This window comes from Melitaea cinxia, chromosome 3, assembly GCF_905220565.1.
Source record: "Melitaea cinxia chromosome 3, ilMelCinx1.1, whole genome shotgun sequence".
Taxonomy (NCBI): Eukaryota; Metazoa; Arthropoda; class Insecta; order Lepidoptera; family Nymphalidae; genus Melitaea; species Melitaea cinxia.
In genome coordinates, this window is record NC_059396.1 from 5,071,250 (window position 1) to 5,188,966 (window position 117,717).

The following is a 117,717-nucleotide window of genomic DNA, read 5'->3' on the forward strand; positions in this document are numbered from 1 at the left end:
AAAATTATTTTCTACTTTTTAGTTCGATTAGCCATAAAAGCATGGTTTTTTAGTAATTTTTTTTAAACTACAATTTATTTTAGATATTCAAGTGTCGTGATACAAATTTTTAGGCAGGCATCAATGTTGCAGGGTGTTTGTTGGTGTTTTTTTTTTTTCAGTAAGCGTATTTTCAATAAAAAATAAATATACGTGACATCTCAATTTAGCCCTTTGCTGTGATATATCTTTCTTTGCTTGAAATTCCCATGCAGAGTCGAATGGGCCAGCCCAATGAAAATCCTATTTGTGTATCTATACTAAGTTTCCCAACCATAGCCAGATATGCCTTTGCGTGACATTCCCATATCGAGCCCAACATGGCAGCCTAAGAAGAACCTTATTCGCTCGCACTTTCAAATTTCACGTCAAGTTATATAGGATAGTTTACTTTATTTAATTTATAATACAGCCTGCAACGCCACCATGCTGGGATAGGCTTTTTTTGTAAATCAAAAGGATAGGAGCTTAATTAATTAATCTATTATTTATTAATATCAAATCCATTAATTGAATAATCCACCACGCTGCTCCATTGCGGGTTGGCAGATATATTCCCTACTACGAGTTACGATCGCTATCGGGCGTATATGATAACAACTAATAGCACACTGCTTAACTTACTCTCCGAGGAACGATGGTGAGACCAACAAGACCAGATATTTCCAGATATAGCTGGTAGAAATACAGATATTTACATTTCATTTGTACATTGATTGATTTGTATAAATACAAATATCCATCCCGAACGGGAATCAAACTCCCAAACCATCTGTGTTTCAGGTGCCTACACGCACTACTACACCAGAGCCGCCGGTTGTTTATAATTTACCTTAACTGAAAGTATAATACTTTCAATAAATTTAATAAAGCGCTCATGCGTCCATATTCCATGTATACTGTAGTTTCATTGCCTTGGTTCTATTTTTGGGAACGTTGCATTGCCATTGAAACACAAATCTAAACATACAAATATATATCTACAAAAATATCTCTAAATTAATATGCATCCAATTTAACATAAAGAGTTCCAAGCTTGTAAGTAGAACTTAAACAAATTTCTTGATTCAATATACCTACTTTAGAAAACAATAAATATTATTTAAAAAAATTCTTCACGTACATACAAGGTACAGCTTTATTATACATAGGAAACATTAAGCAATCGACGATGGTGTAGAGTTACGTCAATAAATTGCCTTTCAACGAGATCTTTGCCGGGACAGATTTATAGTTAAGTGCAAGATACCTCAACACTCTTCACTACTGACATATTTATATAAGCGCTACTCGTAATTATACTTCAGCGTTAAAAAAGGCATTTTAATTTATTTCAATATAAAATAAATGCAATTTGTTTTTATCAAACCTTTTTTTCTTGTTTTCTAATAGAAATTTAATTGAGATTAATTAAAATCATTCGCTCGTTTATATGATTGTAGTATTTACAAGTAAAGGTTTTGTTTCGCAATTAATAAGCCCTTATGTCTAAGATTATGTTTTAACTATCCAATATTATTATAGTCTATGGATGATATCAATAAATGTATGTTTCTAATATATCCAAAATTTTCACTCAGAGGAAATCACAATCACCTTTTACGTGATCATCAACGATCATCGGTTCAGCCTGCAATATCCCACTGGCTGTCTCTTTTTCTATGTAGGAGAAGGATTGGAGTTCAATCCACATTCCCGCTCCACTGCGAGTTGGCGAATATATTCCCTAGTATGATTAACGATCGGTATCAGGTACCTATTTATGCTAACAACAGGGACCGACAGCTTACCGTGCTCTCTGAGGAACGGTTGGGAGACCCACAAGGGAAACATCGAAATCTGAAAGATACATAATGCATTGTATAAATACAAATATCCATCCCAAGCGGGAATCGAACCCGCAAGCTGCCGGTGTTTAGGTGCCTACTTTCACCACTTCACCAGAGCGGCTATTTAAGTGATCGTATTGATATTAAAATACATATGCAACTATTGAATGTGTTGTAAAATATAAAACAAAATGTTATAATTTTATGAGTACACATAATGTACGACCACGCGACGTGTTAATTTAATTGTATAGGTACCTATATAGTCATTTGAACAGCCATGTTATAGTAAGATTCTATAAAACATTTTACGACTTGCCAGAGCAAATCAAATCTAGCGATGATGAAGATATATTCTACGATTAGGTTAGTCCTAAATTAATTAATTACGTTACAAGACTATTAATTGAAAACGACCTTTCGATCACAATTCTATCAATTTTACATCAAATAAATTATTATCGATGCTGTATAGTATAAAAATGAAAAAGAATTAGCTAGTGTGTTTTAGCTAGCAAAGAAACTATTTAATTATCTCAGCGCAACGAGTACAGAATGTTAATGTAAAGTAATCGCTGTATTTGAATCCAAAGAATTTAGTGATTAAGTTTGTGCAGATGGGTGAGGAGGTAGGAAACATTATGTTTCGTTAAAATATAAAATAATGTATCGTTCAAATCAAGCCAAATGTCATATGAATCATTTCCGTGGCAAGTTTTATGATATGAATCGATTCTCCTCCATTATCATCGATAAAAGCTAGTGGTAATGCATTATTTTATTTCTAGTTATTTTTTTATTATTATTAATAACAATCTATATAATTAAAATGAATGTTGCTAAGCGCATAACTCAAGAATGGCTCGACTTATTTTTTTGTATGTTCCTTAAGGCCCACGGAAGGTTTTAATCCTAAAAAAAAGAAAAAATAAATAAAAGATATCTAACCAATTGAAAGATTCTTTTTGTGTAGGTTAGTTTCTCTGAAAAAGTCTATAGAGTATATAATATTTTAGTGCGACTATTTCACAAATTTACGAGGGTGAAACCGCGTGGCCCAGCTAGTTATAAATAAATGTTCATGTTTAAGAGTAATAATAAATCTATTTTGTTTTCCTATATTTGTCATATTCAATAATACTTAAATAATGCAAATGTTTTAGTACGTATTCGTATTATTAACCTACTGGAATGCTATCAGTGACAACTTTATAAGACTGATACACTAAAACATAAAATAACTAAATCTACAGCCACTATTGAATTACATTTCTCTGTCTGGCGTTTTTCTTTTATCTAAGATCAGTCAGTTCTTTGACATCAAAATTATTTTAGCCTTGAGCAAATAAACATGCTCAATCTATTTTTTTATAAGAAATTGTATAAAAGTTCATATTTAAATTCTAATAATATTATTTAATAACTTTTTGAAATGTTAACATCTTTATTATATGTATTCTTAATTAGACAACAAATTAATGTTGTTATAAAGACACTAAGCAAAAAATCCTCAAAACACGTTCCAATCAAAACAACAACATTCACAACGCACACTGAACTTAAAAACGCCGCATCTGCAAATGTAAATCTCGTACCGAAGGCAGTTTATCAAGATGCGTAAATGCTCGCAATTAGCCCATGTGAAATGTCGCATACACTTGCTAACGAGGACGCGCCTCGTAAGCTGGCCCCACACCGGATTTTATATCGAATGAAATACAAAGGATGGCATTCAATTAGAACGAATATACAAATCTCCATAGATTTTATATCGCATTTTCCGGTTACATTATCAATTCCTAGTAATCAATAAAATTGTCTGTATCTGGAGGATAAATCTGTATTGAAGATTAATTAATTATTTTCAAGAATCAATTACTTATTTTAACTGTACATGGAAGAAAACAAGTGTCATATTTATACCATGGATTTATTGTATGTCCATAAAAATACCAATATTAGAATAAAGCTTGTTTTATAAATAAATAAATAAAGTTTCTTCTACAGTGGTGTACGAGTGTCTTTGCGTGTGTATGTGTATTATACATTGGATTTTACTCTTATGATTTTACACTTTTCATCATTATTCTACTGTGTGGTTACGGTAGTAAAGAACATACACTCTGTTCCCGTGGGTGTCGTACGAGGCGACTAAGGGATAACACGGTTCCACTACCACCTTGAAACTTAAAAACCGACCGATGACAGAATAACCATCCAGCTGTTGGCTTTGAAATACACAGGCTGAAGACGGGCAGCAGAGTCTTCGGTGCGACAAAGTCAGTCCTACGGTTACCAACCCGCCTGCCCAACGTGGTGACTATGGGCAACACACATGAGTTCTCGCCATAATGTCTGGCGCGATTTTGGAGAGGCCTATGTCCAGCAGTGGACTGCGATAGGCTGAAGTTGTAATGATGTTAGTGATGATTATTATTCTCCGAAAATATATATTTAGATATGATACGTTTTGATTTAGAAGTTGATAAAAAACATTTTAATATTCAAAGATTTTAAGAAAACATTATATTAGAGTTAAGTGATTTGTAATCATTAATCTATTATTTTTTTATTATCAAATACAAGAATTATAAGAAAAAAAATATGAGAAATTGACCAATTAAAAATATCACAGCAATCTATATATCACTACGATGTGATCTCAAAAATAATTAAGAAACAAAAAATATATTTAAAACACGTTAAGTAGACTTCTGTAATTATATTAATTCATATGAAATAAGATTTTCGTACAAAAAACGGCCATAATAACCACGTTACGATATTGATATTTTGAGTGTTATACTGTTCAATTCAGCGATACATAACCTACAGTAAATGAGTTAGCAATATTTATAGCTAAGCCTTATTACAAAAAAAAGTAATTATATTTTAAAAACTTACTGTTTTTTATGTTCGCGTTTATTCGCACAGTGTGCGTCTACCCTTACACATCGTATCGACCCTACGCTGATTTATAGTCCCTTTATATGGCCCTCTAAAGTTTTCTAATTGAGCCTGTGTGTGCGTCTCAACAATCTTTAGTGTAATTAGCGCGAGCTTATGAGAATTTTGTGTTGATGAGACGGCGACCATGTAATTTTATGACTCTAATATTATATAAACATGTTGATAGCGTGAAATATATAGTAATGTATGGAAATTAATGCATTATAATATATGACGGACAATTAGTTTTTATACGTTAACTTGATTATGTTATTTTAATTATTGTTAAACATACATAATTTATTTACTACAAATGTGTCATTAAATTCTATTTCTTGTAGTTATATTCGTGTTTTAATAGTTATCAGATACGGAGATCTATGTGTAAAATGACGATTTGTAAATAAATATTACTTAGATATTAATTTATTATTATAATCATACTGAGTGCGGTTATGCTCAATTTTTTTTTTTTTTTTCTGTAAAATATTTTCGTAGTTTTGGTCAAACCGTAAGTAAACAAATAGACGATAGACGAATGGTGTTAGACTCCTAGTATTGAATTGTGACATATAATTAATTGTGAAGATACGTACAGAAGAAAAACATATTTCCAGCAGTTATCGACTATCCAGAGACCCCTAGAGTTTTTACTCTCTCTGTCTCTACTCTAAAGAATTCTAGGTTTGTAAAAGCTCAGAAGTACGGAGACAATCATTTCATTTCATCGTCTTCTAATCTATACAAAGTTAGGGTACGATTTTCGAGGGTTCGATTCGTTTCTTCGATTTCTCTGGGATTCCACCATTAGATCATGGTTTTCTTATCATGGTACCACACTTGGGATATTTACTTTTCAACAAAAAAAGAATTATCAAAATCGGTTCATAAACGACGAAGTTATCCCCGAACATACATAATATACATAATATATATACATAATATACATATCCTTTAATTGTAAAAAGAGAAATAGAATACTATTTACAAAAGATTATTTTCGCGAAGAAGTGAATAGTTTAACAATATAGCTCATAAAATCAAATCGTTAAACAAAGTAAAAGCTTATATTATGATCGTATGTGAGAATTACAACATGCAATAAGGTTTTGTGAAATAACAAGTCTCTTAACATTTACAGTACAAATCCATGGCGCATTGTTTCCCATCAAATAATGAATCTGCGAGGCGTTCACAGGGTAATTGATAATAACAGAAAATGATCCATGACAGTAGCTCCCGGCGGTGTGGTGCAACATTTTATTTAAAATGTTGCCTTATGCACTAGTAAAAAAATTTTTTTTTAATGTCGTTCAACTTATTTTTTGATTAATTATAATAATTTTGATTAAAGCTCTATGTTGACATTGCCACAATAAAAAAGTGCGTGCGTACATAGTGCATATATGTCAGAAGTGAAACTTCTTTCGCAAACTAATTTTTAAGTCCCGTATATACTTATACAAATCTAAACCGTTCCAGCGCCATCGACCAATTAGCCGTTTCAACAAAACGTCGCCGTTCCATCCGTAAAAATTTTACCCTCATGCGCCTAAAGAAGATTCACTTCAAAAATATTTGATTGAAAAAAAAACGGAAGCAGAACCTTCTAATGTTTTACGGGATACGCTTAGTAAAATGTATTCAAAATTTTAAAGACAAAAATAATAAAATTAAAAAATCTACATTATTTATTAAAATTAATTACACAGCACCATATATATTTCCCATAAGCGTGTACTTAAACCTTAAGACCTCTATAGTTATTTGATAAATCTAACGCTCATATATGGGAATTGTAACTGATCTGGCAACACAAACAGTCTCCGCGGCAGTCCTGAGGAAATTTATTTAAACACCAGTGTTTACGAGCTAATGACGGACAATGGGTATTCATTGCAGACAATCGACCGCATTTAATAAATAGTAAGTGCTATCTTGAAACCACGGTTTAGTCATCGTTTTAAATCTTCTTGTAGAGAGTGTGTATAGGAAATGACATCATCGCTGTTAAGCAAATTGTGCCAAAAGCACTGAAATCAATCACTTATCGATGATGTTATGTATATGACAATACAATTTAAAGTCAACAATACATGATGACATGATGACACATGAGCAACGATCGCTATCTATATCTATGATATAATATAATATTATAAAGTTTTTTTTTTTGTTTACTTGAACGCGCTAATCTCAGGAACTGCTTATCCGATTTGAAAAATTCTTTTATTGTTAGCCCATTTATCAAGGAAGGCTATAAAGCTATATAACATATAACATTTTTATATATATAAGCTATATAACATATTTATGTACGTTTAACCGCCTGGCACAGCTAGTCTACGATAAAAACCTGGACCAATATATCTATACGTATTGTCCGTGCCACAATAGGGATCCACAAGGGTATACACCCAGACCAAAAACAAATGTTCGTACAAATGCACCCTGAGTGAGGACGACTCTACTATTACACTTTGTGTAGTCTGGTAGGCTCTCGTCCAAAATTATAACGTTTAAATGACTGCAATATTACTTTTGATTAATTAAAACAAAATATATAAAACATTACACCTACTATAAAGAATAACTGGGATTATTGCAGGTTTAAATGTATGTATTTGAAAAGTTATAAAATTTTCAGAAAGAGAGTACTGTTAGTGGTAAGAGGCTGTAAAAAATACAAGTCAGTAAACACGCAAAAAATATCTGTAGCTTTAACAATATTGTTAACAAAATGATTTTGTTTCTTATCAAGAACGTTTACCGATCTCGCAATTTTTAAATAACCATCATAACCTCTACAGATATTGTCGTCAGGTTTCTAACGAATCAATTCTTATACAACAAAGTCACAGTTTGTCTCTTTCAACGCGCTTACTCAGAATTTATACCTACTTTTTGGTTTATTTTTTGTGTCACATACCTATTAGGTATGTTTAAAAAAAGTTACATACGTGACAACTTATACATAGTGGAGTAAAATAAATGCACATATGTTGATAGTATATCAAGATTTAACTAATTCAGGTGAAATCGCATAAGGTCTAGTAAGCTTTAAAACCTAAAAACACAGAGTACAGCATCAACAGGTACTAATTAATAAACGTAGTTCGTGTTACTTACACGTTATTGTTATAAAATCCACACATAAAACACTAAAATACACTAAATGTAACGGTACACATCAGCTTATTAGCGTATTAGTGTTTAATCTCGTTGCATACTTTGTTCTTCTGTTGTTTAAGGGTAAGTAATTTATATTGAATAAATTTAACATATGTATGAAATACTTCCTATATTGATGTTTGCATGAGATGAAATTTGATTTAAATTTATAAATATAAAAAAATTAAAATTGTTAAAGTATCTCGTAAATAGTGTCTATTATAATATAATATAAAAAAATAATAATAATACAAACAACACTTCCTACCCGTCGCTACTATATCGTGTCCTCCAGCGATAAGATCGCCTTTATAAATCTGTTATTAGTTACTACTCTGTTTGTTTGTATTTTGGTATACAATAAAGAATATTATTATTATTAGTATATATTTTTTATAACTTTTACTGTGAAATAAATATGGCTCTCATGATTGAGGATAAAAATATGTAAGCTAAAGATGTCATGTAACATGAAGAAGTAGGTAAGCTAATAATAAAGGTTTTCGTATGTACATAGAGCTATATCACCTCACTTAATAAGCTTAAAAAAATCCTAAGATAGTTACGAATAAAATAAACTATAATTATGTTTGCTGGCAAACGAAAAAAACCGACATCAATTACATCGATAAGTAATACAGCGTAAGTAGACGAAAAAATTAACAAACGCACTAGTCGTTACTATGATTGTCGAAGGTTCCTCTCGATTTCTCTGGAACTCCATCGTCAGAGCCTGGTTTCCTTATCATGGTACCACCCATGTGATATCTTCTTTTTTACAAAGAAAGAATTATCAAAATCGGTTCATAAAAGAAGTTATCCCCGAACATACATAAAATATATATACTGTCGAATTGAGTAGCCTCCTCCTTTTTTGAAGTCGGTTAAAAATAATTATGTTTCCTATTCGTATTTACCTATTTTTTTTTCTCAATATTATTAGGTTCGGAACCGACAGCGGGTGGTGAAAGTGGTTCCTTTCAGAAAAACATAAGTATAATTCTCCTGGGAGTTGGTCAAATTTTAAATACAACACTTTTACTTATACGAAGACTTATTATGCTCCCAAAATTCAATGGCTTTACAGACACTATGGTCACGGACGACTTGTTCTATGTCCGTGTAAGTAAATGTTGTTGTGATGTGTCGATAATAACAAAAACGAGATTATGTGCATGGATTTTTTCATCTTGATTGAAAAAATAAATTAGTAAAGTGACCAAGAATTTCTTTTTTCGGTAACAGCCGTAAAAGAATGAAGACTGTTGCAAAATTTAAACCGTTTAACTTATTTTCATTTCGTTTTTAAATATATATATTGATTGATTAAAGTTCTGTTTTTTCTTTGTGATAAAGAATTTCATTAGTGCTGAGACAGCATGTTTCGTTTCGCCAATGTTACACCGATTCCAGAAGACTTGAGAGTTTATACATTTTTGTACACAGTACCGATAGATAAGTTAGTATTGGAGTAGCTACTTTGAATTTGGCAGATAATAATTTATCCTTTTTTGCTGCAGTACCTACCTACCCAACTTTTTAAACTTTTTTATTGTTTTACGGTCATGGACCTTTTTTGTCAACAATAAAACTATAATAAAAATGTTTTACACTAAATCTCAATGCGGTGCTTGTCCCAACTTTCTACATTATCTAACATTTAGTTTTTTTTTTACAGAAACTCTACTGCAGTAAAAAAATGACAGGCCGCTAAAATCTAATTCTTATCAACGTTTACAGTATATTTAAAAATTAAAGTGTTTTATTAAAATTGTATATAATATGTAAAAAATGGATAAAAATTCTATAATGGAACAAAAATTTTCATTTAATGAATCAAATTTTAAAAAACACAAACAGACGTTTGCTATTCGTATCGGTAACGTAAATGCTGGTAATTTTTTTGATATAACCGACCTTATAACGTTTTTTAAGGAGTGTATTCTAAAAATACAGTACACACCTTAACTGCTGACGCTATTAATATTATCATTTATGATAACCGAGAGATTTTACAGCGTAATAAATGTTGTTCAATGACCACCAATGGTTTATAGCCCCAACTTGCTCTATAGAAATTTAGTCAAGTATAATGGACGTGCTAAGTAACTGGCAAGGCTGACTATCTCCAGCGATTGCGCCTTTCAGTGAATTGACATATTTCGTCGGAAATTTATTAATTAATTCGAATAAGCACATATAGACATATTTAAATGCTAAATTGTTTTAGTTAATTGAGTTTACTTTTTTGTTTATATTATATAATTTAATAAAAGATTTTTCCTGGACTATTATTATTCCTGGACTATTATTAACTCCTTTTTTACTTTTACTGGCTTCAACTAAGTCTTCAGAAAAGACAGTACGGGTAATCCCTACTTTATTCTTTTAATTGCCACTGGCACTAAGTTATAACATTTGAAATATATATTTCATAAAATCATTACATTTGTACGTAATACCCACTGCATTGGGCTCCAAGATTTAATGTTTTTTACTGATGAACTTTATAGTACACATAATTATTAAAAAAAAGTTTTAATCGTTATAATTGATAAATAAAAAAACCAAATTTAAAATTTAAAAATTCGAATCAATCGAATACAGCAAATAAAACCAATTTCAGAACGGAAGAGCCCTCGAGTTGAGAGGCGCGTGGCAGATCAAAGAACGGGCATTACCATACCTCCCTGACCGCGCATAAACAGACGTATGTAACAAAGCAAATCATAACTTAAGTATTCTTCCGCTGTTTCATAATATAATATAATCTATACATGTAATAAATTTGTCTTAATAAAACGTTACGTAATCATTATATTTTAACTGACTTCAAAAAATGAGAAGATTCTCAAATTCGACCGTGTCTATTTGTGTTATGTGTATTAGCCCATAACTTTTAACTGGGTGTATCGATTTTCATGCTTTTTTATCAAAAGTTGGTGCTTGTTCATGTGGTAACATTTAAATTTGACAGAGTTCTGGTACATTTTGAGTTATTTCTAATAATGCGTATTTAATTGATTATTTTATCAACTAACTTACGTTATATAATATTACTTATCAATGTAAATTGAAGTTGTTTTTTTTTTTGTTTGCGACAAAACGCAATTATAAAACTAGTGTGTATTCGTGCCTTTGTCCTCGCTATTACTTTTGTATTTATTTTTTATTTTTTCGGAAAGTGTAAGTTGACCCCAATTAGGTACTTTAAAGTAAAAAATTAACGTGTAACTGTAAAATTGTCATCGAAATCTATTATGCCATTTTTTCTTTTTTTATAGACAATCTTCAAAGGAAGACCCTTTTTTAATGCTACTTTTACTGTTAGAATGGTAAAAAAAATGGTGTAGGTTATTAAAAAACACTCTACGAACCGTACAAAGCAGTTGTGATTGTATCATATCAATGCAAATGGAGTTGCAAATGAAGTATTAGAATATTAGTTATTCAAGTCAAGTATAACAATTTATATTCCTTTTTATGTTAGTACAGCGTGCAATTTAATATTTTTTGGAATGTTCTGTACCTAGCATACTACCAACTTTGACGTTTTTATCTCTGTGCGCCAAAGGCGCATATTAAAAAATATATTTCATAATATGAATTGTTTATGTCATTAACATAATTATTATCATAAATGTTTTAATAGTAATTAAATTGTATCATTGTAGCAATAGTTTTTTTATTAAAATAACATAGTAGGTAAGTTCCTTTGTAATTTAAAGTATTTTAGTTAAATAGGAACTTTAAAATAAATATAATAATTTAATGAGTTCAATATTATTTGTATTAAATAAAATATTATATTGCTACGGCGTATTTTTTATTTCTTATTAGTTTTATCACTGCCAGTTAATTGTTTTAATGAACGAACAGTAACCTACTTAATGGTTGATTAAAAAAATAGATGCAGCTAAGTCCTATAAGTTGAGAATAAAAAATCTAATATTTTTGGTACTTATGACGCTACTTAGTTTAATGTTTTTGGTTAATACGACAACATGTAATTTGCATATTACTCAATGCGCACGCGACTATGTCACCCTAATGAGGGGTCCTGCCCTTCGCCGGTCACTTTCAATAGACATCGCTACCCTCTCAATCATTCAACGATTTATCTTCAACTGAACAGGGTATTTGTCAACCATGTCGCTTAGAATGATCATTTTTATTAATACTCTTTAATAATATATCTATAATACTTCCGTAGGTCCAACAACGAGTACTTTAGGGTCAAGCTTAATTTGCAAGCCTTACTAATAATTGTGTAAAAATATTATAAATGTAATAATTAATAATAAATTAGAGAACTTACAATAATAACTTGTTATTATTTAACATTTTGATTTGATGATATGCCAACAAATGCATTTTAAACATTTATCAAGATCGCGTCACAAACGATGCAACTGATACAATCGAATGTATTTCGTACCAAACAATCTAAAATCTAAAAACCAATAACAACGGGATATCGTATCCCATGGTCGGGAATAAAGCGCGTGGGGCGGCATTTTATATAGGCAGGGTTTGAGTCCAACGTGCCACTGTCAAACGAGACTTCTCTGTGAACACACGGCCGCCTAATACCCATCAGTGTAACAGTTTTATGCCGAAATATCGAGTAATAATTTCGTAAACAAGGATAATGAGAGTAGGTGGAGTCGGTAGGCGTCCGCACGCCCCTCTAACTTTTTTCTCGACGTCTGGGCGGCGCGAAGAACACGCCTCGGGTCCCACGCGCTCGAACGCGTCCGACAAACACGCTCTATAGACAAGCCGACGGAACCGCGCCGACGGCCAGCCACCGACGTAAACAAACGTTATATACGTTCATGCGAAAAAGTGGTGAAACGGATCGAATACCTAAACCTCTGGTGGGATGTTGACAGCTCGTATCGAGCCATTCGCCTAATTAGCGTCGCTCATAACGACCGCAATCGGACGAGTTATAGTCGTATTAATTGACTATCGATAACTAATGGAGGAGTAAAAATTTTTAGCAACTATGCGATAATTTTGAACGATGTATTCGAATCGGTTTTGAAATATTCGAATGGAATCGAGTGACGGATTGACATTTTGTGCTACGTTACGAATCCAGTTTTGAAAGCATATTTTCACGGGAGTTTTTAAGTGATCGTCGTAAACGATGAACCTAAACATAGAAGATGTAGTGCTGCCAACATGAAAAGCCTGAAAGTAGCCTTCGATGAAAAACACAGGATGCGCAACACGCATACATCAGCTATATATTTTATGCTGATATTATTCATAAAAATGGCGAAGTAAGTAAAATTACCATAATAAAAATAATAGGTTCTCATACGTACATATATATTATAAATTTCAAAAATTGTTTTCTATAAAAAAAAATTTACTTAACAAATTTTGCTCGTATTGCCCTCTATCCACTTATAAGTCTAATTATAAAACAAAGTCTGTTCCAAATTTATGATTTTAATTCCAGTAGTTTTTGCATTTGAATGATAAAACAACCAGTCGCTATTAACATATGTAGAAAAAAATAATTAAATTCTCAAATTGAAACAATATTCGTTCTTAAATCAACGTACTAAGGCTTATATCCGGGTACGCGAGTTAATCGTATACGTAAATGACAATAAGCTTCAGACAAATAGGGGCGTCGCAATGAATACGATACTAAAACACCACGACACTAATCATGCAAAACAAGCCTAAGTAGGCAACAGCCGACTAATGAATAATGATAGTGTAATGATAATACATGGTAATAAATGCAAATTTAAAAGGTGACACTCATTTGTCGGGCCACCCAATAGCTCGGAGATTTACTGAGTATGTAAATGCGTCTCGATATGCCACTGCACGTGGTCGCATAATCGCCGGCCTGTTTGCCGGGTGATTGATATTCACTCAATGGATTTACTGCCAGCTAGGCGATCTACGACTTAAATAATTTTTTATAGCATTGAATAAAATTCAGTTTTTATCCCAGTGATTTTAAATAAACTATCTACTACTACTACTTATCTAGGTTTTGATAATATTAAATACTTAATTATAATGAAACAGCTTTTTTAGATTTTATCGCGGTTTATCAAGCTTTTTAATTATAATATTAAACATTGTATAGAAGGGTACTTTGTGTATGCGTCACCAAGTATATTGCTGCTTTTTTTATATTATAAAAATGTATTTATAATATTTTTAATTTTTTTTATATTATAAAATTGTATATAATTTAAAAATAATATGTTCTGGATAAATGAACCTAAATTACTGTAGTTATTGCAGATATATTTATATGTCATTTTAGTATGCAAAGAATTTCTTTCAACGTACAGATTTTCATGAATTCATTACCTAAGGGGGTGAAATAGCTTATAATACGTTATATGTAAAGAAGGAAGAAACTTTATTAGCATTTATACTTAATAATTTAACATGTTTCGATGGTTTTTGAAGTTTTCGAAAAAAAAAACGGAAGCTGCGACATTTAAACTTTTACTCTTAAACTTTTATCCTTCCCGAGGGGATCAAATACGAAACATAGTTTTTGTGGGTTTTAGTGCGAAATTTGTATATGCGTGGTTTTTTAAATTTTCATCAAGTAATACAACATAGATAAACGAAAAAAATTAACAAACGTATAAAACGTATATATTAAACATAATTACATATATATTATATACGTTTCTCGAAAAATGACTAGATATAGTATATTAGGTATAATATAATCTATACATATATTAAAATGGTAGAAAAGTCAAAACTCTACATTGAATATTTTTTTAAAAGAACACTTGAGATGTGATTTACAATCGATACCGAAGCCAAAAATATAGTTAATAGAATTTTTGTCTGTTTGTCTGTATGTATGTCCGGGATAAACTCAAAAAGTACCGCATGGATTTACTTCAAATTTGGCACGAATATTATAAAGAAGTCGGGTCAACATATAGGCTACATATTATCATGCTATCACCTACCGGGAACGAGCAGTGAACCTTTATTTCCTCAACGCATTCTGTAACAACGTGTAATCTAACGACGCATATTTGAATGTTGTTGGTATTATGTTAATAATCTATAATCTATAATATATATAAAAGCGAAAGGTCACTCACTCATCACGAAATCTCCGAAACTATAACACCTACAAACTTGAAATTTGGCAAGTAGGCTCCTTATAGGACGTAGGCATCCGCTAAGAACGGATTTTACGAAAATCGACCCCTAAGGGGGTAAAACGGGGGTTGAAAATTTGTATGAAAGTCCTATGTTTTTGAAGTAAGAGACTTGAAATTTAAAGTGTACGCTCTTTAGATAGTGAGAAGGTGTCCAAATAATGTATCTTTAGACAGCAACTCCCTTTCGGGGTTAAAACGGGGGATGATAGGTTGACTCCCTCATCACGAAATCTCCGGAACTATAACACTTACAAATTTGAAATTTGGCAGATAGGCTCCTTATAGGGCGTAGACATTTGCTAAGAACGAGTTTTACGAAATTCGACCCCTAAAGGGGTAAAACGGGGGTTGGAAGTTTGTATGAAAGTCCTTTGTTTTTGAAGTAAGAGACTTGAAATTTAGAATGTTCGCTCTTTAGATGTGAGAAGGTGTCCAAATAATGTATCTTTAGAAAGCAACTCCCTTTTGGGGTTAAAACGGGGGATGGTAGATTGATTCACTCATCACGAAATCTCCGGAACTATAACAGCTACAAACTTGAAATTTGGCAGGTAGACTCCTTATAAAACGTAGACATCCGCTAAGAATGGATTTTACGAAACTCGACCGCTAAGGGGGTAAAACGGGGGTTGAAAGTTTGTATGAAAGTCCTATGTTTTGAAGTAAGAGACTTGAAATTTAAAATATTCGCTCTTTAGATGGTGAGAAAGTGTCTAAATAATGTATCTTTAGAAAGCAACTCCCTTTTGGGGTTAAAACGGGGGATGGTAGATTGATTCACTCATCACGAAATTTCTGGAACTATAACACCTACAAACTTGAAAGTTGGCAGATAGGCTCCTTATAAGGCGTAGACATTTGTTAAGAACGAGTTTTACGAAATTTGACCCCTAAAGGGGTACAACGGGGGTTAAAATTTTGTATGAAAGTCCTATGTTTTATGAAGTAAGAGACTTGAAATTTAGAATTTTCGCTCTTTAGATGGTGAGAAGGTGTCCAAATAATGCATATTTAGAAAGCAACTCCCTTTTCGGGTTAAAACGGGGGATGGTAGGTTAACTCACTCATCACGAAACCTCCGAAACTATAACAGCTACAAAGTTGAAATTTGGCAGGTAGGTCCTTATAGGGCGTAGACATCCGCTAAGAACTGATTTTATGAAAATCAACCCCTAAGGGGATAAAACGGGGGACGGAAGTTTGTATGAAAGTCTTAAGTTTTTGAAGTAAGAGACTTGAAATTTAAAATATATGCTCTATAGATGATGAGAAGGTGTCTAAATAATGCATCGTAATCTATATATATAAAAGAGAAAGGTCACTAACTCACTCATCACGAGAACTCAAAATCCATCTAGGTTTGACAAAGATAAAATTTGGCAGGGAGGTAGTTTATAGTTAGCAGACGTCCGCTAAGAACGGATTTTACGATATTCCACCGCTAAGGGGGTTTAATTGGGGTTGATAGTTTGTATGAAACATACACAGCCTGAAAATAAAACTAAAAATGTGGTGTATAGAGAGGTTTTATAAAAATAACTATTAAATTATACTAAATTGTGCATTTTAAAAAGTTACTCAGTTTGATAAGCATTTCAAGTGACTGAAATAAAAAAATAATTTGCGTTAAACATCTTAAAAGTAATGCATATCTTTAAACCACGCGGACGTAGTCGCGGGCAACAGTTAGTGTATTATAAAACAAAGTCCCCAAAAGTGTATGTGATCGATTCGCTCAAAATCTACTGAACGGATTTTCATGCGGTTTCACCAATAGCAAGAGGCAGGTTTACGGAACAGCTAAGCCGATTTTGATGAGAGCTTCACTGGAAGTTTGCCGGGAAAACTTTGTGACACACTAATTTCAACGCGGGCGAAGCCGCGGGCACAGCTAGTCATGCTATATAAGCTAGCTTCACACTATAAAAATCACGTAATATAAGTAACTAAGCCGATAAACATAATTAAATGAATATAAGTAGACAAGACAATTTTAAAGCAGCGCCATCTATGAGATCTTTCTGTAGATATGAAATGTAAAGAAGAAACGGGTAAATGAATGTTATTTTAAAAGGTATAATCGTAGGTATTTTTGGTGCTGTATATCGTTCACGCAGACGACGTCGTGGGCAGCAGCTAGTAATATATATATATATATATATATATATAAGATACAATAAAAATTCTGTCCTTAAAACTTTACTACATTTATATCTTTCGTTACAGTGCACATAATATGAAATATTTACTATTGGATTTTATTATAGGTTTTGTCATACAATCATATTTATAATTCTGTTTGGTGGTAAACGAAAAAAACCGACTTCAATTATATCGACAAGTACGTAATTTAACGTAAGTAGACGAAAAAAATTAACAAACGCACTAGTAACCACTACGATTTTCGAAGGTTCCCCTCGATTTCTTTAGGGTCCCACCATCAGATCCTAGATTCCTTATCTGGTACCACCCTTGGGATATCTCCTTTCACACAAAAAAAAAGAATCAACAAAATCAGTTCATAAACAACGAAGTTATCCACGGACATACATAAATAAAAAGACATATACGGTCAAATTGAGTAACCTACCTTTCTTGAAGTCAGTTAAAAAGACTGACGAGAGATTGAGAAGATCTTTAAATAACTTGAATCGATATGTGTCATATAAAATATTATATTAATCTAATTGATTCAAGTAAAAATAATTATAATCTATAGAAATAAATAAAATTGGAGTGTCTTTTTGTAATATCATATATATACACGGTACATATGCACGATAAAATAACATTTTTACAGTTTTTGTCTGTCTTTCTGTTTGTTACGGCTAATATCTGAAACGGCTGGACCTATATTGACGGAACTTTCACTAGCAGATAGCTGATGCAATAATTAGTAACTTAGGCTACTCTTATTTTAGAAATTTATTTACCTTATAAGTCTGCGAACTGAACAATAACTTTTTTGTTAAATTCCACGAGGACGAAGTCGCGGGCACAGCTCATTGTAAAATTAATATATTTTTTTTATAAATTTAATTATAATATTATATATAATTATTTTATTTTTTAATTTATTATAAATTTTAAAATAAACTCTATTAGAATAATTGTCATTACAAATGGCTTGGTCATTTTAACGAAAAGCAGGATCTAAATGTAAAGAGATTCTCTCTGCGTTTAGTTCTTTCAAAAACATTCATATCCGATGCATATTTAGATATAAAGAGTCACATCGTTTTACAACCATTTACACTACTTCATACCATTATTTTTATTCATAAACTAGCTGACTCGGCAAACGTTGCCTTGCCGCTAAACGCTATTTAAAAATAGAGGTTTGTGGTAGAAGGGTGAAAATTTAGCGCTGTATATATTTTTCAACGCCAAATCATAATAAAATAAAAAATAAATAATTTGTCTAGAAATTAAGAAATTTTTTTTTTGCGGTGGACTACCCTTAGGGACTACATTTAGGGGGATGAAAAATAGATGTCGTTCGATTCTTAGACCTACCCGATATGCACACAAAATTTCATGAGAATCTCAAGCCGTTTCGGAGGAGTTTAACTACAAACACCGCGACACGAGAATTTTATATATTAGATTATTTCATATCAACAACCACTCTGGTGTAGTGTTGCGAGTAGTCGCTTAAAACACTGACGGTTTGCAGGTTCCATTCCCGCTCGGGATGGATATTTGTATTTGTACAAATACCTATTTCTGTCCTTATGGGTCTCTCCACCATGCCTCGAAGCCGTCGGTCCAGTTGCTATCTTAAATACCTGATAGCGATCGTTACTCATAGTAGGCAACATATCCGCCAACCCGCAGTGAAGCAACGTGGTGGACTAAGCCCCAATCCTTTTCTTACATAGAGAAAGAGGCCTAAGCGAAAGAGTAAAATGTTAGAGGCTGATGCGTATTTTATATCAACGTATATTAAAAAAAAACATTTGTTATACTATATGAACTTAAATTAATCATTTAATACTATATCTAAATATATATTACAAATAAAAATGCAAGGATTAATCGCGAACCTTAAACCGATAGGTGTTTTATCTTATAGGATGCTCGCTACAAAAACCTTTATCTCCTCTAATTTATTAAGTCATTGATACAGAAACTCTTTTATCAACAACTAATTGCATATATTGGTAACACTTTAAGGGATATACAAATTGTATGTGCCATAGAGTAGATAATAAACCGAGCAAATAGGTATAAAGCAAGAGTACACATTGTTGGTACACGGAATTTCAATCAGACCGTGGAACTCGATAATCGTAAGAGCGTAACTTTCTGAAACGTTATACGACTATTCGTCTTAATATCTACGCTCTAAGGTTCTGTTTCCTTGTTCAGTATTTCGGCGAAGTCTTTATGCATCCTCGGGTTAGAGAAGAGAAAAGTATTTGCAGAATTGTCGGCACGCAGAGAGAAGCAACGCAAGTAGCTGTAATTTGTATTGAAATAACCTTTCTGAATGAGTATCGTAGCATTTCATCAGCCCGGCTCCGACATCAGATTTATTATTTTTTTACTGGCGTGGTCTTAAAGCACGAAATTATTGTTTTTATCTCGTCGGTAGGAATTTTCGAAGCAATTATATTAAGCTCAGCTCGGAGTTTTAATTGGATCACTGAGTTTAACGACTTGTTGGAAAAAGCTGTTAGTTGCATCGGTTAATTCCCCCCAGCGCGACAAAGTTGCGTGGAAAAACTAACTCACGACGACGTACAAGTATCGCTGCAATCACGAAAACAACACTTCGCGCCAATTACAGAAATAAAGCTCAAGGAGCAGCTACCGACAACACGTACTTAATTTATACTTATAACTCGTTGATATAAAACATGAAGCGTGTTGAATAACTAATATTTTCAATCACTCGTAATATATTATGTACTAACGTCCTCTGTCCGTCCATGTCTTGTACACGATAAGTGATCACCAACATATTATATACTAAAACCTTCTCCAAAATATGCTGCATCTTATGGTATAATTATTATTCCGATCGGTTTCTCATTTATTTGTATAGAGATTTGAAAAGTAAAAAATATCTAATTAGTATATTAAGTATTTGAAACGTAAAAAAAATGTTATAAATAATATTTTAAGTGCTAAATTTCAATGAATATGTTGTCATTCGTATTATTTATTTTTGTGTGCCCACACATTAGGGAATTCTAAACATTTTTAATATCATATCAAAAATCGACCGTTCCAGCGGGGATCGAACCCGCATCTCCGACTCACCGTGTCGCTTAGAACCGAGTATAAAATCATCATATTAAAAATATTGTAATCATGATTCCTTATATATTGCTTTTGTATTCATAGTTAGCGTTTGGATTTTCCTGTAAGTGATAAAATTCAAACGAGATAGTGGAAGTAGGTATATTGAAAATAATCAATAAGAAGAAAATTAAATATCGCTTGTGTCAAACCGATAAATATTTATTTTGAGATAGAGTGAAACTGAAGAAAGAACCCTTCAACATCCATTCCTGACGTCCACACTTACCGATAATGTAATCAATATAAACTTTAAATACCGTTACATTTCAACACTTAAGGTCATTAACGCGAACTCACACTGGTACACAGAATACTTGAAAGTCGAGGTGTTAAATTTTAATAAAAATAAAACCATCGCAATGCAAAAATGATACGACAGTGATAATAATGACGGCGGGTGCGTATCATTAAGATCATTAAACGTCGGTTATTCGTCTTCCCAACCCTTTAATGAAACCGGCATTCTCTGAGCGTGGGAAGGAGGCAAGATAAGTTACACTGTTATGTAAAGACGGAAAACGCTATTTGACTTTTGTTACTAACACTTTAGTGTTCCGTATGTCAATGATATTTAAATCGAAAGCGTTTGTTTAATTTTTTACATTGTCTAAAAAAAATCTGAAAACTATTTCGTTAGACTAAGTTGTTAAAATATGTATTATCCATGAAAATATCGTCGACATACTATACGCTTATGAAAATTAGTTAATTCGAATCAGCAGTATTTCTCTAAAAAACAAGAACGACCCGAAGCAATTACTACACAAATTGGATCGAAACTAAAGCTCACAGCAAAATACTCTATACGAAGTTATACCTACATATAATAATAATACACATGATACCTAGTACCAAAGCAGTGTTGATTGATCGAAATCGATCAGGATTTCAGTTTAGTCGAACGTTATCTACCCAAAGCGTTTAACTGATGGATCTTACGGTCCGGATGTTTGCTGTCGGTTTTTATGCGTGCAGAATAAAGCCTAAAGCCCCCCCCCCCCCCTGTTTTATAATTCCACTTACGATGAATTTTAAAAATAGTTGTAATAGTGCTGTAGTTTCTGTTTCAGTCTTTGGATTCGAAGTAGGTATTGTTTAAAGTCAAAAAAATCTTGCAAATGGTCAGAACAGACATAGATACCTAAGACAAAATAGAAAATACTAAAGACTATAAAAGAATTACAATTTTGGCATAGGCGGAAAACCAGTTAATGTTCTTTTAATAGACATATGAATTATGCTTACCTATTGTTATTTATGTATAGAGTGAATATCTAAGCTTAAAGATGCTATTACCAATATTATTTCTCATAAAATACTTTATTGTCTACCATTTTCTTTCAATTTCCATACAAACAATTTTAACTTAACCTACATACACTATATCTATGAAGTAAAACAGCAGAACCACATAGAAACTAATTGTTCCATCTTGACCATTCTAAAGTACAATTAACTGATAACAGATGAACCATGTTCTTGGAAGTTAAATAGACGTACACACCTAAAACAATACAAAATATAACATATAAAGCCTTTTTAAGCGGAATATGAAGAGAAACAAATGTTCAACAATCTCTACATGACAATCAAGCTTTCTTTTACCTTATGTTTGTTGTGTCAATTTATAAACATTATAAGCGAGGAGAGATTGTTGTGACATGAAGCCTTTTTTTTTAGTTACAATGTTGTCCTTGTATTTATTGAGTATTTTTAACAGACTTCATAAAAAGGGGGGAAAATGAGGTTGTCAATTCGACTGTGTTTTATGTACCTATGTAAGTTACCTCATAACTTTTTACTGGGTGTACCGAGTTCCAATAACGCTTATTTAATGGACTATTTTTTCGAATACCTACGATGTAAATAGTAGTTAGTGCATTTTCGATTACAAACAAACATTGTTCGTGACAGACTAATGTTTAAAAAAATACTTTCCATCTTCTATTGAGTGCTAATAATTATTTTTACTGTTTGTATGTTTATTGTACTGTGTGGCTACGGTACTAAAGAATATATCCACCCCCTCTCTTCCCGTGGGTGTCATAAGAGGCGACAAAGGGATAACACAGTTCCGCTACCACCTTGGAACTTAAAAAGCCGACCGGTGGCGGGAGAACCATCCAACTGCTGGCTTTGAAATACACAGGCCGAAGACGGGCAGCGGCGTCTTCGGTGCGACAAAGCCAGTACTGCGGTCACCAACCCGCCTGCCCAGCGTGGTGGCTGTGGGCAGAACACATGAGTTCACGTTATTTTTGGCGTAAACTTGTGGCACAGGCCTATGTCCAGCAGTGGACTGTATAGGCTGTAATGATGAATTATTTTTAATAAAGATATACAACATAATCTTCGTCTGTCTATCCGTAAACTTGCAGTAGAGCAGCGTAGCAAATGAAGCTCCAACTATTACGAGTATATTGGGACAAATAACAGTCCATCCATTTTTGCAATTAAAAAAAAAGTTGTGCAATGTAGAGACCGTAGGTTTTTTAGGGTTTATATATTTAGGTAATTTGAATTAAGGTTGAGATTAATAAATAATAATTTGTAAAATGTTAAATATATTATATAAATTTTACACAATTATGGTTGGTCAATTATATACCATACCCGTAGAGTTTTTTTTCTTATGAATACACTAGATGAGTGGACGAATTTCTCGCAATTTGATCATTATTATTATTGATTGACTCTTACAGTTGCAACCACTCTGGTATAGTGGTGTGAGTGTTCGCTTAAAACACCGACGATTTGCCGGTTCGATTCCCACCCGTGATAGATAATTCTTTCCGATTTGATTGAGTATTCTTGTGGGTCTCCCCGGTACACGGTGGTGATAAAGCTCCAATACTTCTCCTATATGGAGAATGAGGCCTATATTTAGGCCCAACAGTGGGATGTTAAGGGCTGAATGCATCCATGCTTACAGTTTCTGGTCTGCTGTTAATTTTTAGTGTTGTTTTTTGAAATAAATAGGTTATTCAATGAAATCTTTTCGTTAGTGCGCTTAAAACTATGGAGATTAGGTTGTTTTTTTATAGAACATAAATACACTTTTAGTGGGTACAATGCTTTATTGAAAGCTCGTCTCGTTATATAACTACTAGCTGTGCTCGTGACTTCGTCTGCTTGGAATTAAACAAAAATAATTATTGTTTAATTCCCATTATCAAAAAAAACTGAAATAAAAGTAGCCTAAGTTACTTCGTATTACCTCAGCTATCTGCCAGTGAAAGTCCCGTTAAAATCGGTCCAGCCTTTTCCGAGATTAGCCGGAACAAACAGACAGACAGACAGACAAAAATTTTAAAAAATGCTATTTCGGTATATGTAGCGTGTATAACATACATATGAATTTAGTTAAAAGCGGTTATTTTAATATTACAAACAGAAACTCCAATTTTATTTATTTGTATAGATGAACATAATTGTGTTTGCTCGCAAACGAAAAAAAAACCGACTTCAATTACATCGACGAGTAATACAACGTAGATTGACGAAAAAATAGTCAAGTAACTACGCGTTATCAAAAATTACTCAAAAAGTAGTTATCAGATCTCAATAAAATTTATATGTGACTACATGACAAACTTCAGCTTTCGATTAAATTAAAAATTATCAAAATCGGTACACCCAGTAAAAAGTTATTCCGGATTTTCGAGAGTTTCCCTCGATTTCTCTGGGATCCCATCATCAGATCCTGGTTTCCTTAGTATGGTACCAAACTAGGGATATCCCCTTTCCAACATAAAAAGAATTATCAAAATCGGTACATCCAGTAGAAAGTTATGTGGTATAATACAACGTAGGTCGGCGAAAAAAGCGTCAAGTAAAAACGCATTATTAGATATAACTCGAAAACTAGTTGTTAGATCTCAAATAAATTTAAATGGGACCAATTGGCGCACACCACCTTTCGATTAAAACAAAATTTGTCGAAATCGGTCTACCCGGTCAAAAGTTCTGATGTAACATACAAAAAAAAAAAATTGAGTCGAATTGAGAACCTCCTCCTTTTTTGGAAGTCGGTTAAAAATAAAAAACCTAAAGGCATTTATATCTGACTTTTGTGGCAGAAAACTGTAACTGTAATTTTTATGTAAGTAAATCAAACCAAATCAAATCTGTGACATATATACTGCACATTACATCTATTGTTTTAAAACATTGTTAAGTTTTGTTACACTTTACTACTCTAGAAGAGAAAAAACTAAGTGTCGGATCACGTAGTACGATCCCATCTGATCAACGCTTTACTACCATCAGAGCGAGGACGTGACAGGTAAAGTCACGATTTAACAATATATAATATGTTATATAGACCCCAAGTGTGTAGGTTATCACTAATCTTGAAAACTTAATAGTTAATTTTCATATATGACGTGTTGGCGCAGTCTTCGTAACTGGCTGATATGCTAGCGGCAGTGGGTTCGATCTCCGAGCATGAAAATTTTCTAAGGCCGTACATATTGTAGTGCTTGTGTATTGAGTGTTTCCGAATTCATACCGTAGTTAAGACCGTCGGGGTCGAAGCTTTCGTTAACTTATTATTATTTTCGTTAACTTATTTTTTTGACATCAAAATTCTCGTGTCACAAACTATTTACCATACTGCTCTGAAACGGCTGGACAAATTTTTATGAAATCTTTATGAAAACATCTATTTTTCATACCTCTAAATTATAGGGGGTGGGGGGGATAAAGGCATCATAACATATAATGGCAAAACAACGTTTGCGGGGTCAGTTAGTTCTTATGTAAAACTGTTTCTTCAGTTACTTTTATCACTAGTTAATTGGTTATTTATTGTTAACAATGGTTTAACGCTTTATGATATTGCTTTATGAAGCATATTAATCAATAGAATACAAATAAATGAATTAACTTTTACATAAATCTTACAGAAGATAAGAACCACTTTGCATGTTGTTTATTCAACATGGGCAAACTAAAAATTTCAACACTAATCAACAACGAAATTGATTTTAATCGAGATGAACTATTTCAAAAATATTCACAGAGAAATCTCTCCGAATTTCAAACGAGCTTTACCATACGAAAATATTAATTAAAATCCCCTAAATAATTCCGACGTGAAATGCTTTAAAAATATTTGTTCGAACTCGGGAGCGAATACAAATTGTTTCATTATTAAAGTATTTTAGGCTCGTGTGATAGCATCTGTCCGAAATAAATTAATTATAACGACATTTATAAGCTTCCAATTAACGGTCATCTCTGTAAATGTAAATATTAATTAAATTAACAAGACATTACGTAAGATAATCAATAATATAACTTATTACCTAAGCACGATGTAAAACTATACTTCTTAATATTTTTATTTTGATATTATTAAGCTTATTGTTAAGTTGAATAATAATAATAATAAATACTCTTTGTTGTACACAATTAAGGAATTAGGTGTTTTATTTTTATTTCTGAAAAATACATTTTGTTTTATAAATGTTAAGTATAATAACATATCTTTTTCCTCAGCTCAAGAGACAGCGTTCTTCCTCATCAGCTCAAATTGAGCTCAAGTCTGACCTGTCGTCTCGTTGGTGGCTTAACCAGAGAGCAGAGAGCCATCTGCCACAATTCTGCTGACACATCAGCCATAGCATTTGAAGGTCTCCAATTGGCAGTCAAGGAATGCCAGCACCAGTTTCGTTGGCACAGGTGGAACTGCTCGAGTCTTTTATCGAAAAGTGCCAATCCACATGCTAGTAGTATTATGAAAAGAGGTAAGGTATATTTAAAAATCCTTAATTATAAACCGATTTTTTTTTTTTTACTTTATATGCAATTAGCAAAATAATATTAATTTAATTTTGAGTGTATGTATATTCTTATTTCTCGACATAAATTATACATTAAAACAGTACAAGTGAATACGAATATTGTACATGCACTGAAATGAGCTAAATGTAAATGTTTCTGGGAGTCAACATTACTTTTCATAATCTGATCGTTAAACAATAAAAACTTCGAGAGGACGGTGTATACTTATTAAATTATGTTCGTTCGAAATGGGTCGCACTGACTTCGTAATCTACATGTAGGTGGCACCAATCAACGTTATATTAAAATCAGTCCCAAGTGTAATTCTAAACGAAAATTTTATTAAAATAAACGGAAACAAATATTCAAACCAATCGCGATCGGTTATTACAATCCGAATTTATTACGACGAAAAATTATACACGCATATTAAGACCCAATGAACGGAGGGTCCGACCGTATTATGTTCCTGCGGTATTTACTGATCGCCGTAAGTCTTTATGTCTATATCTCTTAGTGTGAAAAGGCTTTGTCGATCTTATTTTTTCCACAATCATCGCACACGTTGACGTGGAAATTTACGAGCATGGAGGATGGGAGATAACAAATAATAAGACAGGCCTTGGTGGCCAGGTGTGGCCGCTCCCGCGCCCGCGATTTCACGCTACGTGTGGGTCCAGCCGAGCCCCGCTCGCCGACTTTACCAATTAATATTTTAACTGGAATTGTCTGAATACAAACTAACTCGATTCTCTCGATACACGCAGATATAGAATCGTACACGTTTTGTTTTGACCTTTTGTACAACAAGGTGAAATTATCAACTTAAGTCTTCTCATGTAACGTAAATTCCTATACAAATATTAAAACATTAATTAGACAAGGATTACTTTCAAACATTTTACCAGTTTTATTGTTTGACAGATCCAACACATTAATATTAGTAACACACCGTAACAACATCTTCCGGCCCTTCAACGAAACGATTCCGTTTAAATTGAAAAATAATGAAAAAATAGCGTAGCTAAACACTTAAACATCTTTCTTAACATGCCTATTGTTAAAATCTCGATTGAAACGTCTTCGGATGAACGAAACTAAAAAAAAAATCGAAGAACAAATCAAGAGAGGCTTTTAAATAGGATAATGGCGATCAATGATCGACGAAGAAAGATAATAATGAATCCGGACCTTTGGATTTTTTCAGCCAATCGTGTGATGCGTCGATGAAAGAAGTGGACGTATGGCATTCTGGATAGATCGCAGGATTCGTTTCGCTTCCACAAGATCCTCCACACGTTGTTAGCGCTCTTGTTGTACGTGTTGCTGACACAATGTAGACAATTTTATGACCTTTGTCGAGCTAATGAGATTATTGTTGGAAATCTTTTCACCTTAAGCGTTAATAGTCGTAGATGGGAAGCGAGATTAGAGCACAAGTCTAATGTCGGTGATATGACATGAGAGAATGGCGCTCAGTACGAGTCAGGGTGGCGAGTTGGCGCGCATGCCTTGATTTAAATCTGAAGGCAGCGCGAGCGCACGTGACCTGAATACGCAAGCTGGATGTGTCATAAAAAAGTGACATTTATTGGCATCTTATATCAACTACGTGTCAACAGGTGACGAAGCGACGACGACAAAATATGATTATGATGCCGCAAAAACGAGATGCATCGTTATAAAATGTCTTATCTGACAGCCTGCCGTGGGAATCCTGCCACAAAATTGACATCTTCATTGTATAAACGTAATAAAAAAATATTCGGATCCTGACAAGATATTTATAAAGTAATTAGTAGGTATGAGAAAATTAAATTTAAACATAAAAACAATTACATAGATACTAAGAAAGAGTGGCGCCCTAAAATAACAGTTTAAGAGCTTAAATAAGATGGAGACGTGTCGAAATGTCTGAACGCTGACGGGTCCGACCTTCTAATGGCCATGATAACATCTCATTCGATGTAGACCCGAGTCATGCTCATCCAGATTCCTCTGAACTGTGAGAAACAACACAAAAGGTCCATAAAATTATGAATTTGTTAAAAGTACACCGATTTGGACGTGACATGGAGTACTTTTTAACCGATTTCGAAAAAGGAGGAGGTTACTCATTCGACCGTATATATGTATGTTCAGGGATAACTTCGTCGTTTATGAACCGATTTTGATAATTCTTTTTTTGTTGGAAAGGAAAAAATCCTAAATGTGGTACCATGATAAGGAAACTAGGATCTGGTGATGGAATCTTAGAGAAATCGAGGGAAACCCTCGAAAATACGCATAACTTTTTACTGGATGTATCGATTTTGATGATTTTTAATTTAATCGAAAGCCGACATTTATCATTGAGAAGCGCAACTAAACTATAATTTTCAATTATATTAATTTTATCCCATTTCTAAAAACGTAAAACCAATTCTTCATTGAGAGTTTATTCTACGAAAAAACTAGTATCTAATATAAATATGTAACACAAGGACTTGCAACCGTGGTTAAATATCGTTTCGGTGATTAACGATTCGCAACACCCAGGTAACTCACAAGCCTTAATTGGTCCGAACCTTTTCTAAGCTTAAATTCTAATTAATGGACGTTTCGTCATAAAAATATTGATGTATAAAATCTAAATCGTTTGAAAAAACTGTTATAATTGCGACTAATAAAATATATAACAATTTTCTGTAATATCTAAACGATTTTTTATATCAAGAAGTATACGAATTTTTATATCATATTTTAGATTACATATAAACTGATACTTAGTATTAATCCTGTAGTTTTTAGTGACTGGTATTTAACGTAATCAATATTTTAGCATATCGTAATCAATAATCGTGATTTTGTGTGAGTCGACTAAATTATACTAATTATTACTTGCGGCAAGTTTTCTATGCTTTGCAAAATATCCAAAATTCATATATTCGGGATCCTGAAATGACTTTCTAAGATAGCCAGGTTAACCTAATTTACTATTAATAAGCGCTATTTTGATCCGTGGGTTTCGTATAAGGCGACTAAGGGACACTACCACCTACCTAACAGTTCCACTACCACCTTGGAATTTATAAAGCCGACCGATGACGGAATAACTATCCAACTGCTGGCTTTGGCACACAGTCCGAAGGCGCGCAGCAGTGTCTTCGGTGCGTCAAAGCTAGCCCTGCGGTCACCAACCCGCCTGCCCAGCGTGGTGACTATGTGCAACACACATGAGTTCACGCCATTTTTTGGCGCGAACTTGTGAAGAACTATGTCCAACAGTGGACTGCGATAGGCTGAAGTGAAGCGGTATTTTAAAATCTCGAACACAAAAGTTCTATAAATGACTTTCTTCTGAGTAACTAAACTAACCTTTGTTTTACTATTTTGAAGGTTAAAGGCGACATTAAGGTTGAGGAAGTTAGTACTTCAGACAGGCTAAATTGAAATTTACTTTTACATTTAAACTGTAACCTAACTCACAGAACCCTGCCGAGAGCCTGAGCAAATAATGCTTATTGGTATATTAGGCAGAGATATTGGAAATATTTTATTAACCTGATGAAACGATGATAATGCTCGTCAATCCGATCCGATCCGAATCCGAAATACTACCTCTTTCCGATTACTGTTTTGAAATTTACCTACCTTTAACTAAGTTTTATTAACTTCTATTTGTGATCAAATTTTATAACAATGACACTTATTCTTCACATTTATTTATCGTTCATTTTATTACTAAAACAAAACCAACATCTTAAAGCTCCTACATAATGATTTTACTGTAGAACAGTCATTGCAAAAAACACTTAAACATGCAACCAGGGAGGTCTTAATAAACTGTTTTATCAATTTGATAAGAACATAATTACCACATAAAGTGATTTTCTTTTCCGAGATAAGTAAGTAAATAGTTCATTCATTTTTGGCACCAGATTTATAGCCTATCAAGCTGAAAGCGAGAATCACCACGAAAAACTATTTTAGAATAACAAAGTAGGGAATCGTAAATTACCGAGATGTTCGCAAGCGTGGGCGCGACGTCGGCGCAGCAGCACGCCTTAAAAACCATGTTACACAACACGGAAAAAGACGACCACCGCGGAGGCTATCGGAAAAACCAATCAATATGCGCATCCCATTAAATAAATGTCCACATTCAACCGTTCATTTTTAAATAAAGAATCGAACATGAAAATAAAACGTTCAATATGATAATTAAAATTTGTATTTACTTAGGAGCGATGTAAGATTTTTTTGCTGTCCGGCGCCGAGTTGCCGTACATGGCCAGCATGGTGATTTGCCAATTTAATCCGCGATTCGAGGAACCGAGGTGGCGCTGCGTTCGTGACGTGCTCTCCACTCACCTGTCCACTAGAAGAGCGTTACTCGTTTTTGTTCCCGACCATCCACCGTCGTCAAACGATGTCTACAACAACAACACTCCCAAATACGAGGGTCTACATGAAGTGTAACACCTAAACATTATGTTAAGCACGTTGTTTATCATTCGTTCGAAATTATACGAAAACGAAATTTCACTTGCAGAAATCGTATCGTAAATCGACATCGCTTTTTCGTTCACAACTTTTATCGAAAATAATTACATGTCATGCATTATTGAAACAAAGGCAAGAAAAACAACAGAGCTACAAGTGTAAGGGAAGAATTTAAAATCTGTCACCCGTTCGAAATTCAGAGCATTCAATAAAAAGGTTACAAATGAATAATGAAATTCATTAGAGGAGTTTAATGTGATCGAAGAATACTGGACCTTGTAGACTTTAATGATAAATTGGAACGAGATAACAGTATTTAATAGCTTCATTGGAAGACGAATATTATTTGATTTAACTTACGTAGCTTCTTGTCAATAAAATTACTTATTAACGTAAAAAATAAGAGTTTTTATTAAATGACATTAGTTCTAAATGCAATCTACTGACCTGTGACCTACAATCTGATAGTACTATGTTACTAATGTCAATGAGGAGAAAAGTAGCATTTGATATACTTTTTGGTTAATGTTATTATTCAAATAGCTTGACATATTCAATATTTGTATATTACAACTCACCAATACGATACAAATAAGTCATATAAAAATACCAGCCAACCCAGTAGGTACATAAGAATCCACTAAATTCTGATTATCTGACCTGATTATCTGACCTGATACCTACTAATGGTAGACAGTAGGTATAAGGATACCCTCATCATATCATCCTCATATCTTGCAACTGCAACTTTTATTTACCTTCACTATCTACACTACTTCAATAAGAGTTTGCGGAGGTGTTAGCTGAATCTACCTAAAATGTCCGTAATAAAATCTAAAATATTTATTAGCTTCGACTCACGGTGGGGCAAGTCCCCTTGCCCACGCCCATGTTATAAGGATATAGCAATTATATAACTAAATGCTTTGCGTTACGTCAGATTATCAAAACCTCACTTGTGTATGACCGACACTGTAAGGCTATCTACTAAATGTTATTAAATCATTGTAATCAGAAATTAATACCTACTTCCATTAGATTATCCCAGTAAAATCACCCGTATAATAGTCTCAATTTACACTGAAATACATCACATTTAGTTTACGACCACAATACTCACATATTATTCTTCAACCATGAGCATAAACAAGCAATTAAATTATCACACAATAAAGACAGACCGATCGATACAATCACGCAATTGCATCAAGACAAATAAATTGTAAATAATGAGATTAACTACATGACATTGTATAATAGAATTATTGATTAGCGTTATACTAATACCCATAAACAAACATACGATAATCCTTCATATAAGAAAATCTTTTATAACTAAAAATACATCAGTATTTTCCTATATTAATGTAGGTAAAGTATTGGTATCGTTTATTAATAACTAACTCTTAGCAAAGTATAAGTCATTTGAGACAAAAGCTCGATATTACGCGATGGGTTGTGTTGTAACGGTTTTTGCGTTACATATTAATAATTAATCAATCGCATACCCTCAAAAAGACTTATTCATTAAATCTTTCGTTGAAAAGTAGGCATGTAGAAACAAATGAGTACTTTAGTCATCGATTGCTTACCAGAGATGAAGCTTACTTGGCTGACTACTTTTGAATTGCAATTTATCAGTAATAATGGCAGAATTCTTGATATCGTTTAACGTATGTAGGTATTTTATGTATATTAATCAAAACTACTTTTAAAAGAAAACATCACGAAAAATATGTGATATCCACTTTACTCCTTAAGTACTATCTGAGAATACGAAACGAAAGCAATACAATGAACACATACTTTAAAATTAATGCGAAAAAACCAAATGTCAAGACTCGCAAGTCAGCACCGCACGATTTTGATACATTACACGCTAGCCTTGCTTGGCGTATAACCGCCTACCGTCGTGAAATCATCAAATTCGAACTACAAAGTATTATAAATCGTTTCGTATCTGTTTTATCGCGTCTCCAACGATCGACAAATATAAATTTGTCACCGGTCACTGGAAAAAGGCCAGGCCAGTTTATAAATAAACAATAACAGTACCCTATTTGGTTTGTACACCGTAACATTCGTCTGTCTGTAGTCAATGCCAGTTGATAGTGCAGCGGAAATATTTATATGGAACGACTTACTGGTTAACTTAAATAATTTAGGATTGATATGAACTAACTGTCATTAGTTTACATCTAAGACTTTTCGATTACAAAATAATATTTTATATAATTTACTTACATCGTGAATATAGTAATAATTTAAGCAAGGCGACGAAATTTCAATTTTAAATCAACACGGCTGTTCTTTTCTTTATGATTATGTTTCGTGTCGACATTTTTGGTGTTGAAAACTCTTTTAATTGGCTTCTCGTGGAAATCGTACACGTGTAAAAGGACCTCATATTCTATAAAAATATTTCATCTGACGAACGATTTATAATGATTAACATATGTATCTGAATCGCCCTAAACCATACGATGTCTACTTTTTGCGAGGTTTGACGATCTAGAACCGATACGAATATGTTTTAAGAGTTTTATACATTTTCATGCGCTTATAAAATATACGCAAGATAAAAAATGACCGTGGATTTATTAAAACTGCCTTTACATGTTTCGACGTCGAGAAAATTCGAGAATGATATAAAAGTATTTTAATTAAAGAAGTTGGTTTTTATACTTTACCAAGTACTACGAGTATATATAAAAACGCATTTGACAACAAAAATATGGTTCCTTTGATCAACACACAACATTTTTGGTTTTACTTATTTGTGAATAAAAATAAAATTGTAATAATTTCAATCAACGGTATCTCCCTCTCAATTAGGCTCTGCACCCACTAATCTCTTCAGATAACGTAGCAGTATTAACCACTTGCCACAATCAAATTAATTTAGTCGATTCTCAAACGATTCATTGACTAAGATAATACTGGACATGTCGTGAGAACTCCACGAGGCATAAAATATTTAAAATCAAAAAAATATATATATCAAAAGCTTCTTGAATAAAAAATATACATTTTAATATTTTGTTTAATTTTGAATAGCACAGATTAGATTACAATTTGAATTAATCGTAAAATCGTTAACTCCGTTACAAGTTACAACATCCAATCAAAATTCCGATAATAAAACATCAGCGTTTACGTCAAAACATTAATTTATCTAAGAAAAGGTGGCAGCGCAATTACAACACAATAATTGCCCATTAAACGAGTATAGCTTTTAAAATCGCAACGATGCCTACGACACGGCGAGTCCATTGAGTTCGATACAATGAAATAGCAGGCATAGCACATTATTAGCCCGACTAACTTACAACCGAATACAATTAACTAAGCACCGGTCGCATCCGACCGAAGTCGAATGCAAATCGCTATCTTTATGGTTAAAAGATTACATTGTTCGAGGCCAATAGCTTATCTTTGAATCTCGAATGGTTCTATTTAATTTATTGCAATAAAATAGATAAATGGAGATCGCGACGTCCGCGTTCCGGAGATCGAAGCGGTGAACGCGAAAGCATAGTTGATATTATAACAGATGCATTGCGGAGATAACATGCGGCAAGACATCAGCAATTTCGCATTGGAATCTATAAGCGTGTAATTATTTTTTGTACTCTTCACTTATCTTTTCTTTGATTTTTTTGTCTCGTTTATAATATGAAATGTCTTCTTATTAAATGCCTTTTGGTTTATTAATTAAATTGATATCTATCTAAAGTGTTACTAATTGAATCAATTAATTATTCAACAGGTTTCCGTGAAACGGCATTCCTGTATGCTCTAATGTCAGCAGGAGTGGCACACTCTATCGCACGCGCCTGCGCACAAGGCCGCCTGCTGTCCTGTGGCTGCGACCCTCTCGGCTACCGCGCCTCCCATGACCGAGGGAGAGCGAGGGCTAACAAGTGGGAATGGAGCGGTTGCTCTCATAACTTAGCCTTTGGCATTGAATTCTCAAAAAAGTTTCTAGACGTCCGAGAACAAGTAGATGATTTACAGTCGAAGATCAACGTGCATAACAATAATGCTGGACGATCTGTAAGTAACAAAATATTCTGAAATATTTATAGTTTTTGATCAAAATTTTGATAAAATTTTAAATTTAATAATCGAAATAACTTTTTAAACTATCTACAATCACTATTATTAAAACGTAATAATGGTTATTTGTCATGTTTATGATTATATATTTCAATATATCGGTATTCTTGCAAACCCCTTGAACTCGGGTGCGGTTTACCCGTCTTACCCCGGTTTATGTCCTAATAACTAAATCTTACCTTTGTAAAGGAACGTACTTTTAAGAACAAACGAAAAAGCAACGACAAAAAAATATTAATCGCTAGCTTAAGAAACCCTTTCGAGTTTTAGCAACTCTGCTGATTCCTATCATAGAAAAGTATTATGTTTTTAGCCGACTTCCAAAAAAGGAGGAGGTCCTCAATTCGATTGTATTTTTTATGTATTTCACCTCAGAACTTTTGACTGGGTGGACCTATTTCGATATTTTTTTAATAGAAAGATAGTGCCTGTCATCTGGACCCATTTTATTTTTATTGTGATCTGACAAGTACTTTTTGAGTTATATCTAATAATGCGTATTAACTTAACTATTTTTTTTTGTCGCATAACTTTTTATTGGGTATACCGATTTTGACAATTCATATTTTAATCGAAAGCCGATGCTGTCTTGTAATCCTAATTAATTTGATAGAGATCTGATGAACTTTTTGAGTCATCTTTGATAACGCGTATTCACTTGATTATTTTTTTCGTCTACCTACATCGTATTACTTGTCGATGTAATAGAAGTCGGGTTTTTTTTTCGTTTGCGAACAAACACAGTTATATTACAAGAAATTAAAATAACATTCCTAATCACAAATACACATGTAAAGTATTATATTATTGTATAAAATATACATTCTAATACCCATAAGCTAGATGCCTGCTGCGTCTGACCTGATGGTTTACCTTGATTACTCACAACTGTCATAAATTGTCAATGAGTGGATTCAAAAGTGTCAGATATTTTAAATGTGTAGTCTTTGATGTCGGTTCAATTTTGTTGTTTCGTAAATAATACAGTGACAGTTGTTATAGTGGCAGAAACCAAATCGTAAGACAAATCTTAAAAAACTTCACTTTCGCCTTGCTATTGTGCGAATACTTTTGTGGTTTATACTGAAATATGACTTCGCGCTGTCAAATTGGGTTACATCTTTTGGTATAGCTTCGAACAACTCGTCTGCAAATAACTTTATTACTTAATTTTAGGAACTTATTGCGATTATCTTCTATCTTATTTTAAATACAACTAGCTGCCCGGACAGACTTCGTTCTGTCAATAGTAAATTTTTTTTGTATTAACACCTTCCGTGGGCCTTAAGGAACATGTTTACTATGGCGGATCGCGCGCTACATCGCCCGGTTTATATAGCTTGAGCAGGCGGTCGAGCGATGCGGGGCAGAGGGGATGGACTCGCCGTAGGCATCTCAATGCTCGCCAAGCATTAAAAATGTTTCGCTACTAATTACTTCTAACAACGATATCTCAAAAACTATTCATCTGATTGATTTAGTGTAAAGAGCAATTTTAATCTGCATTAAATGACTAAGCTAACTAACATATTCATTTGGATAAGGATTAATACCGAACTAAAGAAAATAGCTTTGAAAATAACGTAATGTTTTTAATTAAAAATGTTAACATAAAAGTGGTTATTGTAAGTCAACCGTAAGAGATAGAGATATGCTATCGCGGACTTTTTTGTAGCATTTTTATAGATTTTGAATTCTCTAGTACATTACTTAACTGTATCTTTGCTAGTTTACGCGGCGTTCGCGTGGAAAGTTCCCATTTGGCGAGATTTTTTGCGACCTCTTCAACATTTGTCGCCGTATTTCAGCTAATTTACATAAAAGCATAATAAATTATATACCTAAACCTTCCTCAAGAATTACTCTTTCTATTGTTGAAAACCGTATAAAAATCCGTTCAGTAGTTTTCGAGTTTATCGCGTTCAGACAGACAGGAGGACAGACAGGAGGACAGACAGGAGGACAGAAAGACGCGGCCGGGGGACTTATTTTTATAATAAGTATAGATAAATAAGTAAATTCAAAAAATTGGATAAAGACAGTTAAATATAAAGAGAAATATTTATAATAGGCTCGTTGTACTTGCGAAAGCAACTAAATGGTGCTTAGATATTCCCTTTTTTTAAGCAATTGTTAAAATGTATCACTGTATGCTTTCCTAATAAAATATAATAATAAATAAATAAATAAAATAAATATTAATTTCCAACTGCAACATCAAACTGAAACTATCAGGGTGCGTTGTTAAATCTGTTTAAAACAAGAGTTAATTTACAGAAGGTATTGATGGTAGACAGAAGGGAATGACATGACAAAGGGCGAAATGACACCACTAGACTACGATGATCCTTCAACGGCTTTATTAGATGCGCTGCATAACATCAGTTTGATCTTCGAAGGGGGTGAATACTGAAAGAACGTGGAAGCTCTTGGTGTCTCAGACGAGAATTAACTTAATTAATTGATTTGGAATTTGATAAAAAAATCGAAATTTGTCAGACTTTTACCCGATTTGGCGTCCTTGGATCATCTGAAAGTAGTTCTCAAAATGCCTGTGTGAATTTGTTTTTTAGAATATTTAACGAAAAAGAATAATAAATAATAGCATAAAATAAATCTCGCGATAAAAATTGTATAGGTAAATGCTTGAATGAATAAAAAATTTGAAATAATTTTAGCATGTCATTGAGGTCGTTGTTACACAAATGTAATATTGATTGAATAGTAAACATACAAAAATACGGTTAATACAATTTGATCGAAAAAAAATAATCTACTATTTTTTCATATTATCGAAATACCTAATAGTTGGGCCTGTGATTTCGATGATACATAATTAGGCTATTATTACCGAAGGTGTGACGATATTGGTATGTCAGTATAGCCGCTAGGGACACGAAATGTAGAACACATAGGTATTTAGTTCGATTCGAAGCGCCGTAAATGGGCGTGGTACGGTAATAACCCTTGTGGGTGGTCCGTGGACGCATCCGCATAAAGTTATAACGTACAATATAAATAGAAACCTCGCTACGCTTAAAACATGACAAGCTTTTTGCCGTGGACAACGGTTCCTTTTATTTCGATTATAAATTATTGGAGCGTAATTAAAAAACTCATAATTATATATGATAATGTTATACAGTTATTCCTTTGACGGTACGTTTTATATGTGTAAAAATAAAATTTTAAAGCGTCTTAAAGCTATATACTAGACATCTTTATTTGAAAAAAAAGTCACCGTATAGAATTTATTTAAATAAAATTGTTTTTATAGTGTGCTAGTTATTTTCTTCGACTTTGTGTAAGATATTTGAAATCATTTTAAATAAAAATGTTACTCACCTAATTAATATTATAATTGTTCACAAAAACGCAATATCGGTACCTACATATTTGAAGTAAATAAAATATATTTTGGATGAACTTTCTAAAATTAATACCCTCAAACAGACGTATTTATTATTTTATACAAGTATTATTAAAGTCACTTTAACGCTCGGACATCATTCGTAGCACCTGTTGTAGGTGTTAAATTAATGCATGAAGACAACAACAAAAACATACATCTGAAAGGAAAAATAAAATTGAAAGTGATTAATGAAATCGTCCATATATGTAGGGGTAAGCGTAAAACGTGCGCTCAGATATGTAAACGACTTATCGTTACGACAAAAACGCCATACAACTAGTTTTTTGAATAATATATAGGATTCCGTATATATATTTTTTTACGTTACACGCTTTCTAATTCACTAATCACATCAGAATGATCAACAAGAATTGACTAGCTGAACCCGGTCGAACTTCTTACGGTCTCATTTTTTTTATGAAAATATATATTTTTTTTATTTTCTTTAATACAAAACCCTATCTTTACAATAAGAATGCCGTGTGGTGTCAGCCGAGTAGAATAGCACCACCCCCTTTCTTCCCATGGGGGTCGTAAAAGGCGACCGAGGGATAAACCTGGCTCAAAATCATCTGGGTCCTGGAGAAGGAAAACTTCATTTGAAACCCGGAATGGGGTCTCCGTTAAGCATTCGTGGCATACGAGTAGCTCTAAAATGCGAAAGACTCCTGCAGCCGAACTGGCTCCACACGTATCGACTCGTCGTTCCTGTGGGCCTAGCCAGTGAGGTCGAGAGGGTGGCGCAGAGCTTAGGTAACTCTGCGTTTTCCTGATGAGTGTCTTAGGCGACACAGTGTCTGTCTGACACTGTCTAAATTGTCTACAATAGACGGACTAAGGCCAATGAATCACAATAAGGAACACAAAGATAAGTATTATCAAATTTGATGAAGTCGCACGGAAGTTAAGTGCATACATACGAACATTTCTGTGATTTATTTTTATATACCTATATAGATTAGACTACATATTTGTTCCAATGATCTTTAAGGCTACCAATTCGATATTTCAAAAACTCATATCTAAACTATATCTAACTCTACTATGGAGGAAAAAATATAATTCAACTTACAAAACTTTAGAAATTGCAGCAATTAAATGGTTATAATTTCGATATTTTCGAAAAATATGACATCAATTTGAAATTAGTAATAATTTTAGATAAGCACTATATACATAAATATAGTAACTTTAATAAACTTAGATATATTCAGTTTATGACATTATTGAACTTATTTTCTGCGGAATCCTAACAATTACGCCTTTAGTTCTAGTATTGAAGTTATTAAAATAGACTGGAAAATGAAACGAGTAGAACAACTGCCTATGACACCGTTATATTTAGTTGTGTCCTTCCCTTAAAAGCACATACACACACCATATACGATAATTTATACATAATAAAACTGTAACAAGGACCTAGACGATAGGAGTGTCATATTTATATCGACAATGAAGTAAAAATTGGGTTGGTAAACAAAACAAAAAAAAAAATATCTTTCTTTTATGCAAGCCGCGTTGTTTTGATGTAAAAGGATATACGACGGATGAACTTTACTTATTATATGTGAAAATTATTTACACAGTTCCACGTATAAGTACGTTGTATAAGCTGTCACGAAATACTTATAATTTATAAGTCTTTATTAAACAGACATTTTTCGCGATTTAAACCCGATCTATACAAATTTAAGCCTTTATTCAACGTTATTAGATACCTAGGTACATTTTATCTTACACAAAAAGTATTTTAAAGTAAATACTACTTTAATTAATAATTATTTACTGTCTCTAAACAAGAATCCCACTATTTATAGTTAATCATTGTTTATATCTACAAAAACCATGTGCCTCGTACATAAATTTGCAACAATAAATAAAGATTTAAGGAGTCAACCCATACTAATATTATCAACTATTATGACTCTGCTGCCGTCACATAAATACGTCAAGGATTGATTTGTTATTGTCAGCTTACATCTACCGTCTGACCAACATCGTCGACCGACACCTAAGCCAAAATACTCGCCCTACCGTACCGGATTACTTCGAATAATTTAATAGGCCTTCCTAATAATAAACATGTCATAGTGATCTTAAACACGACATAACAAACTTATAAATACACTTACAACAATCCCATCAAAACGAAAACAACCCTAACGTCACCGAAATAAACGTTGTCGTTCTTTTTAATTGGTGTAATATAAGCCTTGTTATTACAATATTTCTGTCCGTAACAAAATTTGACGTTAAAGCCGCATGTCTCGTGCTTAGTTAGAGGGATTTACGATTAATACAATTTCATTTAAGTCGAGAAGGTTTTTTATAATACAAACATGGTGTTCCTACAAATTGTTTAATTTGTGATTCGTTTATAATAGTTAATTATATGGTTGGGGACGGGTGTCTAATTTATATTGACGCTTAGTCCGAACACGATTCGTGACATTTATTGCTATGTAATTTGATTGTTTATTCGTAGCAGTTAATTTAATCATAAAATCATGTTTAGTTATTTTTTTAGTGTTTCATAGGCATTAAAAAACGTAACACTTAAGAAATTTTATGGCCTTTCGAAAAGAACTTCGAACTGCTATCTGAATATGAATCACGTAATAATAAGGGAAAATTATGATGATTACTTTATTCACTGTGGTAGCTAGATTAACAGTTTTAATGATATCACAAAAAATGTACAGTAATTTAACCATAATTTGAGTCTTTTAGTACCTGCTTTTATATTTAGTATAAACAGGGGTGGAATGAAAATATGGTCTTTCATCACTATTAATTAATTTTATTTATATCATAAAATATGCAATTTAAGTACACATATGTGTAAATTTTTAACCTGAACAAAAGATTTATAATGGAATTCTAAATATTACAAAAATATAATGACTAAAATACAAAATATTAAAATCTATTGTATATATAGTTTAATAAGTTAAACAAACACATACTCCAACTTAAGTGCTAACGTTTCCTCTTCTAAATCAGATTATGACAATAAATTATCTTTCATAAACGTCCCAAATAGCAACAAATTAGCTAATTTAGTTTTGGCAAATTAACAAATGACAGCTTTTAAGCCAGTAGTCATAAAATATGACTTTAGGTAAAGTCTTCATATTAAAAGAAATCATAATTAACGTTTGTCTGTAGGTATATTGGAATGATCCCTGTTGTATTAACGAAATATATATAAACTATATGAAAAATTCTCGTGTCACAATGTTAGTTACCATACTCCTCCGAAACGGCTGGACCGATCTTTATAAAATTTTGTGTGCATATCGGGTAGGTCAGAAAATCGGCCAACATCTATTTTTCATACCCATAAGTTAAAGTTAAGTAAGTTATAAGGAGGATGGGATTAAGGGGGTTTATAACATATGTTGCAAAACAACGTTTGCAGGGTCAGCTAGTAAACTATAAAATTGGACTTAAACATACAATAATTGACTAGTTAGACATACAAGTAAGACTATTACTACTAAATAATAAGTATTTAAAAGACTCAATTTTCACTCGAATGTTCTAAAAGGAAGGTGCGAAATACCCCCAGCAACTTCATATTTTTATTACAAAGAAAAATAAAAACAAAAACGCAGGAACAAAGTCGGGTTAATTCATTAGACAGTTGTCTTATAATTTACTATTAACACATAATTTATTTTGATATTTTACGATTCTCTCGCTGTGGTCGTTACAAAACGAAGCCAAAACTAATGATTACTATACAATGTTGCCTTTACGATGTTTTATGTAGTCTACCTATTGCCTAGGGACATCGTTGATATACTGCTGTTGATATTAAAATATAGATAAGCGATACAGATAATAAATATATATTAGTATTAAGTTTTAGAAGGTCATATCTGGACGTTATCTGTCTTAAATTTATATGATAAATTTTTATTTTATTATTATATTTTTTGGGATATTTATTACTTAATTATTTAATACTTAAAATAATTTTCGGATATATTATAGTTAGCTTTCTCATGTTTGTTTTTTACTTAAAGTGATTCTCCACTTCTTTTTTTCTGCACCACCCGAGTTATAGGCTCCTTTTCATTTGAACTAGCTTGGATTAGATTTGAAAAAGCTTTAGTTAAAATGGGATATTCAGTTAGTTAGTAGTTAACGTATAAATATGTATATAGTAAACATATAAAAACTTTGATTAATTAGACAAAGTTCCTACTAGATATATTAGAGATAGAGGTCCATTATCTTCTTCAGCAAAGGAAAACCAGATAGGTATATTGTCAGCAAAACTTGACGTTTTACAAAATACATAACTTTGTTTAAGTTAAAAAATATTGCTGAAAATCTCTATAATTTATAATTTATATTACAGTCCTATCATTTTATAATATCAAAATAGATTTAAGTAAATTTCATTAAATATCTGCTTACCATATTCAGCTATAAAATAGCATTTGATTGAATGAAGGTCGTAAATAAATAAGAATGATTTGCATTTTATTTTTAATAATTACCTATTAAGATTATACTATTTACCTGAAGCCAAATTAAATTAGTGTGTAAATGGCGTCATCATTCTCGTAATTGTTTTGGTAAAACACTAATTGAATTGATTACCATTGACATAAAATACCTTCTGTTATAACGTCAGGTCAATGTTTTCCGCGTGTACTTTTATATAATGTAGAAACATTATATACTGTCTATCGAAAACACTGAATCAAATAAACTTATCCATTTGTATATTACGTTATTACATATGATATGAAACCTCATTACAAAGAGAAAAATAGAATATATAAAACAAAATAGATGTTAATTGATAAAAAATGAAACCGGAAACCTCTAGAAAGAATAATATCCACATTTTATCTATTAAGAAAATTGTTAAGCGATAATTACTGCTGCAGTATAGTATATTTAATTCACACTTTTATAGAGAAAACGAAATTGTAATAATTTATTTATTCAATACTAGCGACCCGTCCCGGCTTCGCATGGGTGCAATGCTGATACTAAATATAAAATATAAACTAAATATTTGCAATGTAAGCGCAAAAAAATGTGTTTATTTACGACATCACATTAGAAAAGTCAAAAACTATCAGTGTTCCTCTATAATATTATTAGGTATACATAAAACTTTCCTCTGGAATAACTCTATTTATTAAATAAAACCGCATCAAAATTCGTTGCGTAGTTTTAAAGATATAAGCATACAGACAGTGGGAAGCGAGTTTGTTTTATACTGTGTAGTGATACATAATATGCTTGTAGATCAATATTTAGTGCTAAAATGTAATTTCAACGCGACAAGTACAAGCAGACCTCGTATTATATTTGTGTAGCAAAAAACTTAATAAAGATACAAATTATAATTATATTACATTTTTTTTAGTTTGTACATATAATTATAATATGTACAAACAAAAAAATAATAATAAATAAATAATAATAAAAATATTAATAGCTCTCGAAATAAATTTAAGACAAAGTTCATTTAAAAATCAAATTAAATTAAAATAGAAAAGAGTAAAGCAACATGTAAATAATAATAATTGTACAATAAATTTATTTTGTATTGTAAAATGAACAGAAAATATTTAGGTACATGCGCTTACATTTGTAATTATATAATTGAGACTTGGATTTCAAAATAGTCTAACGTAATACGAAAATAGAATGATACATAATTTAAGTTTTACGTACCATAAAATGTGTATGCAAATATACATAGTCTCTCACAATTGAATCACAACCGGGTAATAATAAAGATATCTATGTAACCATGATCTATCGTAACAGAGAAACTGGTCCAACTCTTACCCGGTGGTCCCCGACCCCACTCGAGCGTTGTACCATCGGTATTTTAGATATCGTATTGTGGCCAGATAATTAACAGCATCCCAGAGATCTGTTAGACACGCTCGGTTATAATAACCCCTGATGATATTTTTATTAATGTCAAAATAAAGTCGACGGCGCTCACACTGTTGCGTAACCTGTGATTTGTAGCGATAGGTATATTCATCTTTGAATTGGAAGACAGATTACTTTTTAGTTATAATTTTTGTATTAAAGATATAATATTAAATTGATACAACTCAGCATTTATGAGAATTTTAATCATTTGTGATATATATAAGCATATACCTATAGCTTCAAATTTAGGCTTCTAGATGCCAGCAGCTAGCTAAGGCTGGAGTGTACTAGAGGCCTATAACTATCTTGGTAAATCTTAAAATATCGACAGAATAAAAGAAATGGCAAAGGTAGTAGTAAAATAGTATGATTATGAGAAGAAGTTATTTTATTGTGGCATGCGTTTATTAAAAGTAAAATAATATTTAATTTGAGCGTGTGTCTTGTGACGATAACTTTGGGTTTTTTTCCTTTGGTTTTTTAAGCAATAAATATATAGTTAAAGGTGACTGTACTTATTATAATATTAGGAGGCTAAATTTCTAGAAAAAAAAACCGTATTTATGCTAATGTGCAATTTTATATTTAAATTCTTAACGATTTTTTTTCCGATGATAAAGAACGAATCAACATTTTAACACATTTTAAGTTTTAATAATTTATAGACTTATTCGTCAACTAAAAAAATTGGTAAAAAATCTTTTAATTTAAGCTAGCTGACCCCGTGAACGCTGTACCGCTATACGTATATTTTTAATGAATACATTATTTTTTTTTAATATAAATAAAATAAAAATACAATTGGCTCAGCTGTTTAGAAGTTATGCACGTTCATACAATTATATACGAAGATTCCTTTTTATTTATATAGAACAGTTTATTTTTTAGACCACGGTGTGATAGAAACCAAGTTCCTCCCTGCAGCGGGCCTATAAAAGATCTCGCATCAACCCACACTAGAAATTAGGTTCCACATTAGAGAGCCGAGGTGATAATTATGTTACAAAAAACCGATCCAATGACTTCATATTGTTGTTTATTTTTCGAAGATATTCATATTGATTTCTCTATTTCAATTTTAAACTCTAATAGAGATTTCTATTGAAATCACTATAAAAGGACTCGAGTAATTTTACAAAAAAAAAAAAAATATTTAAAATACATACATAATAGAATTACGCTTCATACATATAAATATATATTGGGGAATAAGTTACAAATCATTTCCTTAATAATAAGTAAAAACTACAATTAGATTAAGAAAACGCTATTTAATTTCTTTTTTTTTATATATATAGAAAGTTATGTCCACAGGCTTATAATGCCCATGCTTTTGGCGTTCCGATTTTTATTTTTGTTAGTGATCATTTACTTGGTACACTACTGCATCTTACATTAAGAAAATCAATTATTCTATCTTAGTATCCCTAATGCAAACGTGAGTCCGTCGACGAAATTTTACTAACTTCATTGATATCTTACATATTTAATTGCTATTAACACATTTTTTTTTAATATTCGTACTTAAGGAGATTAGAGAAAGTAGTAATGCATTAAACTAGACGCCCAACGAATACCCCATCTGACTTACAGTACGTTCATACTAATATGACAATGAGGTAAAGCGAATCTCATCATTGCATTGGTATGGAATATATTTCTGCATGCACGGTTCAGGACGTCCAAACGCGACTTCAAATCCAGTCTATTATCAGTGATCTGAGAGACGCATGTTAAACTTTTCCCTAAAATACATCTTGTCGAAATTAAATATAAAAAACTGTGAAAGCTTGCATATCTTAAGTGAAATTACCGTAGCCAATGGAGTCTTACAACACCAGAAGTAACAACAAGTAACAAGCGCGTTACCGACACTTAAAGACCCCCGCTGTTAATACTACGCACCCCTAGGAGTTCCGGCTACCTTACTCATGATTGGACCACTTTATTTGGATATTCTGTAAGGTTTAGGTACTTCCCGGGTTGGGCTGCTCTAGATGTCAAACACGATATTTCATGATGTGCCCTACCTCATAACACAAGTGGGTACATTCAACCATTTTTACACGTAATAATCCTCTCAATAGTGGAAAATTCACTAACTTGCTTACAGTTTAATAATTTATGCCTACCAAGTTGTAAAGCTTGAGGTTGAAGACTAAACATGACTAGAAAGGCGAAGGACGCTTAGATAATCACTATGAAAATAGTCATGTAACTTTACGAATGTCCCTAACACGACCGTCCTCGAAAGAATTTTCTACGTCTTCCGTAATGCGATATGTACATGTAAGTGACAATAACGTACTAAAACCTTTAAACGATAGAAAAAAAATACACCTCTTTATAATGAAATGTTGTCCAAAAAAAAGTTAATTATATTATTCTTTTAACGACTCATGGCCCTTATATAAAACAACCAACTGAATTGGAACATATGGTTATGAAATTATATGTTCTAAAATTCGTATTTACAAAAAATACTATTGGCACTTATGTCAATAATAATATTAAAAACTTGCTGAGCCAGCGAATTCCGTACCGATATGTGTTTTTTCATGTCCTATCGATTGTTTTCTTTATTTATAGAAACTTTGCCCTGACAATAACAAATAAAGTCAAATAAATTATCCCATTTGGTACAGTCTGTACAATTCTGCTATTCGTTTTTTTATTTATACAGATGATTGACAACATTTTCAAAATACTTACATAATATACCCAGTTGCATCTCAGAAAACCAAACAGCACACATCAAATAGCATAGCGCAAAATCAAAAAAGTTATAAATGAAACCAATCGTTCTATGCTATATAAAAACAATTTATTGACGTAAGTACGACGTCGTGTGCGGTTTTACCAATAGCTAAGTTTCCCGTCGGATTAGCTACGGCCATCTTAAACCGATTAGCGTTAGTCACTCACTAATCACCCTACAGATTAACCTCTGATTCACGGCGAACTACTTCACTTAAATAAATGATAACGCGACTGAGTATTTTCATTTAACTCTCCTTTTCTATTTAGATGAAACCTGTTTGTACTTTGCTTGCCATACATATGAATCCGCTATGTTTGAAGATTTATGCGGTTTCATTTACGCTTATGATTACTACTCCGCAACTCTTAACGTACTGTAGACTTTATTGTACATGACTTTACACAGCATACGCCCTATTTTAAATTTATAATAAGTAATAGCTATCAAACCAAATTTTATAGTCTATCTAATGCAAAAATATTATTTTTTATAAATTGTGGTAGTCTGCGATTAGCGCGTTCGAACAAAGATCATTTTGGTTAATTTTTATTTACGGAAAATACTTAGTTAAAAGGTAAAACACTTTTAAATAACATAATGTAAAAATTCTATTGTATAATGATTTTAATTTTTTTTTTTTATCATAGCGTATGAATTTTTTTAAAATGGGATGCACTCTTCATAAAAATAAATAAGTACCCTATTCTAGATGGATAATTATTAAAAAAGTTGACTGGTAATTAGAGCTATATTACAGAATTTAATTAAATTCCTTCTAACTAATAAAACTTAGAAGAAACCGAAACCCGGTCATACTTTACTACGCTATTTGGATTTTACATCTGTTAATCTACAATACAGAATACATAAAACACTTCATCTCTTACTAACACATTCAAAATATAAATTACCAAAATTACTAACCTAACCTTTTTTAATGTTTTAACTAATAACTTAATACACATATTTAATAATGGTATAATAAAGAAATATAGTCAAATACTTCTATAGAGAATAATAACCTATATGAAGTAAAATATCTCACTTTAAATAACACTTCATTAACCGTCATACAAGAGGCTTAAATATTTATATAATAACACATTTACAATAATACTAACCTCTAGACAAAGTCACCTCTATGCTGTTATTTATAACTTACATAAAATAAAATTACATACTAGAGAACGTTTTTTTAACTAGGGCTACATCACGTAATGATAGGTTAGCCCCAATCTGTCATTATTTGTCTAGTTTTTGCTACCACTGCGTTCACTCAGTTTTAACGACATCATATTTAGTCTACCGCCTTATAGTACATAACACAAGTTAATGCGTTCATACATCCATTAACGAGATGTAAACAAATATTTTACCGTTACTGTTTGATTTAGAGTAATTAACCGATGAAAGCTGTTCATTACAAACGTTTTTTAAACACTGACAAAATAATTAAAATCTCAAAATACGTATTTCGTTTTTAGTGACTTCGATAAGCAACTTAAATTTTAATTTATAAATAAGTAATAATATTGTAGCAACGGTATGTGGATACTCTATGTTTGAAATTTATAGTCTACTCACATCCAAAACCGCAATCATTACGTAATAAAAGCCTATTGGTTTCTGAGCCGTTTATTTGAAGTTCAATTTAATTTAGATAGTCGCTGCAAATGACCCTAAAGTGTTATAGATAGCGCCACTATTAAGTTATCGAAACGCTGCCCGGCCGACCGCGGTCGACTGGGGCCGCTCCGGGGCCCATATTAGCCCGCCGTATTTCACGAACCGCCCGCCGAGGTGAGAACATAATAAGCGGTTCGGGGCCATTTTTAATATTCTGGCTTCATTACGACGTATTACAAACGTCTTGGGTGGCGAATTCTATCGCGGGCGCTCTTAATACCACGTTATTAAGGCCTGCAGGATCGAAAGGCGGTCCGGTACACCGATTTATTTGAATTTTTGCTCCGACTCAATTTGGGAAATTGTTCCGCCGGCGGCGTTCGCGAAATTAAGACGTCAGAGTGATTGCAGTGAGGCGTTTAATTATGTAAATGTTATGAACTAGAGGTGGGTGGCTTAATCTCGTAATTGTACCAAAGATGTGGTCACGTATTGAGATAACGTAAATTTATGATTTTATATGATTTCGTCATAAAAACATGCACTTATTAAAATAAGATAGATATAAAAAAAATTCGGACATCATATGAACTAAAACATAGGTACAAGACGTAAAAAGTAAACACCTACCTAAATACCACTATCATTTTTGAATGTATGTGTAACTTATTTATTAGTCGTATTTATATCTAGTATATGTTTCAGATATTAGCATCGCTTATGGAGGTACGCTGCAAATGCCACGGCCTATCCGGTAGCTGTCAATTAAGGACGTGCTGGCGCGCTACACCAGACTTTCGCGTGGTGGCTTCCACTATCAAGCGACAGTACCGCAAGGTTAGATGATCTTTAAACGTGATTATATAGAAGATATTATCCCTTAAAAATGCATATAGTAATGAGCAGTATAAGTAGGTGTAAAATTTAATTGAAATATAATACTTTTAAGAATCAAGATTATAAAAAATGCGTAAGCCATTATGTACCAAGATTCCCAAATATATTTTACATTTTTACAAATTGTGCTATCACATAAAAAAAAATATTGCCTATTTATAAGGGTATAAGGTGGTACCGTACCAGAGGCGTGGCCGAGGTGTGTGTGTGTGAGAGTGTGGTGTGCTGTTCTTCATGAGAGGCGATAAGTCCCTGTTAAAGAATTACAGACCAATCTCACTTCTCACGTCTGTAAACTGTTTTCAAGGGTCGTTATGTATCGTCTCACCATAAGACTTGACAAATTCCAACCAACGGACTAGGCTGGGATTTGAAATAATGGAACGATGACCTTCCATTTCTAAGACAAGAGAACAATACCCATTTTCCTTCGGCACGGGGTAAGACAGAGAGATGTAATATGTCCGGAACTGTTAACCAATGCTTTGGAAGATATTTTTAAGACCTTAAATTTTAGGTCGATCCATCAGAGTGAATAGTGAATACATCTCGTACTTTCGTTTCGTTGAAGATATCGTAATTTTTGCAAAGACGTTGGATAAGCTAGGCCAAATGCTGGGTGGTCTACAAGAGTCCTCCCGATGAGTCGGTCTCGGTATGAATTTGGACAAAACGAAATTTATGTTTAACAGTCAAATAATTCCGAGACCAGTATCGGTCAATAGTATCCTTCTCGAATTCGTTCAAGATTATGTTCATCTAAGCCACACCATTCAACTAGGCCGAATCATATTCGAAAAGGAAGCTGATAGGAGGATTCAATTAGTCTGGGCGGCGTTTGGAAGGCTTCGTCGAGTCTTTACTTCGAAAAGTCCGCTATGCTTGAAGACAAAAGTTTTCGAGCAATGCGTCCTGCCAGTTTTAACATACGGTGCCGAGACGTGAAAAGTGACAAGGGGACTAATTCACAATATTCTTGGCATACTACGCTTGCGGCCTCTCTCAAAAGGAAGGATTAGTCATTACTAATCAGACTAGCAGCGAGAGACCGAAACTAACCGACATAGCCCACAGAATTAGCAAGTTGAAGTGGCAGTGGGCTGGTCACCTGTGTCGCAGGATCGATGGCCGCTGGAGCAAGCGTGCCCTGAAGTGGAGACCACGTGTTATCAAAAAATAATGTGGGACACCCTCAGGTCCGCTGGACCGACAATCTATGTAAGAGTATCGGTGGTAGCTGGATGAAGATTGCGGAAAACTAGGATGTTGGGGTAACAACTCATGAACACTCGGTAACGGTCTGCGATAGGCTGAAGTGATGATGATGATTTTATTCTAAAGGTCTATCAATAAACACTTGGGTCATAAAATAATATTATGCTATATATTATTATTGGTGCTGTGTGGCTGCGGCACCAAAGAACATAGCCACCCCCTCTCTTCCCGTGGGTGTCGTAAGAGGCGACTAAGGGATAACACGGTTCCACTACCACCTTGGAACTTAAGAAGCCGACCGATGGCGGGATAACCATCTAACCGCTGGCTTTGAAACACACAGGCCGAAAACGGGCAGCAGCGTCTTAGGTGCGACAAAGCCGGCCCTGCGGTCACCAACCCGCCTGCCCAGCGTGGTGACTATGGGCAACACACATGAGTTCACGCATTTTGGTGGGAACTTGTGGAGGCCTATGTCCAGCAGTGGACTGCAATAGGCTGGAATGATGATATTATTATTAATAAATAAAAATATTTTGTTGAATTCGAATAATCAGTTGCTACTATTTAGATAGCAAAACCTAATTCAGATAATTAAAAATTTGCTATACCTACAAAGATTAGAAATTGTACTTTAATATGGTTATTAAAAAAAACATTTTTTATTGTTTTTTAGGCGCTTATCGTGGCTCAAGAAGAGTTAAATAACGACCCGTCGGTACTACGCGGTCGGCCACGAGGCAGGAGGCGAAGTAAAGCAAAACCAGCGCCGAAGACTAGTCTACTGTTCTTTGAAAAGTACGTATCACTTTAGTGGCGATATTCCTTAAATATCATTAACAGTTTATCGGGAACGTTGAATGGAAAATATATCCAGGAAAAAAAAATAAAAAAAAATGAAATAAACGACTAATGACAGGTGGTTGTGTTCACCATTGCAACTAAAAAAAATATTTGGCAAAAATGAAGACATGGGCACAAAACACTCGGTAACAACAACATGAAGCGCTGTCCTGTTTTATACTGTTAAAAAAGAACAAAAAAAAAACGCATAAATAATCGAACTGAAAGTATACTTTTTTATTAAATACCTTTTTGTTTTTAGATCTCCTAGTTTTTGTGAAGCGGACCCCAAAATGGATTCGGCAGGAACGTCAGGGCGCGTTTGCCGCATTGGTAGAACCTCTAGAAGTGGCTCCTGCGACTTACTCTGCTGCGGAAGGGGACACGCGCTAATCCGGAAGTCGAGCATCAAACCTTGCAACTGTACCTTCCACTGGTGCTGTAGAGTCGACTGCCAGAAATGTCATGATGACAAATGGGTTGCCATATGCAAATAATTGTCTATATCTATAAAATTTTGTGTCATTTACGATGTAATTTTTCTCATTCGAATTTAAAATTATTATAGTATAAAATATCTCAAGTAATAAAATTGTAAAACGCTCTCTTAATTAGGGTAAGAAGTTATAAATGTAGAAAAAAATGTTCCAATAATAAATATTATGTGTAATTTGGCAATAATCTAAATAAGACGAGACGTCGCGAGCTTATAATAAGCATGCAGAAACAAAATTTGCTTTCCACATAATGCATAATTACCTCCGGATAATGAACAAGATACTCGATTCGTTACTCAACCGTGAGTGTTACGAATCAAATGCGACATCAGATAGAGTATTAGAATGTATTACCGTGCGTCGTACTAAATAATCTAATTACAAACACGCAGTTTACATACTCGTATATATACGTAACATTCGGAGTGATAGAGGCCATACAAATAACATTGCGTAGATAAAAAAAAATATACCAACAAAACTACATTCTCGAACATACATAGTCTAATATTAAACTTTAAATCACCATAATTTTATTAAAATCAAATATTTCCAAGATAATTTACACAAATAATAATTTAATTAATAACAGAAAATAGCAAACTTTAAAATATCAACAATTACAAAAAAAAGAACAATTACAATAATTATTGCCCTTTTGCGGTTGATCATTTAATAAGAATGAAATAAAAAATGCAAGAAACATTATTTTATTATGCTTCAGCCTGTAATATCCCACTCAGAGCTCAACCCACCACGCTGCTCCAATGCGAGGTGGCGGATATTCATTTTATTAGTTGCTATAAAATTAAAATTAATAGTTATAAAACACTACTGGTATATAATAGGTACTACAAATTTAATACGAAAAAGGTGACTGTATGTACTAAATATTTTTTCTGCCAAATTAGAATTATTATGTGTCATCAGGCACAATGTAAAGATTATTATGTCACACAATCTACTAAGTTAGTTAAAGTTGCATTGATGGTACATACACATCACCAAATTGTAATTGTCAATCTCTATAGTGAAAATTTACTTACTTTGGCTTCGAAAAGCCCTATCTCTGTCGTACAACATATTAAAAAAAATCGTTATCTACCTGAAGCTGTTACAACTAGCGTGTTTTTGAGAATATACAAGACAAACACGATTTATTCCTTACTGTATGATCTAGTTGTTTATGAGTGCTTGATACATCTAAGTTTCTTTTTGTTTATGTTTATAAATAACAATGACAAATTAATTTACACATAAAAAAACCTGTAGTGTTATAAATAAAACGTGATTTGCGTATTAATGTTCAAAATAATCATGTCATCAAAGTGTCATAAGTAGTTTATATTTCATACTAGCTGTACCCTGCGCGCGATGCCACGCTTTTTTTTTGTTCCATCAGTTTAGTGATTTTTGCAAATAGCAACGAACTTCTATCCATCCTCCACAAATTTTCGTATAGTATTAGTGGGATTCGTTACGTATATACATAACTGAACTGTAAAGCATGACATTTTTATAAATTTGGTGTTACTATACATATACCTGTTTCAATATATTCTTCGTACCTGTTTCATAAATCTGATATTACAATTTTTTGTCACTTCGATTTATAGTAAATTATTCTTAGTATAAGTTAAGTAAAAAGGTTGTAATAGATAAAAATTCAGGTAAAATTAAAGTATCAGTATTAGAAAAAACTTTGACGCGTATTTATCGCTTCGTATTTTAGTAATTATGGAAATAATATTTTATTCCTACGAAATGTTTTGTAAATATTAGTAAATTTGTTAAACTTTAGTCTTATTTCACTATAAAAAACTTTAATCCATAGAGCTTTTATAATGTAAATTTCATTTCCTAATTCGATTTACCGTATTTCAATTAATAATGGTTATTACACGTGTTAAAAAAAAATTTTTACTTAATAATTTTTTTAATGCGTTACATGTAATAAATTTTGGGAAAGACGTATTTTTTTTAGCTCATACATGTTAAAATACCAAAACACATTCCATATGTTGTAAATAAATTGCACGTTATTCAATTGTCAACATTCCAAACGTCGTGATATTTATTTTAACTTTAAATATTTATTTATATTTAAAGTAACATTGTAACATTTTTATGAACTTGAAATAAAAATCGTCAAATTAAGTGTTTATTTATTTAAAGTGTCCTTGATAATATTTATACATCGACAAACCAGATAAAAATTAATGAAAAATACTTTTGGGCATTGTTTTCAGTAGTCAATATAGACAATAATTCTAACTAAGCTTCGGCCCTTCTCTAAATGGAGAAATATGCCTAGGGTGGGATGTTGATATTTCAACAATAAAATAAATTAATTAATCAATATCAATATTTATTTAAAATCGTAACTTTTTCGCCATTTAGCAACTATTTTTTATTATTTCATTATCATTTAACAAACTGAAAAAACTGTTTTCAATTATCCATACTCTACAAATGCAAAGGTTCTCAAAACAATCACTACAAAATGTTCAATGTGCTGTTTCAATGGTGCGAGTGCAATTATTTTTTTATTTCCGTTTAATTTGGCCCTTCAATCCTTAAATAGAGATGCTTTTGTGATGGTCCAACACTTCGTTTTCAACAAAAACTTTGAAATTTGAAGGTCAACAAATAGTAAGTAAAAAGTATCTTTATTTTTAATTTTAATTAAGTTGTTTGCTGACACGAATGATATGGTAAATAGCGAAATGTTTTATGAATAAATAATTTAATGAATTAATAATTAAATAAAGAAATAAAAATGATATTTATGACAAGTGTCATCGCAAATATTGTAAGATTCAATATGAAAATTAATATTGTAAAATATGCCTTCTTTCTGTAACAATATTGGTGGTTGTAGTTTCCGAAATCTCGTATTAGTTGCTTTATAAATATCGACGTATTATGTTATAGTTTATTCGCGTTAAGACAATAGTGACTCATCGCTTTCACCTAGCTATGCCCCTCGACCAATTAAGAGGTTACTTCAACTGGTCAATTTGAACACAACGTTCTAATTTACTTCGATGTCAATTACGTCAAGGTATGTGGCTAATTTTATCGATAGCGACAAGCTACTATTTTCTTTACACGAATAGACTATAGGTTTTATTGGTATAAAGAAACCTAATATATTAGTAAATAAGTTTTCTGTCTCCATATTTTGAGCAGGAAATTTCCTGCTGTGCCCTACCTCACTTCATTTTGCCCTACTTCAGTTAAAATTAAATTTATACTTTTAAAATATTTTGTACAAGCTATAATTTAACAATAAATAGAAAAATAATAGATAAAAAATTAAAAAATTAATAGATTAAAAAATTAATAGATTTTTTTTTAGTGTTATTAAACAAGCTTCTGTTAGACGTACAAGATACGCACAATAGCTGTTAAGTGATTGGCTCTCCACTGAAGCATTATTGACATTTTTACGGTATACAAGACGTCTCAAGTGGTAAAGTAACTGTTTGCTTTGTATTCAGTAAGATGTTCCGCTCCTTGAAGTTGCATACGCTTCACGGAACACTTTCGTATGACGGATCGCTTTTGAGATTAATAAGGATCTCCTGTCAATAGCTTCGAGTATCAATAACATTGGCGTGATTGGAAGGATACAGGAAACATGATTGTTATAAAAAAAACATTGTAATTTTTTTATTATTATCTGTAATAGGTATTACAAATATATTATTTAAATGTGCCTTGTTATTTAAAGGTTAATTTTTAAAGCTTAATATAAAACATTTGGTACTCATTAAAGATAATTTTTTTTTTGTTTAAAAAAAAACATTCATAGTAAAATTAAATTTTCTAGTAAAACTCGAAATGGTTTTTATGATCGTTATACGAGTGTGTTCACTTTATACGTGTTTTGAGATAATAATAAAAAAAAAACTTAAATTTTCTTTATTTTACATACATAGTCGGGAATAAAAATAGTCGTACCATAACACTATTAGAGCGGATTACGGTAGATTTAATAACTGAAGCCCCAGCACTTGTTTGATTTCACATCCATAGAACTCAGTTTAGTTCGTGTTTTGTCGCGATACAGACGGTGAGCACTTGAAAAAAAACTTGTTTTTACTAAATACCAAATTTACCTTTAAAACCACAAGTTGTAACTGTTGTACATGCAAAGTTAAATACTATTGATAGTAATAAATAAAATAATACTTGTTTTTATAACTTTTTAAATATATTAATGTGTTTGTGTTATTTTTACATCGACGTTTCTTCAAAAGCGTTGTAATATAAAGCCAGTATTTTTTCATCAAGTTTCAGTTACGCATGACCAATAAAACAAAATGAAGGACGGTCTCAACATACCGTCCCTTCCCAGTCCCCATGACCGTTACTCTCTAGAAAAGAAGCTCGGCACGGGGATTTTTGGCGAAGTCCACAAAGCTAAAGATAATCATGCAGCTGGGAAGGCAGTCGCCATTGAAATACAAATAATTACCGAAGAAAACGAGTCACACATTCAAGAGGAATATAAAATATTAAGAGATTTTACAAAACATTCTAATATCGTAGATTTTTATGGCGTATTTTGTGATAAGTCCGAATATTCTAAAAGGATTTGGTTTGCTATCGAGGTAATATTGTAGATCTCCAAAAAACACACACTTTCTTGTAAAATATGAAATAATAAAATAGTAAATTACAAATGCTCAACCGATCATCTATTTTCCAGTTTTGCGATTATGGGTCTGTCATCGATATTGTCAGAAAGCTTAAGGCAGCGGACAAAAAAATGTCTGAGGAACACATCGCTTACATCCTCAAATATACGATCAAGGTAAGCCCATATTCGACTGACTATAAACATGTCGTTCGTCACATCCGAGTCAAGATGGTTGTTTATAAAACAAAGGGCCTGCCAGTCCAACTTTCAACGGCTGAATCAATTGGTAAGTACTCCGAATGCAAACTCAATTGTTCTCCGATCTGTGGCCGGGCGATTCCTTCTTGTGGCGTGACGTCGAATGAAATATTGCCGGGCGAATATCCACGTACGTTGAAATACTATCTAGGGCCATTACTTAAAATGCATGCCGCTTTATTTGATGTGATTCGCGACGGAACAGTCGAACTTGTCGATGTGAATGTCGGTGCGCGTCCGACAACACCATGATGGCCCCCCATCGCGGCGCATCGCTCAATTATCGTAAATAATGCTCGCACACACAAGATATACGGACCTCAATCGCGGTAGTCAATGATCGTTTGCTCTTATTTCCGTCGATAAAGACTATCCCTTACACTCTACGACTTAAAGGCTCAAATTCTTAACGCAAATGCGTATGTTAAGTCCAAAAGAAATTAGAAGCAGTTAAATGTATATTATCTTTATGCAAGCCACTTGGTTCACAATACCAGTGCGTCCTTTCTGTTGGATACATTTTCCATGCAAATCTACCGATAAGGTATCTCTTGTAAGGTACGGTTGCGGATAGCGATCCAATTTTTCACCAAATAGGATTAAAATAATACAAGGATGTCATTTAGTAGAAATAAACATCATCAAACAAATAAAAATGTAACGGGTTGCTGTCTGTAAATTTAAGATATATGAGAAAAACTATTATTGGGACCTTTATCAACGCAAATAGTACCCAAAATAATGACTGTCAGAATTTTTGTCTGTTTGTCTGTGCGTTGTGCGTGCACGCTAATCGCAGAAACAGCTTCTGCGAATCAGATGTGGTTTTTATTAATATAGTTTGGCAAGCTTAGCTTAACATTCAGTATTTGTTTCATATCAATCAGTTCATAAAGAAAAAAGTTATGCCAATTTAAAGAATCACGTTGAGCTTGTAAAGTCACTATTCCACGCGGACGAGTTGCAAGCAAAGCTAGTATCTTAATAAGATTATACTTTTCTTGTTGCGTCAGTACGCGACGAACAATCCAAGTTGAGGTTTTTGTATAGTTTGATGTGAATTTTGGCAACTTGAGAAACAATATCGATGTTTATTTGTTTGTATTAAACTTTTTGTTCTAAATAAAATTTATATCAATAACTCAATCATTATCTAAGATTATTTTGTTTCCAATACAATATTTGTAAACTGTGTTCAAATTCTATTTTGCTACATTATTTATATTAATATTAATTTAACGTATTTTAAAATCTAAATAATAAAATATTTAAATCAGTAACGAGACTAATAAAAAGTAACAACCCTCTCTACAAATCGTTTTAGATTTAACGAACGCATTAACCAAATGATATATCAGACAGTAGACCGCAGACAAGTCGAGACAGGTCTGGGCCCCGATATGTATGCAAATAGCTCCCAATGAATCTCAGGGGCGTGGACCACTTGATCGACGCTGACATCAGAATCGCCAGTTCATCTCAGAAAAGGGTTTCAAAAAGCAGCTATTCTATTACTCATTGTCAATTTGAAGTGTCACGACTCCTGATCGGTCCAATCAATTCTCACGTAGTTATTCCTTTTAGATTTTATTATAGCTACATTTTGTGATATTAGTAATTACTTTTTAATTTAAGTATTCCCCTGATTACAGGCAGTTTCTTATCTACATGACAATAAAATCATACACCGAAATTTACGGTGTAGCAATATTTTAATTACCAAAGATGGTGAAGTAAAGCTTACTGACTTTAGTTTATCATGCACACTAAGCGAAAATCAGGACAGAACTAAAACAAGCATTGGCTCACCTAGCTGGATGGCCCCAGAAGCTGTTAACAGTAACGAAGGAGGATATGACAATAGAGTTGATGTTTGGGCATTGGGAATCAGTACTATCGAAATGGTCGATGGTAAAGCTCCCTTTGAAAACATGCATCCAACTATAGCACTATTTCAAATAGTGAGAAATCCTCCCCCGTCAGTTGCAAAACCATCAATGTCCTCCAATGATATTAATGATTTTATTACAGAGTAAGTTTACTTGTCTGTTACGTTATAATTATGATAAAAAATATAAACAGTTATATTTAAATATTGTTAAATTATTTTAGGTGCCTGGAAAAAAATCCCGAGCATCGACCCTTCATGGCTGAGCTAGAAGAACATCCATTTGTTCAATCTGTTCCCGAAAACGATTTTCACGTAAGAAAAAATTCTTATGATTCTGAAATGAATTCTGAAAGATATTATACCCAGACTACATTTGCTTAATAAATATTTTTTTGCAGTTATCCACTGAACTTAAAATGCTTGCCGCTCATTTAATTGAAAAGGAAACACCTTACACGATAAAAGAAAGGATTGTTAAGAATGGCCTTCTTATTACCGAAGGAAAGAAAGAACCTGAAACGATGCAAGTCGAAGATCTTGCCGCATTGGAATATTTAACAGAAGATAACGTCCTTTGCGAACTTCAAGTAAAATATCAAAAGGGATCATTTATGTCGTTTATTGGAGATGTATTATTAATACTTAATCCTAATACACACGAGGACATTTATGGCGAAGAGGTATAAAAAATTTAGTACCAAATATCAACTTCATACATTTGTAAAGACATCTATGTACATTTAAATTTCTTTTTTAGTTTCACAAAAAATATGAATGTAAATCACGGTCTGATAACGAACCTCACATTTTTGCCGTTGCGGACAGCGCACATCAAGATGCCACCCACCATAACGAACCTCAGTATATAATATTTTCTGGCGAAAGCAAGTCAGGCAAATCTACCTATATGATGCATGCACTGTCTCATCTTACGCATTTAGGTGCAATGAAAAACAATACAGGCGAGAGAATACAAAAAGCCGCAAAAGTAATTCAAGCCTGTATTAGTGCAGCAACGCCAATTAATTCAAACTCTACTCGCGGAATATTACAAATTCAAGTAACTTATGGTACTTCAGCGAAATTAAGTGGTGCTATTTTTTGGTTGTATCAGTTGGAAAAGTGGCGTGTATCATCTACGGACATGTAAAGTATACATTTTTTATCCATTATATAATTTATATTTTGTTTATATATATATATTCAAATGTAAGCTTATAAGATTGTGACTTCTCTTTAAAATAATTGTGTTTGCTCGCAAACGAAAGGTAGGTAGACGAAAAAATCAAATAAGAATCTAATGAGACCACAAGACAAACATCAGCTTTCGGTCAAAATAAGAATCAGCAACATCGGTGCACTCAGTGAAAAATTATGCCGTATAATATAACGTGTCGACGAAAAAATAGTCAAGTAAATACGCATTATTAGATATAAGTCAAAAAGTACTCATTAGGTCTCAATGAAATTGAAATGGGACCACATGACACACACTACCTTTTACTTTTAATTACAATAAAAATCATCGAAATCGGTCTACCCAGTTAAAAGTGCTGAGGTAACATACATAAAAATTTACAGTTGAATTAAGAATATCCTCTTTTTTGAAAGTTGGTTGAAAATAGAGATGACTAATTAAGTTAATGAGTATATTATACTTGATGTATTATTCAAACAAAAATGAAGGGTATTGTTATTTTCCAGGAATCATGCAAACTTTAACCTTCTTTATTATTTTTATGACGCTATGGAGGCTAATAACAAATTAGATATATTTTATTTAGAAAAAAATAGAAACCATCGGTATCTAAGAGTTCTAGACGAACCGACAAGGGGCGCGAAAGGAGTTCGAGAAACGCCACGTGAAAATGTTAATAGTTACAAGGAGTTTGTTGAGAATTTGAAAGTATTAGACTGGGAAGAAGAAGATATTAAATTTTTAGAAACAGTTTTAGCTGCTATACTAGTTTTAGGAAATGTCAGATTTAGAGATGGAAAAAACGGATCAGCTGAAATAGAAAACGTGGAAGAAGCCAAAAAAGTTGCAAAGCTCTTATCACTAGAAGAAGTTAAATTTCTTTGGGCACTTCTCAATTATTGTCTTATTGAAAATGGGACTGCTGTAAAAAGACAACATGCAACAGATGAAGCTAGAGATGCGCGAGATACTCTTGCAAGTGCACTGTATAAGAGGCTTGTTGATTGGTTAATTAACGTAATTAACGCAAAATTATCATTTATGCGATCCGTATTGTAAGTAAATTAGGTGAAAGTTTTTCGATGATTTATTCTTATGGCCATAAATAATTACATTTTAATTTTGTGTTTCAGTGGTGACAAATTTTCTGTAAGCTTAATAGATATGTTTGGTTTCGAATGTTATCATCGTAATAGATTAGAACAACTAATTGTTAACACAACAAACGAGCAAATCCAATTTTTGTACAATCAAAGAATGTTTGTTTGGGAAATGCAAGAAGCAGCTGAAGAAGAAATTCCCATAAGGGGTTTACGTTTTTATGACAATAAAAATTCTGTTGACCAACTAATGGGAAAACCACTGGGCGTTTTTCACATTTTAGATGAAGCCAGTCGTGTTACTGGCGGACAAGAACATATAATGAGTAAACATTATTTTATAGAAATATTACAAATTTCACATATATTATGACAAGAAAGAAATTTTTATTTGCTTTAATTTTATTTCAGATACAATTAAAACAAAATGCAAGGGTCCATACATAAAAGTCTCAGGAAATCACGAGTTTAGCGTAGCGCACTACACTGGTAAAGTGAACTATGATGCAAGAGAAATGGCTGACAAAAATAAAGACTTCCTACCACCAGAAATGATTGAAACCATGAGAGCCTCGACGAATCTTACTCTACAGCAACTATTTAAAAACAAGCTAACCAAAACTGGTAATCTTACAGCTGCATCCAATCAAAGCCCAGCAGCAGGACCATCTGGTCGTTCGAAATCTGAGAAGGAAATGGAAAATATTAAAGCTAGAGTACGTTCTTACATTTCTTCGTAGTTTCGACAGCTAAGCTGATTAGAGATTTATCTGTTATAATTAAATTCAACAACAGCTAATTATTGATGTAATAACTAATTATGTAAAAAAAATCTTGCAAAATAGGATTTGATTTCGCAAAATAATATTTTTAAGACATTTTCCTTATCCAAATTTACCAAACTAAAAAATGTATTTTCAGAAATTCAACACTGTTTCTAAGGGCCAATATTCGCAAATACGCAGAATGAGGACAGCAGCAGCTACTTATCGAGCGACGAGTCTAGAACTACTCAAGCAGCTCTGTATCGGCGCTGGTAGCGGTGGGACACATTACGTTAGATGTATCAGAACAGACTTAAACGATAACCCACGCGGATTTCAGACCGAACTTGTAAGACAACAATTAAGAGCCTTAGCTATTTTGGATACAGCTAAAGCACGTCAAAGTGGATTTCCTTGTAGAGTACCATTTGCTGAATTCATCCGAAGGTTAATACGATATAATTATTTATCAAGTAATATGTTTTAACTTACTTTTCTTATTTTTAACTAGCTGTTCCCGCGACTTCGTCCGCGTGGTATACCTTTTTATTTACATTTAGATCCACGGGCTAAAAATGCCTATGCTTTTTGTTAATCATGCAAGCATTATTATAATACAACAGGTGATTTTTCATTACAACTACAAATCGCCAGCCCTGTGACTGCCTAGTAAAACTAGGACGTGGTCCGACGATGACGGTTTTTTTTTTCCGCATGGTATTTAACAAAATTGTTATTGTTCACTTTGCAGTTATAAAAATAAATAAAATAAAAGTAGGCTAAGTTACTTCTTATTACATTAGCTATCTGCCAGTGAAATTCCCCTCAAAATCGGAACAAACACACAGATAGACAGACAGACAAATATTGTAAAAAAAATTATTTTGGTATATGTACCGTGTATACATCTATATCCATTTAGTAAAAAGCGGTCGTTTTAATATTATATTTATATATTTTTATAATTATAGTTACAAACAGACACTCCAATTTTATTTATTTGTATAGATAAATCTGTTTTTTATAGGTATCGTTTCTTAGCCTTTGACTTCGATGAAAATGTTGACGAAACAGCGGACAATTGCAGATTGCTATTGATTCGCTTGAAAATGGAAGGATGGGAACTCGGCAAAACTAAAGTGTTTTTGAAATATTACAATGAAGAATTTTTGTCTCGGTAATTTTTTTTACATAGTTACAAATACATTTTGTTGTACAGTTGTACATTTACTTGTACTTTCTGTTGTATTTTCCAGGTTATATGAAGTCCAAGTAAAGAAAATTGTTAAAGTACAGAGCATGATGCGATGTTTCTTAGCTAAAAGAAATGCAGTTAAAAATAAATCCAAAAATTTACACCGTAAGTACGAGTATTGCTCATAACAACTACATAGTTTAAGTAAGAAAAAAAATTTAACTACTTTTTATTTTTAGTTCAGGAATTGAAGAAACAAAAATCTCTTAACGTATCAGAAGAAGAAGCAGCTTTACGAATACAAAAAGGTTTGATTATAAGCATTTCATAAAATAAAATAAAATAAAAAACATATTTTACTCTATACTTATTACTTTTTAACCAATACCAAGACCTTGATCAGCTAAGAACCTAATTTACGAAATTTTAAACAGCTTACAGAGGATACATAGTCCGCAAAGCTTATCAACCTCTGGTTAATAAATCTACTGGCCAAATCGACGAGGAAACGTCATCGTTTCTAAAACGATTCGCAATGAAATGGAAGAGCCGATCCATTTTCCAAGTGCTACTGCAATACAGAGCTCTACGATATCAAGATTTAGTTCATTATTCTCAGCAGGCATGTTTTCTTTAAATAAGTAACTCCAAATCAAGATTATTACAATTTTTCGAAAAAATAAATGTAAAATTTCATATAATTTTTAGGTTCATATATATAACCAAGCTGTTGTTGAAGGGCTTCTTAACACCAGTAGTTCAATCAACCTTGATCGTGTTGATCCACATGCGAAGGAAAAAATATTCCTTGGCTCTGGCCCACCGACTGTCTGGAAACTTCCCTTCCGAATGGATCAAATACAATTCTATGATACTTCTCATATGTGTGACCCTTCTGTTAAGAACACGTAAGTACAACCAAGATTAGACAATATTCTTAAAATATTGTTATAAAAACTCACAATTAAACCATGGGACTAGTCACTATTTTTGACTATTTTTAAAACACTTGACTGCAGGTCTGCAGGCAATTCAAATTATTGGAACAAAAGGTTTTAAATATTTAAAAATATTTAAAAAAAAAAAATTTTTAGAAGTAAAACTTCTTTATGCACGCTTGACTTGGGGAGTAATGTGTGATGAGAGCGTTAGTACGATCGGACGAGGCGAACGGAGCAAGAGAGAGAGGTGCGAGCAAATATGTTCTCTCTCTTTCTCTCATAGCCAGTTTTACGTCTCGTACATCTAAGACATAGTGCAGACCTATTGCTAAAGAAGTGTTACCTCAATCGTGTGGCCTAAAGCACACTTTTTTTTTGTTCTAAAATCATAATTGGTTTTTGATTGTAGAGACACATTTGCAAGTCCTTATGATTCTGACAGCGAACAATGGGATGAACCTTTGAAACGTCGTTGCAGTGCAGCCCAAACGGAACCATTCAAGGCTTCAACGAGCACTCAAACGCTTATAACCATACCGTTCTGCAGAGACCCATCCCAACCTGTGCCTATTTTACCACCAGACGATACCGAAATACATCAAAGAAGAGAAAGTTTTAGCAAACCCGTTATTTATAAGAGGCCACCTAATCTTTCTCCCCAAAGCTACTATCAACCACCAGCTCCTTGGTCTAGTGGTGGCGATGATACTAATATCTTAGAGAACAGCGCCGGACGCAGAGCTATCTATGGACGTGGCAGCTATGGCGTTGACAAAAGTGATTTACCAGATCCAATTAGTGAACTGCAAGCTCTGGCTAAATCCTCAAGGGATTCAAGAGAGGATGATGATGATGATGACCCTCCATTTAACTTTCAAGCTATGTTAAAAAAAACTCCGAAGAATAGAGCATCCATGAAAAGACACGGCGAAGGACATGACGAATATCATGACAACACTAGGAACTCGCCCAACTCGCGTTATGTCACCACTTCCTATGGTGCACCGGTATCACGAAAGCATATAATTTCACCAAATGAAGCTACATCCGCAATTGTATCGCCCACTAATTCCATTGCCTCCAATAATTTTCCTCCCAAATACGAGTACGAGAGAAATTCTCGTGATTTCGATGATTCCGAATTTGAAAAGAGATCTTCCCAACACGGTCGCGGTTACGTTGACAATAAAGATGAAACCGAAACTATTCAGTTAGCACCAGGAATAACGGTCGAAGGATCAGTAGCCGATTTGTAAAAGGAAAACAAAAAATATGTTGTGTAAAAAATATATTTATTCTCATTGTCTTTCAAAGCATACCTCTTTTACATTATGGCGTTATTCTATTAATATTTTTGAGTTTGATATTAAAGCCATTTATTACGTGTTTTTTTTAGTAATATAAAGCTTACTATTATGCTTAAGTAAAATAGATTTTTTCTCAATAGAGTTAAGTATATTAAAAACCAATTTCGAAAACTTACAGCGAATCCCTTATGTTATCGTAATTTTGTCACACATATTCCGATACAAATACACATCATAGAAAAATATGTCATTTTTAATATTCTTATTTATTAATATACCCTAATCGAAATTGCTTTGGTAACTTATTTACTTACATCTAAATAAATCAATATCAATAATATTATTAAATTAATTATGTTATGTGTGTGGTCCTCTTTAACCGGCTATTGTCTGAATTTAAAGTAGACGAAAATATATAATCAAATATATAATCTTTACTCGTGACACATTTGATCTTATAATTATAAACGTTTACTATTTACGAGTTATAAATATCACTTGTGTGAAAAATGTTATTCTTTCTTAAATCAATATTATAATTCCATAATATAATAAAAAATTTGTGAAAATTCGTGTTATTAATTATTTAACATAAGGATATTTGTTTACTAATCCCAAATTCTTTGACAAAATATATTACAACGTTTTACAATGTTCCATTTGTTACTGATAATAAATTACTGTTTCATGGTATTGGATAAATTTTTCCAGCACTTAAGATACAAATAGACTAAATAACTACGTATAAAAAATGCTGTTGCAAAATAGTCTATTAAGGTCTGTTTCACTTCAATTAATAATCTGCAATTTTTCGACTCACAGATAGGGTTATAGAAATATGCCGTACGTCAGACAGCTTTGACAGCATGCGTTGAAACAGGCCCTCACTGTTATAAAAATAAGATTGACAAATTATAATTATTATACCAAGATTAATTTAATAAAATTAATACAGTATAAAATAAATTCAGTGACATCGATACGTAAAATTTACATTTACACAATTATGGTCATAATAAAAGACTATTTTTTCAATTAAGTTTGATATGTTATTCATAAGAAAGTTTAGAGTTGCTTTAATAGTTCATAATTTTAATTCTGAAAACCTTATTATTGAGTTTATCACCCTTAAAGTAAAAAGCTTATAAATATAATGTATATATACAAATTAGAAATATATTCTCTTTGAATAATTTTCAAAAATATCATGATGTAATAGTTTCACCACACTTTTTATCGTTTTAATTTACTTTTATCAAATTATATTTCAAAAAATTTGCAGTTCTAAATTGACGTGTTTACCGTAAATTAGGCATTTCAATACAGACTAATATTTGGTATTTTCAATAATATTTTTTGAAATTAATTCTTTTGAGAAGTCTAAAATTTTTGTGTTATATTTAATTGCTTCAACCATAAAAATCACAATCTAATGTTATTGCCAAGAATTTTAATTGACTTACAACTATTATTATTAAAATATACTATATAAAAATATCTTTTTATACATAAAAGAGCATATTTTTATCTTAAATTCTATTAGTTCAGTCGAAACTATTCAATTTCACATCAATAATTAAATGTTGAGAATTTTTTTGCAAACATACATTTCAAAGTATAGAAAATGAAAACGGAATAGTAATATGGTCACTTTCAATTTTTTTTCAGTTTTCATTTTCAATAACTTAGAAATCTATGGCGATTAGTAAAAAAATTAAAAAAAGGTGTAAATTCACATTATTAGCTCTTCAATTAAAATTAGACATCTGTTAATATTACTGGCAACATAACATTATAGCACTTGGATGAAATAAATATAATTAAAGAAATTCTTTAATATTTAGCGTATGCTTAGGACTAGCTAAACAATTATTATAAACTTTCCTATCTTCATTAAACAAATTCATTACAATTTTATAGATTTTAAACAAACTAATATTACACAACTTAAACTGCTAAATATTTGACTTGTTTGATTTGAGATCATCATAGCTAAGTTATTCATTATGACATTAATTAAGATGGGATCATGGAAGTTTTTATAATATGAAATATCACTGGCAGAAACGTAATAACAAGTTTTATTGTATATTTTAGTAAACATTAGCGACCGGCCCCGGCGTCTCATGGGTGCAATTCTGATAATAAATATAAAATAAATATTTGCAATATAAGCGCAAAAAAAATGTATTTATATACAACATCACATCCCACTAGGATTTCTCTTGTAGCGGTCTTTAAACACACAATGCGCAAGCAATGTGCAGAGTATGACAAAAATCTATATGGCCTATACCAAAGTTTGTTATCAACGACGATTGAGCACCCGCAAGGGCCAGTGCTGTGACCGCTGGTATACATCAATAAGGTACTTGTAAACGTTTTATGTTTCTTTTTTAATATTCTTCAGAATCTTTAGTAAAAATATTTAATAATACTGGCAACATTTGATATTGTTAAATTGTAATGCCATCTCTATACTGAGTTTGACATGAAACATCCCATTATCAATGTTACCTATTTTTGAAATATTATCAAATATGATTAATTTGCATGATAAAAAAAAATTACTGACCCTTTTATTAAAAATAATAAAACTGGCTTAGAGTTACTAAAATATTTAAAAACAATCATTAAAACTAAAAAAAATGGCCGGTGACAATGCAAAAGGACATAACCTACTTTTTATTTAATATTTTAAAGCATCAACTTAATTTTAAGTATTAAAAAAAAAATGTTTTTTATTATATTGTTAAGAATTTTGCAAGTAATATGGCCACAATGACAATTAAAAAAAATGGAAAGTTCTTGTTAATATAAAAAATATTGACTGGCTGACATTCTTAGTCAAATTCAATTTATTTTTCAATTGTAAAATTATTATTGTTATATATATTTAGGTGATAGTAGTGCATATATAAATGGCATAGATTTGAGACAAATGTCAAAATATTCATGAATTTTACATCACAAGACCAATAGATCTCCTAACCATCCTAAAGACCAGATAAACTCACTTAGCCCACATTATAAATTTATTTCCGAATTATAAATCTCCTTAAACTACTCATATATATGACTTTTTATGACAAATTTCTTTCGAGTACATACATATAAAATATGTAAATAATCCATCATAAATTTCAAAATATTCTTATCGAGAACTACTTGAAAATAAGCTCTCACACATTGGCAGTAGTGTATAGATTTAATTTAGGATTAGACAAAATTGTATACCCTGGTTGGCAATCACTGACATATTATTATTATTATTTTGTTTCATTAAAAAGACTTATTTGTAAAAAATCACTGTTTGGTTAAGGTAGAAGTTAGTATTATTTTGAAATTATACATTTAAATATTAGTTTTGCTGCTAAGAACAATGTTTTCTGACTGAAAGATAAACATGTGTTAATATGAATGGTTCTCTGTATGGCATCACAATACCATATCCATAAGATTTTTAGTGAATAGATTTAGCTGTCTCTCAAAAAATCACTGTTTGAGTTATATTATTTACATAAAAAATCTTCTACAGAAAGTGTTAACTGCTTGATATATAAACTTTATAATTAATGATTATTTCTTTAAAATGTAGCATTGCATATATTTATAGAGAACACTCTATTTCACTTAGCCACTTACTCTAGTACCTTTATTTTCTTATGTACTGACTCGCCCAAATAACAAGATATGCTTTATACATACCATTTGCAGAGATCTTTTTATATAGAAAATTCTAGAACAAGACTTGTAGACATACCCTACTTCGCTTTGTCACCGATGCTTGAGTCGTTACTCTCCGACATACCAACTTGAGTCAATAGCTGAGCAACGCTTGGTTCATTTAATGTAAGTACTGCATGTGCCTCCACCATAACAACTAAGGAGTTTCTCGCTTCTTCATGTGGGACACCATGAGCCCTAGTTGCATGGGAATACCACGCCCCCGTGGACGGTAACACTGATACGCACCATTTGCATGACAACCTGTAATTAGGATTAATAAGGAATATAATAGAAAATATTATTTTTTTACACAAATAGGTTGGAAACAACCATACGGATCACCTGATGGTTAGCGAATACCTAGCGAATAATAATAATAGCGAAACCTATAAACGCCTGCAAAAACAGAAGCATCGCAAGAGCATTGCCAACCTTATCTGCCAGGAGCTCTGGACACCTTACTCATCACAGGAACGTAACCCTTTTTTTTTTTTTTTCGAAGTGAAGAGTGCTGTTGGCCCTAGCGGCCTTTACAGCGTCACCGGTGAGAGGGGCCGGGCACTTAGGCAAGCCGGCCGCGAAGGAAGAATGGGAGCCCTCTGGGAGGGCTCGGGGGGGAAAAACGCCCGCCCTAAGGGTGTCTCCTAGTGAGATCGCACCTCGGCTTAGAGCGTCGTCGGAGTGGAATGAACGTAACCCTGCTTGAGAACAATGTTATTTAGCTGAGATCTTTTGTAAGGTCGAGGTGTATTCCCAGTAGGGCTGCTCCATATTTTGAGCAGGATTTTTCCTACTATGCCCTACCTCAGTTTTAATTCTAGATAAATAAAATAATACATTGTACTAGCTTTTTACTAAATGTTCTAATGAGTAGGCTTACAACAATGGATGTACAAAAAAAAATCAATTAAAACAGAAGGATTGGAGCTTAATCCATATAGTTACAGCACACTCCTATAAACATTAAAAAAAAAAATCAAATATGCTTGATATTTTGACCCTATTTAACCAAAAAGTTATTACATCCATTCTCATCATGAAATATTGTTATTTTATCTAAAAGCTTACCTATTAGTCATATGCCTAGACTTAACATGTCTACGTCTATAACCCCAGCTGTTGTAGACTCTAGGGCAGAATGGGCACGGAAACGATGGATTTGCATAGCACGTGTTGGTTTTGTCTGAAAATAAAAACATTGTAATTGTAGCTCAATATAATTATCAATAATATTAATATATATAGATGACTATCCCATTAGTGCAGTTTGCAGTGAACCTGCTTTCTGTTCCGCAGATTGCGGGTTTGATTCCTGCCTGAGTGGGTGTAATATTTGTATTTATATAAATATTATAAATATATATATTTGTTAGTAGCTTTCTAGGCTCCATGATATGGAACCTATTTAAAGTTTTTTATTTATGCCTAAAAAATAGAATTGTTCATTCAGGAGTACTTAACTAATAAAGAAGAGAAGAAGAAAGAAGAGATTCTCAATTCAACTGTATTTTTTTTACTTTTAACTGGGTGTACTGATTGATTATTTTTCTATTCAATATCAGGTACTTATGATGTGGTCCAATTAAAATTTTAACTAGACCTGACATTTAGTTTTTGACTTATCCCTAATAATGACTATTTAAGTGACTCAAGTTTCTGATATTCTCATTTTATAACTTGTTGATGTAAATCAAAGTTATTTCCTTTATTTGTGTGAGAATAAACATAATTATGAACTATAAAATACTTTATTATGGCTCATAGGAACAGAGTAACAACAGCACAAACAAAAAACACCATTTAAGTATAAAATACCTTTGACACTCTGAACTTCGTTAGATACAAAGTTCAAATTCTCTGTTGTTATGCTTAATGATTCAACAATAGTACCGCTCTGTAATACTGTTTCTACTTCCTTGTCAATCTCTATCTCTTTTTCATCATCTTGTTCGATATGTTTTTCATTTATCACATTCAAACATGGCTGTGTACTACTGACTTCATTTATCCATTTCTTAACACAACGATCAGTTGCTGTCGTACATACTGATTTATTTGAAACATTTTCAGTACTAACTGAGTATTTCTTCTCCAAAGTATCATCTAAGACAGCAATATCAGAATCGTTAGTATTCTCTCCAGAATAGTCCGTCAGTGGCGAGTCAACAGGTTCTACTTTCGGTACAATGTTCTGGAAAACAAGTGATTTGGTTCAAAAATATCAATTTGACAAATTTTATTACATCAGACTTGGTTATAAACATATTTCGTAATAAAAGGTTATAATTTTTCTTATAGCAGAACAATGTTTGCCAGTGCAGTTAATAAGGTGTAAAGGAATGAACACTCACAGTACTTTTGGGAATGTCAGAATTTGACACAGTGTTAGCATTATCTATTTTAGGGGTACTTAAAGAAGTTGATTTTTTATTAATTTTATTACTATCTTCTTGTTCACTCTTCTTTCGTTTTTTGGACAAACCCTGTGTTGATGACGCCGTCTTCTAAAAATAGACATTGTTGTGTGAGAATATAGATTTCATGAACTGTATTAACAAAAAGTAATAAGCAATTACGGTTCATATCCTATAATTACCTCGTCATCTTTATTAGCATCGTTTCCAGTGGACAAACCACATATTCTTAGAGCTTCAGCAGTCTTTAACAGTATTGGCAAAAATTCTTCAGTTACATTTACTTCACCATTATACATAAACCGTAATAGAGTTTGTAAAGAGTCTGTATTGATGTCATGAAGTACTATAATTGGATCCTTGTGGGGGTTTTGCTAAGGACATAATATGTGGGCGTTATAGAACTTCAATAATTTATTTAAAAAATATGGTATTGTATTTATAATTGCAGAAACTATGTCTCACCTGGAATATCGTTCTAAAAACTGAACTGTTTGCGGATAGTATAACTTTATGAGCTTTAAAACTTTGCCCTTCCGAAACTAATGTGACGTCTGATAAACCTTCGTCCTTAAATAACTCCTTTACGTTTGATAATATATTGTTCTGATAACCATTCCATTTTAAACTGATTTCCTGATTTGCCATTTTGCGTCTTCATAAAGCAAAATTGTATATATATGAGAAACAAATGTAAAAACAAACAAGTTAAAATGCATGTAAAATCACTGCGAAACTGCGAAAGAAAACATGTTTAGTGTTGTCAAAGCTAAAAAATATTCACAGAAAATATTATACAACAGAATAACAGATTATTGAAAGAATTTTAAGCGACTTTAAATATATATATTTTTTTAAAATATATATATTAAAAAATATATAAATAATAATTTTATATTTCAATTACAGATGTACTTTGTAATATATTCTAAATATATTCGGATACAAAATAGTTAAATACGAGTTATTGAAATTTAAAAATTAAGATTAATTTATCTACAATAAATATTAAAATTATGATAGATATTATGTAATAAATAAATAAATACACGCCTCACACTCAACGGCCCCCACTAGGGTTTATTCTTATGTCGGAGGTCCATAAACACCGAAACACACATAATACACAAGCACAAACGTCCAGACCACCAGTTTTTTGCGCTAAATGTACATATTCGCTAAAAAACATCTGCTAAGTTTTAATCGTCGTGTTAGGACTTTAGGAAATTTATATTTATAAATAACTAGCTGCCCGGACAGACTTCGTTCTGTCAAAAGTTAATAATTTTTTTTTTAAGTATTAAAGGCGTCCCTGTGCCTTAAGAAACAGAAAAAATTAAATTAATTAATGGTCGAGCCATTCTCAAGTTATGCGCTAAGCAACAGTCATTTTTATTTATATATTAATAGCTGCCCGGACAGACTTCGTTCTGCCAAAAGTTAATAGTAATTTTTTTTAGATTTTTTTGTTTAGTTTTAAATCCTTCCGTGGGCTTTAAGGAACATACAAAAAATAAATTAGCCGCATTGGTCGAGCCATTCTCGAGTTATGCGCTTAGCAATATTCATTTTTATTTATATAAGATAGACTAGCTGCCCAGACAGACTTCGTTCTGTCAAAAGTTAATATTACATTTTTTTTTCTTTTTAGTATTAAAACCTTTCGTGGGCCTTAAGAAACATACAAAAAAATAAATTAGCCTAGTAATCGTTCGAGCCATTCTCGAGTTATGCAATAAGCAACATTCATTCATTTATTTATATACTAGCGGTGCCCGGGACTTCGTCCGCGTGGAATTGAACAAAAATAAATATTTTTCAGTTCGCAGAGTAATAAAATAAATAAATTTCTAAAATAAAAGTAGCTAAAGCTACTCCTTATTACACCAGCTATCTTCCAGTGAAAGTCCCGTCAAAAACGGTCCAGCCGTTTCAGAGATTAGCTGGAACAGACAGACAGACAGACAAAAATTGTAAAAATGTGTTATTTTGGTATATGTAGCGTGTAAACATTCATACGCATTTAGTAAAAAGCGTATCTTTTGATATTACAAACAGACACTCCAATTTTTTTTTTATTTGTATAGATAAGATAATATTATATTTATATACTAGCTGCCCGGACAGACTTCGTTATGTCAAAAGTTAAAAGATTTTTATTTATATAGACTTTTTCTTAATTTTATTTGTTTATTTACTTTTTTTTTAGTATTAAAACCTTCCGCGGACCTTAAGGAACATATAAAAAAATAAATTAGCTGAATTGGTTGAGTCATTCTCGAGCTATGCGCTTAGCAACATTCATTGTTATTTATATAGAAGATAGATATATAATATTATATTTATGTTGATAATTTATTTATGATATTTATAAGTATAGAAGGTAGTTACTATTATGTGTTTGAAACATGTATTCCAAAATTTTTTCTAACAGGTTCATACAATTTTCATCTGGGCTATCTGGATTCCAGATAATTCTATCTGTTCTAATATATGATCACACAATAGTTTACAATAACTTCCCATACAAATCATCGTTTTTTTTTTGGAATTTTCAGCAGGGTTAGCTTAAAAGATAAATTATGTACAGGCTATGCTATTTTAACATGAGCCCAACGTTCAAAGGTTTACATACCTGGTTATATATAAATTATTTTTTTAAAAGTATCTTATTATTTTTGAAATTGTGGTAAGAATAGAAATCGTGTCCCCATTTATTTCATATTTAGATTATACTTCATATTTAGTGGTTTTCAAATATATTTTTTCCAAATAAAAAAAAATATAGGAGTACTATACTCGTTTCTAAATTGTACAAAATCAGATATGCTAGTTTTATTACAAGTAGGTTTGAACGAAGGTTGTACGGGACGCTGCAAGCCGCATGTAAGGGCGCAAAGTATCGATAAATAAATAAATAAATAATCTATAATCTATAATCTATAATATATATAAAAGCGAAAGGTCACTCATTCATCACGAAATCTCCGAAACTATAACACCTAGAAACTTGAAATTTGGCAGATAGGTTCCTTATAGAGCGTAGACATCCGCTAAGAACGGATTTTATGAAACTCGACCCCTAAGGGGGTAAAACGGGGGTTGGAAGTTTGTATGAAAGTCCTATGTTTTTGAAGTAAGAGACTTGAAATTTAAAATGTACGCTCTTTAGATGATGAGAAGGTGTCCAAATAATGTATCTTTAGGAATCAACTCCCTTTTGGGGTTAAAACGGGGGATGGTAGGTTGACTCACTCATAACGAAATCTCCGAAACTATAACAGCTACATACCTACTTGAAATTTAGCAGGTAGGTTCCTTATAGGGCGAAAACATCCGCTAAGAACGGATTTTACGAAACTCGACCCCCAAGGGGATAAAACGGAGGTTGGAATTTTGTATGAAAGTCCTATGTTTTTGAAATAAGATACTTGAAATTTAAAATGTATACTCTATAGATGGTGAAGAGAAAGGTCACTGACTCACTCATCACGATAACTCAAAAACCGCTGGATGGTCCATTCATCCAGGATGGACAAAGATAAAATTTGGCAGGGAGGTAGATTATAGTTAGTAGACGTCCGCTAAGAACGGATTTTGCGATATTTCACCGCTAAGGGGGTTTAATTGGGGTTAGGAGTTTGTATAAAACATATACAGCAGCTATAAGTTCGCCTGTTAGGCTATTTATACTGCAGCCTGAAAATAAAACTAAAAATGCGGTGTATAGAGAGGTTTTATAAAAATAACTATTAAATTATACTAAATTGTGCCTTTTAAAAAGTTGCTCAGTGTGATAAGCATTTCAAGTAACTGAAATAAAAAAATTATTTGCGTTAAACATCTTAATAGTAAAGCATAACAAAAGTGTATATGATCGATTCCCTCAAAATCTACTGAACGGATTTTCATGCGGTTTCACCATTGGAGAGGAGGCTCCACCATTGGCAAGAGGAAGGTTTACGGAACGGCTAAGCCAATTTTGATGAGAATTTCACTGGAAGTTTGCCGAAAAAACTTTGTGACACACTAATTTCAACGCGGGCGAAGCCGCGGGCACAGCTAGTAAATTATAAATCAATATAATATCGTCATTATATCTAATGGACGTAATATACACAAATCTAAGCCGTGTTTGGCTAATCTTTTTTATTCTTCGGCGCCCCTGTAGCTAGTGACCAAGAATAGTAAATATACTTTTTACCCACAACGGACCGGAAATTACTTGGGCAAACCCGTAAGGGACAGCTATTATTTTATAGTGTTAATATTTACTATCTTATATTATCGTGAACCTTGAAACTACTTGTTTTGTAATAATGTTATTACATAGGGACTTAATTATTGCATATGAATTTGACACCTTTTAGTGCGATAAAAAAGATAAAGACAAAAAAAAACAAAATTAGATGATAACAAAATGTTAATCGATAAAACAGTTACATAAACTTTATAATAAAAATTATATCAATTATATCAAAATTATAGTAAAAAGTCTCGACTTCTCGAATAAAAACTGCAATAAATGTACCTACATTAACACTAGCTGACCTCGCAAACGTTGTTTTGCCATATATGAAATTAAACCCCGTTAATCCCCCCCTTATAACTTAGGGGGTATGAAAAATAGATGTTGGCCAATTCTCAGACCTACCCGATATGCACACAAAATTTGATAAAAATTGATCCAGCCGTTTCGGAGGAGTGTAGTAACTAAAATTGTGACACGAGAATTTTATATTTAAGACTAGCTGATTCAGTAAACGTTGTTTTGCTATATATATTATAAACCCCCTTAATACCCCCCTTATAACTTAGGGGTATGAAAAATAGATGTTGGTCGATTCTCAGACCTATGCACACAAAATTTGATAAAAATCGGTCCAGCCGTTCCGGAGGAGTATTGTAACTAACATTGAGACGCGAGAATATGAGACGCGAGAATATGTAAGATGAGTTAAAAAATTGCTTAGTCACGTTGAAATAGGATAACGCACACCCATACTCGTTTTAAAATGAAATCCTCATAGTGGCCACCACCGTTTTTCCGACATCTAATTTGTCCCTAGAACAATAGAGTCCAGTATTGTTGTATCAGTTGTACAAACAAATAAATTCACCTTAACAAACATTGTATTAATCTTTACCTTATCAATTAATCCTTACGAAGAACGTCTTCAAAATTTAGCTACTACCATTCCACCGTATTCGTGCAACAAGCGACAAACAAGAAACACAAGTAAATAATACCTGCAACAATGTCGGTTATACTCACATTTTTTAATTTTTTTTCACTCATTTATTTGACAAGCTACATTCGTGCTGAGGAAGAGATATTGGTGGATGGTTTTTCTAATATTTGTAATGAAGATACTTCACTGGATACCGTATGTATTTTATTATTCGAATCACATAAACCGACTCACTTTAAAGATGTAAATAAATAACGTTCTTAGACATACTATATTATATAACTCGTGAAGCTATGAACACATTTTCTTAAATGCTTATATCTATTTCCACTAGTACTGAATACTAACTAATCTTAGTATTCACCAGGAAAATAGCACCACATACGCTTCTTTTCTTATAAATAAAAATATGCTGTAATAAATTTAGATCATTTATATTAAACATTGAATAAAATCCATTGTAATTTTGTTTGTTAGCAAACGAAAAAAAAATGACTTCAATTACATCGACAAGTAATACAACGTAAGTAGAAGAAAAAATTAACTAACGCACTAGGATTTTCGGGGGTTCCCCTCGATTTCTGTGGGATTCAATCATCAGATCCTGGTTTCCATATCATGGGTACCACCCTTAGGATATCTCCTTTCCAACAAAAAATGCTGTATCAAAATCGGTTCATAAACGACGAAGTTATTCCCGAACATACATAAAAAAATACATATATGTACGGTCGAATTGAGTAACCTCCTCCTTTTTTGAAGTTGTAAAAAGTAATAGTAGTAATAAATATATTGTGTTACTAGCTGTGCTCGCGACTTTGTCCGCGTGGAATAGTAACTAAGTATATATGTTCAATGTGATTCTTTAAATTGGCAAAACTTTTTTATTTATGAATCGATTGAAATGAAATAGAAACTAAATTTTAAGCGAAGCTTGCCACAATATAATAGTAATATCTACATATAAATCATAAAAAACTGTTTCTGAGATTAGCATGCACAAACGTACAGACAAACAGACAAAAATCCTGACAATCATTGTTTTGTGTGCTATTTGCGTTGATAAAGGTCTCATTAATATTTTTTCTCATATACCTTAAATGCACAGACAGCGACCCGTAACATTTTTATTATATTTATTGATTGATGACCACGTACAAATTCACACTAACTTGCCTTGATGAATGTAAAATTAGAATTTTTTTTTTGGTCTTCGACACTACGTGACTAAATCATAGCAGAAGCTATAGGTATTCTTTTCTAAGCTTAACAAAAAAATCTAGGCAAAATAATACGAATACATAAAGTTTCTGTTCTTTCCCTGTACCTACGTAGTTAGTCAAACACTCTGAAATATGACTGAGAGAACAAATATAAGGTGAAATACTTAATTTTACCAAACCAATTTTCTTATTTTTTAATAAGTAATGTAACGTCACAATGTACTATTTAACCCTTTTAATTAAAATATTTCAGTTCACACTCATAAGAAAGTACGGTTATCCATGCGAAATACATCGAGTGTACACGGAAGACAAATATGTATTGGAGTTGCATAGGATTCCACATGGGAAGCGTAACAGCTCACAAAAAAGAAAATCCGTAGTATTCTTACAACACGGCCTCCTATCTTCGTCTGCTGAGTGGATACTTATGGGACCAGAAAAGGGCCTGGGTAAGCCTATCATTTGTTGAAACAAACTATCAATAACATTACCAACGTTTCATGAAATGTTTCTTATTAAATTTAATCGCACTATCACTCACAATAATCAATATATAAATATACTATCTGACCCGCAAACGTTGTTTTGCCATATATATTTATTAACCTTCTCAATTCCCGCCCCCCCGCCCACCCCCCGCCCCCTTACCGCCCCAACTTAGGGGAATGAAAAATAGATGTTGGCCGATTCTCAGACCTACCCGATATGCACACAAAATTTCATAATATTTCATTAACTCTCTTAACCCCCCCCCCCCCCCCTCCGACTTATAACTTAGGGGTATGAAAAATGGATGTTGTTCGATTCTCAGACCTATCCGATATGCAAACCAAAATTTCATGAGAATCAGTCAAGCCGTTTCGGTGGAGTTTAACTACAAACAACGCGACACGAGAATTTTATATATTAGAAGATATCTATACAAATAAATAAAATGGAGTGTCTGTTTGTAATATTGAAATAACCGCTTTTTGCTAAATGCATATGTATGTATACACGATACATATACCAAAATAACATTTTTTACAATTATTGTCCGTTTGTCTGTCCGTCTGTCTGTCTGTCAGTTTGTTCCGGCTAATCACTGAAACGGCTGGATCGATTTTGACGGGTCTTTCACTGGTAGATAGCTGATATAGTAAGGAGTAACTTTAGCTATTTTAGAAATTTATTTATTTTATAATTCTGCGAACTGAACAATAACCTTTTTGTTAAATTCCACGGGGACGAAGTCGTGGACACAGCTAGTTATAAAATATAACTCATAAAGTTATTTAAAAACACCAGGCTTGATTAAAATAGGAAATGTTCCATATTTTCCAGGTTATTTATTAGCCGACGCTGGTTACGACGTCTGGATGGGTAACGCCAGAGGCAATACATATTCGCGCAATCATGTAACTCTGAAGCCAACTTCTGCAGCCTTTTGGAAGTTTAGCTGGCATGAGATTGGGTATTACGATCTTCCAGCTATGATTGACTATGTATTGGGCGAAACAGGGGTTCCTAAGATCCAATATGTCGGATTCTCACAAGGTACCACAGCATTTTGGGTGATGACTTCAACTAAGCCGGAATACAATGATAAAATAAAAGCGATGCAGGCATTGGCACCGGTTGGATATGTCGGAAATATTAGGAGTCCACTAATAAGAGCCATTGCGCCTTTTACAAATTCATTAGAGGTAAGGAATTTTACAAATTGGGTAAGGATAGAATTATTCGTAATGGATTAGTGCAGTGGTTGCGATAACTAGCTGTTACGTTAGCGGTTGTAATTTTTAGAACTGCTCATGGTAAATTTTTTGTATAACTAAGAATTTTTATAGTTGTCAAGATTGAGGGTGTTTACATACAATTAACTGGTAAGCTAGTGACGAAAACTTTATTAAAACCGACGGTCGCGTCTTCTAATTTCCGCTTGGGGTGGATATTTATATTTGTACAAATATTTGCTTCTAGTTCGACTGTGACTGTCGACTTGTAAAATTACGCTTCTATATTAATCTACTAAGTAAAAGTAACGAACAAATTTCGTCATCCATTAATTTTTTTTTTTTTTTTTTTTTTTTTTTTTTTTTTTTTTTTTTTTTTTTTTTTTTTTTTTTATAACTTTTGGATAATGTATCAGCATGAGTGTTTACTTTACAACAAGAAATTCATGTTACAAGTAGTTAAAACTTAAGATGCCCTAGTTGCAACACCACTTTAGATATTGAAAGGAAATAGATATATTTTCAGGAGCACTTATGTCATTATTACAGTTATATAATCAAAAGAAAAACATAGATAATTGTTACCTACATAAATTATTACAGCTTTATATTTATATATAGTATATTACATTTATATATATACAACTAAATCACGTGTTACTTTTACAGATTTGTAAAATTAAATTTAAACTTTAAATAATTTATAAACTTCACAATTGTACGTTTGTTTTTAGAAACGTTAAATGATAATAAATGTTTGTCTGCGTTCTAAGCCCAAATTTAAAACCACGACGATTAGAGAATTATAGACAAAGCAGTTAACCTTTACTGGCTATATTTATAAGAAATTATCAACTAGTTTCAAACCACTTTGTATATGTTGAAATAATTATAAAAATATTATTTTTCAGACTATATTACGATTATTAGGTCAAAACGAGTTCTTAGCTAATGGCAAAATAAACGAATTAGCTGGTAAAAGCTTATGTCTCGAGGAAGCTGTGACGCAAAGCATTTGCACTAACTTGCTCTTTCTTCTGTGCGGGTATAATGAAGCACAATTAAATAAGGTAAGACATCTTCAATATTTCAACTAATTAAAAAAAATAACCGCTCTGTTGTAGTGGAGCGTGTGCCGTGTAGGCGCTTAAACACCGGCAGCTTGCGGGTTCGATTTCCGCTCGTGGTGGATATATTGTGGTTAGTAGAAATATTTCTTTCTGGTTTGGATTTCTGTGGTTATGGGTTTCTTCACGGTACTTCGGAGAACACGTTAAGCTGTCGGTCCTGGTTGTTATCATTTACACTTGATAGCGATCGATACTCATAGTAGGGAATATATCCGCCAACCCGCGGTGGAGCAGTGTGTAGATTAAGCTCTGATCGTTTTCATGGAGAAAGAGGTTTATACCCATCAGCGGGGATATTATAAACTGAATCGATAAAAAAATCCATCTCTATTCCTATCTTCTTTTTAAAATCTCTACGATAAAATTTTTATTATTTTATTTTAATAAAATATTTACTTTGAATTTAAGTAAAAAATTCGATTAGTTCAAAAAAAGAGATAATTCTGCGTAGACGTTATTAGTAACTCCTATTATTACTTTTTTATGTTTACGATGTGTAGGTACATATTATCGTCTACATTACAATAAAATAATTAATGTAAGAAATAAATTAATTATCTTTCAGACCATGCTACCAGTAATTTTAGGGCACACACCAGCAGGTTCGTCAACAAGGCAAATTATTCATTTCGGACAACTATTCAACTCTAAGAAGTTTAGAAACTTCGATCATGGATGGATATCAAATAAACGAATATATGGAACATTTAAGCCACCAGAATACAATCTAAGCGCGATAACCGCGCCGATTTTCCTTCATTACGGCGATAACGATTGGCTTTCTACTACAGACGACGTTGATAAATTGTTGCATGAAATTAATTCGGTAGTCGGAAAATATAGAGTACCGCTCGATGAATTCAATCACCTTGATTTCGTATTCGCAATTGATGTTTATAAACTGTTATACAAACGCATGATGAATATTATGTCACGTTTCATGTAAATAAAAAATCTCTAACTATGACTAGCTTTATTATGCTTGACAGAAACAATATTTGATTTTTTAAACATTACAAAACTTGAGTCGCTGACACCTGAAAAATTAAAATGCGTTTTATTTATATACATTCCTTTTTTGGGATCATTCTGGACAAGTAACAACTATAAGAAACTTTCACAAAGTATTATAAAAAAGAAGTAGCCGAATCAATTCAGCCGTTTCCAAGTTTACCGCTTAGCACCACATTCAGCTATTAATTTTTATTGATATCATTATAATTAGTGCGTTTGAAACTTACAAATATTGAGTCAGAAATAGTGGAATTTGAAGACTTCGCACAAAGTTTGTGATCTATATCCGCATGTCCTTTATAATAAGCAGCGATATTTATATCTTTGTCATTTGCCTTTTTTTTATTCGCAATTCTAAGCTCTCTTTTTACAATAGCTCCAAAAGTTTTGTGAACTGAAAACAACAAATATAATTTTAAATATATACACCGTATTTAAATAATATAAATAAAACTTTTTGTAGTACCTTTTGTTAAAACTTCTATGGGATCTTCTTGCTTCTTACGTTGGCTGCCTATGAACGTATCTTTTGTCATTGATTCATTGGTTTTGTGAAGAACTTGCAACATTGATACATGTTTGAAATTCTTTAAAAATAACAAAGTTTTGATGTATAATAAACTTATAAAACATAATTATGATGATGTTTTAAGATCAATGTCATGTGAGTGAGAGGAAATATTGCTATTGTTTTACAGTTAGGTAATGCTCACGATTTAAAAATATTTAGTGATGAAGTAGACATGTAACATATTTCTAATAACAAACACTATGAAACATAAGTTTAAATTTGATCATATGTTATTAAATTTCATTTCCAAATTAAATAAACTAACCTTACCTCAAGTATTACATACTCAATCGTTTCATTTTATACCTATATTATTGTAGTTAATTAATGGCTCATACGCACTAGTGGTTAACCGCTCAGGGAGTTTTTTTTATACAACTAGGTCGACAAACAACCGTGCGGCTCACGTGTTGGTAAGGGATGGCCGTAGCTTATAGACGCCTACCACACCAGAAGCATGCGTGTTCCCGACCCTACCTCCCCTCCCCACCGTCATGTCTGTTTGGGTTTCCCTACCGTACCTCGGAGAGCACATTAAGTTGTCGGACTCGGTTGTTATCGTTAATACCTGATAATGTTCGTTACCCATAGTAGGAATATATCCGCCAACCCGCAGGGAGCAGCGTGGTGAATTAAGCTCTAATCCTTTTTCTACACAGAGAAAGAGGCCTATGCCCAGCAGTACATGCAGTTACATGCTGAAACGCTGTGTAACTTTTTCAGTCGGGAAACTCCAGATTTTGAGCAGAATATTTCCTACTGTGCCTTACCTCAGTTAAAAAGTCAGTTTAATAGTATTTGAAACGTGGTTATACTGTATCACGCCGTACTGTATTTCTCGCTAAAACTCCTAAAAATTTTAGGCGCAGCAGTTTAAGGAATGTTGCCGTCGCTTCGTAGAGTAATATAAAAAAAGTTATAATACTTCTATACAATAATAAATTATTAATTAATGCTAAAATAATAAATTTAAGTATTATAAAAATAAATGTAGTAGACACTGATAAAATGTTTCAACAAAATGTCTTGAATGTAAATTATAAGTTCTTGGTATTAGTAGAATAGGGGTCATTACGAAGCCTGTGAAATTAGGCTTTATGCGCTTTCGGTAAATCACCCGCACGGTTAACCGTTAGTGCGCGTAGTTAGGTCATAATCCGTTATTCCAAAAATTTAGAAACGAACTCATACAAAATACATCACTCATATAGATTACTGCGTTATATTGTGATATAAAGTAAAACAAAAATAAATATGGAAAACCATAAAGTTTACCTTATTTTGACAATTTTTCATGGTTATAATCATTTCCGATTCGATATCATTGACTGTGTCGGTTTCCATTTCTTCAAAATAAGACTCAAAAGGCCTCGGTGGTGCAAAGACGCTACTATCAGAATACACGGCTGTGTATGTAGGTATAAGATTTTGACGCATATTACGCAATTCAAGTTTTAGTGAAATGTTCTCTCTCTTGAGTTGTTTCAGTTCATTGCTTTGTAGATTAAACCGTTGTTGTAAACAATCCAAATTATATTTAACTGTACTATTTTCTTCTGCATCTACGATACAAGTACTGCAACCAACGTCAACAGTTTTAGTTTTGACTGAAATGCATCTGCTTAACTTTCTGCATAGTAATGATGAACTTCTGACATAGTTGTTGCAGACGATAAAATCGGTATCTGTAGAGATATCTTTTTTAATGGCCTTTTTTGACAAATTTTCATTGATGCTTTGTTTCGAGTGTACCGTTAATGTATCAGAACTGATATGTTCATTTACAAAAGGCGTTATATTTTTGACGACAACAGCTTGCTCTACAATTTCATCTTTCCAAATTCTAACAATACTTTTAACGCTGCGAATGCTGTAACGACTTGTGCAGTCACTCTTTGGAAATTTTACTTTGAATATTTTATCTAATATTATCTTCCAAAACACTTTTATACTTTTCAGAGCTTCCAAACATCTTTCGCAAGGCCAATGAGTCGTTTCAAATTCCTCCTGTAATAAAATCTTAGTCAAATATATAATATACAGGATACTCGTATTATTTTTAAAATTAGACCAGTATCTACTAGCCTCTGCGAAATATTTTTGAAAATTGTCTGCGTCCTTAAAACATTCCGTGATTGCATGACAAGAGTCGCAGATACTATCAAGGACCACTTTAGCCTTACAATCTGGATGACATCTTGGTGTAACCTAAAAATAAATTTCAAACTTAGCACTTGTGTTAAGATATGTAAGCGTTTCAATATCAATATCGGTTGCATACTTTTCCTCGATGCCTCCAAGACATCATTCTTAGAGAGCTGGCGACTATAGAAACAGGTAAAACACAAATTGGCATATCACACTTTATCCAATCCCTAAGGTACCTAACTCGATTTTCTGTGTCATGACTCCATGCTCTAATATCGAAACACGAATCATAAGACTTAATTTTGCCTTCGGAACGTGCTAACAATTTTAATTTATTTTCGCTTTTATGAAACATTGAATAATGTTACTTTTATAAACTTAGATATATGTTTCACCATATTGGAATAATAAGCATCGTAAATTTTGGGTCCCCAAATTGACATAAGTCACTAGCATCTGTTACATCGAATCATAGAAATATTTTTTATTGGGGTGATATTATTATAAATAATAATACGTGGTATTGAATAAAACCTAATTTAAAAACGTTATAAACTATTTTATTATGACATTTGTCGTAAAAAGTTCAAATGTGACATTCCATAATTATAATTACCGTTCCAACCAGATTTTATTTATTTCAAATAAAAGTGTTTTATAACTCGATATTTATAATTTTATATCAATAAGGTTGCAATTAAAGTCAGAAATTAAACTTTGAATATAGCGCAAAATATACGTAATGTAGTAACAAATGTTTGTGAGAAGTAGCAATAAAGAGGCACTTCTATGTTTAGAAAAATTATATGAACTGATTGCAAACAAAGTTTCTGGGTATGTCATTTATAACAAAAAGGGAACGAGTGTTTAACGAGTACGATCTTTTCGATTTACCGGCTCGGAATGAAGGTAAGTTGAAAGCCTACTCATCATGCACAGACGCCAGGGCATGGTCGCACTTTTGTTCAGACAAAACAGAACACTTGGTCGAGATCATAAAGAGGAACAACGAAACAGTCCGACCTAAGTATGTACCAACCGATGTCATCGTAAATACTTTAATGACATCAAAAAATGCGGAGATCGCCCGATTGAAACGAAAGATTGAAGAGTTTGAGCAATTGTTGGCCGCTTACGACGAACTTGATCTTACGTGTGATCAAAAATGTGAAATTGCTAATGCCGTAAGTAGTTTTTTTTTACTTTTTATATAAGATTACTTGATATACAATTACAAATAAAATATATAGCGTTATTTTTTCTTTTAAGCATGCAGCTATTAAAGCAGCGAACAAGGAACTCGACGATATGGTTAGATAATCAAATATCTATAATATAAAACGAGTTTTGTAAAACATTTATTGTATTTATAACTATTTTATAAATATTTTTATCGTTATTACAGTTTTTGGATTTGAATATTTCTGGTTTCACGGAGGTAAAGTAATATTTTCTATAAATATAATAGTAAATATATGGTAAAATTATTAATAGATTTTCTACAGTGCCGTCAATTTTTATTTACAGGGTATAGATTCAGAAGCATTTGAGGTATGTACTAATATAAATGTTAACATTTTTTATTAAAATGATATAGCTAACAATAATTTAACTTTCAGACTGGCAAGTCAAGAGGTGACGAGGTACTTTTTTAATTATAATGTTTTATTTAGGTATAATATATAACATACAATTGATTGAGATATTTTTTTTTTTGCAGCCAAGTAGATATATCGATGAGGTAATAATTTTCTTTTTTTTTTTGTATGATTTTATAGCTATATACTTGTCAGAATTTTTGGATTTCAGTCGTAACACGATAATATCCGCATTAGCCTTTTATTTTGTATTTTATCAACCATCGACTGACGCTTAAAAATTTTCTGTAAATAGCTTTTAAAATTAATATTTAAGCATAAATTTTTTAAATTTTTCCAACGAAGGAACTAACGTTATCTTTACAGACTGGAAAATCACGTGGTGATGAGGTATGATGATATTTTTCAAGTCTTACAGATCTATACTTACTAATATTTTAAAGAGGAAGAACTGATTGAATTGTTTTTTCTGTTCAATTGACAAACTCTAAAACTGTTGAACTAATATTGAATCGACTATAATCCCTAAGGCACATACAATAAACCTTCACGTTAGGATTGAACCAGTTAACCAATTAGAATCACACGTCAAAAAGTCAATGCAATCGAGACTAAAGTTTGCCTATCAAAAGTTGTTTATAAACTTCAGAAACTTTAAATAATTCTCTTTCATATTTTTTTATTTTATATAAGTATATAAATAAATAATTTGTAGTGGACTATGGGAAAAGCTTCTACACCAAGAACGCAAACAAAAAGCAATCAAATTGGAACATCATGCAAATGTGATGCAAGTACATGTAAGACGGAACACTTTTTTCATAAAAATACATATCTTTACAATTTAAAACTACATCTAGACTATACTTAGTTTGATATTGCCTAACAACATATATATGCTGTGTGTGAATGTGAGCGTGTTTGTGAGAAATTGTAAAATAATACGACAATGATTCGTTGTTAATCATCGTTAAACAAATTAATGAATGATAATAAAAATCAATCGTACTTTATATTTTAGCGGCACATGATGAAAGAATAGATGAACTCAAAGAAACTATCATCAGTAAGGACGCTAAATTGAGCGCAATGCAAAATACGATTGCGGTAAGTATAATTAAGTTAATTGCTTAATTTTTCAAAACTTTAACTATATCATTAACTTTTCAATAGGTAATGGAAAATGATGTTTGCGAACCCTATTGTATATATGCGCATATTTATACAGCTCTAGAAAAAATATTCGGAACGCTATGCCAGAATGAAAAATATAAACAATATTTGGATTTATTAGTAAGTTTTTGTAAGTTTTTTGGTTACATTAACAATAGTGATTGGGTAAAGGTATAAAATAAAATCGTCTTTTCTTTTCAGACTGCTGGAAAGGATACTAGGGGTATAGATTTAAAAGGAAAAATTATTTTCAAAATGAAAATTTTAGAAAAATTTAGCCTTGCTTTGATCGCACCCTGTTCCCAGACTTTAGAGCAACAAGATTGTTCTTGTTACCGCGCTGAAGTTGTTACACGTGTAGAAACAACTTTTGCGTTAACATCTGCAGAGAGCAAAGTACCCAACTTCGACGTAGATAATAAGAGAGCACAACTTGTCGCAGATATTATGCAAAACGATGACATGAAACAAATACTAAGTAAAGAAAGCCTTTGTACAGAATTTCATGACGATCAAATAGATGATTATTATGAAAGCGAAAATTACGATACTGAAGCTCAAAACTTAAAACGATTAAAAAACTTACAAGCAAATTATGGCGAATTAATAAATTGTTACGATAATTTAAAACATGAAAGAGATAGTCTAAAAATACGTTGTCAAAAATATCTCGAATTAGAAAACGAATGTGAGTGTTTACAAAACAAGTTAAGAGAATATAATCAGTTATGGAAAGAAAAAGAGTTTTATCGTAAACGATCTGAGGATCTTAACGCATTAAAAGAAAGTTACTATGTTTTGTCCGAAGAGACGGCGAGTATTGAGACCAAATTAAAAGCCGAACAGGAAATAAATAAAGTTAAATCTGGTACTATAGACGAATTAAAAAATGAAAATATCAAACTAGAAAACAAAATAAGTGAGATATCTTTATCTTTCGAAAAACAAAGAAATATTTTAATTTGTAAATTAAAGGAATGCGAGTGTAAAATAATGTGTCAAGAACAACAAATAAAAAGTCTTACAAATCAAGTTGAAAATATTTTAAAAGCAGACAACGAAAAAGTTAGAAAGTGATAATTTTTTTATTATTTTTATACTTTTAATTTTGTTTAGAATTTGGTTTTACATTACTAGATTCTTCAAAATGAAGACGACGACCGGTCGGTTGAGCTATTAGATGAGATAAATACACAAAAAGAACAAATTAAAAACTTAAAAGATGCGTTGTGCTGTAACGAAGAAGAAAAACAGTATTTTCAAGAAGAATTAGAAAAAAAACATGAAATCATTAATGACTTGAAGATAGAAATTGAGGATTGGAAAAGTAACATTTTTATTTACATAATTGAAGTTATTTTATATAATATTAATATAAAATATTGTTTTTTTCTTTTTTAAATATTTGACGAAAATAATTAGTTTAATAAATTATTTAAGGAAAATATGAAGAGACAAATGATTGTTTAGGGTCTTATTTAGAAAAATGTCAAATAGAAATAAATGAGCTGCAAGTTACTAGTAATTCTGCTATTGAAAATTTAAACCATATTATCGAAAGTAAATCACAAGAAATCAGTTACTTGATTGATGAAGTTGATCGTAAAAATTCTGAAAATAAAAATTTAGTTGAACAAATGAATAGCCTACAAGATGACTTTAAAACAAAGGTGACAGCACTTGAAAGTGAAAAGCAAATTGCACTAAGCTCCATTCATACGGCAAAAAAAGAAAGTCTAGAAATACTTGAAAATGTTAATAATTATAGTGACCACAGGGATCATAGGAATTATGAAAGCATAAATATCAATTATCAAGGAAAAAATGAAAATTTATCAAAAGAATTAATTCAAAAATTAGATACTAATGATGTTAACTTATTAAATGAAATTGAGTTACTTCAAGAAATAAACCTTGAGAGTGTACAACTTTTACAAAACGAAAATATACAACTAAAAAAATCATTTGAATCGGCTAATAGAGAAGTTGAAAGACTAAAACGAGAACTTACGATGCAAGAAGATGTAAGCGAGAAATTTAACAAACTAGAAGACAGCCATGCAAGTCTTCTAAGTGAAAACAAAAGACTACTTATTGATTTAAATAACAAAACATCTGAACTCGATAACATAAAACATGCATTTCAGTTATCAAAAAAAGAAAGCGAGACATTGATAGACGAATTGCATAAAACTGAATGTATTCAAGAAGAGTACATAAAGCTAAATGAAAGCTATCAGAAAGTTATCTCTGATAGAAATGTGATAGAAAACAAATTATTGCAAGCTGAAAGAGAGTTAAAAGAGCTACAACAATGTCAAAACGCTCTAAGAGAAAATAATGAAGTTTTACTCTTAAAGGTAAAAGAACAACAAAATTTAGAACAAAAAATTTCTGCTGTAAAAGAAAGCTATGATAAATTAAAAGCAGAAGACGGTATTTTACAAAACGATTACAATAATAAAGTTAATGAAATAAATGACTTACGCAAGTGCCTAACAAGTAAAGACGATGAAATTCGGGATTTGTATTTAAAAATAAAAAAAATAGAAGATCTTGAGCGTCTAGCTAGAAATAAAATAAATTTCCTAAATACTGAAAATATAAATATGCATTTGAATATAAATACTATGAATGAAAAAGTTTTGGAGCTGGAAAATAAAATTAAATATTACGAAAATTTAGAAAATAATTTTAATAACTTGAAATATGAGCTTGATAAACTTAAACTAGAAAAGGAAATCTTGCAAAAAGATTTACGAATACAAGTGGAACGTATAACAAAGTTACAACAAGAAAATTGCAATCTAAATGATGAAAGTAAAACTTTATTGAAACATAGTGAAGATTTGGAAAAGGCATTATTGCATACTCGAGATGAGGTACGAACGTTACGTTTTTTTTTTTTTTTACATTAATAGTACCTTTATAAGGCCCTTTTTATTTTTAGAGTTTATCACAAACCAATTCTATTCACGTGTGTTACAATGATATGAAAAAGGAAATCGATGTTTTACGACAAGAAAAAATGTCATATCATAAAAAGATAGGAGACTTGCTCGATAAATTAGAAGAATCGGTAAAAATAGATTATTTATTATGCAGAAGCATATATGCATTATATAAAATTAAATATGTAACATAAATGATGCAACATTTTCAGGAATTTCGTAGAATCGAACTTGATGAAATGATTGTAAGTAAAGACAAAAAAATATTTACTTTAGAAAATCATATAAATGAATTAGAAGACGAGATAAGGAAACTTCAGTACAGCTTAAATGAAGTTATTGAAACTGGAGAACAGATAAAGCAACTGAGTTATGAAAGAATTGAACAATTTAAAACGATTGAAGCACACCGTAATAAATATTTATTTCTTTTTACATACAACAAATAATTATTTACGATAAATACTATAACTTATTTAGTCGTAATTTAACCATCACAATATTATGATAAATGTTTGGAAAGAATCTATTTAATCCAACCACATCACGTGTCCTGTCTGTCACGCGTCTCGTGCCTTTGACGTGTTTTTAACTCGGGCTGTATATATATATTTATATATATGGCGGGATAACCATCTAACAACTGGCTTTGAAATACACAGACCGAAGATGGGTAGCAGAATCTTCGGTGTGACAAAGTCAGCCCTGCGGTCACCAACCTGCCTGCCCAGTGTGGTGACTATGGGGAAAACACATGAGTTCACGCCGTTTTTGACTCAAACTTGTGGAGGCTTATGTCCAGTAGTGGACTGTGATAGGCTGATGTGTATATATATACCATGTTATATGCGCTATTTATTAGAGTTGATCAATAGAATTTTTTTTTAAATGACTTACAAGTTTTATACATAATTTTATCTATTTCAGACTCTAAAGCAATACATAACATGAAAATCGAGCAAGTCAAACAACAAAACAAAAATGAAGACTTAGAAAAACAACTATCTTCTACTAAATTAATAACAGAAGAGACTAACCAAAATAAAGATGACTTATTTATACAAATAAAAAAGCTACTTAAAGAACGATTAGAAATTGTTTCCCAAATAAAACAATTAGAGTTAAATAGTGTTGGAGAGAGTAACTTATTTCCAGAAAACTGCACAGTAAATGATGTAATTTCATCATTACGTCAAATAAATAAGTTTATTGATGAAAAAAATACGTGTTTAGAAAATACTTTAACAAATGTACAAGCCTCTTACCAATTGCTAAAATCTAAGGCAGATGAAGCAAAAAAAATTGCAGAAGAAGAAAGGCAAAAAATAATCAATGAAAAATTTGAAATACAAAGGGAAAGAAAAATTATTGAAGAACAATTAGAAAGTCTTATAAACAAAAATCTTAGTTACGAAAAAGTGATAGAAGATCTAAAAAGAGAAATTATGAATCAAGAGCTCATTTTTAATAGACAAAAGCTACTAAGTGAAAACAATATTGCGAAATTAAAGGAAGAAAACATATCTCTTCAAAACATATATGATAACTCTTTAAATACCATAAATAAATTACAGGAAAACCTTGACGCAGAACTGAAAGATAAAAATTTCTATCTCGACGAAATCGAAAAATTAAAACTTGTCACTGAAGGGAAAACCAAAGCAATTGCTGAGCTACAAAATCATATAGAGATGATCGAAAATAAACCTACCCAAAACTTTTCAGTTCAAACAGTTCTACTTTCTAGCAACGAAGATGTAGATATTCAAACTGATGCTCAAGACGAACATAACGATTTTATTCAGAATAATTCCATAAATACTTCTGAGTCTATTGAAAATACATCTGAATTATTAAAACCATTAAATACGAAAATCGTGGAGCCTACATTAGATTTTATAAAACATACTTATATTAACTGTAAGATCAAGGAACTAAGTATGGGCAGACTAGAACATTATTCTATTGCTGATTTTCATCACACGTCAGATGGTTATAGCGAATGCAAATTGTTTGAAAATAATTTTTATGTTAATTCTCCATTATCAGATAATTTGTCTTTAAGAAATGGTAATATCATTGATATACGTAGTGCACAGACACGTACAAATTTTACAAAGAACCTTAGCGGTAATGATAACTATACAAGCAGGAATAATACTGAAAGTCTTAAGTCCCAATCTGTAATCAGTAAAGAACAACAAAAGAAAATAAGAAATTTGAAGAAAAATTTAGCATTACATGGATCAATTTCGTCAACAGAAAATGACATGTTTTTAATTTACAAAGAAAGTCAAAGTACTTATGAAGATCAAACAAATACTGAAGATAAATCTTGGCCTCAAAATGGTATTAACGTTATCGTAGAAAGAGCAACTATTTATACAAAAGAAAACCTCTTTCCTAATAGACAAAAATCGATACAGAATGTAAATGAACAATCAGGTTATAAAGAAAATGATGACGACAGCTTAAGGCCAAAACTTAATATTAACATGCCCAGAGTATATACGAAATCATCAGCTACCGCCCTATCAGATGAAGACATAATATCCTTAAATTCGATTAATCACACTTTTTACAATTCCCCTAAATTGGAAACATTTTCAGATACAAAGATTTATAGCAATAATTCTAATAAAATCAATAAACCTAAGTATAATACTACTAATCATAATGTAAATATCGATAAAAAACTAAAAGATCATCAAAATGCTATTTTCAATGATAGTAAACTGCATTCAAAACAAAAAAGCCAAAATACAAGAGAAAAAAAATGGAGTCATAGCAGTATAAATGTTAATAACAAACAATCAAAACGAACCTATTCACCTGAGGAGTCTATTTTACCTCGTACTAACGGTAATATTGCAGTAGTAGAAAGCTTTCAATATGAAGATACAAGTGAAGTTAATCACAACAAAAACAATTATGGGCTCAATTACATTTTTAATTTCATTCAAAATAATGCAGAGTTCAATGACGAACGGAAATTAGAAACTACAAATTTAACACTTTTACGAAAATGTCGAAGTGAAAAGAAAATTTCAGATTTCAGTAGTGTATCGCACCAATCAGAAAAAACTAGTTCATTAAAAAATTTACCTACCGAATACCTAACACCAAATTATATGTCAAAACCAACTAAATTATTAACAAATCGTGGCGTATTGGTCAAATTAGATATAATAGAAGATTATGAAAATAAAATACAACAACTTAATAACGCATTGGAAAATATGGAAAAAGATTACAAAAAGAAATTGGAGTCCATTAAGACTCAATACGAAAGCAATATCAAGTATATTGTTAACGAACATAATCAAGGAGTTGAAAGTATTCAAAACCTTCACGAAGATACTATACGTGAAATAATTAATAAACACGAAAATGAAATAGAAAGCCTTAGGACAATGAGTATAGAAGCTATGCGTAAAGCGGAGAAACTTGAAAATGAAAACCGCCGCTTTAAATCAAGACTTTCTAATAACGACAATATCCTTTTGGACGAGGTAGCGTATTTTCATTTAATCGAGAAATGCTAGTAAATATGTAACTGGTGTTATCATAAATATTATTATTTTAGGTTCCAGTTAAAATCCATACATTTGATGGAAAAAAGAAAAGAACTAAAACGCGACTAGATAACAAAATATTAACCAAAACCATTGTAGACGCTTTCAATGTAAATCCTAAAAGACGATCTCACGGACCATGCACTTGTTCAATTGACATAAATATATCTGATACTATTCGTAATATATTTGAACAAGTAGATGTTGAACAACGACAAATAGCTGAGATGGCATACTTAAAGTATATTGCTAGCAAAATATGTAATGATAATGTTGATGTAAGAAATTTTACTACTTAAAGCACCTGTCATTTGCTTCATGGTTAAACAATACACATTAAGACATTTGCTTAAAAATGTTTTTTTTTTTTTGTGGAATGTTCTACTCATTTATAGTGTAAAACGATCGTGTAGTAAAAACGGGATTGTGTATCTTTTAAATACAGGTTCAACAATAAAAATTAGACTAAGGTTTACTTTAAAATAGAGATACAATAATAAACTAGAGTTCAATCACCAAGCCGCTCTAATGGGGTTTAGCGGATAATGAATTGCAAATATTTATTAAAATTTATTAACTTTATTTATTACTTTTTTAAATAACTCAATTATAACAATTACATGAAATAATATTTAGGTTTTGGATGCGCAAGAGTTATCGTTCTTACATTTAAAAGTATGTCGGACATGGAAAGCTAGATTAAATAAAGAGGAATCTCTACAGAAAAAAATAAACTCTTTGGAAAGTGAAATAATAAATAAACAGCGACAAACTCAAAAAAATAGTAAGTATCTAAACTTTACATAGTTATAACAATAAAATTACTTAATGAGGAAATAAACGAACAAATAATCTTCCATCAGGCCTATGACTTTGTTAATCTGTACCGAATTTATTGTTTTTAACAGTAAGTGATCTAGACCGTAAGGTAGCAGAAGAATGGCGTCGTTTGCAGGAAGTACGTGAAGCTGTTTGCAGAGATCATCGAAGTCCATCTCGTGAAACTAGTCCAGTAGAAATACTTAACGGAGTACCACCCCTTGAAAAGGATGCGTACGTACAATTGAATAAATATTTCTTCGTTCTTTCAAATTAGAGATAAATGAGATGTAGTACAATTAAGTTTTAGATGATAATTTTAACGTATTAGGATACTTAAAAAAATGTCAAGTTGAATGTTACATTCTAAGTCTCTTATATATATAATACTTAATTAATTGAGATTTTTTAGTTGTCACTGCAATTCAATAAGTTGCAACATCGCAGTTAAAGAAATTCGTTACGCTGGAGATTTAGAGTCAAAACCGATGTGCGAAAGCAAACCTAAACGTGGCAAATCGGAACGCACTAGAGTGAGTATTTTTTCATTTAAAATAAAAAAAAATATTGTATTAATAAGTTAGTAATTTATTAGCCGTTGATGTAACATAATGGTTTTCCTTATATTCTATTTCTAAAATTAAAATAATAACAGGAAAAATAATGTTTTATTTATTGAAAAGACTGTGTTTCAGGCAACTCTTAATAAATTAGACATTGACCAGCGTCGAGAAAGGAAATTTTTTAACGACGAAACACCGACACGTCTAAAACGGTCTCATGATCGTCAGTACACCCGGACAAGCAAGAAATAATGAAATGCTAAGCCCGAATCGACCATGTCAAAACATTATTTAACCGAAAAATATTTTTGAATAATTTACAACGAAGGATTATAAATTTAATGTCGGTGTTGTTTTTGACTTATTTTTACAATTGTTTTATAAGCTATTTATGTCTTATTTATTGAAATTATATAAGTACTGCAAATCATTTTAATGAGATAAATAAATAAAAAAACATTCAAAAATATTTTTATTATATTAAAATTGAAAGTACACTTTTTATATTGTTAGTAGTCCTAAACGTCTCTATCTTTATTAGGTAGATACCTGTTTCATGTCATCATTACTGTATCATGTATTATTTACTATTAATTGGTAAGCTATTCCTGTTGATAGTTTTATCAACCATTGTATGCAGGATTTAAGAAGTTAGTAGCTGGTGACTGATATAAAGGATTTATGGACGTATCGAAACCTGCAGCAGCCGACTCATTTGCAAATTTATCATACTCTATTTTATCATGCCAATCAACAAGGACTTTCCATGCAATTACAGTTATTAATCCAATCAATATTATAGCGCCTATAACACTTCCGACGGCAACTGTAAATATTTTAAATGTTTAGATATCACTTGATTCTTGTTGTAAATACTACTAGCAATAAGTCGACTTTAAATACTTACTCCATACATTAGCGACCGGCGGCATTTCTAACTCATTTTGTATAATGAGATGCAGTTTGTTATTCGTAGCTGTTGAGTAATAATATTTAAATACGAATATTTTATCGTCTTCCAAAACTTTTTTGCACCAATATTTAGCCATATACCAGTCTGGTGAATTGATCTCAGTTTTATTTACGATGGTAATTTCTGTATTCGATTGATTAAATTTCAAATCACATTCCGTTTTACTTTCTTTTAAATTACAATACGCAAAATCTTCCAATTCCTTGCAACGTTTCATTGCGACTTCCTCACAATCGTCACAAAATTGACCAGAACAAACGTCGCACTTACATTTACCACATACACATTGGCCGTTACCGGAACACTCCTAAAAATAAAATTTGCTATTAATATAATACTTGCGTCCCGCCCCGGCTTCGCATGATTGCCAAAACTATCAGTGTTCCTCTATTAGGCATGTATTGTACATATAAACCTTCTTCTGGAACACTCTATTTACTAAAGAAAACCGCATCAAAATCCATTGTGTAGTTTTAAAGATCTAAGCATACAGACAGCATGAAGCGACTTTGTTTTATACTATGTAATGATACACAGACCTATAAGCAATACATTTTAAACTTTAACTACTCTATACTGAGAACTCTATATACTCTATGTACTCTACACTGCGAACCTACTCGTATTACCCTCCTAAATTATCATGTACTTTATTTTATTTAGTATTTTATTAATAATGCGTAACATCTATACAAATAAACTAGCTGACCCCGCAAACGTTGTTTTGCCATAACACTAAATTTCAAATATTTTTCTCAATTTGATCGCAGCACCAACTGTCGGGACAAACTGAAATTAAAATAGAATAATATTTAATATTTGATGCTGCGATTTGCGCAGTCTACCGGATCCAATGTAAAACATTCAAAAATTAACAACTACTTATAAATGAAAAATTAGTTAAATAAACATTTTCCAATGGACCAAATTGTAAATCTAAACCATCCTCGAATCCCCTTGAACTCACACAAAAAAAATCATCAAAATCGGTCCAGCCGTCTAGGAGGAGTTCAGTGACATACACATGCACACAAGAAATATATACATAAAGATAAAATTGGAGTGTCTGTTTGTAATATTAAAATAACCGCTTTTTACGAAATACATATGTACATACATATATACACGGTGCATATACCAAATTAACATTTTTTTGTAATTTTTGTCTGTCTGTCTGTTTGTTCCGGCTAATCTCTGAAACGGCTGGACGATTTTGACGGGACTTTCATTGGCAGATAGCTGATGTATTAAGGAGTAACTTAGGCTACTTTTATTTAAGTTTTTTTTTTAATATTTATAACACTGCGAACTAAACAATAACTATTTTGTTAAATTCCACGCGGATGAAGTAGCGGGCACAGCTAGTTAGTAAATAAAAATAAAATATGACATCTAGATACAGATATCAATATACATAACTATTATTTAAAATTTGGGAAAACAACAATTAGACATGTTAAACCTGTATATCTTGAAATAGAAACTCAATACCTATAAGTAAACATAAATGTGTAACACCACTAAGCTTTAATATAATATATAAAATATAGAATCAAATTACCTTTTCTGAATAAGGTGCTTTGCATATTTCGTTACTTGCTGGACATTTACAATCTTCACCGATCCAATTAGGATAGCATTCACATTTTCCACCCTCACATTGACCATGATCAGCGCAAAGTAAACCTTCGGGGCTAGGGCACGATCTATCATCGTATTCACAATATGGTCCTGAGAAACCTGGCAAACATGGGTCGCATTTTCCGCAACTAAATATAGAAAAGCGTCATAAATAAATTTGAACAGCTTATGTTTTATTCTAGTTAACTAACAGATAAATTACTTGCAAGTGCCGCGTCCGCTACAAGGTAGTGTATTATTATTTTCTTTACATTGATCTTCATCTTTTGTAATTGTTGAACTACCATCACACTGGCAAGTAGGTCCATATCTAAAATAATTTTTAACAATCTATAAAATGTCTCGCCATATACTCGTACATATATGTGTTATTTATTGTAATATAATTTCGTGAATATTTTATCAGCTGAAGAAAATACCTGTTACTGTCGCAATAACAAATTCCACATTGAAACGTCCCAGCCCTGTTGCATGTAACTGACTTCTCTGCCCCGTCTCCTTTTTTCTCACAGTCACACTGACAATATGTTTCAATTTCTACTAGAAGTTTTTCATCTAACATTCTGGGTCCGATCTTCAATATATGCTTTTCATTTTTTGGTGGACATGATTTAATTGTTAGATATCCCGATAGTTTAACTGATTCTTGATGCTTAAGTTCACATTGATTATTTATAGAACAATCTTGATCCGGTTGAAATTGCATAAAAGGTGGAATGTTAAAATCCAATTCGACTTTTCTGATTAAACTCTAAAAATAAAAAGTGTAGAAGTGTGTTTATGAGTTTATATATAAGTAAATAAAAAATAAAGTATAACCAAGTATTTTCTATTTACCAGATATTCCGTTTTGATTACGTCAACAAGAGGAGAATTTTCTTTTAGTGGAACATATTTTGAGCCTAAAACTTTTTTCTGTAGTGCTAAGTAATGCGTCTCGACTTTTTTATCAGCAGAAAATATGATCATTATATTGTTTTCTACGGCTACTTTATTTATTTGACTAACAGATGGATAATCCAATTCCAACTCCATTGTGTACGTATTGTTTTTAAGATAACATTGCATATTATGTGGTCGAGCTGCACCTACAAATTTTCCGTCACCCGCACTGTGATACGTTGAATCAGTACTTAGTACAATAATTCTTCTTGCATTATCTCTCCAATCTATTTCTTTTTTACACACCATTGCTTGCATTAGACCGTCTAGACTTGCTTCAGGGTCATCGTAATTACTACCTTTAGGACTTTCTTGTAAAGCTTCTTTAAATTTTGTCATGTTATCAGTTAAGGATAGGTGATTTTTGAACGAATACGAGTTTTGTACTGAGTCGCTAAAAATAAGGTTTTTATAAGTTTTTTGAAATGTTTTATGTGAGTTATTTTTACAGGATGCCTGGACATTATGGTAACCAAATAATGCCGGTTACTTAAGATGGCAAAATCTATCTCAAATAATGTACCTAAACGCGAATCTCGTGGGCAGACGGCTTTCAAAGTTGTCATAAATCATGGCATCAGTGTGTGGAAAGACTACTCACATAATCGGGTACTCTGATCAGATTGATGCTAAATAGAGTATAAAACTTATTTAGAATTAGTATGAATACTACAAAATCAACACATACAAAATATGGACTTAATTTTACTTACTCAACATAAGGTAATGAGTTTTTCTCAACGAAGCTTCCAATACCCAAACGCACGTTGTTTGTAAGCTTGATAAGCTCGCTATAAATCTCGTTTCCCTGATTGCGAAGTGTTTTTGCGTGTTTTATCATAGTATAGGAGTAGTCCATCAAATAATATACGTCTAATGGATAATCCTTTGCAGGTTTATAAGACATTTTAATTTTCAAAGGTACCCCAGGTCTTGACTTGATATGCAAATGCTGTGGCTTAAATTGAACAACCGGTATTCCGTCTATTCCGCTACTAAAATTTTTGTCCATTATAACAGTTATGTTCGGTTGTGGATCATATGTTTGGGCTCCTTTACACCACGACGCGCTTTTAGCTAACTCTTTGTTAGATATGCATCTTGGGCCTTCGTGTTTTTCCTAAAAATATTTTGTTAATAATTTATAGTAATTTTTTATAATTATAATATTAATAATCAATAACATGTTTTACAGCAAAACTTTGGACGGTAAGTAAATTACTTACAGCTGGACACCAAACACAATTATCTGCGGCATGCCCAATACAAGCCCCACATGTTACAAAAGTATTACAGTCTTTGACACTAAAAACTATACATATTTTAAGGCATAATACTATTAATATAATTAAACTCATTTTAATGTACACATCTAAACCAGACGGGAGTGTATGACTGATTTACAATTCAGTTTAATTTTGTATGTATATTTAAATGATGACGAATATTTTAATGTTGATATCATAATAGGTAAATATTACAAAATACTCAAAACGGAAACTTGTGATTAAAATAAGCTATTAACAATTGAGTATTTGTTTTATTGTGTGAACAAATTTCTATAAAATATTAATTACAATATTTATATTATTATTGTATATGATATTTTACCTTGCTTCAAACTTTTAAAATGATATTAAATAAGGTAATAGAATTATACAGTAATGTAATAAAAAATTAAATTAATTCTAATTGTATCGATTAAAAAAACTATGTGTGTGTGTATATATGAGAAAAATCTTTTATAAACATGTTTTTACTTAAATTAAATAAATGTAAATTGTGTTGCATGTGAAACACATTTTAACTAGTTTACAATTCAAACCGAGTATACCTAATTAAACAAATCAATACCATATTTTCCTGCAGTTTTATCACCACATGTATAAGGGGAAGCTCATATTATGAAATTTAAATAAAACCAACTAGTTGATGGACTCATATAAATACAAATAAATCGGTCTATATATATATGTGTCCTGATGTTTGACCGGGCTAATCTCCAAAACTACTGGACAGAATTTAATGAAATTTTATACAGCAATGTAACTTCTTACATTTCTTGCTTAGTATAGAAAATCTTGAATTCTATATATATACTAGCTGACCCCGCAAACTTTTTTACCATATATGTTATAAGCCAACTTAATCCCTCCCTTATAACTGTACTTCAGCCTATCGCAGTCCACTGCTAGACATAGGCCTCCACAAGTTCGCGCCAAAAATGCGTGAACTGATGTGTGTTGCCCATAGTCACTACGCTGGGCAGGCGGGCTGGTGACCGCAAAGCTGGATTTGTCGCACCGAAGACGCTGCTGCCGGTCTTTGGCCTGTGTATTTCAAAGCCAGCAGTTGGATGTTTATCCTGCCATCGGGCGGCTTTTTAAGTTCTAAGGTGGTAATTGAACTGTGTTATCCCTTAGTCGCATTTTAGGACATCCACGGAAAGAGAGAAGGTTGCTATATTCTTTACTGCCGTAACCACAGAGCTTATAATTTAGGGGTATCAAAACAAGATATTGGCCGATTCTCTGATCTACCCGATATTCACACAAAATTTCAGAAAAATCAGTCCAGCCGTTTCTGAGGAGTATTTTAACAGACATTATATTTAAGATATATACACTTTTACTCTAATATGTATACCTGGATTTATAGCTACCATTGTACTGTAGTACTATGAATCGTATCATGATGTTTTACATAAACCGCCGCTCTCTGCACATACATATATTGTATTAGGTATAAATACAATACAAGTTTGTCAAGAACCAATAAAAACAAAATTAACAAGCAGCATATTACTGAAAATCAATATAAAATCGTTTATTATTGTACTTCATGAATACATTTTCCCTTAAATAAACTACGAATTTCCTTAATCGAACAATATGAGGCATGATGTATGAGTTGTTTATTAAAATTATCATAAAATTGTAGCCGCTATTTAAAGTAAGCGTATATTTTTTGTGTGTGCATAATGATAGTTAGTTCTTATCAAATTTTGTTTATTGTAATACCACTGGTGTTAACGTTAAACACGTGTAATCAACGTAAAACTTGTAATGAGTGTATCAGAGATAACAGTTTATGTAAGTGGTGTTCCTCGGTAAGTGCAATACGTATTCTATATATTAATACGCGAAGCAAAAACTTTTTACCCCTTTTTACGAAAATTGCACGGACGGAGGAGTATGAAAGAACCATGCCCTGATTTGGGACATATGGCGTGCAGCGATAATGTCTATACCAGTGTTTTACTTTAGAGGAGTATATGACCAGAAAAATATTTTTGTGCCGTTCAGCGAATGCGCCTTAGTTTACAGGATGTTGAAAAATAGATTTTTTTTGTCATCATCCTCTTCATCTGAACTATTAAATCTTATGAATATATTTTCTAGATCTTTTGATGGTGGATTTATTTGTACATCATGATGTTTTGCACACTCTAAAAACCAGATTATAGTAATTACGTGAACACAAGTACCGATGGTTCGAGCACCATTTTTACAACTATAATAGTAACTTAACCTTAACCTTCTTCTTGCCATGATGGCGCAATTCGCATCCAGGGACTTAGCCGATCAAAATCATACTTCTGACCGTTACCACCGTTACCACGAGGAGGTGCCCTGGACGCAAGAAGAATTGAGGTACTTTAATGATAGCTACTGAAAAGATTTTTTTTAATAAAATAAATTTTTTGGTGTCTCAGTATCATACAATTGGATCGCTTCCAAAACTTTCACGCATTCGACGCAAGGATAAAAGAACACTTGATTGGTATTGTACTAATTTAGTACTTTTTATTGGTATACAATGTACTTCTGCACGCCCATGGCCTAAAACAACCTTTAAATGGGGCACAGTTCTTTCGTATACTTGTAGTTTATATAGAGAAGGAGTGCATATTGCATTTTTTTTTTATTACCCTGCACAAAAAAATTTATTAAATCAATAAAAAAACCATTACACACACTGTAATATATTTGACACACACACGCATATTATACTTTTTTGTTGATTGTCAAAGTTTGTAATCTTTATTTTCATTATTTTTTGGTTTTCATTAATTTCAATTTTTAATTATGGTCGAATTTCGACCCCAGGGCGACCGCTAGTTTCAATAAATTAGTACCCAAACCCAACATACGATATATCATATATATATATGTGTATAAATATGTATTTAATTTTGTGTAATTATCGAATATTGCTGACAAAATTTAAATATGAATACGAGTTATTGGTTAACATTACAAAGTATCGATAAAATTTATTATTATTTTTAGTTGTATGTTGTACATGTAAAATATGTTTTTTTTAGGATAATTTTAATAGCACGAACAGATGTGTATCCGAAAAGGAAAATCTTACAAATTGGTGTGTCCAGGCCGACATAATAAATCCACAGCAAAATGTAATTCCAGTCGAAGTTCTTAATTTCAGTTCTGAAACCGGCAAAATTATACAGATAAAGCCACAGAAAATTAATATTGACATGAGACCTGGTGGCACAGTTGATTTTAAATTTTCGTTCAAAAAAGCAGAGGACTATCCTGTTGATCTATACTTTCTCTTCGACGGATCGTCCACAATGAGAGAAATAAAAAATACAACTGCAAAAAAGAGTAAAGATATATATGAAATGATGCGAAATATGACCAAAAATGTGCTTTTAGGAATGGGAACTTTTATAGATAAAAATGCGCTGCCGTATACACAGTAAGTTTTTAGATATTAAGATAAAACATTGAAATAAATACAGAAGAAGATATCCTAGACGCAATTGTCTCTAACGATAGCTATGTCTCAGTATAATCATTGTGTGCTTACACATAGGTTTGGCATACATGATTTTTATTTATTGGTTTTAATGTAGGTAAATTTATTAGCCCTAGTAAAATGTTATTTTGCGTATTTCAGACTTAAAAACAACAATTTAACTTACTCGTTTCGTAACAAACTAAAATTGACAAACAATTTTAAGCATTTCCAAACTATTGTAAATGAATCTTCCTTTGGGTCAAACTATGATACTCAAGAAGGCATTCTCGATGCCCTTGCACAAGTTATAGTATGCAAAAATGAAATAGGATGGCGAAACGAGTCTAGGAAAATTATAATCGTTTTGACTGATCAGTCTTATCACGTAGCTGGAGATGGAAAATGGGCAGGAATATTTCAACCTTACGACGGCAAATGTTACACAGTCGATGGGGTTTACTCGAAAGAATTAGAAATGGACTATCCATCAGTTAATATAATCAATAAATTGGCATCCGAAGATGAAATAATAATATTTTTTGTCGTCGGACAGGATGTGCAAAATATTTACGAATCTCTTACTAATAGCATAAGTGGCTCTAAAATAGGTACTTACAGCGGGAATGAAGGAAAAATTGTACAAATATTAAAGAGTACCTACGAGGTAATGTAATGTTTGACATAATTTTATTTTCATACTGACTGTAAAAAATTATGTATTTTAACAAAACAAAAAAAAATTTCAGAAAATGATACGCAATTTAAAATTGAAAGTGAACATGAAAGGCGATCATCGCGACCACTTTCACATATTTTTTGATCCCAATTGCACCGTGCATCCCGTGAATAGTAAATGCAACATAAATAGTATAGGAGAACTTACAGTTAAAGGCGCCTTTAAACTCTTGCACTATTTTAATTCTGAGAACATTAAAGTACGTATTTTTTTCGAGGGGATAAAAGAAAATTTGATTTTGAATATCAGTGTATTGCATTCCTGTAACTGTAAAACAGAACTGAATTCTTCTTTGTGTAACTACGGCGGAACGAGGAGTTGTGGTATTTGTGAATGCTATCAGGATAGGTAAGAAGACATGACATTAGTATTATAACATAATTTTATTAAAAAATAGATTATTCAATTTGCGTACGCAATAATTGAAATAACTCGTGTTTAAGTGCTGCTTATATTGATTTTTTTAAGTATTATTGCACAGCAGGATCTATCCTGCTCAAAATCTGGAGCAAGCCATCTTGGGAATAACCTCAACCTTTTAGAAGATCACATCTAATAGTGCTGTTATTCTGTGGTGAGAAAGGTGGCTAGCTCTTCAGGAGGGTTGGGGGTAGGATCGGCAAAGTACTTGGGATGCTTCGGGTGTTACAAGTGCCTTATAGGCTATGATAACCGCTTACCATAAGGTGGGCTATACGGTCGTTTGGTGACATAGTCGTATAAAAAATTAAGTTATCATTTTTTTATATAAAACATTAAGACAGTGGGTTTATACGGTGCTCATAGCACTGTCTGCTGCTGTCGTAATTTTAACTTCTGCGCACATTACTCATGTTTGTTAAAACTAAATAGATATTGTTACTTTTTAGGCATTTTGGTTGGTTTTTTCAGACATTAACTGAGGTAGGGCACGGCAGGAATTTCCTGCTCAAAATATGGAGCAGCCCGACTGGGGTAGTACCTCGACCTTACAGAAGATCACAGCTAAATAATACTGTTTCCAAGCAGTATTGTGTTCCTGTTGGTAAGTAAGGTGACCAGAGTTCCTGGGGGGATTGGGGATTTGGTCGGCAACGCGCTTGCGATGCTTCTGGTGTTGCAGGCCTCTATAAGCTACAGTAATCTCTTACCATCAGGTGAGCCGTACGCTTGTTTGCCGACCTAGTGATATGTGGCGGCACATCACTAGCCGCTACTCACATCCCTACTCGCGAACCGGTCCAGGCGCCCGCGGGGTGCGGACGCGCGCGGCGCGGGGAGAGAGCCTGTCTCCAGTCGGCCAGCGCACGCGCCAGAGCAACGCAAACACCCATCTACGCCGAACCTGTGCCACTCCGCTACGCGCGCTTTGCTTTCTTTATTCGTGTACAATATATTGTATGTGTTATCGCTTTGGCTTAATATATACGCATATTTGGTGGAAGTGTGGTTTGATTGGAAGCCCCCTCACACTCCCACATTGGTGACCCCGACGTGATTAATATGCCGAACCCAAGGGGGGTGGTGTGGCGGCACATCACTAGCCGCTACTCACATCCCTACTCGCGAACCGGTCCAGGCGCCCGCGGGGTGCGGACGCGCGCGGCGCGGGGAGAGAGCCTGTCTCCAGTCGGCCAGCGCACGCGCCAGAGCAACGCAAACACCCATCTACGCCGAACCTGTGCCACTCCGCTACGCGCGCTTTGCTTTCTTTATTCGTGTACAATATATTGTATGTGTTATCGCTTTGGCTTAATATATACGCATATTTGGTGGAAGTGTGGTTTGATTGGAAGCCCCCTCACACTCCCACATTGGTGACCCCGACGTGATTAATATGCCGAACGAACAAGGGAGCAAGACCAACGCCGACCGCGACGGGCAGTTTAAAGATGCAATGGCGGACATAGACGCCACCGATGCAACGGTGAACAGGGTAGCCGTGCGTTTGCCGCCATTTTGGCCGGAGGACCCAGAGGTTTGGTTCGTGCAAGCTGAGGCGCAATTTCAAATATCAGGCGTTAAGGAGGATACTACGAAATTTTATCACGTTATCTCTCAGCTCGAACAAAGGTACGTACGCGAAATTAAAGATATAGTTAAGAATCCGCCATTGACTAATAAATACGAAAAATTAAAACAAGAACTTATTAAGCGTTTATCTATTTCCCGTCAACATCAAATTACCCAGCTCCTATCTCACGAGGAATTAGGCGATAGAAAACCGTCGCAGTTTTTACGCCATTTAAAAACTTTAGCGGCAGACGGAGTTACGGACGAGTTTTTACGCAGTTTGTGGTCGAGTCGTTTACCGCCACATGTTCAGGCAATTATTGTGTCTCAAACATCCGGTAGTCTGGAGGATGCCGCGGAGCTAGCGGATAAAATATGCGAGGTTACATCGACACCTTTGCATCAGCAAGTAGCGAGTACAAGCGTCACCGCCGTCGCCGCTTCTAGCAACTTCGACAGCTTAGTAAAGCGCATCGAAGGTATGATTACGTCACGCATCCGGACTGAGTTGAGCCAGCAAATTTCGCAACTTAATATTAATCAACGTAGCCGCCGTCCGTATCGAGGTGGACATCGTTCGAGGAGTAGAAGCCGCAGCCGTACACCTGGTGTTTGCTGGTACCATAATAGCTTCGGGGATAAGGCTAAGAAGTGTAGATCTCCTTGTATTTACAAGTCGGGAAATCACAGCGGCAGTTCGTAGAGGCGACAGACGACTGTCGGGGCACTACCAGTCGCCTTTTCATCACGGACCGGAAAACTAAGGTACAATATTTAATAGATACGGGTTCTGATTTGTGTGTTCTCCCGCGTCGGTTCCTGCGCCAGTTCAGACAGCCCACGGACTACAGACTCACTGCTGCAAACGGCAGTATCATCAATACCTATGGTACCATGATTATGCACTTGGACCTAGGTTTGAGACGAGACTTCCGGTGGAACTTCGTGGTAGCGAACGTGGATAAGCCAATCATCGGAGCCGACTTCATCGCACATTATGGGTTATTGGTAGACTGCAAAAACAGACGCCTGGTAGACAGCATGACAACGTTAGTTACACCTGGGACCATAAAGACCTGCAACCAGACCAGTATCAAAGCGATATCAGGTAAAACAGAGTTTCATAAATTATTGTCTCGGTACCCAGAACTGACCAAGCCCTCTGGAGTTTTCCGCGAGGTTAAACATTCCACTGTTCATTATATAAATACAACACCTGGACCTCCAGTATTTTGCAGACCACGACGCCTGGCTCCCGATCGACTCAAGATAGCCAAGGAACAGATCGAGGACATGATTCGAGACGGCACTGCGCGACCCTCAGACTCACCTTGGGCATCAGCGTTACACCTGGCACCTAAGAAAAACGGTTGGAGGCCTTGCGGGGACTACCGCGCACTCAATGCGCGTACCATACCTGACAGGTACCCAATTAGACACATAGAAGATTATGCACATAGGCTAGCAGGATGTACTATCTTCTCGAAAATAGACCTGGAAAAAGCTTACCACCAAATTCCTGTCGCCCCAGAGGACATACCGAAGACTGCCATCACCACGCCTTTTGGCCTTGTAGAGTTTCCGTTCATGTCGTTTGGCATGCGAAACGCTGCACAAAGTTTCCAGCGGTTCCTTGATGAAGTGTTGAGGGGCCTAGATTTCTGCTGTTTCTCATACATTGACGATATCTTAGTATATTCCAATTCTAGGTCTCAACACCTGGAAGACCTGGAAATCGTTTTCAAGCGTCTGCATGATTATGGACTCCGTATAAATGAAGGAAAGTGTGAATTCGGCCGGGATGAGATCGATTTCCTTGGTTTTCACATTTCCCGACACGGCACGCGACCTCTAGAAGACAAGGTTGAAGCCATAAAGCAGTTCTCACCACCGAAGACCGTCAATGGGTTACGTAGGTTTTTGGGGATGCTAAATTTTTATCGGCGTTTCATTCCACACGCCGCCGCTTATCAAGCACCTCTCCACGACATGCTATCGGGACCTAAAATAAAAGGTACGCAGCCACTTACCTGGACAGCTGAGCTTCTCGCCGCTTTTGACAACTGCAAGGCAAGTATTATCAAATGTACTTTACTTGCACATCCTGTCATGAACGCACCGCTTGCTCTCGTGACCGATGCTTCTAACTTAGCTTTGGGTGGAGTGCTCCAGCAGTTGGTGGAAGAAAAATGGCAACCGCTTGCTTTTTATTCAAAGAAGCTAAATAAGTCCCAACAACTTTATAGCGCTTACGATAGGGAACTGCTTGCCATATACGAAAGCATCAAACATTTCCGCTATATGATTGAAGGTAGACACTTTGTTATATATACGGATCACAAACCTATTACCTACGCATTCCAGCAGAACAAGCAGAAGTGCTCACCAAGGCAGTTTAACCATCTCGATTTTATTTCACAGTTTACCACAGACATTAGACACATTCCTGGAAAAGACAACATCCCTGCGGACGCGTTGACGCGTATCGAGGCCATATCAGTACCACCGACCTTAGAAGAGCTAGCTCGTTCTCAAGAAAATGATACCGAACTGCGCGAACTTCTCTCCAATCATTCAACCTCATTGAAACTGGAACAAATTCCCGTACCCGGTATGAATATTAAGTTATACTGTGACGTTTCTCTGTCGAGGCCCCGTCCTTTTGTTACAAAGGAGCTACGTCGACGGATCTTCAACTCCGTCCATTCGATGAGTCATCCTGGAGCAAAGTCAACGACAAAGATGGTAACTGACAGATTTATTTGGCCCTCAGCTCGAAAGGACTGTCATGTTTGGGTTCGAGCCTGTGAAGCCTGCCAGAAGTCAAAGGTACACCGTCACACTTCAACACCTCTAGACAATTTCAAGCTACCGCAATCGCGTTTTAGTCACGTGCACATAGATTTGATCGGCCCGATGCCACCATCTCGCGACTACAGATACTGTCTTACAGCTGTCGATAGGTACACACGATGGCCAGAAGTACAGCCGCTTCAAGACATAACAGCTGAAACTGTGGCAAGGGCATTCTATGAAATATGGATTTCGCGTTTTGGCTGCCCGCAGACTTTGTCGACAGACAGAGGTCGGCAATTTACATCTCAAATTTTCAAAGCTCTTACAGACCTATGCGGAGTCCAGCTGCGCCACACGACTGCATACCACCCAGCAGCCAACGGAATGGTCGAGCGGTTCCATCGCACTCTGAAGGCTGCAATCATGGCTCACGACGAGAAACACTGGACGGATATCTTACCCGTGGTCCTGCTCGGTGTGCGGTCAGCCTGGAAAGAAGATCTGCAATGCTCTGTAGCAGAGATGGTATATGGTGAGCGCTTGAGAGTACCCGGTGAGTTCCTTCAATCCACTCATACTAACCAGTTGAAGCCGTCAGACTTTCTCTCACAACTGAGGCACAACATGTCACTTCTGAGACCCCAGGAAGCATCTCGACATTCTCCAGCTTCTGTATTTGTACATGACAACCTTAAAACTTGCAAGCATGTTTTTATTCGAAAGGATGGTCTTCGAGGATCATTAGAACCACCATATTCAGGCCCATATCTTGTACTTGACAGAACAAACAAGACAGTCATTGTGAAATTGGATAGAGGACCAGTGACTGTCTCAATGGATCGTGTAAAACCTGCTTACATACTGACCGACTCATTAGAAGACGCGCCGAAATCGGCGATTAAAAACCCTGATGGTCAACGTCTGGTAAAGACCACAAGGTCCGGACGCATAATCAGATTTCCCGATTATTTTTCCGCAGGTTTTCCAAACTCCAAGGGGGGTGGTGTGGCGGCACATCACTAGCCGCTACTCACATCCCTACTCGCGAACCGGTCCAGGCGCCCGCGGGGTGCGGACGCGCGCGGCGCGGGGAGAGAGCCTGTCTCCAGTCGGCCAGCGCACGCGCCAGAGCAACGCAAACACCCATCTACGCCGAACCTGTGCCACTCCGCTACGCGCGCTTTGCTTTCTTTATTCGTGTACAATATATTGTATGTGTTATCGCTTTGGCTTAATATATACGCATATTTGGTGGAAGTGTGGTTTGATTGGAAGCCCCCTCACACTCCCACAGATATAAAAAAAAAAACACAAGATTCTCATCCTACTGGGGAAAGTTAATTTTGGAGTATTTTTTATTGTATGTTTTATCAATTTTTTTGCAGAAAACAAACAATAGCCAAACTCAAATGAGTATAATAAAATGTAACTTTAATATTATTAATGTTTTAAATGAATTAAATACATATTTTTACTACCTTAGGTACGGTGATAAGTGTAGCAACCCGAACGACAACTCAACTTGTATAGCCCCCAGCGACACTGCATTATGCAGTGGACATGGATCATGCTTGAGAGGAAAGTGTTTGTGTAGAGATGGGTAATTGAACTCTTCTATTGTATATTTTTCAATACAGGTTAAGACTTGAACGGAGACTTCTTGTGAAGTCTCCGTTCTTGTACAGTATCAACGAAAGTTTTATATTATGTCTATAAACGTTGGCAGTCGAAGGTCGATTTTCGCTCGAAACAAACGTTTGTATTTAAACAATTATTTATGTGTGCTTTTGATGTTTATCCTTTTCTATCACCTATCTCCTAACATGCCTCCAAGAACACTTAGTCTTTAATACTGATTTTTTTAGTCCCATTGAAAATTACTCAAAAAAGAACACGATATGTCTACATTTTTAGAAGTGTGCTGATACTTTTTGGTTTATTTTTAAATTTTGTTAATTAAAGCTGAGCCAAATTCTATATTTTTGAGTATGAATGCTCGAACAGAATCTGACTATACTGATGTTTTAAACCCTTACACGAATTCCTTGAAGATTTCAGAACAATAAAAGTTATGGGTGAAGTCAAATAGTACAGTAGTTTTTACCACGATGATAAAGTAAAAAGTTTTATCACAAAAAAGTAAAAGGTTTATTCAATATTTTTTTTTTCCAGATACGAAGATGAATATTGTCAATGTATCAAAGAAAGTTGTCCGAGAGATGCTAATGACAATATGTGTTCTTATCCCCATGGCGTATGTGAATGCGGTGTATGCAAGTGTAATCCCGAGTGGATAGGGGATATATGCGCTTGCCCCAATACAACAGACTGTAAAGACAAGAATGGTGTAAGTAATTTTTCATAATGAAACTTTGTATTTATTTACGCAACAAGGCATTGTTCATATCATATGTATCAAATTCCTTTGTGTCTTCTCCATTTTATTTTGAGGAAATCCTCTCAGATAAAAAATGTGGAACACTTTACAGTTGTACTCGTCATTCTGGTGCTATACCTACTCTTCTCAGTATCGTCCCAATTTTAGCACATATACTGTCAAAGCGGGTAGTGCACTGCCAACGCCTGTCAGCTGTCGACACAAATTAAAATTATTAAACCAATCAATTTTATGCATTTACTGAAGCCTTAAAGTTTTTTAAACAATGACATACACAATGTACTAGCGCAATTTTGTGTAATAACATTAATTTAAATATAATTTTAACGGTAACGTTGTAAAAACTTATGCCCTGAATGGAGTGGACACTGGCTTCATCAATGACTATGAGGGTAGTGTTTTTTTTCATTGATAATGTCCACAAATAAGCGCTTCGTCCACCTGTTGGTGAGTGGAAACTAGCTCATAGACGCCAGCATCATCAAGAGCATTTTCTGCGTGTTAAAGACCCTTTCCCCTCCCCAGGAGCTCTGACTACCTTACTCATCACAGGAGCACAACACTACTTGAGAGTAATGTAAATTTCTGTAAGGTAGAGTCACTTCCCCGGTCGGCCTGCTCCAAATTTTGAGCAAAAAATTGTGCAATATTTATAAACAGAGATATTATGTAGTACAAAACTTAAAAGCAACTCAGTGTCCATTACGTCATTAAGTCTTCTTTCTTCTTTCATCTCTAATCCCAAGAAAATTGTCTAATTTATAAAAAGTTTTAATAAAATCTCTTGCTATTTTAGATTTTGTGCAACAAACGGGGTGAGTGTATTTGTGGTGTCTGTCAGTGTCAAAAGGTAGCTGACTGGGATGTTAGGAATATACAGAACAAATACTGCAGACTGTCATGCGAAGAACAGTCTTCTGAAGACTCTTGTCATAAACGACAATGCTCTAATCTCGAACCGCTCGCCTTGTGCTACTTGAAGGGATCAGAGTGCTATCGCTACAATGAATATGTTGATATAACCTTGAGAAAGAATTTAACAGCGGTTAACTTCACCAACGAATGGCAGGAATGTCCTAAGATACGAGTTGACCTCGGTGCTTACACGAAGTTTATATATCGCTACAAGGAAGATGACTACGGAATAAGAATGATTATTCAATCGGATTTTGACTACGCTGAGACATATTATGGTAATTGATAAGTATTTAATTCAATTTATAAAATTTATGTTTGCTCACCGAGTATACCAAGCAAAACATATATAAATTGATTTACAATAATATGTGAATTGATTTTAAAAATGCTCTGATATTATTAAATGAGATACCTCATGGATTGTTTAAGTGATTTCTAGTTAGAAGATTGTGTGGAGGTTTGAAACAAGAGGTAACATCATTACTCAATTTATTTCTTGCTAGGCAGTTAAGCAATCTGCTCGCCTAGCGAGAAATTTACAGACACGTGCATTTCAATTCGTAGGCGAGAACCGTGATCTAGAATTGATTAAGCTCTAATCTTTCTCCTTAATAGAAGAGATATTTTTCTACAAATTTTACATTTCCGGGTTCATACAATGCAGTACAGTTACATGAAAATGATTGCTCCACGGTCTGAACAACTGGCTAGTATGATTCCCGTCACGGAAGTGATCTTTGCTGGTCTATGTATAGGCCATACAGATAATTGCAATGTGTGTCCAAACCTTCGTAATAGATTAGTATCCAGCTAGAGACCGTTAAGTGCGAGGCGTTTAATAATTTTCAATTAATTGTTTAAATTATTGAAGTTGTATTAAATTTTTTAGTAACATACAATCAAACAGTACAATAGAGATACGTAATGTCAACTTTAATTCATCGTAATTTTGTATTTGTTTTACAGTAATTGGCGGAGCATGTCTAGGGTTTCTTATTTTGATTGGAATCGTGACAATCATAGCTTGGAAGTACCTTACAGAGAGACGAGATCGTAAAGAGTATGAGGCTTTCCTGAAGGAATCGTCCGATATGATATCGGTATGCGAAAACCCTATTCACGAGCCAGCGACAACGACATACCATAACCCGACGTTTAGAAAAAGATCCTTTCGTTCTTAGATATTACGCTTGTTGGTGATTATATTTTTGAATAATAAAGTAATTTTATATTACATCAGCTCAGCTAAGAGTATTTTATTTTAATAACTAAAAACATTTAAAATTATCTATGACGACTTTTAAAGACATAGGTACCTATAGATTATTAGTGAAAGCTTAAATTCAGGAAAAATAGTTGAGTATAGGACAAGACAATGTTAAAATATTTTGTAAAATAATTATGAAGTGAAACAACATTATTTTTACTGGGCCAAAACCAATAGATAGCCAGATGATAGTTCAGAAAACCGCAAAAGTATTCAATGTCAGGATAATATCTACTATCTTATGTCAGTTTTAAACAAATAAGCGAATCAACTAATTGAAAAAAACCTAATGTAAAAAATTCATTTCAATCCACTTAGTAAGATTTGTATGATAGACTATAAAATTTTATAACTTCTTATAAAATGAAACACGACGATAAATTTATTTTTATCATTTCTTCGTTTATAATTTTATTGTTTTATAGAATCCGTATAGACACAGCCCAGACGTAAAATTTTCAACGCAGTGCCCATCCTGAAACATCTTTCTTCAAAGTAGTAGTATAGAAGAATCTGCTGGCACTAACAATAACAGTGCAATAAGCAACGAAGTTGACAGTGTTTTACTTTTTACTTGTATGATTGTAGACAATAAAGTTATGATAACTACAATACGATGAGAACAATTCGTCTATTCACATCAGTTCTCCTTTCCTTAAAAAACTATAGACACATCTTTTTTGAGTGAAAATCGTTTAAATTGACATATAAACCTATAGCAATAATATTTTGTTAAATAAATATAATAGCAATCGAACATATTTAACAATAACATACTATTGCTAAGTTATGACACCAGGCGCTTTTTAATTCGTGTGTATTATTATTATTATTATTATTATTATTTAATAAGTATGTTATTTGTAAAATTCCAATACATATTATAACTAACCCGAGTAGAAATTTTTTCGTCTTCCTTAGAAGGTCCGGACCAGGCATGCCTGATCAGGACTAGATAAGGCATGTAATTGGCAGATGATTGGTCTGGACCTGATCAGGATGAGATGAGATTTTCTGATCGGGTCCAGATCAGGAAATCTCATCTCATCCTGATCAGCAGGTTCGGTCCGCTCCTTTTAAAAAACACGAATGTATATTCTTGAAAATATTGTTTAACAAAAAAAAGCGAATTGATATTATATGTTACTTAACATAATTATTATGATATTTATTTCCGTTTATTTTTTCCAATGTATTATTTATTTATGTTTTTACTTTAAATATTAATTATTTTTATTTATTTTTATGTTATTAATTAAATCTTATTTATTAACTTCTAATAACTGACTACTAATTAACTATTTCCTATTACTTACGACTGCTCCACTGTGTAGAAATGGACTCCCTGCTAGACTGTCCTGATAACTGTATATATATAAATACTACTAGCGCACTAAGTGCGCTTAAAAACATTAATAGCGCGATTCAGGCTCAGTTCGCGTAATTTCTTTCAGGCTCTCCTGATCTGGACCGGACCGGGTCCTGATCCAGTATGCCTTACCATACTTGATTATATTTTACATCAGGCCATCCTTGTCTGGACCAGACCTGGTCCTGATAGAACTTGCCAGATCTGGCATGCCTCATTCTATCCTGATCCGGTCCAGATACAGATCTGGTTGGGCCTAACCTTTTATTTAGTCGGGTAATATATTGTATTACGTTATGTTAGGATTCATTCGTTTACCTGTATTAAATAAAAGAACTTTCATACTACATTGATAGGTACAATAAAAGCCGGTTACTCGTAAAATCGCTTCAGTTAAAATTGTAACAAAAGTTAATTTTATCGTTCCTGTAAGCATAACTAAGATTTAACAGCTTCAAGTATATTGTAATGTTCAACAACGACAATGGCGGTTAAAAGGGTACTAGTCGCACCAATATTGATACAATTTGTATTCTTTACCCTGTTTTTTTCCTGTTGCGCCAATTTTACCTACGTGGGAGGCATAATCAAAAAGTAACACTGCATGCTTTTTTAATTTAAGACGTTAATTTAAATAATATGTTTTATGGCCCATAGATTATTTTATTTAATAATATTAAAATGTAGAACACAAAGCAGTCGTTTGGGTGAGTAATCAAAAATTAAGTAGATATATCTGTTGTTGTAGATATATTCTGCTGTGCTAGGGGAGGCCTATGTCGAAGGACAACCTGACAAAAGAACCGGTTACTAAAATAGTAAAAAACAAAAATTGTGTAGTGCTTGTTGGTCAGTGAATAAAGGCTTTATTTATTTATTTATTTATTTATATCTGTTGTTTCTATGCTTTAAACATTTGGTTTCATTTGTAACTTAGGTATATCTCGGGAGGGATATTTGTATTTGTACCATATTTATTTCCGGTCTGGGTGGTGGTCTCTGTGGTTCTCTCCGCCGTGCCTCAGAGAGCACGACCTACCTAAAGCTTAGCTTTGACGCAATTATAAGCTTTTTTATTGACAAAAATGTCCTAATTTATATCCGTATAAACTTATTAGTATATTTTAAAAAAAGCGTATCTTATCTTACTTCTCAGCTTTTCAAACAGTAATTTTAGTATTATTTGTACAATAATATCTATATATATACAATATGTATATATAATATACCTTAACATAAAGTAGATTTTTTAAGGTTTATGGCCTTTTTGTTTTTTAAGATCCTGTATTTAGGAATTAGCAAAAAAAATTAATTATAATTTTGTGGGCTTCGAAATTAATATTCTGGTGACATCATAACATCTATAGAATCGTTATTTTTTTTTCACATTGCCAAATTTCATAAATATCAAATTAAAAGAGTTTGTTGGTTTGGATTCAGATATTGTATTATCTAGAGATATTGTATATACATATAATAATATTATAAAGCTGAAGAGTTTGCTTGATCGCGCAATCTCAGGAAGTACTGGTTCGAATTGGAAAATTATTTTTGTATTGGATTTGTAGTCCATTTACCGAGGCTATATATTTTAGTACATTTTTTCCTCAAATTAACGCGGGTAAAACTACGGGGTACAACTAGTAATCATTAAAATATTAAATTAAGTATAAAGAATATAATAAAAAGTGATGATAATATTATTAATGTATGAGTTTTTTTTTGTCTCTTGCTTTTTGTTATCTGGAATCTCTCCGTGTTTTTTGTAGAAATGGATTTTTTTGGTTTATGTAAAAGTAATGACGACAAGTTATCGCAACTGGTTTGTGGCTATTACGCTAGCGGTTGCGGGTTCGAACCCCGCACACGACAAACATTTGTATCGGCCATACAAATATTTGCCGTGGTCTAAGTGCAGTCCTTGTGGGTCTTCCCACCGTGTCTTGGAGAGCACGTTAAGCCGTTGGTCGCGGTTGTTATCACGTATACCTGATAGCAATCGTTTCTCATAGTAGGGTATATATCCGCCAACCCGCATTGGAGCAGCGCGCTGGATTAAGCTCTGATCCTTCTCCTACGTGAGAATGAGACCTGTGCCTAGCATTGGGATATTACAGGCTGAAGCGTAATGACACAGTGCACATTGCATGTGCAATGCATATAGAGTAGTACTAGCTGACCCCGCAAACATTGTTATGCCATATATATTGTTAACCTCCAAAATCCCCCCTTTGTCACTTAGGGTTATGAAAAATAGATGTTGGCCGATTCTCAGACCTACCCGATATGCAGACATTTCATAAAAATCGGTCCAGCCGTTTCGGAGGAGTATGATAACTAACATTGTGACACGAGAATTTTATATAGAATGACATTACATACATACAGTAATGTTAGTTTAAAACTTATGTATTTGTTACTTTCTTTGTGAGTTACTATTATTGATATTTTTAATACTGATATTTTTTTATTTTACAAAAAAACATGTTAAGTGTTTATTTTGGCCAAATGATCAAATTTTTGCAAGTTTTGTCAGGCTTCGAATGCTGAGCGATGTTAGACCTGCCAGATGTTACCGAAATCTGCTCGTAATGTTCATTTTTATTTTTTTATAAATATTTAATGATTCATATCATTTTTTTAAATTGTGTGTTATTAAAGCTTACAAAATTGTGTCAGTTGTAAGTCCTCTTATTTCTACTTTGATTACAGGCATATTAGCTAATACTCGCCATACCTCTGCGAATAATTCGCATTAATT

The 117,717-nt window shown here is 32.9% G+C and overlaps 8 protein-coding genes across 8 annotated transcripts; 5 read left to right on the forward strand and 3 right to left on the reverse strand.

Moving 5' to 3' along the window:
• Positions 1-13,178: 13,178 nt before the first annotated feature.
• Positions 13,179-52,037, forward strand: LOC123669098 (protein Wnt-10a). Its single transcript, XM_045602735.1, has 6 exons — positions 13,179-13,279; positions 25,979-26,226; positions 34,518-34,804; positions 49,291-49,422; positions 51,374-51,495; positions 51,803-52,037. The coding sequence occupies exons 1-6, from the start codon at positions 13,179-13,181 to the stop codon at positions 52,035-52,037; spliced, it is 1,125 nt and encodes a 374-aa protein (XP_045458691.1).
• A 4,046-nt stretch (positions 52,038-56,083) lies between these two features.
• On the forward strand, positions 56,084-65,908 carry LOC123669099 (neither inactivation nor afterpotential protein C). The gene is made up of 17 exons (XM_045602736.1): positions 56,084-56,115; positions 56,337-56,656; positions 56,755-56,859; positions 58,596-58,975; positions 59,056-59,146; positions 59,233-59,514; positions 59,592-59,980; positions 60,539-61,087; positions 61,166-61,458; positions 61,544-61,848; positions 62,054-62,343; positions 62,924-63,073; positions 63,153-63,256; positions 63,331-63,399; positions 63,526-63,713; positions 63,800-63,999; positions 64,442-65,908. Exons 2-17 carry the CDS (start codon positions 56,366-56,368, stop codon positions 65,286-65,288), a joined length of 4,533 nt encoding a protein of 1,510 aa, XP_045458692.1. The 5' UTR covers positions 56,084-56,115; positions 56,337-56,365; the 3' UTR covers positions 65,289-65,908.
• Positions 65,909-69,103: 3,195 nt separating this feature from the next.
• On the reverse strand, positions 69,104-72,235 carry LOC123669718 (zinc finger protein 131-like). The gene is made up of 6 exons (XM_045603308.1): positions 71,948-72,235; positions 71,665-71,856; positions 71,420-71,572; positions 70,884-71,259; positions 70,137-70,251; positions 69,104-69,329 (listed from the first exon to the last, which is right to left on the reverse strand). Exons 1-6 carry the CDS (start codon positions 72,128-72,130, stop codon positions 69,104-69,106), a joined length of 1,245 nt encoding a protein of 414 aa, XP_045459264.1. The 5' UTR covers positions 72,131-72,235.
• Positions 72,236-78,114: 5,879 nt separating this feature from the next.
• Positions 78,115-81,712, forward strand: LOC123669719 (lipase 3-like). Its single transcript, XM_045603309.1, has 4 exons — positions 78,115-78,349; positions 79,224-79,585; positions 80,527-80,685; positions 81,311-81,712. The coding sequence occupies exons 1-4, from the start codon at positions 78,115-78,117 to the stop codon at positions 81,689-81,691; spliced, it is 1,137 nt and encodes a 378-aa protein (XP_045459265.1). The 3' UTR covers positions 81,692-81,712.
• Positions 81,704-84,833, reverse strand: LOC123669720. The gene is made up of 6 exons (XM_045603311.1): positions 84,612-84,833; positions 84,416-84,538; positions 83,606-84,337; positions 82,226-82,346; positions 81,987-82,153; positions 81,704-81,782 (listed from the first exon to the last, which is right to left on the reverse strand). Exons 1-6 carry the CDS (start codon positions 84,831-84,833, stop codon positions 81,759-81,761), a joined length of 1,389 nt encoding a protein of 462 aa, XP_045459267.1. The 3' UTR covers positions 81,704-81,758.
• Positions 84,834-85,314: 481 nt separating this feature from the next.
• On the forward strand, positions 85,315-95,468 carry LOC123669721 (repetitive organellar protein-like). Its single transcript, XM_045603312.1, is given in 24 exon segments — positions 85,315-85,662; positions 85,748-85,789; positions 85,884-85,916; positions 86,006-86,029; positions 86,098-86,121; positions 86,199-86,219; positions 86,443-86,466; positions 86,792-86,876; positions 87,098-87,183; positions 87,250-87,369; positions 87,451-88,314; positions 88,366-88,576; positions 88,690-89,016; positions 89,110-89,751; positions 89,935-90,131; positions 90,200-90,328; positions 90,413-90,611; positions 91,128-93,104; positions 93,174-93,712; positions 93,787-94,053; positions 94,412-94,559; positions 94,684-94,828; positions 95,007-95,127; positions 95,278-95,468. Coding segments are annotated over 24 exon segments (6,705 nt in total). The 3' UTR covers positions 95,410-95,468.
• A 148-nt stretch (positions 95,469-95,616) lies between these two features.
• LOC123669327 (integrin beta pat-3-like) lies at positions 95,617-99,996 on the reverse strand. The gene is made up of 8 exons (XM_045602935.1): positions 99,940-99,996; positions 99,427-99,833; positions 98,609-99,107; positions 98,191-98,522; positions 97,974-98,081; positions 97,692-97,899; positions 96,065-96,437; positions 95,617-95,983 (listed from the first exon to the last, which is right to left on the reverse strand). The coding sequence occupies exons 2-8, from the start codon at positions 99,723-99,725 to the stop codon at positions 95,781-95,783; spliced, it is 2,022 nt and encodes a 673-aa protein (XP_045458891.1). The 5' UTR covers positions 99,726-99,833; positions 99,940-99,996; the 3' UTR covers positions 95,617-95,780.
• Positions 99,997-101,650: 1,654 nt separating this feature from the next.
• On the forward strand, positions 101,651-113,564 carry LOC123669722 (integrin beta-PS-like). Its single transcript, XM_045603313.1, has 8 exons — positions 101,651-101,665; positions 103,041-103,438; positions 103,640-104,144; positions 104,227-104,564; positions 110,488-110,604; positions 111,177-111,351; positions 112,199-112,595; positions 113,287-113,564. Exons 2-8 carry the CDS (start codon positions 103,215-103,217, stop codon positions 113,499-113,501), a joined length of 1,971 nt encoding a protein of 656 aa, XP_045459269.1. The 5' UTR covers positions 101,651-101,665; positions 103,041-103,214; the 3' UTR covers positions 113,502-113,564.
• The last annotated feature ends 4,153 nt before the right edge of the window (positions 113,565-117,717 follow it).

Coding starts and splice junctions, on each gene's coding strand:
- LOC123669098 (XM_045602735.1), top strand. CDS start 13,179: ATGAAAAGCCTGAAAGTAGCCTTCGATGAAAAACACAGGATGCGCAAC. Junction 26,227..34,517: donor TAGTAGTATTATGAAAAGAG/GTAAGGTATATT, acceptor ATTATTCAACAG/GTTTCCGTGAAACGGCATTC. Junction 49,423..51,373: donor TCAAGCGACAGTACCGCAAG/GTTAGATGATCT, acceptor ATTGTTTTTTAG/GCGCTTATCGTGGCTCAAGA.
- LOC123669099 (XM_045602736.1), top strand. CDS start 56,366: ATGAAGGACGGTCTCAACATACCGTCCCTTCCCAGTCCCCATGACCGT. Junction 59,515..59,591: donor AGGACATTTATGGCGAAGAG/GTATAAAAAATT, acceptor TTTCTTTTTTAG/TTTCACAAAAAATATGAATG. Junction 63,714..63,799: donor TAGTTCATTATTCTCAGCAG/GCATGTTTTCTT, acceptor TATAATTTTTAG/GTTCATATATATAACCAAGC.
- LOC123669718 (XM_045603308.1), bottom strand. CDS start 72,130: ATGGCAAATCAGGAAATCAGTTTAAAATGGAATGGTTATCAGAACAAT. Junction 71,857..71,947: donor TTTTTAGAACGATATTCCAG/GTGAGACATAGT, acceptor TTATGTCCTTAG/CAAAACCCCCACAAGGATCC. Junction 69,330..70,136: donor TCTAGGCATATGACTAATAG/GTAAGCTTTTAG, acceptor TCCTAATTACAG/GTTGTCATGCAAATGGTGCG.
- LOC123669719 (XM_045603309.1), top strand. CDS start 78,115: ATGTACTATTTAACCCTTTTAATTAAAATATTTCAGTTCACACTCATA. Junction 78,350..79,223: donor GGGACCAGAAAAGGGCCTGG/GTAAGCCTATCA, acceptor CATATTTTCCAG/GTTATTTATTAGCCGACGCT. Junction 80,686..81,310: donor ATGAAGCACAATTAAATAAG/GTAAGACATCTT, acceptor ATTATCTTTCAG/ACCATGCTACCAGTAATTTT.
- LOC123669720 (XM_045603311.1), bottom strand. CDS start 84,833: ATGTTTCATAAAAGCGAAAATAAATTAAAATTGTTAGCACGTTCCGAA. Junction 82,154..82,225: donor CATAGAAGTTTTAACAAAAG/GTACTACAAAAA, acceptor TGTTGTTTTCAG/TTCACAAAACTTTTGGAGCT. Junction 81,783..81,986: donor CTATTTCTGACTCAATATTT/GTAAGTTTCAAA, acceptor TTAATTTTTCAG/GTGTCAGCGACTCAAGTTTT.
- LOC123669327 (XM_045602935.1), bottom strand. CDS start 99,725: ATGGACAAAAATTTTAGTAGCGGAATAGACGGAATACCGGTTGTTCAA. Junction 99,108..99,426: donor AACTCATTACCTTATGTTGA/GTAAGTAAAATT, acceptor CCTTATTTTTAG/CGACTCAGTACAAAACTCGT. Junction 96,438..97,691: donor AAGCACCTTATTCAGAAAAG/GTAATTTGATTC, acceptor TTTTATTTTTAG/GAGTGTTCCGGTAACGGCCA.
- LOC123669722 (XM_045603313.1), top strand. CDS start 103,215: ATGAGACCTGGTGGCACAGTTGATTTTAAATTTTCGTTCAAAAAAGCA. Junction 104,145..104,226: donor TATTAAAGAGTACCTACGAG/GTAATGTAATGT, acceptor AAAAAATTTCAG/AAAATGATACGCAATTTAAA. Junction 104,565..110,487: donor TGTGAATGCTATCAGGATAG/GTAAGAAGACAT, acceptor TTACTACCTTAG/GTACGGTGATAAGTGTAGCA.